Source organism: Nerophis ophidion, linkage group LG04, assembly GCF_033978795.1.
Source record: "Nerophis ophidion isolate RoL-2023_Sa linkage group LG04, RoL_Noph_v1.0, whole genome shotgun sequence".
NCBI lineage: Eukaryota > Metazoa > Chordata > Actinopteri > Syngnathiformes > Syngnathidae > Nerophis > Nerophis ophidion.
In genome coordinates, this window is record NC_084614.1 from 33,924,967 (window position 1) to 34,069,145 (window position 144,179).

Consider the following 144,179-nt stretch of genomic DNA (forward strand, 5'->3'; position numbering starts at 1 on the left):
GCTGCCTCTTTGACAGGTGCACAAGGAACGACGCAAGCTCCGCTCATGTCTACCGTAAGAGCCGACTTATTACTACCATTTTCTCACCGAAACCTCCTGGTTGACATGTGTTAGAGAACCATGTTCGCTTGACCGCTCCGTTCCATAGTAAAGCTTCACCTTCGGGAATGTAAACAAGGAAACACCGGCTGTGTTTGTGTTGCTAAAGGCAGCCGCAACACACCGCTTCCCACCTACATCTTACTTCTTTGACGTCTCCATTATTAATTGAACAAATTGTAAAAGATTCAGCAACACTGATGTCCAGAATACTGTGTAATTATGCGATTAAAGCAGACGACTTATAGCTGGGATCGGGCTGGAACAAAATGTCCGCTACAATCCGTGACGTCTCACGCACGCGTCATTATACGTGTCATCATTTTTCAACAGGATACTTCGTGCGAAATTTAAAATTGCAATTTAGTGAACTAAAAAGGCCGTATTGGCATGTGTTGCAATGTTAATATTTCATCATTGATATATAAACTATCAGACTCCGTGGTCGGTAGTAGTGGGTTTCAGTAGGCCCCTGAGAAACATTAGAAAACTTCTCTTTTTAGTAAAGCTTTTAGTTGATGCACCTTTTAACTACCATTTTTCATCCACTTTGTATCCTTTTTATGATTTTGCCCCTGTTGTTTTAAATTGAATTGTTGTTTCACTTTATCTATGTTTTGTACAGCACTTTGTGATTTTTTTCTGTGAAAAACGCTTTATAAATGTACTTACTTACTTACTTACTAATGATGAATTAACCCGCATTAACACATTCATTTTGACATCAATGTTATGAAAGAATCACACAATTCTCCCTTCCTTTTGCAGTAGAAATGATGACAATAAGACATCTCACATTTTCATAAATCACCAACATTTATTTCCATTTTTATACATAAACATGCATATCAATATGTTGAAATCTAACACTTCTGTTGACAGTATTCTTGTAAATATGGCTTTACAAATTAAATTAAAAAAAAAAAATTTCTACAACACCCAGGTCGGTACAGTTAGTATTCTGTTCTGGCACGTCTCATGTCCCTCAAACAATCCTTTATTGTGCTTATACTCGTTGCAAAAATGGACCTGTGCTTTTTCCAAAAGACATGATCTTTGCTAATGTTCACAGTGCCAATGTGACAGATAATAAATATAAAGTGTCACCAAACATCTGGAATATTTATGGAAAGTTTGATTCAACCCGCACGCACACAAATGTAAACACCCTTAAATTGTAAACACAATTTAAAGCAGGCACTCTGCCCTTTTATAAAACGTATTTGCACTATATGGCTATATCAAACATGGCACTGATGACCGTGTGTTGCCAGATCACTGCTGATATTCACATTACAGGAGCACACCAACACACCATTGTCCAAACATTACATAATGTACTATAAAACAGATTTCCAAGAAACTCTTTATCGGCGTGCAAAAAAGAAAACTATACTTGTTCACAAAACCCGCACACACAATGTTCATCTGTCACATGATATACCATGAATATTTAATGTAAAGCTTGAGTGATAAGTATCAATGCTTGTTTTATAGTCACACCCCTTTCCTCTATCTTTCCTGTTGTATGAGTTACAGTATGCCACTCCGGGCTCTCCATTGTATATAAAGTCATATCATACAAAACTAAACTAATAAAAGGTTTTTACACAGAGGGGAGCAATATGTTTTGGATAGCTGAGCGGAAATGATGAAAAAAAGAAAAATAGAAGTGTAATTTAGGTGTTGGCAGCAAAAGTAATTTGGGAAAGTATAGAAACAAAAACACGTAAAAAGATAAGGTCTGCTTGTGGACTTTCAGAAGCCAGGCATGTGACAGTAGGCCTCCAGGGAGGACAGGAGGATGTAAATAAACCACAGGGAGATGAAGAGGAAGAAGGTGAGGAGTTTGGCTGTCCGTGGGCCACCGAGTTCCGCGCCCGAAATGGCAGGTCGGCGGCGGTAGAGCAGCACTACTACGCACACCAGGGCCATGATGGTGAAGAGGGTGACGGAAAAGGCTAGAGAGCCTGGGTTTACCCGGAAAATCTTGCCTTTGCTTTTCCAGTAAACGGCGGCGATGGTCCACGCCACCCCTATGCCCAAGAACACGTTGACTGCGTTGCTGCCCGTCACGTTGCCGATCGATGCGTCAGCATATTGGTCCTGGATGGCCGCCACTTTGCTCGCAAAAGTGTCTAGAGGGACAAGGAGAAGGTACTGTATTGATCTTCCACCCCACAAACAAGCAATTATATGTTGAACAATTTAAATGTAATATATCCTTAAAGCCACTGACGTTGTCCTTAAGACCAATGGATACTTCTAAACTAGGGCTTTTCTGCTGGCGGCCGGTTATAAGGAGGAATTCAGACCAGTGTAAACACAGTGGCAGACTCACATACTGGCATACTTGTGTATTTTGTGAATACTTACAAGTGCTGTCAATTTCTATTTTTTTTTAACCACAGTTTTAAATTTTTGATTACTTATGATTAATCACGGGTTTTTACCGACTTGCAGGATTTTAAATAACGGTAACAATTTAATATGGGGAAACATACATGTTAATAAGCAACTAATTAATGCCGAATATGTTCCCCATACTAAAGTGTTACCAACGTTTGTAGTTAGGGTTCGGGTTAGGGTTAGACCCTATCCCTAACCACTAAACCAAACCCATAGCCCTTAATAAGTACTTAGTAATGAGTAATTAAGGGCCAATATGTTACTAATTTGCATGTTAACAAGCAACTAATTAATGGTGAATATGTTCCCCATACTAAAGTTTTACCAACATTTGTAGTTAGGGTTCGGGTTACAGTTAGACCCTAACCCTAACCACTAAACCTAACCCCTTAATAAGTACTTAATAATGAGTAATTAAGAGCCGATATTTTACAAATGTTCATGTTAACAAGCAAGTAATTAATGGTGATTATGTTCCCAATACTAAAGTGTTACCAAATAACTTAAATAGAACCCAATTTTTGGACATAAGTGCCATTTTATTCTCAGAATGTCCAGCAGGAACATGTTTTAAGTGTCATTTATTTGCTCAAAACTTTTTTTAATCTTAAATCCTATCAGGTTGTAATTTTTTTTAAATGAAATCTCCCTAATCTTTGCACTGATGTATGCATTGACGTGATCATTGACCATTTAACAACCCATTCAACAAGGGGTAGCCTCAGCCACAGATGTTATCTTTGTTTTATTCAGAGTTCTACAGAACTCTGACTAAAAAGAGGGACGCGGGAGCTGAACCTTAGAGCGTAGGGCGAGACTGTGACTAAGTGTGACTTGTGACTTGACTTGGACTTGAGCCTTTTGACTTGACATGACTTGCTACTTTCCCCAAAACCCAAAGATTAAAAAGTTATTCAGGAGCGCTCCGTATCTTTCATTTTGTACGTGTGTTTGTCAGCGTGTGTGCGATGACACCCTGTGCGTTACCGGTCAGTACAACAGCCAATCAAATTACATCCACGTTGTTTTCGTCACACAGCATTCACCCAATCAAATTGCAGGAAAACCAACGAAAAATACCTTTCAAACAACAGAAGGATAAGTGAAGAAAATTATGCCATAAAGTGTTTCGTTCGGGTATTAAAAGTACGACTTGGTCAACAAAACAGGAATTGCCGTAAGCAAAACATGCGATTGGAAGATTACAGACGGAGACGCATCAATTTACAACTTCGTTCGACATTTGTAATTGCACAAAGAAGGGTAAGTGTTGAATGTAAGCTAGCGTTTATTGCTTGAGTAACGTGACTTTTATTTGCTGTGTAGTTAAATCAGTGAGGCTGTAAACTCACTGCTAGCGTTATAACCATAGACATCTTATAAGGGCATGCAGCATCGAGCACTACTGCCTATTGCCGCAGATGAGACACGGGGCCGCCATCTTGGAGTGGTGATCCGCTCCACTCAGTGCAATTCATTTGGCAGGAGCCATGAACTGTCAGTGCATTTCATACATCTTACCTCACTGAATACCACTTATATTCACACGCTTTTTTGTCATATGTGTAACTGTGATAAAGGACACATGTCTTAGCGTGTTCATAATTTGCTTAACGGAAATAGAATATTCTTATATGCTATAAGTGACCAGACGTCTGAGATCAAAACTGGGAATATAATCCCAGAGAAGGGGAAAAAAACAGTCAGCTATTTTGAAGTTGAAGAAACAATATGATTAGGTTATATATACATGCATATATCCTACATAAACAATGTATGAATACATTAGATATCTATATATCTTACGGACCTTTAGACCAGATGTTCTCAAATGGGGGTACTTGAAGGTATGCCAAGGGGTACGTCATCCTCCCCCAGAAGATTTCTTTGTGATTTTCACATACAAATATTGTAGTTCTTTGCTCCTGCTTAACTCTAAGGTAATATTATTTTCACAAAATACAACCAATAGTATGTTAATGTAAAATCTTACTTGTCAAAAGTAATCCTCCAATTCCTATTTTCAACAGTCCGCTCAATTGAGCAGGAAAACGCTGAATACCAGCCCAGCATCTTTGTTTTCTACCTGTCAAATGTTAGTTTAGGCTGCTTGCCTGCTCCTCATCACCACTTTAAGATGGCGGCCAAATTGCTTGCGTCACAGCAGCCAATTCTGCGTCTACTTATAAGATGTCTATGATTATAACGTCATTGCAGACACGGCAATCTGTTGCGTCCACTGCAGATGCTACCTTATTCATACTTATTGTCATGTGATTTTTTTTTAAGCAGAGTTGCATGAGGTACCTACACATAACGTTACGTTAATGAATGTATCACACACAGTAACGTAACGTTAGACGGCGGTCAGCAGCACCGCGTATTTTAGCCACCTACAAAAAGACAAACATAGTCAAATAAAGGTCAGTTAAAATGTATACTATATTAAGAATATGTGTACATATTCCATAAAGCCCTGACATCTAACAAGTACAGCACTGTTCATTGTTATGTTCATGTATTTGTTGTTTTTCATGTGTACGCACACATAAACACATACAGTATGAGATGAGATCAATGAGATAAGGTGACAACATGACATAAACTGCTGATGAACAAGTTACAATGCAATATTCCATGGAAATACAATGTTAACACTTTGGTGCAAATAAGTACAGTTGCACTTGTTTTTTCAAATGTGTTTATACTGTAAAGGAATGAGTTAAATGTTTAGAATAACTGGTTAATAGTGCTATTATGAAGTGCAATGTCAGCACTGTTTTTTTTAAAATAATAAATACATACAGCGTTTTAAAAGCATACACAATCTGTGTACAAATATTAGTCTGTGGTTAAAAAGACTTGAAATGACTCGAAACCCAAAATGCAGGACTTGGGACTTGACTTGAGACTTTCCAGTATTGACTTTGGACTTGACTCGGACTTGCCTGTCTTGACTCGGGACTTGACTCGAGACTTGAGGGCAAAGACTTGAGACTTACTTGTGACTTGCAAAACAATGACTTGGTCCCACCTCTACCATTAATGCAACTTTTTGAACAGGTGTGAAGGAAACCGGATGGATGGATTAGAATGCATTACAATGTTTTATATTTTGAACGTTATTTTTAAAACTGATTACCAGCGGAATTATTCATGACTTATCGTGTTAAGCAATGTCAGCTAAGATTTATCTGAGAGCCAGATGCAGTCATCAAAAGAGCCACTTCTGGCTCTAGTGCCATAGGTTCCCTACCCCTGCACTAAGAGAAGAAGCAACGTCACAAAAGGATCCACTAGAAGACACAATGACATCGCAGGGGGACGAGCCAGCTGGACGGTGGCTTTGTCAGTTAGAGCTGTGTGTCCCCTGTTGCACAGTCGGTAAAAGAAGTTCCCCCCCCCCAATAGGTGATTCCAGGCATCCTACTTTGCTGGAGGAAGGAGCTGTTGACAGACGGTGTCAGTTGGAGCATAAGCCAGAAATGGGTGTAGGTTGGCTTAGAGGAGGGTTGTTGCTCCGTCCCGTACAATTTCCCTGGAGCGCTGGCGTGGAACAGGAATAAGAGGCATCGTAGCCTTGTGCTGGCGTGGCGCGGCAACGGTTCACATTGAAGCCGTGAGTTGGCATGGAGCAGGAATGAGAGCCATTGGCACCTTAAGCTGGCGTGGCACTGGAACTGGTGGCAACCGAACATTGAGTTGCCGTGGAGCAGGAACGGGTCTTGGAGGAGGCAGGGCCTTGTGCAACTGAGGAATAGGTACAGGCGGGAGCTGGGCTTTGGAAACCTGGGATGCAGGTACTGGCGGAAACCGGGCTTTGGAAAGCTGGGGGGCCTGTACTGGATGACTTGGTAAGCAGGGGTGCCAATACTGGCGGGTGCAACCTGGCTTCTTAGGCAGAAAAGGGCAAGCTGGTTTTGGTTGGTACTGCACAAACCTGCCCTCCAATTCCTCCAGGAAGTGCTTGGTCCAAAACGCGGGCTCAACAATGCTGAAGGTGGTCCCTGCGAGGTCATGTGTTGACTGAATTATTCTGGCAAGGTGGTGCATGTCTGCTGAAGGGGTGACCCAAGGATGCAAAGACAGAAATGCGGCATACAGGTAAAATAGTTTAATTCTATACTAAAAGAGCAAACAACTGCAGAAATAAAATGGCATGTGCAAGGTAAGTAGCGGCAGCAGAGGAACTAACGCACACTGATAAAAAGCAATAACCTAGAGCTGGCAAGGAGCAACAAGTAAACATAAATAAACTAGATCGAAAATGGAAAGAGGTGCACTGGCAAAAAACTAAAAGTGAAGTTGCAGCAAAACAAGGAGTCAAATGGAAGATTAACAAAAATAAGAGCACCAGGACAGGAAATTATACGGAACCAAGGAAAATAACTAACAAAGTCCAAACTGTAATGTGGGATCTTGACATCCTGTTCTATACCATCCCAATGATAGTAGTCATGTTATTTTCATCAACCTACAACTCACGCTCTCACACTTAAATGAACTGGAGGATGCTGGAGGCAGAGTCAGGGTGAAGCTGGGCCGCATTAACTGTCACTTCACAATCACGTTCCTGTGACTAAATTTGTTGCCGTCTTCTAGCAGCAGCTGACTTTGCTATGGCATTCCTTAAATAATTTACAAATAAAATTGCAGGTAAAACAATGTATATTTTACACTGGTGTGAAATTGAGACCCCAGTTGTAAATTGTATTAAAATGTCGAAAACAACACAACACCATTCAGCTTTGAAAACATTGTTGGATGGACCCTAATAAAACGTCAAGGGCACTCTACCCTAAAGGCTGATAGAGTTTTACTTCCCTGCCAAGTTTCACAAGCCTCAACCTCACATAAAAATAGGGCCATAATACAAAAGCTAAACCATCGACTTTAGTCAGCAAACTTTGCATGTAAGTGCTGGGAGCAAAACATTCACTTGGGTGGGCAATGAAAGGATATTGTGAGTTGCTTCAGACTTGAGAAACGAATACACTTTAGTACTGCAAACTCTGAGAGTACTGTGCGTTTTCTATACTTTCTTTTTATATGTCGGTTGCGACACATAAAAACACTAGATTTTAATCAGATCAAAAGAGGACTTAAAAGTCCTGAATATTTGAAAGGTGTTCATTACTGTAACATGTTGAATTCATATTACCGTATCTCCTTGAATTGCCGCAGGGCATATAGTATGCGCCTGCCTTGAATTACTGCCGGGTCAAACTCGCTTCCCAAAATAATTAGCGCATGCTTTAGTATTACCACCTGGTCAAACTCGTGACGTCACAAGTGACACTTCCCCTGTCATCATTTTCAAAATGGAGGAGGCTGATTTCAATACTGGTAATTTGAAATCGCATAAAAAGAAGAAGATTAAGAGCTATTCAGTAGAATTTAAGGTCCAAGCTTACATCACACTCAATTTTTTACTGCATAACTTTGGTAAGTGCCGGAGTGAGAAGAGGTTTTAAAATAATTAGCGCATGCTTACTTTTACCGCATGCCTATGGTAAGCGCAGGAGTGAGAAGAGGTTTTAAATTAATTAGCGCCCCGGCAGCAATTCAAGGAAATACGGTATCTATATTTTTTCTCACATTTCTCAATTAACTTTAGTCCTAAACATAATTATGAAACATCATATACTGTTACATTTTTAATTTAGTTAAATAAATCATATGAAGCATATAGTGTAACATAATTTAATCAAAGCATGTTTGGCATTTTTTTAAAGGCTGAATTTGATAGAGAGATTTCAGAAAAAATTAAAATGTTTTGATGCCCTTTGAAAATTTACTCATGTGTCTTGTTTGGCTTTGTACTATTGAGGAATAACTGCCAGTGTACCGTACACCTTTAAAGGAATTGAATATTGAAATTGTATTATTCATAAAAACCCTCTTCTGAAATTATCATGTACAATGGAGGAACACAACAATAAGTTTGGCCAAAATACAGCAAAAATATCCTGACTCCCAAAGGGGTTGGAATTGGAGAATGAAATCTCGTTTTGGAACTACTGTTTCAATTATTCTTTATTGCTGCCAGGTGGAGCTGTGCCATGAATGTCATCATCACTGGTCAACCTCCAACAGCTGACGAAGTCATGTTGATCTTGAAACTAAGACTGCGTATATATTGGATCTCAGTCACTGTTGGCTCGTTAATCAGTCTTTCCAGGATTTTGAGGGCTTTTATCTGAGATTGATTTTACAGCAGGTTTTTCACAAAGTTGAGGCAGAAGTTGTAATGTATTTTTTTTTTAAATAACAGAAGCTTTGTCGTGAAATGGCAGCTCGCCTGGTTCCTGGGTCACAGAGCGTGGCCACCTGTGTGCACACCTGATGCTCATTTGCCCATTACAACATAAGCTCTCAAGTTTCTTCCCTCCATGCCAGCAGATGGCTGATGATTCACCCTTCCAGTCGCGAACTTGTCCTCTGCTTTGAATCCACTTATGCTTCTCGTCCACTGTGGGTGAGTTTCAGCGTGGCGGTGTAGTTAAATGTTACCCAGTCTCTACACCTTCTGTGTGCTATTTGTTTCTCACACCTTAAGTGTGCATCCTTAATTATTTTTTTCTGCACTCTTTTTTGAGTGCTCTTCTTGTTATTATGTTCATTTATTTTTCCGTCCGCGTTGGGGGTCCTACTGATCGTGACAAGCTTGTGATTTTACAAAGTTGTTATCTGTGTTTTAGGTGTTGTTGTGTGATCACATAATTTATCAAGTATATTGTATGATTTTACTACAGTAATGAACATTTACATTTTACCACCAGGGGGCATTCCAATCTCAGTGACTACAATTCCATGCACTAAAGTAGTCAGAGTTTTCAAATAGTATATATTTTTTGTATTTTCACAACGACACATGAAGTCCAAGTGTCCAGGCATACCCTCTAATTCGACTATTGGTCATACGTTGTGTGCCTCCCGTTTACTGGAAGGCGCTTTTTTCCTTTTTGCGTGAATAAATTCATTGCTTTTGTGTTTGGCCTATGACATCACACCAGGCCTCTGCAGCTCATTTCAAGTCAACAGCCTAGCTTTTTAGTACCATTATCATGTCCGCTGAACTATTGGCACAGATTACAAATATTAAGTTTCTTAAGGCTATGCTGATGTTAACTAGCAGACAGTATCAACAAATTATTTAATATTATGCTATGAACATGACGCTAGCACAAATAATGTTTCGGGGTGGGTGTTAGTCCAAGGTAAAGACAGACAGGCAGTACAGTTTTTTTGAAGGAAATTTTGGCTGGAGAATCATGGAAACAAAACTTTCGAATGTCTCGGAGTTCATTCATAAGGCTCTGTGGATTGATTGAGGAGTTTTAAAATCTGAAGGAAAAGACTGTTCATTCCCCGACTGATACTGTTCTAAATGAAAGACCAGACCTGGCGTGGAACATTATCACCAGACCTATGTAAGCCTCAATCTATACCTTGATGGTGCAGAAAAAAAAGACCATATATATTTTTTAACCGATTTCCGAACTCTAAATGGGGGAATTTTGGCGAATTAAACGCGTTTCTGTTTATCACTCTTTTTGCGATGACGTCAGAACGTGACGTCTCCGAGGTAATACAGCCGCCATTTTAATTTTCAACACATTGCAAACATTGGGTCTCAGCTCTGTTATTTTCCGTTTTTTCAACAATTTTTTGGAACTTTGGAGACATCATGCCTCGTCGGAGGGTGTAACAACACTAACAGGGAAGGATTCAAGTTGCACCACTGGCCCGAAGATGCAAAAGTGTCTGCCGCCAGACCCCCATTGAATGTGCCAGAGTGTCTCCACATTTTACCGGCGATGACAGACATGGCACAGAGATGTATGGATAACCTGCAGATGCATTTGCAACAATAAAGTCAACGAAATCACAAAGGTGAGTTTTGTTGATGTTGACTTATGTGCTAATCAGACATATTTGGTTGCGGCGTGACTGCCAGCTAATCGCTGCTAACATTCTACGCTAATTGACGCTAACATGCTATTTACCGGCGGTGCTAAAGCAGACATGGGACAGAGATGTATGGATAACCTGCAGATGCATTTGCGATGATGAAGTCAACAAATTCTCAAAGGTGAGTTTTGTTGATGTTGACTGCCAGCTAATCGATGCTAACATGCTACACTAATCGGGCCACACGCGGCCCGTTAAGCTTTTCAATCTGGCCTGTCGGACATTCCCAAATTTTTTTAGATCTTTAAAATGGAAAGTGTAGTTATGATGTACAGCAATGTTTTCTAATGACTGAAGATTTCAACTATAAGAAGTATTTCAATGGTTTTAATCTGCGTTTATGGATGATATACCAGTTACTATGGTAATCTATTTAGTTACCATGGTAATCTACGCCACAGCAGCTCAGACAAGGCACCAAGCAGTGTGGGCGGGAAGCGTTTCCACAGACGTGGAAGGAGCTTTTCACAACAAAGTTCTAAAGCTTAGTGATGATATAAAAGGTAAAGTACCAATGATTGTCACACACATACTAGATGTGGTGAAATTATTATTTCCATTTGACCCATCATCCTTGATCACCCCCTGGGAGGTGAGGGGAGCAGTGGGCAGCAGCGGTGCCGCGCTCGGGAATAATTTATGGTGATTTAACCCCCAATTCCAACTCTTAATGCTGAGTGCCAAGCAGTGAGGAAATGGGTCCCATTTTTATAGTCTTTGGTATGACTGGTCCGGGGTTTGAACTCACAACCCACCGATCTCAGGTCGGACATTCTAACCACTAGGCCAGATATATCAGATTGGAGGTGGGTTTATTTAGTATCATATTTCACAGTTAGTTGAATTTTTTTTTTGCGTTCCACTTGATTGTAAAATATTCCGATCGAAAGGGGCTGTGACATTCATATTTTGTCAATATTCAGTGTTGTATCGTTCATTGAAAAATGTAAAATTCCATTAAGTTTTTTAAGGCGGTCTGTCATAACATTTTTAGCATTTAATCAGACATTATTGTGAAGTTTTGTATTAGTGTCCCTAAAAATAGATATACCGGCCCGCAGACACATTTTTTTTCTCTAAATGTGGCCCCCTAGTCAAAATAATTGCCCAGGCCTGTTCTGGACTATCTTGCCAGTTCAGTTGTGTGTAATCCATAGTTAGTGAAGTGAAGTGAATTATATTTATATAGCGCTTTTCTCTAGTGACTCAAAGCGCTTTACATAGTGAAACCTAATATCTATGTTACATTTAAACCAGTGTGGGTGGCACTGGGAGCAGGTGGGTAGAGTGTCTTGCCCAAGGACACAACGGCAGTGACTAGGATGGCGGAATTTATTGTCTATCAGTTTGGAGTGGACAAATGCAGCGTTGAAGTTTGTGTATGCTTTATTATTCGCCTTTAATATACCTGCCTCGTTCTCTTTAATCTCATTTGTATTTCATTTGGGAGCCATTACCTAAGCTACCTTCTTAAATAAAGCTCCCCTGTCTTTTTTTCTCTCATCAAAGTACTTCATACCAATCTGTTATTCTAGTTCATGAAGCAAATAAACAGTCTCCTCCTTATTCCAATTGTTGCTTATGTATTTATTGAATGGTACCTGCTTCGGAGTTGTATCCTGCGCGAAGTGACTGGCGCATGCACAATATAAAGGGTCCACTCCAGCGACACACATCGAGAAATGTGGTTTTCAATCGCATAATCCAGATGTGTTAGTCTGACTTTTCAAAAACAGAACACTATCGAATGAAGGCGTTTCCATGGGTTGTGGATGCTTATTTAGAGCCAAACTATTTGAGAAATAGGACTAATTTTGTTCAGAAAATATGAAGTTATTTTTAGGTATTTTTTTTGCGCTCAAATTAATCTGGCGGTCCTTTCCCATGGTATCCATTTTTTTGGAGTAATGGGTAGATAACTAACTGTACTTGGTACACCCTCTTTCCAATGCCAGACTTGATATGCCGCCCCCTCTTTGTGTGACGTCATCTACAGAACTGGAGCGCATTTGCCCACATAGGCCGTGTGGATAAAGACCTCAAACTGGTACCGTAATTTTCGGATTATAAATCGCTCCGGAGTATACGTCGCACCGGCCGAAAATGCATAATAAAGAAGGAAAAAAACATATATACATCGCACTGGAGTATAAGGCGCATTTTTGGGGAAATTTATTTGATAAAATCCAACACCAAGAATAGACATTTGAAAGTAAATTTAAAATAAATAAAGAATAGTGAACAATAGGCTGAATAAGTGTATGTTATATGACGCATAAATAACCAACGGAGAAAGTGCCTGGTATGGTAACGTAACATATAATGGTAAGAGTCATTCAAATAACTATAACATATAGAACATGCTATACTTTTACCAAACAATCCGTCACTCCTAATCGATAAATCCTATGAAATCTTCTTCCTTGATGTCGCTTCTAAACAACTCTGCCAACTCCAAAGGTATGCGCCACTTCCTCTTGTCATTTTCTGCTGCATATTTCACTAGGTCCATCTTGTAATCTGCAGTACATGATTTCCTTTCCGGTGCCACTTTTGTTCAGCCCTTCTCAGTTTTTATAATTTACCGCCAACGATGAAATGATCCATTTTAATAGCTACAGTGGTATCATATCGCAGTTAGCATCCCATGACCCACAATGCACTTCTGCCATAACCCTCCCCCGCCAAATTCTTATTGGTTTACGTGTGTGTGACGATGGTGACATTTTGTTCGTCTCTGCCTCGAATGAGATAAATATTATTTAATATTTTACGGTAATGTGTTAATAGTTTCACACTTAAGTCGCTCCGGAGTTTATGTCGTACAGTGAAACTATGAAAAAAACTGCGACTTATAATCCAAAAAATACGGTATTTTGATAACTTAACTGCAATTTTTTCCCGGCTTTGTCCATTATTACTTGAAAACTGACACGGTTAACAATATAAGCAAACATAAATATAAGAAAATACAGACACAATATAGTCTAAATATAGCTTATTACATTATAATACTTAAAACAAACTTTGTATGTGTTCGCGTAAATTGCATCACCAGCGCGATTGTGCATCTGGAATGAATCAAACGCAGGAAAATGCACAATGAAAGACGTTTTTTCATGTTGCAGACGTAATATATATCCCAAATAATAAAAATGAACAATATTTAAAAAACAGGTCAGCAGACACCATTGGACCAAGTCGTCCAGCAGCTATACAAATCTAAAAGGAAATTCCTGAAAAGATATGTCTAATATTCTTTATTTCTGTGAGTCAAATGTTGAACCACACGTTGGATGGAGGTTATTCGTCTGTCTGTGCAGCGCGAGCACCGATCCTGCAGCCGTGTGCTGAACTGTTTGCTCGTCCTTCTGACACGTGTTAAATAATACGTAAAAAGTGCTCGCAGAACAAAGATGAGTGTTGATGATTCACATTGCACGTGCTAAATATTTTTATTTGCATTTTCTCTTCACAGTATTGTAGGTATTTTGATGATCAACATACTATATATACTGCATTTGGATAAAGACAGAGATGCAAAAAGAATTGCACGTCTTATTCTGCTCACTAAACACACAATCCATCTTGCACACGTTTAGTGGATCAGTTTTTAGTGTGCTATCAAGTTTACAGGTGTTTTAGTACATGCAAACCTTTAGAAAATCAGGCCCTTACTTCTCAATATGAAATTGCCTCTAGTCTTCTGTAGGAGACATCCGCAGGCTGATGCAAATGTTGAGAATAAAATTGGGCGCTCCAAAACGGGATGAAAGCTCTAAAATCCCTGCTGTGTCTATTTTGGGGAATTTTACCTGTTAACATCATTTTTCGATTCATAACTAATGAAATAGGTGCCAATGTTGTGTCAGTGTTTAGGGGTGGCCTAAAGCAGGGAGAAACAACTAAATGAATGCAAGTGTAATTTATTTTTATGTTCATTTCGAACATGGAAACAAGATAACACAATTGTATTAAATCTGACATAACTATATGCAACATATATAATAATGATAATACAATTCACAAAAAATTATAAATATACAGTACCTGATTTATTATGAAGGTTCAAGATTCTAACTTATATTTTGTGAACACTTTCAGCTTGAACAGTTTCTCAAACGGAATCATATCAGTACAATATTTGATTTATTTACTTAAATAATTCCATAATTTAATTCCTCATACTGATATCCTTACTAAAGGTCTTAAATGTTTACGTGCATACAAATCTTTTAAGTTACATTTTTCCTAAAGGTTATTTTCCTCCTCATTCTTCGTAGCATGTTATAGTTTGCTGGTGCATAATTTTAGCTGTTTGCAAATGCTGTCAGGACTTTGACTTGGATTAGTTTTGCTTTTCGACGCAGAGGAAATTTGGAACGAGCCAGGCGTGAATGTGAGTACATGATTAATTTATTATCACACTATAATACAAAAAGGGAAAACAAAGGGCGCGCTCTGTGGCGGATAATAATCCATGCTAAACTCCAAACAAAACAGCACAATGGCATGACTACATACAAATAAACAAAAGATACTATCAATGGTACAAAACAAACCAAAAACTTGCACAGAGGCATCAATATAAACAAGATCTTACGTGGCGTGGTCAAATCAATGATAATCAACGTGGCAAGGCAAGGTAGGTGCGTGGTCATCAGGGTTTGATACAAAGTCTGGTAGGTAAAGCAAGTACACAAGCAAAGTTCCCAGGACGAGGACAGAAACACAATGGTATAAATAATGACTGTGATGATGATTACTAACAGGTGTGGGACTGAGGACAGGGGCTAACTTGGAGACCAGGTGGAAACTAATGAGTAACTATGGAACAAATAAAACAAGGAAGTGCAAAAACGGGAAACAAGAGTCCAAAAACAAAACATAAACATGATTAAACATAAAACTGATTTACAGGCATGACAAATGCACCAAATAATTGAATTTCAATATTCTTGTTTTAATAAAAAAGTGTTATTGTGTTCTGTAATTAACATGATGTATTTGTCACGGTGGGGGCGTATTCCTCGGCGCGCTCTCCTGCATGCTCCACTCCTCAGTGCGCTCACCAGAGCGCTTCCTTTCGCACTCCTTTCTGCGGCGCGCTCCCCTGTGCGCTCCTCTCCAACTGTGGCCGCGCTCCAGCACAGTGGTTCCAAATCAGCTATCAACGCACCTGACGCTGATGAGAACGCCGCACACTATTTAGACCTGCGCGTGCCACTGCCAGAACCTAGCCATCTGTGTGGTACAGTGTCTCTAGCTCTGTCTCTGCGTTTGTGACCCTTGTTGATGTTTTCATCACTTGAACTTCTGGTTGCCCTGCGATGAGGTGGCGACTTGTCCAGGGTGTACCCCGCTTTCCGCCCAATTGTAGCTGAGATAGGCACCAGTGCCCCCCGAGATCCCAAAGGTAATAAGCGGTAGGAAATGGATGGATGGATGTAACTTCTGGTTCTTTTTCCCTGGCCCCGCAGTATCCCTTTGTTCCCTCGACTCGAGCTGTGTGTCTTGCTTCCCCTGGATCTATTGCTGCTTCCCCGGATCTCGACCTCTCGCCTGCCCATGATCTCTCGCCTGCCCACGAACTTCCAAGCCAGCCTCGCCAACTTTGGACTTCCGCGCTCTTCACAAGACGCACCTTCAACACTTGCCGGTAACACTCTCCAGTTAAATACGTCACACAGTCTTACGCCAGATCTTTAGTCTAGTTATACCCTTCATACTCTCATTTTGATAAACACGCCTAAGCCTAAATGGTTCACCTGCCTCCCTGCCGTCTCCTTCCCCCTGGTACCAATACAGTATTGTTTTATGTATAGCACAGCTAGTGACTGGTGTATACTTTTATAATGTTTTCCCCATCGTTCTGCACAATAACTTAGGTACTGTAAGGTAACACGAGCGAGCAGAAGAGAATATGGAGTGATATGCGGTAAAGAACATATTTAGCATAGTTTTAACTTTTGAAATATGTATTGCTACTTTGTTATACTTTTTTTAATGTTTTAATACCTTGTGTTTATTATAACACCAATAAATTTTATTTCCTTCACTCTATTGATGTCTATATATATATATATATATATATATATATATATATATATACAGTATGTATATATGTTAAACAATTTTGGTCCAGTATTGATCCCTGCAGTACATCGCAGATCGGTAGGTTGTGAGTTCAAACCCTGGCCGAGTCATACCAAAGACTATAAAAATGGGACCCATTACCTCCCTGCTTGGCACTCAGCATCAAGGGTTGGAATTGGGGGTTAAATCACCAAGATTATTCCCGGCCACCGCTGCTGCTCACTGCTCCCCTCACCTCCCAAGGGGTAATTAAGGGTGATGGGTCAAATGCAGAGAATAATTTCACCACACTTAGTGTGCGTCTGATACAATCATTGGTAATTTAACTTTGCCTTAATTATGTATAGGCTTTAGGCTGGCTTTAGTGGTTAGCACGTAAGCCGTGCTACACTCTACTGCCGTTTGGTGGCTAACATGGAAAGTGCACGCCCACAATTCATCACTTTTCATGTGTCAGGTAAACCGCGACGAATGGGTCCACATGAGTCCACTTCCTACTGCACGTATGAACTAAACGAGTGGTGTTAAAAAATAAATGAATAACAGATTGATTTACAAAACATCCTCAAAATGGCTGGAGAGGTGATATGTACAGTAAAGCTAATATAGAATAAAAGTGTTTTTGATAATATTTAAGACATTGCAGCTGGGCCAGCACTGTCAGCGATACAACTTGTTAAGACAGACAGCGAGGCAAAGGTTACAGCGTTCCTCCCGAGCAGCTGCTCCTGTGGCTGCTGACAGAATTAAGACGTGACAACAGTAGACACTCACCTGGGACAGACGTGCCCAGGGCCACGAACACCACGGCGGTCACCGAGTCCTTCAGCCCAACAGTGCACCCAAAATGAGAGGCCAGGTCCCCGGTTACAGCTGTCAGGACGCCAATTAAGGAGATGGAGACGAAGAAGCAGGCCCAGCCGTTCCAGTACTCGGTGGGCGGGACAAAAGCAAATAGGACTTTCCAGAAAACTGTCAGGAAGTGCATTATGTAGTCAAAGCAGGAGGGCAGCCGCTCCTCGCCGCTCTCTTCCTCATCATCATCACCTGTAAAAGGCGGAGGAAGCTGCCATTAAAACACATACAGCACTTTCTAGTTATTCATGTTATGTGAATGACATCTAATATCGGACAAACCTACTAACAGGCCGCCGGGCTTTCTGCTGGACCGCACTTGAACTCAATAATGCTCTCCCCGACCATCTTAGAGCATAACAGTCGGTTGACCGTGTTAAGAAGGGACTAAAAACCCACCTTTTTAGCACAGCTTTTATCTAATTTCTCTGCCGTCTTGTTTTTATAACATTTTTTACTAACTTTTTCATAACATGGTCACTACTGCCTAGTTTCTCTTGTTATATTCTTATTTTACTGTTATATTTTCATTCCCATTGTAGATTTTTATTTTAATTTTTATTGTAATATTTTTATATTTTGTTTCCATTTATACTCCCATTATTTACTTTTTAAATTCTTCTCAACTCTGTACACTGCTGCTGGAATTTTAATTTTCCTGAAGGAATTCTCCTCAAGGAATCAATAAAGTACTATCTATCTGTCTTAAATGCACTGCTTGCCTATCTGTTTTATTCAGTGCTTTAATGTTTCTATTTCTATTTTCTCTGTTTCTATGTTTTAAATAGTGTTTTTCATGTTTTTATTTATATTAAAATGTTCTATTCTATATTGTACTTTTGATTAAAATTTGTTATTTTGTAGCGCTTTGAGATTTTAACAAATGTAAAGTGCATTACAAATGCAATTCATTATTATTTTAATATATATATATATGCCAGCAAATTGAGGGTCCTTGGTTCAATCCCCATTTTCTACATAACTCGTCACGTCCGGTGTGTCCTTGAGCAAGACACTTCACCCTTGCTCCTGATGGGTCGCAGTTAGTGCCTTGCATGGTAACTCCTGCCATCAGTGTGTGAATGTGTGTGTGAATGGGTGAATATGGAAATAGTGCCAAAGCGCTTTGAGTACCTTGAAGGTAGAAAAGCACAATACAAGTTATAACCTATTTACCATTTTATTGCTAATTATTAAAATGTTTTCTAACATTTTGCCTATTTTTTTATTTGAACTGTTAAACTACTGTATTGCATCTTGTGTACAGGAGAATGTATGACTGTAGGATTCACTGAGAGGGCCTTGTATAATGTCAGGAAGTGTGCTTCTATTTATAAACTCTGTACACAAACCTCTGTGAACCGGAGAGAAGAACATAGCTAGAAGAGCATGTTCAAAAAAATGACACATCGGATGAGCAAGTCATCTTTCAACCCTGATGTTACGTGCACTAGTGCACATCGAAAATGTTCTAAAACCAAATTAGTTTCAACTAAAATTGGGAAAACGTGTTAAATATATCCCCAAAAAAAAAAAAAAGCACAAACTTGGTCTTATATACTTAATAGCCATTAATTGTGCAGGCACGGCAGGGCTGGCCACTTCAGTTTTTAAGGATGTGGCACATTCATTTTTCATCAACTTCTCCGGCTTTTGAGAGGGTGTAGTTGCAAGAATTAAGCGCACAGCTGCAGAAATGTTTACTTGGCAAAACAGTGTACAATTGTAAAGTCCAATGGTTCCTTCACACATTTTTATCTATATGAATGTAGCTGGTGAAGGCTGGCCTTCAAATAAAAGCAGGCCGGTAAAATGGTACGATCGCACAACAGTCACATGTGTAAAAATGCCCAGCCAATGAAACCTTGACGTCAAGCTTATGTGGTCTTTTGATGACTTCAGGGCCCTGATTTAGTAATCTTATTCCTGATTTTAAGCATGTTCAACATTTATATCTAACCTACTTAAAGTGTACAACTTTTTCAAATGACTTAGACAAACTTTATTGATCCACAGGCAACATTTTTCCACACAGTGGCTCAGTTACAAAGGATGGAAAGGGTAATGCGGGTATAAAGTAGATGAAAAATGTACCATAGTAGCAATATAAAATATAACATTTACGTAATATTTACCTTTTATACATACAGTATATAATATATACTGAAATGTTATTATATCATTGTGGAAGTTTCCTGCGTCTCGCCCGGCTTCTTCTGACCACAGTATCACACAGCTCAGGATACAGGTTTGACACAGTATTTAATACATCTTTTACTTTACACAATTGTCCGTCTTTCCAGCTTTTCAGCTGTCCCTTGTTCGTCTCTGTGCCTCTCTCCTGCGTCCTCATGCGTCCCTCCCGCTTCATGGTCTCCAGCGCTGCTAATAAAGGGAACAGGTGATTAGATAACTCGTTCCAGCTGAGGTATCCACTCACCTGTTGGCTACTTCATGGCAGGCCTCTGCACACACCCCGCCCGCAGGGGACGCGTGGAACACGCCCCTCTCCACATGCCTCCACCGCCAGACACAGGCCGGGCACCCGTCCGGCCGCGCCCACTCCCCCTCACCCCCCCCCAATAGCGGGGCGAGAGAGGAAGTCGGCCACGGCCATCTGCACTCCCGGCCTGTGGACCACCCGGAAGTTGTAGGGTTGTAATGCGAGATACCACCGGGTGATCCGCGCTTTGGCGTCGTTCATACGGTGGAGCCACTGGAGAGGTTTGTGATCTGAGCAGAGACTGAAGGCCCGTCCCAGCAGGTAGTAGCGGAGGGCCCCGACTGCCCACCGGATGGCGAGGCACTCCCTCTCCACCGTACTGTACCTCGCCTCCCGGTCCGACAATTTCCGGCTGATGTAAAGTATGGGGCGATCGACGCCCTCCACCCGCTGGGTCAAAACGGCCCCCAGTCCCCGGCCCGACGCGTCCGCCTGCAGACAGAAAGGAATGTTAAAATTTGGCATGCGCAGTACCGGCTCCTCACAGAGTGCTTTCTTTACCTCCTCAAACACCTGCTGGCACCGCTCAGTCCACTGGACAAGGTCTGGAGCACCCTTTCGGGTGAGGTCCGTCAGTGGGCTGGTCAGGTCCGCAAACCGGGGAATAAATCGACGGTAGTATCCCGCCAGTCCCAAAAACTGCCTCACCTCTTTTTTAGTCTTGGGGGGTGGACAGGCCGCAATTTCCGCCGTCTTGTCAACCTGTGGCTGCAGCCTCCCCCCCCCCCCAAGTGGTACCCCAGATACTGTACCTCCCTCCGGCCAACCGCGCACTTCGCCGGGTTGGCGGTGAGCCCCGCCCGCCTCAAGGACTCAAGCATTGCCCCCACCCGCCGCAGGTGATCTTCCCAGCTGCTACTCTGGATGATAACATCATCCAGGTAGGCAGCCGCGTATGCCGCGTGGGGTCGCAGCAAACGGTCCATGAGGCGCTGGAACGTGGCAGGCGCACCGAACAACCCGAACGGGAGCGTCACGAACTGGTATAAACCTTCCGGAGTGGAGAAAGCCGATTTTTCCCGGGACTCTGGTGATAAGGGAATCTGCCAGTAGCCCTTAGTTAAATCCAGTGTCGTGAAAAAACGAGCAGTGCCCAGCCGATCCAGAAGCTCGTCGACCCGAGGCATTGGGTACGCGTCAAAACGTGACACCTCATTCACCTTGCGGTAATCCACACAGAACCGCACAGACCCATCCTTCTTTCCTACAAGAACAATAGGGCTGCACCACGCACTGTGGGATTCTTCTATTACTCCTAACTCCAGCATGGTTTTTAATTCGTCCCGCACTATTTTGCGTTTGTGCTCGGGAAGCCTGTATGGCCGAGACCGCACCGTAATCCCCGGGCTGGTCTCAATATGATGTTGGATGAGATCCGTGCGCCCGGGCCGCGAGGAGAACATATCTGCATAGCGCCGCTGTAACTCAGCAACCTCCGCTCTTTGAGCCAATGTGAGCTGGTCATCACAGGGAAGAGGAGAAGAAGAAGCAGAGTGCGGGATCTCTGGCCCCAACTCCTCCTCCTCTCTCACTACCGTCACCATGGAGACAGGCTCGGCCTCCCTCCATGCTTTCAGTAGGTTTACATGTTAAATTTGTAAGCCTCCACCTCGGTCCGAGCGCCGAACCTCGTAGTCCAAATCACCTACTTGCCGTGTGACCTCAAAGGGTCCTTGCCACTTTGCTAGTAATTTTGAGCTGGAAGTTGGGAGTAGTACAAGTATTTTTTCTCCTGGTGAAAATGTTCTCAGCTGGGTTCCCTTGTTGTACGTACACTGTTGCCGTTGCTGGGCGCGGAGCAAATTTTCGCGTGACAAGTGCCCCACCTGGTGGAGTTTTGCTCGCAGGTCCATAACGTATTGTATTTCGTTTTTACCGCGGCTTGAACCTTCCTCCCAGCTTTCTTTAATTAGGTCCAATACACCGCGCGGGTTCCTGCCGTATAACAACTCGAATGGTGCAAAACTGGTAGAGGTCTGGGGTGCCTCCCGCATCGCAGACATTAGGGGATCCAGCCATTTATCCCAATTAGGTTTGTCCTCGTGCGTGTACTTACGGATCATGGTTTTCAGCGTTTTATTAAACCGTTCCACCAGCCCGTCAGTTTGTGGGTGGTATACACTGGTGCGGATCGTTTTAATCCCCAATAACCCGTACAGTTCCTTTATCGTGCGTGACATAAAGGACGTGCCTTGGTCCGGCAAAAACTCTTTCGGGATTCCGACGCGGGAAATGACCGTGAAGAGTGCTTGCGCCACACTCTTGGCAGAGATGGAGCGCAGCGGCACTGCTTCGGGATACCGCGTTGCGTAATCCACCAGAACTAACACAAAGCAATATCCCCGTGTGCTTGGGTTAAATGGTCCGATGAGGTCCATCCCAATTCTTTCGAACGGGACCTCCATGAGTGGTAATGGGCGCTAAGGGGCCTTTGGGACGGCCGCCGGGTTTACCAGCTGGCAATCCGGATAGGCAGCACACCAGCGGCGTATGTCTGCCCGGATGCCTGGCCAATAGAAACGGACCATGACCCGATTGAGTGTTTTCTCGTACCCCAAGTGGCCAGCGAGGGGATTGTAGTGCCCCGCCTGGAAAACCATTTCCCGGCGGGGTTTTTGCACCAACAACTGGGTGGACTCCTCACCTGTTTGAGTGTCACAGCTCACTCTATATAACCTATCCCTAATAATCACAAAGTGGGGGAATACCTGCGTTTTCCCCGGGCGCACCAGCTGACCGTCTATGCAAACCACCTGGTCCCAGGCCGCGCGCAAAGTTTCAAAATCCTCCGTGGACTGCCAGCGGAGGGCCGGTGGGGCCTCCCGCGAAGCCCCTGCCAGTTCCCGCCTGTCAGTGCCGGATGAATCCGCGTCGCCAGCGAGTACTGCACGGATATTCCCCTGTCCTACAGTCCGTGAACGCATCCCCACACATTGTGTCATTAACTGGTTAAACCCCGGCCAATTTGTTCCTAAAATTATGGGATGCGTAAGGTGCGCGCTTGCGGCAACCTTAACATTATGCTTTTGACCTTCATACCAAATTTCCACTGGCACAATCGGGTACTCGTGCACATCCCCATGAATACACCTAATTCTTCCCAGTGTCGCCTGCCTCAACACCCCGGGTTGAACCAGGTGTTGGTGCATCATGGTCTGTTTACAGCCCGAATTCGCCATCGCCCGGTAAGTACTCCCTTGTATTCTTACTGGGACACAGTACGTCTCCCCCGGATCGGGGGCGGGTGCTGGGACCCCGACAACCCGCATCACATGCCCCACCTCCATTAAGGAGCACTTCCGGCGAACGTGACCGGGTTGACCGCAACCCCAGCACACCGGCCCGGGTGTCTGATGTGCACTCTGTGAGGGAAGCTCTCTCTGGACAGCGTTGGTACCCTGAAACTGACAAGGAGAAAGCGGATTATATCCCCGGTTACCCCCCCTTGTTGGATGTGTGTGTGGGTGTATGTGTGACTGGGTGCGTGTGTGCGTGTTGATTGTTCGAGGAGGGGACCTGCTCCATGCTTCCAGGTCCTCCGGCCAGGTGAGGGCGCTGCTCCATGCTTCCCGGTCCTCCGGCCAGGTGAGGGCGCTGCTCCATGCTTCCCGGTCCTCTGGCCAGGTGAGGGCGCTGCTCCAGTGTCATCCCGTCTGGTGGCGTGAGTTGTCGGCGAAGTGCTGGGAGGGCCTTTTCGGCTGCTTTCGTCGTCGCTTCCCTCTGGACCGCTAGTTGGTCCTCGACCAGTGTCACCGCTGTTTTCACGTCGGCAGGGCGATGGCACCTCACCCACGCGGCTGTCTTGAGCGGAAGGGCGTCGACGAACTGCTCCAGCAGTATTCCCTCCACCACTCCGGGATCCCGCCCATTCGGCTGGAGCCACCGGGCCGCCGCGTCTCGCATCTGCTGCGCCAGGACGAAAGGGCGGTCCTCTTGGCCCAACTTCATTGCCCGGAACTTCCTTCTGTGATCCTCCGGGCTGCTGCCGACCCGATCCAGGATGGCGTGGCGCAGGTTTGCGTACTGCATCCGGGCGGCTGACGGGAGACTCAACGCCGCCCGCTGCGCCTCCCCCACCAGCAGCGGCAGCAGCTTCACTCCCCACTCTCCTCGCGGCCATCTGCATGAGGTCGCTGTGGCCTCGAAAACGTCCAGAAACGTGTGGGGATCTTCTGCCTCCCCCATTCGCTGCATATTGGCTGCTGCTCCTACCGTGGATCTGTCCATCAGCTGCTGGATTAGCTGCATCTGTTGCCAGCTTGCTGCCGATACCTCGGCCAGCACTTGCCCGAGCGCCTCCAGGGGTGATGTGGTGGACATCGTCGTGGTTCGCTTAAGTTGGGTGCCAGTTGTGGAAGTTTCCTGCGTCTCGCCCGGCTTCTTCTGACCACAGTATCACACAGCTCAGGATACAGGTTCTACACAGTATTTGATACATCTTTTACTTTACACAATTGTCCTTCTTTCCAGCTTTTCAGCTGTCCCTTGTTCGTCTCTGTGCCTCTCTCCTGCGTCCTCATGCGTCTTCATGCGTCCCTGTTGGCTGCTTCATGGCCGGCCCCTGCACACACCCCGTCCGCAGGGGACGCGTGGAACACGCCCCTCCCCACAATCATATTATGAAAGCATGTTTTAAATTATAATTATCATGATCAAGGCTTAAGTCAGGCTGATTACAAAAATAAATACAAATCAGATACACTTTAAAAGACACCCATAAAAACTGATGAAAAATACATTTACATACAACTACACAGTGCTAATTATTTTTTAACAAAAAATATATTTCTTAAACTCCATCCATCCATTTTCTACCGCTTGTCCCTTTTGGCGTCGAGTGGGGTGCTGGAGCCTATCTCAGCTTCATTCGGGCAAAAGGCGGGGTACACCCTGGTCAAGTCGCCACCTCATCGCAGGGCCAACACAGATAGACAGACATTCACACTCACATTCACACACTAGGGACAATTTAGTGTTGCCAATCAACCTATCCCCAGGTGCATGTCTTTGGAGGTGGGAGGAAGCCGGAGTACCCGGAGGGAACCCACGCAGTCGCGGGGAGGACATGCAAACTCCACACAGAAAAATCCCGAGCCCGGGATTGAACCCAGGACTACTCAGGACCTTTGTAGTGTGAGGCACATTCATTAAACCCTGTACCACCGTCCTGCCTGTAGATTTTAAACTGTCATTTAAACAATAAAAAATAAATAAATAAAAATGAAAATACAACTTCACCACTTAAGCTTAAGAAACTTCTCTATGACTTTAGCTCCAGACTTCTTCTGTTTGTTTGATATTGTCATTACTGCCACAAGTGGTGAAAAAGTGTATTACAACTGAGTACAGTTGCGGCCCATACGGACCACAGCTGAGAAACAGTTCTCTTTTGGCAGCCCTTTATGGTTAAGAACCACTGCTGTAAAAGACACAGAAATGACAACGGGACAACTTGCCTTACAAAACGACTCAATCTGCTGGGAATGACCTCTAGTGATAAAATGGAGAAACAACTCCCAACAAAAATGTTTGTGAAACAAAAAAAATAATGGTTCTTGAAAACAATTACATTACTAATGTGACCACAGGTTACAAAGCGTCACAGTTACAAAGAACACTTAAAATACAGTTATCAAAAATCTTCAAACCATCACCACTTTGTGGAAAAAGCATCTGCAAAAATATGCATAATAGGCTGCAACATTCACAAAAAAGTTAGCAAAATCTTGAAAGGAACTGATTAAAAGCCAACCTAAACAACAAGCCTCACATAGTAGTTGACAAAAAACATTTTCTAATTTCTACGCAGAGGAAACATTTTATTTTTGTCTTAAAAGGCAAGGAGAGCAAAAATAAAACCAAAATGTTAATGGAAAAATTGAAGCGCTGTATTTTCTTTTGTATATTTTTACGGTCTGTTTTCTGACTTTCCCTGAATGACACATGATGATTAGGACAAGATTCCAGTTTTTTAGAGTGCAGTAAAACTTAATGACTCAAATGGTGAAAAGCCGGCATGTAAAGTTAAAGTACCAATGATTGTCACACACACTCTTGGTGTGGCGAAATTATTCTCTGCATTTGACCCATCACCCTTGATCACCCTCTGGGAGGTGAGGGGAGCAGTGAGCAGAAGCGGTGCCGCGCCCGGGATTAATTTTTTGGTGATTTAACCCCCAATTCCAACCCTTGATGCAGGGAGGCAATGGGTCCCATTTTTTTATAGTCTTTGGTATGACTCGGCCGGGATTTGAACTCCCATTGTCGATTAATGCCTTTTAAAATGGCTAATGGGTTATACTTGTATAGCGCTTTTCTACCTTCAAGGTACTCAAATTGCTCTGACACTATTTCCACATTCACCCATTCACACACACATTCACACACTAAAGGCGGGAGCTGCCATGCAAGGCCCTAACCACGACCCATCAGCAGCAAGGGTGAAGTGTCTTGTTCAAGGACACAACAAACATGAAGTTGGTAGAAGGTAGGGATTGAACAAGGAACCCTCACGTTGCTGGCATGGCCACTCTCCCAATTGCGCCATGTCGTTCCCATTTTAATGCCGATCACAGATGTTGATCTGCTTCGGCTGACACTATTTATTTTTAGTCCGCCTGTGGCTAGCAGCTAATTCCAGTTATAATAATCGCTTGGATTATGCCAAATATACTACATTTCTTTGTATCTTAAAGGGGAACTGCACTTTTTGGGGAATTTTGCCTATCGTCCACAGTCATTAAGAGAGAATTTTTTTTTGTTTGCATTCTAAATGTTAAATAAATGCAATCAAAAGTGTACTTACAATGAAACCTATGGAAGCCGCGCATTTCCACCTACCAAGTCCTTAAAAAACAACCAAACACCTCTATTTGAGGTTTTATACATACAATGTATTTAGTATAGATGTAATGTAGAAACGGGCACATTTATAGTAACAATTAATATTCACGTATTTTGATCTTTTTAAGCATCTCGGCATTTGCTTTTTTATTCTTCATCACTGATTACTACTCACTGCAGACTTTATGGGGGCCAACAGGCATAATAACACATCCCTTACCGTGGAAAGTCTGCTGTCATTAGGATGCGGACTGCTGGGGTGTTCATATATTCCCATTTAGATGAAGACGGTCTCATAGTCCTCGCAAAGAAACAGGGTGGGGGCAGTGGCAGAGGGGTCCAAGCGTCTTTTTGTGTCGTTCTGGCCTTTTCCGAGTTCTAAATGGCTGTCAAAGTGTACCGACTTGTCGGAATACCTACTCAGACTTTTTCTGTCCAGGGAAGATGCATGATTTATGATTTAGAACAAACTTACATGGAGCAGGGAAGCAGTAGACCACTCAATGACTTAAAACATGGGCACTCATGGAAGTGTTCATGGCGCCGCTATTAATAGTTTGTGTGCGTTACTGCTTATAATAACAATATCACTAACTTGGTTAACATTCAAGTTACCAAATGTAAATGGAGTATTTTTGGCAGTTTTTGAAAGGTTATTTATTGGATTTAATGGGCGAAATAGAGAAGTTCCCATTGGCTGCGCTGTAAGTGGACTTTTATTTAATATTTAAAATTTAAATGCATTAAAAAAATTTAAATCCACCTGTCATATCTGTCGTAATGATTGTGAATGATAGGCAAAATTCCAAAAAAGGTGCAGTTACCCTTTAAGTATCAATATGAAGTAGCATTTTTGCTGGAGGAAGAGGCTAAACATGTTATACACCGAGAGCAAGCTTGCAAGCTGCTAAACTAGCTTGAAACAACACCAAGAAATAAGTGCTTAATAAAGTTGAAGTGTGGATGGAACCGCGATGTAGCTGAAAGTAAGTAGTTATTAACAAGTAGATTATATGAGTTTAGAGCGAGGCTTAAACAACAGTGTGGAGAGACGCAGCCGACGGGCCGACAGCGGGCTGAGAGAGACAGCCTTGGCCAAGAGGGAGGCCAGGAGGCGGGGCATGCGGTGGCGAGGAGAGGCGTGACGCATGCGGAGCGGCACGAGAGCGGCAATTTCTGTCAGGTGTGGACAACACACACCTGCTCACAATCTCTCCATCTGCTGCGAGATCATAAGAGAGGCGAAGGGGGCAGGATCAGCAGGCAGTACGGAGGAGGAAACCCCGGCAACGACACGAGCGACGAGAGACCTAAGAAGACATGAGCCCCCGCGGAAGACGCAACACTCGGCCACCGAAAGGGGCGCAAAGAATTACCATGAATTGATTAACGTGGACCCCGACTTAAACAAGTTGAAAAACTTCTTCGGGTGTTACCATTTAGTGGTCAATTGTACGGAATATGTACTGTACTGTGCAATCTACTAATAAAAGTATCAATCAAAGACAAGCAGCCAAGGGCGCGCTAGAAAGTGGCGCGCCCGATTGGGACACAAAGATGACATTTATTGAAATAATAAATGTATGTCAACCCTGCTACGAGGTGTCGTGCGTCCATGGTCCTGGCAACCCACACGGTGATGGCGGGAAGTCCGTCACAAACAGCAACAGCAGTTAGTACAGTTAATGATTGTGTTACTATCATTGGCCACCAGGTGACAGGCGAGAAAATGGCAGCTATCCAACCAGTGGTTATATGTATATGATAGGCCATATTGCTTATGGAACTCGTGCCGTCTCATGGGCCAAATGGAAGATGTCAGTGGACCACATTTGGCCCCTGGGCTGTATTATGGACAACCCTGCTTTATTACATTGACATTACCATGAATTGATTAACGTGGACCCCGACTTAAACTAGTTGAGAAAATTATTCGGGTGTTACCATTTAGTGGTCAATTGTACGGAATATGTACTGTACTGTGCAATCTACTAATAAAAGTTTCAATTAATCAAAAAAAGCATTGCCACAGCCAGTACACAACATGCAACATGGTGGATCCATCCATGAATTCCATCCATGAATTGGTCTTATCCATACTAAGGGTAATATCAGTATTTGATTGGTTATTTTCATTTTCTCAAAATCCTGTTGTTTTTTGGTAATGATTACAAATTCAGTGAATACCTACCATATTTTTCGGCCTATAAACTGCGCCTTATGACCCGGTTCCTCTAATGTACGGAATAATTCTGGTTGTACTTACCGACTTCAAAGTAATTTTGTTTGGTATGTCGTGTAATGATAAGTGTGACCAGTAGATAGCAGTCACACATCAGAGTGTAGACTGCAATATGAAGCCAGTAAACAACACCAAAACTTCAAATGTTCCATTGAGAATATAAAACATTACACACAGCGTTCAAAAATCCGTCAAAATGTTTTGGTACGACTTTGGTAAGCTAGGAAGCCGCACCGCTTCATGGATTGTCGACGCATTACAGCTGCCGTAGTCAGACATACAAGTACTGTTATTGTGTGTGTATAAGGACTGCAAAATGGAACCTGTTACCAGACAAATTTGCTGTTTTGTTTTGCAATATTATGCAAAACCAACTTTTCTTACCTTCTGGTACCTGCTGATCTGTATTTGGGATCTGCATAAGTCCTAAAAAAATTGTGCTCTAATAAATGCAACATTTTGACCAAAGAACCACCATTACATGTTATGTAGGCCACAAGTAACTGTTTTAAAAGTAGAAAAAATCATGATGTGACCCCTTTAATGCGCCTTATAAAGTTAAAGTACCACTGATGGCCACACACACTCGATGTGGTAAAATTACCCTCCGCATTTGCCCATCCCCTTATTCCACCCCCTGGGAGGTGAGGGGAACAATGAGCAGCAGCAGTGATTTAACCCCCAATTCCAACCCTTGATGCTGAGTGTCAAGCAGGAAGGTAATGGGTCCCATTTTGATTGTCTTTGGTATGACTCGGCCAGTGTTTGAACTCACGACCTACCGATCTCAGGGCGGACATTCTAACCGCTAGACCACTGAGCAGGTTTTGTATTAAAATAGACCTGAATAGACCCGCTCATCGGCAGTGCGTCTTATTAAGGTGAGCCCTACGGTCCGAAAAATACGATACATAAATAGTGAGTTGATATCGTTAATTTGTCAAGAGCATTTACCATAAATACATTGAAACATTTATAGCCCCACATAAGGACTTTCAGTTTTGGTTGATTTTGTGGACCAAAGCGTTTTGTTTTTCCAGAAGAAAACCACATCTCCCATGAGGACTAGCGCATATAGCGCTGAACTTACATGATGTCTGCTGTAAAATTGTCACAAACATTACGTCTCTAATGGCTGTGCTAATGTTAAATAGCAGACACTATCAAGAAATGATCTTGGATTGAACTACAAACATGACTCTACAACAAAAAATGTATCGGGGCGGATGCAGGTCTGAAGCAAAGAAAGACTTGCGGGAGATTTTTCCTAAGGAAGTATTAGTGAAACTATCACGCTTGTGGCTATTTAGTGCTGCCACGCAAATTTCCGATGGGTAATATTATCATTAGTATTTTGATTTGAGCGAACTAGTCCAGCAGGAACATAGCCAAGACAGCATCTGAAATACTTTGTCTTTGAGCTCACACCAGCAAGTCAATGTTGATCCCGTCCTGACTGTTCATTTATCTGGGTAAGCTCCGACAAAACTTTTCGTTTCTTTGGTAGTTTTACAGCTTCTGCCATGAAAACAGTAATTGCACGCTGCAAACGGGGACCTAGGGTGTGACCTGTGCCGTAAAGCAAGTCAAAACATTTGTAGTTTTTGTACGGCAGGGTTCCTGCCTCCCACCCCAAAGTCACTGTGTCAGTGAAAGCGATACAGACACCCTCAGGACATGACACAGGTGTCATTCAACCAGCTGTAAGTCAATATATCATCCCAAAAGCTATAAAAATATTTAATGAAGGTTGAAAAGTTAGTCCATTAAGTTGAAAGTTTGGATGCTTCAAAGGTGGTACTAATCAGAAGCAGCTGGCAAAGTCGATCAAGCTCTGAGTTTTTTTGTTTTTTTTACCTTCCACAGGTCACAGCGGAGTGAACTGATGAGACTTTTTAAGACGACTTCAACTCACCTGCACTGACAGTGACCGCACTAACAAACTGTTCCCTCCAGCTGCTGCTCCCCACCACCAGAGCCAGATTAGTCTTCTTAATCAGCTTGTCAACCGTGCTCTGTGGAGAAACAAAGACAGCCATTTTTTTTTTTTTTTAAACCGTATCAGTACTGCATTAAGGTGTCACAGCTAAGCGCACAATGAGTCACCAAAACAGACGCAAAGGAGCACAGAACCGAGTGTCCCTCAGGGGGAAAGCCTCTTTGCCAGCATTATGTCGTCTTTTTCCACCAGTGCAGAAAATATAGAGCTCTTATGAGGACACGGCTTGAACTGGAAAAAGATGAGCAAATGGCTTCTGTGGCTCTAAAAGGGAGGAAAGGAGCGCATATTTTGAGATTAAAGCCGTGATGTCATGAATGGCAGCTTGGAAATCATGCAGCTCTAAAAGAAGCACATGAGTAGAACCTTAAATGTTAAAGTTAAAGTACCAATGATTGTCACACACACATACTAGGTGTGGCGTAATTATCCACTGCATTTGACCCATCACCCTTGTTCACTCCCTGGGAGGTGAGGGGAGCAGTGAGCAGCAGCGGTGCCGTGCCCGGGAATCATTTGTGTTGATTTAACCCCCAATTCCAACCCTTGATGCTGGGTGCCAACAGGGAGGTAATGGGTCCCATTTTAAGTATTAGCATGCTAACCATAGGCCTGAGGTGATAACAAATTTTGCTGGACAATATATTTTTTGACAAATTATTGACATAAATAAACAATATTATTGTCAGCGTTATTTTAAAACCATATTAAGCACAAATGTAATCATAATATATGATAATTGTAATGCAAGTGACCCGTTAAAACAAAGTAAACTTTTTTTCATTAGCATTTTTCAGAAAAATCAGAAGCTTTTTGTTATCCTATGTTTGTACTCAATTACCTTATTTTTCAGACTATAATGCGCACTTAAAATCCTTTAATTTTCTCAAAAATTCACAGTGCGCCCTATAACCCAGTGCGCCTAATGTACATTATGAATTGTGGTTGTGCTTACTGACCTTGAACCAATTTTATGTGTTACATGGTGTAATTTATAAGTGAGACCAGTAGATGGCAATCACACATAAAAGATATATGTGGACTGCAGAATGACTTGACACCTGTTCAATAAATGGTGTTATCAAGTACCCATAAGCAAGCAACACCAACTCTTTTATGTTTCATGGAGAATATAGAACATTACACACACCAACGCTCAAAAATCTGTCAAAATGTTTTAGTACGACTTTGGTATGCTCGGAAGCCGCAACGCCTGATGGCCTTTCGGAGCATTACGGCTACGGTAATCAGACATACTGTGCTTCAACATACGGTTATTTTTAGGGTGTATATATAAGGACCCCAAAATGGCACCTATTAGGAGACATCATATCTGGTGTTTTGTTTTGTATTATGCAAAACCAACTATTACTACATGCTGTTGTGTGTTTGGGATCTGTATAAATAAGTCTGCGCCGTAGTGAAAAAGCTCCTTCTTTTTCTCTATTCTGCTGTGGCGCTGTCATCTTCTGCTTTTGACATTTCTATTACAAATTAGCATACAGTTCTAATTTATATCTGTCAGTAGACTCGCTATGGAAGCGCTAAAAACTACCGGTACAAAAAAAATGACAGGGAGAAGAGGTTGTCAAAGTAGAGCCACGTAAATAAGACTGCCTACAAAACGGTGCATCCTGAAAAGACGGTCACAACGCGGCTTGAAGATGGTTTTTAAAACAATCTATGCAACATTTTGACCAAAGAACCACAATTACATGTAATGTGGACCACAAGGAAGTGTTTTAAATGTAGAAAAGCATCATAATATTTGGGGCGGCTCGGTTGGTAGAGTGGCTGTGCCAACAACTCGAGGGTTCCAGGTTCGATACCCGCTTACGCCATCCAAGTCATGGTGTTGTGTCCTTGGGCAAGACACTCTACCTTCTTGCTCCACACTGGTTTAAATGTAGCTTAAAAGATGTAGATGATGGGTTTCACTATGTAAAGCGCTTTGAATCACGAGAGAAAAGGCGCTATAAAAATATAGTTCACTTCACTAATATGACCCTTTTAATGCGCCCTATGATTCGGTGTGCCTTTTGCATGAAAACACACCTGTATAGAACCCTTTATCGATAGTACGCTTTAAAATCTGGTCCAAAAAATACGGTAAACAACCAATGAAAATAAAATGGACTTGCTCCTAAATAATTGATATATTAAATATTGAGCTGTAGTTTGGGTCTTTTTTCTTTCTTGTTTGTCCGTGTTAAGCTGATTCTTGTTCATTCAGTTTGAAACCAAAATATTCCCACCACTGGAAATTTGCTTTGCAATCTCCCTTTCTCTCTTAAGTTTTGTACCCTACGGTGGTTCTCACTAACGACAAGCAAGGCTCTGTTGCTGTCAAAAGCTAGAAGTCCAGCTTTCACTCACAGAGACAAAGATTGTGAATGAGCGACAAGAGGGTTTATTCCATTCATGTAGTTATGCTATTGAATGAACATGCTTAGGTCCTGACAACGATACACAGAGTGAACCCTCTTGCATCAAGTTTGGAAGCAAGAGACGAAGAAAAGAAACACACAAAGACATGAAAATACATCGCTGCCGGGAAAGTTATCAAGTTAACTGTAATTTATCGTTTGATTAATTAACTTAGGTAGGCTGACCATATTTTGAAATCCCAAAAAGAGGACACATATACGTGCCAAGACGTGCAGCACGCCAAGGCCCGGACTAGGTGAAAATTTGCCAATGATACTTGAACTTGGCAGAGAAGAGGACTGTGGACAAACTAGTGAGTATCCTGGATGATGCCAGGCACCCTCTGCATAATGTTATCAGTAGCCAGAGGAGCCTGTTCAGTGCTAGACTGCTTCATCCCAAGTGCAGGACTAATAAACTAAAAAACTCCTTTGTCCCACATGCCATTAGACTGTACAACTTCTCTCTGGGGAGGGGGGCGGGGGGTACAAGGATGACAGGGGATGCAAAACAATCACAGTGCAATACGTTTCATAACATGGTCACTACTGCCTAGTTTCTCTTGTTATATTCTTATTTTACTGTTAAATTTTTATTCCCATTGTTGCTTTTTATTTTTATTCTTATTGTAATAATTCAGTATTTTGTTTCCATTTAAACCCCCATTATTTACTTTTTACTTTTTTAAATTGATCTCAACTCTGTACACTGCTGCTGGAATTTTAATTTTCCTGAAGGAACTCTCCTGAAGGAATCAATAAAGTACTATCTGTCTGTCTGTCTGTCTGTCTGTCTGTCTGTCTGTCTGTCCGTCCGTCCGTCCGTCCGTCCGTCCGTCCGTCTAGCTATCTATCTAACTTGCTTTATAAATAATATATTTATTTAAATAAAGCATTTTTCTCCTCTGTTAACAGCAGTGTTGGCGCTAGGAATTTTCTAAATGCGGTCCCATGGACCCCATCAAGTCATAAAAATAGGGTCCCACAGCAAATGTTTGGGGTCCCACTATAGACATTATAATCCCAACCAGCATCAATTAGTATCACAAACAATTTCTTTGGTCAAGTATGTTTAACACACGATGACTGTGCTCTCTTTGCTCAATGCAAGATACAAGTAAAACAATAACATATACGCAGCTCAGTACTGTTGTGGCCGTCTGCGGCACCATCTTGGTTTGAAACAGGAGAGAAACATAAAAAGAAACATAAAAACATAAAAAACACAAAAGACATTAAAGGAGAAAAAACCTGCGTAGTCGCAATTTTTACATACAGCTCCAAAAGTAAAACTATCCATTTTCTACTACTTGTCCCGTTTGGGGTCGGGGGGTGACGGTGCTGGAGCTTATCTCAGCTACAATCGTTTAGAACAGTGGTTTTCAAATGGGGGTACGCGTACCCCTGGGGGTACTTGAAGGTATGCCAAGGGGTACGTGAGATTTTTTTTAAATATTCTAAAAATAGCAACAATTCAAAAATCCTTTATAAATATATCTATTGAAAAATACTTCAACAAAATATAAATGTAAGTTCAAAAACTGTGAAAAGAAATGCAACAATGCAATATTCAGTGTTGATGTTGTAAGCCTTTCACCAATCTCGCGCACTTTGCAAATTATACGTCATTTCCATTGTGCGCAAGCAATTTGCATATCGATATGCAAGACGAGATTCAAGACGAGATTTTGTTTGAAAATGGCGCGACCGTGCAAATGGATGGTTTGAGGACAGCTGAAGAAGAATTTGCGGAATTCTGCACAGAAAGCTACATCGAACAGAAGAAGAACAGCGGTTAGGGTTAGGATTAGTAGCCAGAACATCCAACACAATCAATATATAGCTGGAAGCAATTTCCAAAATTGCCAAAAAAGATTGTGCATTATACAAACTGCATTATACAAATTTGCAAAATGCGGTTGCGCATTTTGCAAATTGCGCCCATTGATTTGCAAAATGTGCACCACACAGTATTCAAATATATAGCTGGAAGCAATTTGCAAATTGCTCCCATTGGTATTGTGCTTACAACATCGACAGCTAGATTTTTTTTTGTGGACATGTTCCATAAATATTGATGTTAAAGATTTCTTTTTTTGTGAAGAAATGTTTAGAATTAAGTTCATGAATCCAGATGGATCTCTATTACAATCCCCAAAGAGGGCACTTTAAGTTGATGAATACTTCAATGTGTAGAAATCTTCATTTATAATTGAATCACTTGTTTATTTTTCAACAAGTTTTTAGTTATTTTTATATATATTTTTCCAAATAATTCAAGAAAGACCACTACAAATGAGCAATATTTTGCACTGTTATACAATTTAATAAATCAGAAACTGATGACATAGTGCTGTGTTTTACTTCTTTATCTCTTTTTTTCAACCAAAAATGCTTTGCTCTGATTAGGGGGTACTTGAATGAAAAAATGTTCACAGGGGGTACATCAAGGAAAAAAGGTTGAGAACCACTGGTTTAGAACACAGGTGTCCAATTCAAGGCCCGGGGCCATTTCTGGCCCGCCACATCCTTTTATGTAGCCCGCAAAAGCCTGGAAAATAATGTGTCTCAATAAAATACTTTTTCTTAGTTTTTTTTTACTAAATGCATATTTTAAATATTATCTGATCATGCCAATTATTTTATAATATACTGTATTGCAGAACTATTTTCATGACATAAAAACAAATAGTTAAATATCTGCTTGTCACCTTTATTTATGATTTTAAAGCAATTTATACATAAAAAAAAATCCAACATTCAAATGCATATGCATTTTGATTAATCACATATTATTACCCGCATGCATAATGTAAAATATGTATTTTTAAAAAACTGCCCTAAGAAAACAGCCATTACTGCGACGTGGCCCTCAATAAAAATGAGTTTGACACCCCTGTTTAAAAAAAAAAAAAGATAGCCTAAATAATACATGACGTGAATATACGATTGCACCATGCATAGATAAACAACAAAACAAAACAAAAATCACCATTTGAACACCCACATACTGTACTAATGGGCTGGCCTTTGCAGTGCTCCACACCATCGTCTGCTTGGGACGGGGGCAGCATGGCCAGAGACGGGAACAGACCCAACAAAGCAACCAAAGAGAGCCTACTCTATCCTAGAGTGCCCACAAGCTCTCGGCTAATGTCCAGTCTGCTCGAATGACCAAGAATCTGTCCAGGTAGACCGAAGTGTCCGATACATGCTCGTTCAGCCAGGTCTCTGTGAAGTTCGTCCATCCTGACGCTCGACGCTAGCTCCGCAGCCCTGTCTCATCCTCATCATTTTCTCCGGACTCTCAACACAAACCCCTGCGTGGCAAAGAGCCAGCATCTGGTCTCCTGTGCAAACATGGCAATGGCTCCCCAAGACAGATCCGAAAGCACTAAAAATCAGCGTGAAGGCCATGAAAATTCCCCAATTTATTGTGCAGTCCCGAAAGGCCAGAACCAGAGGGCAAAAAACCCCACAAGTAAACTAAAAGTAAACATCAAGACCATAAAGCAGGAGACACAAGAGCGCAGAGATCCTGCAACCAGCAGCCACTACAGTGGCGCCATCTTGAAAAAAAGTGTGATATCTGAAAGTGAATAGACTATACCAGGGGTCTACAACCTTTACTATCAAAAGAGACATTTTACCGCTTCTTCCACTAAAAAAAAAAAAAATAGTACAGATTCGCAAAGCGTAACACAACGTATAAAAGTTTTAAGCTTTTTTATTTTACAAGAAAAGCAATCTGTCCATGTGTAATTCAACTTTTTTTCCATTTTTCTTTTCTTTTTTTTGGAAGTATTCATTGTTAATCCCCAAGGGTTGCCCACTCAAGAAACTGAACGAAACACACAGGCTTTCAATCCCTTTTATTTGCCTTCCTCGCGCCTCAGGACTTATCATATCATTCACGGCCTCACAGTCGGTCGGAAATTATAGAACTCTTTTTAAAAATGCTAACTTTTCTCACTCTGGGGTTCAAAAAGTCCTGAGGAAGCCACAACAAGGAGGCAGAAGAGCCGCATGCAGCTCCATAGCCACCGGTTGCAAAACCCTGGACTATACAATATTGTCAAATCCCTAAACATTTCTGGTTTCAAGGGCTCCTTCACAAATTCCCTTAGCGTTTCATCCTTAATGTTTACTGAATGTTCCCATGTTCAGTCTCCAGAGTCAAGAACTTTTGGAGAGCTTTGAAGGATTCATCTATATTCTAACTGTTTCACTCTGTCTGTGCAGTCCCATGGTCAGCCGAACTCACCTTTTCACTTCTGATTTTCGTCATCTGTGTAGTAACAAATGCAATCAGACTTAACGGAGCACTCTAGGTAATGGAGAGTGATGCCATTTAGTAGCATTTACCCCTCTAATCTTTGTAGGCCTTGTATTTTCCACTGCCGTCGTCCATACAGTGCATACATATTCTGTGATATCTATTCTATACTGCTATTATTTAAGTGCTTCCAATGCCCAAGGACGCTACAAGTTTTTAGTTCTTGCAACCTCACTAATCACAGATTATCATTATTACTTGAATGGACTCCGAGGAAGTCCTGTGAAATGTAATCGGAGACTTGAACCACCAATGAAAACTAAATACATCGAAGCCTTTTTGTTTGAATATAGAAAATCATTCCGTTCAAGTATGAAAACCCTGAAAGCTCCACTCCCTCTGTGGCTCTGCACAGAAAAAGCAGCCAGGAAAAGAAGAATGGATGGATGTGCTGTGTTTATATTTTTATCGAGTAACCACCACCACCCTGTGGTCATTTGGAACCCTGTGAATTATATTTGTAATTCACTTCATTTTTGTTAGTCACTTATCAATCAACGATATTGATTTAGATTTATCAACCAAGGCAGGGCGTTGCCTTAGAGCGTGAAGTTTCATTCAGTAAAAGTAGTTTTTGAGTAATTACCTTAAACTCGTAAGACTCCTCAATGACAACCTCTAGGCTGGTATGCTCCCCCAGGCATGGGCAGCCCATCTTTGCCACGTCCTCTGGACCAATCGGTGTCTTGTTATCATTGGTGTCTCCTGCACGAGAGGCCAAATGTCAGCTGGGTGTCCAGAACAAGATTGGAAAAATTGTAATCAAAATGAGCAAAGATGATAAGACAGTAATCAATCAGTGGTCGTATTTGCACTGCTGGCTCAACAGAAGCCGTGTTAGATAGAGGATGAAATCATCACCTTGTCTAACTTGTGGCCACAAAAGTCATAAAGTGGACATAATAGAATAAACATTAGAATAGAAATGTGAAGTTGAAAGGTTGCAAAAAAAAAAAAAAATTTGTCAGGAAATGGAAACTCAGTAGCATCATGACACCGGTGCTGATGTAAACGGGAGTAACCAGACCAAAAAACTTAGTAGGTAAAGAACGGAAATGGAAGTATTTTGTTTTATTTTGTACTTTACTTTTCCATATTCAGCGGCATTCTTATCAGTGCTATATTTCGGCGTGGCAAAGTTGGGAGAGTGGCCGTGCCAGCAAGCTGAGGATTACTGGTTCAATGCCCACCTTCTACCATCCTAGTCACGTTCGTTGTGTCCTTGAGCAAGCTACTTCACCCTTGCTCCTGATGGATCCTGGTTAGCGCCTTGCATAGCAGCTCCCGCCATCAGTGTGTGAATGTGTGTGTGAATGGGTGAATGTGGAAATAGTGTCAAAGCGCTTTGAGTTCCTTAAAAAGGTAGAAAAGCGTTATAGAAGTACAACCCATTTACCAATTTTATCTTTATTTTTATAACCATTTTTGTAAGCGTTAGAGGCTGTACACTACCAAAATAATGTAACATCTCACAGCAGGAAAGTATTTTATCAGCACCTGCTTTTTAGGTCTTAAACAAGTCAACAATGATTGCAGTGCAAGGTGCGATACTGTTGTTGTGTCATCATGTTGTAAAGACCACACAGATCCATCACTGTGTTTCCATTCATTGCAGTTACACTTAGCTGGAAATAATATTTATGTATGGCATTCATGTGCAGAGCACAGACCTTTCACATGGTATATCACGGGGGTCGGGAACCTTTTTGGCTGAGAGAGCCATGAAAGCCAAATATATTAAAAAGTATTTCCGTGAGAGCCATGTAATATTTTTTAACACTGAATACAACTAAATGCGTGCATTTTTAAGTCAGACCAACATTTTCAGAGTATAATAAGTCCCTTATTATTTTTAATAACATTGTTATTCTGACGCTAACCAATAATAAATAAAATACTTCTTACCATTAGTGCGACTTCATGAACAGGTGCAGTAGAAACGGATGGATGGATTAAAATGCATGAGAACGATTTATATTTTGAATGTTATTTTTAACGCTGTGATTACCAGCGGAATTATTAATTACTTATCGTGTTAAGCAATGTCAACTAAGATTTATCTGAGAGCCAAATGCAGTCATCAAAAGAGCCACATCTGGCTCGAGAGCCATATGTTCCCTACCCCTGATATATCATATCAAATATAGACTCTAAACCTTTGCAAATAAATTAGCACGTTAGGTGAATGTGCATTTAATAAGGTGTGTTTTTATTCAACGCAAACGTGGCGCGATCAAATGATATCAGTCGGCGACTAGAGACCTGTCAGCTGATTGTTTGCTTCTGAGCAACGTTATGGATTATTATGTTACCTCCATTTTTCACTTTTTTGAGTGTATTTAGGCAAACAATCCCATTTCAAAAGTACTAATTTAATACCGGTTTTGGAGAATATGTAAACAATACCCAACCCTCCTAACCATGTCTTTGTCCCATTTCCAGCAAAATGGGCTCCTCCAAAATAATGTTGAAAGTCTTGTTCTTCTCATACTCCTCATCATCGATGATCTTCACATTAAGCAGCTTCCTGAAAGTAGAAGGTCAAAAGGAGCAAAGGGGAGGATGGAAACAGAGACATACATCGATTAATGAGTATCATTATTCGGTAAATGGCAACCGTTTGACAAACAGAAGACAAATGCGTCTGTTGGCTTAGTGCCGACAACAAGCGACTTCTAATGCCAGGTTCGACCTTAAATCCCAAACACTAGCGTTTGTAGTCAGTAGCTGAGGAGCCAAGAGGTAGAGAGCCCACACAATGAATCATGGTGAGTTGCTTCACAGAATGTGAAGATAGAAGAGCCACTGTTGAGCAATATGTGACTTCAAATATTTGCCAAGGCTGAAAAACTATTTATGAGGCTGGGTCACAACATTAAGGCCAGTAATCTTATTTGCTCAAAATCAATACGTCTCTTGCATAAAACAATGTCATTTTTGGAAATGGCTCAACATGTGAGCTAAGTGGAATGTTTAGTGGCTAAAAATAGTTTATTTTTTTGTATGATTTTGTCCCAAATTCTCGACAGCAGGTTAAGACTCTAATTTAAAACATTGTGTGTTAGTACAGGTATTAGGTGTTTAATGATGGATCGATAGATCGATTTATATTCCTAAATTTCAAGTATATCGATCTGTGCTTGGCAAGTTTGCTCTTTCAAAATACGGGTATCAATATCCATCCAAGATTGTTTTAAAGGGAATTGATCGACTACAAAAAGGAAAATATTGTAAACAAGTTTAGCACTTTTAACATTAAGTACATTTTACTGTCTTTGTGGCCTCATCAAAACAAAAATGGCGGATACCTATGGTGGTCGAAAAAAGGTCATAACAAAATTTAACTCCACAAGACAATGGTGTGATATCTGTGAGGTGTGTGTGTGCATGTGTGTGCGTGTGTGTTTGCGTGTGTGTGAGTGTGTGTGGCCTGTAATAGGTGGTGCTCTTACGTTTGACTTGTGCAAGAGTGGCAGAGTTAAAAAGTACCCATGATTGTCACACACACACTAGTGTGGCGAAATTCTTCTCTGCATTTGACCATCACCTTTGATCACCCCCTGTGAGCAGCAGCGGTGGCCGGGCTTGGGTATCATTTTTGGTGATTTAACCCCCAATTCTAACCCTTGATGCTGAGTGCCAAGCAGAGAGGGAATGGGTCCCATTTTTATAGAGTTGTGGTGAACAGCAGCTCTTGTATAATTTGTGTGTAGACTCCCTGAGTTTGTTAAAGGGGAACTGCACTTTTTTGGGGGGGAATTTTGCCTATTGTTCATAGTCTTTATGAAAGACATTATGACGGATGTATATTTTTTTTTACTTAATGCATTCTAAATATTAAAAAAAAAATTGATCAAAATTCAGCTTACAATGGAGTGTATGAAAGCCGTTCAATTCTGCCCAAAGAGCTCCTAAAAATAATCCAAACACCTCCATAAGGGTTTTACATACATGATGTAAGTATATATGTACTGTAGTGACGTGCACATTTATAATAACATTTAATATTTACACATTTTGATAATTTTAAGCATACACAGCGAATCGATTGAAAAAATAATGGTTGTTTTTTTTTTCTTCATCACTGACTTTATGAGAGGCAACAAACATAATAAAACATCACTAACTGTACAATTTCTGCTATAATTAGAATACCGACCGATGGGATGTTCATATATTCCCATTTAGATGAAAAATGTCTCATCATTCTTGCAAAGAAACAGAGTGGGGTGCATGGGGAAGCGCTTTTCGTGTCGTTCTCGCCAGTTCCAGGACCTATATGGCGGTCAAGTGTCCCAATTTGTCAGACTATATTCTCAGCAATTTATCTGTGTTGGCCCTACAATGATGTGGCGACTTGTCCAGGGTGTACGCTGTCTTACGCCCGATTGTAGCTGAGATAGGCACCAGCGCCCCCCGTGACCCCAAAGGGAATAAGCGGTAGAAAATGGATGGATGGATTTTACTTTCCAGGGGAGAGTGACTAATACGTTGTTAATATTCAAGTCACGAAATTTAAATTTATTATTATTGGTGGTTTTAGAAAGGTTAATTCTCCCGTCCAAGGGCAAAACCCAGTAACTTAATTTTGGTCAAAACTGAGCTGATAATAATTTTGGAGTTCCTAGGTGATATGCTTTACATTAGTGTATGCGATATTGTAATTTGTTCCGTAAGTAAGCTGTTACGCGCATGGCAGGACCTGGCAACTACCACATAACCGCGTAGATACAACAGAAAAACATAGTATCTCAAGGGACCAATCGGAGCTTCTTTGTCAGTCGCCTTATTGTCTTTAATGAGACATTTGCATGAATGGGGGCCGACGGTCAACCTGATTATGTGATATTATGGCACGAGGGGATATTTGGAAGATTGGCCCAGGACGTTGCAAGCACCTTCATTAAATGTATTGTTTTTGATTCTTCCCCTTGCATACTCTTTTGGGCAGATAACTGTGGAGGTCAAAATAAAAACTGGACGCTGTACACGGCTCTTGCCCAATGTGCAAACGCAGAATGGGGCCCACCAGAGATTGTGATAAAATATCTGGAGAAAGGGCACACGTTCATGAGAGCAGATTCAATCCATGGCTCAATCGGCAAGAAAATGAAAGCTCAAGAAAACATATATACGTTTGATGACTTTGTAGATCTTTGTAAGACAGCATCAAGATAGATCTTGAACTATTTTGAAAAAAAGATATTAAAAAAAACTAAAAACTTGCTGAAAAATAAACAAGTGATTCAATTATGAATAAATATTTCTACACATAGAAGTAATCATCAACTTAAAGTGCCCTCTTTGGGGATTGTAATAGAGATCCATCTGGATTCATGAACTTAATGCTAAACATTTCTTCACAAAAAAAGAAATCTTTAACATCAATATTTATGGAACATGTCCACAAAAAATCTAGCTGTCAACACTGAATATTGCATTGTTGCATTTCTTTTCACAGTTCATGAACTTACATTCATATTTTGTTGAAGTATTATTCAATAAATATACTTATAAAGGATTTTTGAACTGTTGCTATTTTTAGAATATTTAAAAAAAATCTCATGTACCCCTTGGCATACCTTCAAGTACCCACAGGGGGATGCGTACCCCCATTTGAGAAACACTGCCTTAATGGATTTAGGGCAAAACTTGTACACCCCTCGAGCTTTTCCACTGAACAGTTTTTTAAAGGGTACTGCACTTTTTGGGGGGATTTTTGCATATCCTTCACAATCATTATGGGAGACAAGAAGACAAAAGTTGTTGGTTTTTTTTGCATTCTAACATGTAAAAATTGACTTTTTCTTGGTGTTGGTGGCTAGCAATGCAGCTAACGGGAGCAATCAATTCCACCACTACTTCATTTACGAAGTGTAATCTGTATAGTAACCAAAACTGTAGCGACATTGTTATTGTAAGAGCGAACACTGAGGAACTTTCTTTCTTTTGATTGATTGATTGATACTTTTATTAGTAGATTGCACAGTTCAGTACATATTCCGTACAATTGACCAATAAATGGTAACACCCGAATAAGTTTTTCAACTTGTTTAAGTCGGGGTCCACGTTAATCAATTCATGGTATCTATCGTAGTAACACATTAGTCTGCTTCGGTATTAGCCGTAAAAGCTAATTGATAAGCTTGCTTCTACGACAACGCGAAACACGTTTGAGTTTGGAATGCACAACACAATACAATAAGACATCAATCTGTAATATTTGATCTGAGTCTGTAAATTAGTTTGCTTGTTGATGATTTTTGTTTGGTTTTGTATTGTGTAATTATATGTATATGGTAGTTAATATTCTGTGACTGTAAATCGTTTGCTTGTTGATGTTCTTATTTGTTTCTGTATTGTGTAGCAAATGGTAAATGGGTTATACTTGTATAGCGCTTTTCTACCTATTTTAAGGAACTCAAAGCGCTTTGACACTATTTCCACATTCACCCATTCCCACACACTGATGGCGGAAGCTGCCATGCAAGGCGCTAACCAGGTCCCATCAGGAGCAAGGGTGAAGTGTCTTGCTCAAGGACACAACGGACGTGACTAGGATGGTAGAAGGTGGGGATTGAACCAGTAACCCTCAGATCGCTGGCATGGCCACTCTCCCAATTTCGCCACGACGTCCCAGTAGTTCTAATTATATGCTTTTACTTGGAATTGTATTGAGTTTGTGGACCCCAGGAAGAATAGTGAGTTGTTGTGGCAACCACCTAATGGGGATCTTTAATAAAAATCTAATCAAAATCTGTACTGACTGAAAAACATAAACAATCGTATTACAGTATCTGTAAAATATATGCCCACATTTCATGTTTTGTTTGTACACAGCTAGCCAGACAGCATATGTGTCTGTCATGATACGCACATGACGTGCTATGTGTATCATGATCAATATAAAATGTGACTCACTCAATGGACAATTGTCTGTTTGGTGTAGCTGGACAGGGGCGTTTTTTCCGGTTAATTATGGATAAGCACTCCATTTATGTTGAAATAGCTTGGCTTTAAATTCTACATTTTGCAGCTTCGATTCACAATCACCTCACTCTGTAAGCTTCTGTCTGCTCCAACGTCTCACTCTTTTACAAGCAGTAGTTTATCCTCCATTAATTCAGATTCTAAAAGACAAAGTTGTGAATCCACATTTGTCCAAAAGTAGTCGTCTTCAAGTCTACCATGATTTGAACACACTTGTGTTTGTTTCCAGAAGTAGTAACACACCATTGTTGCCGAAAGTCAGAAGTGCGCTGCCATGGAAACGGAAATGTGCGGAAGAGGTCTGATGTAGGGTTTTGAAGTTGTCTTAGAGGTCTTTGAAGGCTACGACGATGACTCCCATCAGCCGAATTTTGCAAACGTTTTTTTTTTACTCATCTTTAAAATCTTATCTCTCATAATGATTGTGAACGATAGGCAACATTTAAAAAAAAAGTACTGTTACCCTTTAACTAATTTAGCAAACTCAGCCATGGCGAGGGTCAAGCCAGTGTTTGTATCCTCAGCCTCTGTTTCCTCTACGGAATGTGTGTTGGTAAAGTTGAGAAGGGCCACAAAGTATTCCTTCTACTGCCGGATTATATCTTCAGTTGAAGTCAGTGTGGAGGGGCACTTTTTTCCCTTTTTGAGTTGTTGGATGGTTTGACAAAAACTCTTAGAAGCCAACCAAAAATTGTGCTTCATGGCAACTTTGAATTCCTACCACACCTAACTTCTCATCCTCTCTCACAAGTTCAGGGTCTTTCCCCACCAGGAAAGTGACATCCAACAGGTAGCCCAGGCGCCAGTCTTCAATCGCCACCCAACTCACAATGCAACGGGCCCTATGTTTACTCTGCAGTTATGGGTCTACGGCAGGACTATCAATTGGCGGCCCAATGGCCAAAGCCGGCCCGGCAACTTAGAAAAAAAAAACATTTTTGCAAAAAATTCCTCAAAACACGAGAGTGCTGTTATATAGAAAATCTGTAACTAGCGTTGAGGCAGAAGCAGCCTAAAGACAGCAAAGCGCTCCTTTGAATGGACAAGCCTATTTACCCCCGAATTTAGTAATGCTGACAAAATAAATACAAAAAAAATCAAAATGTCCACTGTGGTGCATGATGGTTCTCAAGAATATACAAAACAGGAATAATAGTAAAGATGAAGTCTGCTTCCCGGTTCTTGGTTTTCTGGAAATGTGGCCCCCAAAATAATAGTAATAATAATCAATTAATTGTAATAATGCATTTTTATGTGTTGTGGTCCAAATGTATGTATAGAAAACGCTGGCATGTTTATTATTGTGGTTTTAGTTTGTTTGTTTTTGAAAGGTACTGCACCATTATGTGAGGAAAAATACTAAAAACTATTTTCATGCAACAAGTAGACTCACGGCTTCACGGTGGCGGAGGGGTTAGTGCGTCTGCCTCAAAATACAAAGGTCCTGAGTAGTCTTGGGTTCAATCCCGGGCTCGGGATCTTTCTGTGTGGAGTTTGCATGTCCTCCCTGTGAATGCCTGGGTTCCCTCCGGGTACTCCGGCTTCCTCCCACTTCCAAAAACATGCACCTGGGGATAGGTTGATTGAAATGGTCCCTAGTGTGTGAATGTGAGTGTAAATGTTGTCTGTCTATCTGTGTTGGCCCTGCGATGAGGTGGCGACTTGTCCAGGCTGTACCCCGCCTTCTGCCCGATTGTAGCTGAGATAGGCACAAGCGCCCCCCGCGACCCCAAAGGGAATAAGCGGTGGAAATGGATGGATGGAAGTAGACTTACCAGAGAAACAATAATCTCACAACAGTGTGTAGCTAATAACAGCATTGATATATTGTCATATTTTGCTTTTTTTTTTACTGTATCTTCTGCAGTGAATATTATTAGTACGACTTAATGAACCATCAGGCAGTTTTTTTCCCCCCTTAGGATCCAGGAAGAACCAAAAAAAAAAATAGCCCACACACAATTAGTAACTATTGTATTTCTCTCTGTGGAAATTAAGAACTGATTTTCAAGGTCTCAAAAAAGAAAAAAAACCATTTCCGCAGCTTTTTAAATCCCCATGCCTCAAAACCCTGCAAAGCTACACTGTGAAAGTGTGACCGACATATTTTGCTCAAGCCAGCTTCTTCTCCAGCTCTGTCACACTGAGTCGTTCTCCCGCTTCTTCTCCGTCTCCCTAATGATATGTGGGTGGCTGTCTATTTCTGTCTGCACATATACACCCAGGATTTTGCAACATGCAGGAAGTGTCTGTTGCTCGCAGAAGAAAAGCAGCTTTATTTCAAACAAGGCCGACGAGTCACCGGGGGAAAGTCATGCCAATGCGAGCAAATAGCCCAGGGCCGAAAAACAAGGTCTCAAATGCATTATGTTTAGGAAGAAGGTGAATTCATACGCTCTAGGCTTAATGTGAAGACGTTAGACGGTGTTATTGTGCCTTGTTTATACAGACAACATCTTTGAAACGTTTATTCATCTGCACACAGCAAGATGAACACGATGTTACTGTTGACTATAATTTCCATTTCAAAGATTCTCACATCGATCAAAGCCCTTCAAATATTAAGGACATGTTGTTACTTTAAATGGCTGGAAACATTTTAATAGTAATTAGATGATAATTGATGAAGCACAAAAATAATTAGACATATTTAAAAAAGGGCAGCACGGTGGGAAAGGGGGTAGTGCGTCTGCCTCACAATACGAAGATCCTGGCTTCAATCCTGGGCTCGGGATCTTTCTATGCGGGGTTTGCATGTTCTCCCTGTGACTGCGTGGGTTCCCTCCGGGTACTCCGGCTTCCTCCCGCCTCCAAAAATATGCACCTGGGGATAGGTAGATTGGCAACACTAAAATTGGCCCTAGTGTGTGAATGTTGTCTGTCCATCTGCGTTGGCCCTGCGAGGAGGTGGCGACTTGTCCAGGGTGTAGATGCCTTCCACCAAAAATGCATCTATGTGATATGTCTGTGTCATCATGTTTTGTTTTAGTCATGTTCGGTTTTGTTTTTGGACTCTTTGTGCACTTTTGTTTGTTTTGTCACCATGGCAACCCATTAGTTTTCACCTGTCGAGTCACGCACCTGTTTTCATTGATCATGTCACTGCTATTTGGGGCGGTATAGCTCGGTTGGTAGAGTGGCCTTGCCAGCAACTTGAGGGTTGCAGGTTCGATTCCCGCTTCCGCCATCCCAGTCACTGCCGTTGTGTCCTTAAGCAAGACACTTTACCCACCTGCTCCCAGTGCCCCTACACTGGTTTAATTGTAACATCGATATTGGGTTTCACTATGTAAAGCGCTTTGAGTCACTAGAGAAAAGCGCTATATAAATATAATTCACTTCACTTCACTTCACTGCTATTTAAGTAGGTCTGTTTCTGTTGCTCGTCCTGGTGAGATTATCCTATATATCTATCCATCCATACTACCTCTGCTACCCATTAGATTCCTGTTTATTATAGTTCATGCTTCATGCCATGCAACAGTAAGTGTTTTTGTTTCGTGTTCATAGTTAATTGCCTTTGTGCTAGTCTTATGTTTTCGTTAGTCAAGTTTGTTCTCCGCTATTGTGTACGCTTTTTGTTTGCTTCCTTTTTTTGTAGTTTGTTAGTGTTATTAATAAATATGTACTTACATTCACGTCTTGCCCGCGCCAACTTTCCTTTGCCTTCCAGGAAAACAAACCCAAAGATCCTCGAATTGACAATAAAATAGGCTCCAGCGACACCGAAAGGGACAAGCAGTAGAAAATGAATGGATGGATGGTATTTAAAAACTTTGATGACTGGTAAATGTAGTGGTAAACGTGCCGTAAGTAATACACATTAAGAAAAAATATTTTAAATGTGGGGGATTTCAAGTACCTTGGGGTTTCTTTTACGAGTGAGGGGAGAGTGGATCGTGAAATCGACAGGCGGATTGGTGAGGCATCTGCAGCGTGCCTACGAGCATTAATCACGTATTAACCCTCCCAAAACTGTTGGTAAAATATTCTTGTGTACTTATAAGCTTTATCTCTTACTTTTTAAAAACTATTTGTCTACAGACAAGAATATTTTTGTAATATTGAAAGACAACGTGATAAATGCAATCTATTTATCTTCCCAACACACTTGTTGTACGGTGGCAGGTATTAACTCGCCTCCCAGGGGGAGGCAGGTTTTAATGTCCGATGATTCGACTGCGAGGTTGATAGTCCAACTAGACTTCTCCTAATCGAATTTTCGACTATTAGAAGACATTCCTACGCCGTAGTGTAACTGCGCTACACAAAAAGGTAAACATTTGGCAAAACATGCAACCACTGTGTTGTCACAATTTGTTAATTTTTTTTGAACAACGATGCCAAATATTCGACTGATCATCGACGATGAACATCGATTCAGATTCAACCATGAAAATCCTTTGTCGAAGACAGCCCTAGTTGTATATGCTATTATGTTTTCTCACAAATACGCACCTTCACCAGAACATGTCTTTCAAATATGAGCAAGATTAGGGATGGGTACTGAATTCGGTACTTTTATGGGTATCAACCAAATTTCTTCTGTACTACCGGGTATGGATTTACGTAAAATCAAACAGTGTGATTTTTCTATAATTTATATTTGACTGCCTCGATATAATGTTGCAATTTTTCATGCCAACAAAGCAAGCATGCCTGATAGAAAACACTCATACATTCAGTCAGGCTCCATTTTTCAAAATGTGTTAGCTCGATGCTAATTGTAGACATTATAGACCAGGGGTCACCAACCTTTTTGAAACCAAGAGCTACTTCTTGGGTATTGATTAATGCGAAGGGCTACCAGTTTGATACACACGCAAATAAATTGCCAGAAATAGCCAATTTGCTCAATTTACCTTTAACTCTATGTTATTATTAATAATTAATGATATTTATCTTTGTGGAAACACTGATCATCTTAACGATTTATCACAAAAAATAGATGCATAGAAACAGATAAATATCAATATGCAACACTTTCTTTTTATATTTTCTCTAAGTGCACATTTTCAAATGATCACTTCTAAGACAGTCTTGTGAAATCACAATATCCCATTTTAACCAGCTAGCCACTAACATTTTATAACAAATAATGAATTACTTTCCACCATGTTTGTACGAATAATAACTCATGTAAAATACAAAAGTCAACTCTCAAATGTTTAAATAAATTATGTCACACTTTGAACTGCACACCAAATATGTTATCTGTTTCTTTGTCAGTTAATGGGAAGCCTGGAATTGCATGCTTTTAACTAGTGTGTTGTACTTTGGTGTGTAACTTAGCACTGCAACTTTGAGTGAGTCTTGCAGATGTGCATTAGTGAGGCGTGTTCTGTGTTTGTTCTTGATGAAGTTCATGTCAGAAAAGGCTGATTCACAAAGCTAAGTTGAACCAAACAGGCTTGCAACCTTCATGGCTGCTGCGCATACACCACTGTACTTTTCTGTGTCAACAAGGCACCAAAAGTTTGGTGCAGCCTAGTGGGCTTTAAATTTTAAATTGTCAGGAAAGAAGAGGAAGTAATTTAAAAGGTAAAAGGGTATATGTGTTTAAAAATCCTAAAATCTATTTTAATGTTGTATTTTTTGTCTAAAATTGTCTTTCTGAAAGTTATAAGAAGCAAAGTAAAAAAATAAATGAATTTATTTAAACAAGTGAAGACCGAGTCTTTAAAATATGTTCTTGGATTTTCAAATTCTATTTGAGTTCTGTCTCTCTTAGAATTAAAAAACGTCGAGCAAAGCGAGACCAGCTTGCTAGTAAATACTGTAAATACAATTTAAAAAATAGAGGCAGCTCACTGGTAATTGCTGCTATTTGAGCTATTTTTAGAACAGGCTAGCGGGCTACTCATCTGTTCCTTATGGGCTACCTGGTGCCCGCGGGCACCGCGTTGGTGACCCCTGGTACAGACAATGCAGATAAGCATTATTGATTTTACATGGAGATTTCTACACTTCCAACTGTTGTAATGAAAACTGTTACAATCATCAGCAATGGTGTAATCAGTACAATACTTAAAAGATGTTTCACCACTCATCGGTGCAGGCTTTATCAGTTCATGCTCATAGACTTAAATGTAGTCTAGATGTTGGTGTCAAAGCCCCAACTATTCATCTATGCTAATTTCCATTTTAATGAGAACTAGTTGAAGAGTTGTTCTTTTGCATATAAACAGTTGTTTTTTTCCCACCACGATAGCGCCATAGCATTCTTACTTGTACATACCCTCAATTTGTTGGAGCATAAATAGCACCAGCATCTGGAGTAGTTCTGACCAATCTAAGAGGTGATGAGAGGCGAAATGTTTTTGAAGACAAACTGAACAAGTTGTGATCGATTGAAGGGACGGTGTGGCGCAGTGCACAACCCGAGGGTCCCTGGTTCAATCCCCACCTAGTACCAACCTCGTCACGTCCGTTTGTCGTGAGCAAGACACTTCACCCTTGCTCCTGATGGGTGATGGTTAGCGCCTTGCATGGCAACTCCCTCCATCAGTGTGTGAATGTGTGTGTGAATGGGTAAATGTGGAAGTAGTGTCAAAGCGCTTTGAGTACCTTGAAGGTAGAAAAGCGCTACACAAGTACAACTCATTTATGATTTAAATTACAGTACAAATACTTTGTAGGGTACAACAAAAGACTATAGTGATCATTGCAATCATTACACCCTAACTAGGCAAAACATTGTAATCTAAAGACAACTGCCATCTAAAGTCTTGGAATTGCAAATGCTACTGTGTAACACTTGCTAATGATACAAAGAAGTGTAGTAAAACAAGACATAACAACTGGACAGCATAGTTATTATTAGCAAACTCACTGTTACAGTAAATGTTGAATAAAAAATGAGAAGTTATTTTTACAAAGAAAAAAATATATAGATTTAAATGTGAACGTTACCGATCCCTTAACAAGATTGGTTCAAAAACATGACTGCAATAGCGAGCAAAACATCTTTGCAGGGTCACATGAGGGTCTCAGCAATTTACTGTCCATAAATGTGCATGTGAATAAGTTACATTCTTTAATTTAGGATCCTAATAGCATTTACAGTACCCAACACTTCATTAGGTGTACTTATTTCATAAGGTCTGACAGGAGAGCTGTAAAACAAATTCGGTCTGGCTTTTAGTTGTATAATATTTCAGAAACGACAGCACAATGAGGACTGTAGTGTCTCTGATAGTGGATTTGTGTAGGTGTTCCTAGTGTTGTGGCCAGTGAGTACATGCACAGCTAGGCCATGCATACAGAATAGCTGTGGGTGGCAGATAAGGGAAGTAAAATGCTGGAGCAATTCCTTGAATACTAAAATTGGTAATGCATTCGAAAGGCGTTCAGGGTGTCACTGAGAGTTGACATGAGCTTAATGGATGACACTACTCAATTCTACTTCCTGTGTCTCTGCAGGTCAGAGTGAACTCTGTATGGTCAGATCCTGTCAAACCTGTAAAGCTCCTATTTATTCAGTATTACGCTAATCTGGCTGCTGGCACTTCTGGCACTCAGAGATAGGATAAGATTAGATTGCAGTTTCATTGCACTTAAAAAGTACAAAAAGATTACATTTTATGCACCGACCTGTACAAGAGCAGACATATATTGTCAGGGCGGGGAGGTATGCAGAGTCTAGGGTTAGGGGGTTGGATTAGTAAAAAAAAACTAGATCCCAAAGTAGGTTTATAATTGGGGGCGGGGGGTGTCTACTCGCGTGTGGCCAGGAAAAAAATCTCGATAGCCACGACAAGCACATACGACACAGAAACCATGAGAATTGCAACGGGGTGGGGATTATCTGCCGTCGAAGCTGCAACCCTTTGGCGGGTCCAGCCGTTCGTCACACCTCAAGGGGCATACGTGGCGACAAAGGCGTGGCGTGGTGGTGCAATGTGTGCATACGTATCTGGCACTCCATGGTCCGTGGTGTTTGTATGTAGGCCTGGAGTCACTCTGAAGGCACAGTGAACAGAGTTCAACTCAACAAAGAGTTGTTGACAGTGAAGGAGTTTGTTGCGTCATTGCTGCATTTTACTCTAGGCGAATCTCCTTGCCAGGTCGCTTTTAGCCAGGGAAAACAATCCAGATTAGAATGTTTGTATTTGAGCAAGCGGAAACAAATTTCATTTTCACTCTAACTGTCCATTTCTGGTCCTCAAACTCATCATACTTCGCCATGCAGAGCAGACAGCGTCTACAAGATGTTGTCCAGTTTGCGATTTAATCCAACATCACAAAAGTCTCAGTGCCCACGCTCTGAATCCTTCAAACATTTGTTGCAGCTTTTGGGGTACTTTGAATGGCTTCCAATTTGTCAAAACACCGGTGCAATGCCTTCTCCAATCAGCAGATGTCCTGTTATCATGATTCTGATGGGAAAATGTTGTCAACATCCTCGACTGTAGGATTGCCAGACATTGTGCAGTCCGCTTTCCCCAAGAGTCAGCCGTGTGTCTAGCTACAATTGTTTCGTCAAGCCTTGAGTTCTTGTCAATTTTGTTGAGAGGCCAGTCGATCAATTCCATTGTTTAGATTTTGGAGAGCAGTGTACTCTACTTGAATAGTATCTAAATCTGAAGATTATGCAATACACAAATGCCTAACACACACTCGATGTGGCCATGACTGAAGAGGACACTTCCAGTCACTGAAGACGAGCATCACACTGAAAATCTCCAAGGGCTCAAGAGAGTGCGTCAGTGCTGAAAATTAACACTAAAGCAAAACACAGGCACCATGAAAAAATTGGCTTCTCATATCCAACGGCAATATTGGAATCTCAACACATTTGGGATTTAACCTAGAAATCAATCATGTGTCGTGCAACTAATTCAATACGGGAGGCTCTAAGCGCCATCCCTTAGAGTGTGCAAAAAATTAATCGAAACAAATAAAAATATTCGTACAGATATTGTTTTCTTTACTGGAGTAAAAAAGCTTTAAAGTTTTACAATTGTATCATTGTATATAATTCTTTGTTTGATGAGTGCTTAGGGAGCTCATCAACTTTATTTTATAAATAGACCACAAAAGTCCTTGAACATACCATAACTGTGTACTGTGTACCTTGTCCGTCACATTTTCAGCCACACACAATTTACTCAAAACCCCAAAGTGGGCATATTGAGAGCTTAATGTTTCAAGATATAACTTAACCGCGTTTGCATCCAATTTGATTGGGCATGACAAGGCCAGCTGGCAAAGTGCCAAACAAAAGTCATATTGTAAAAGATCAAATCTACACACTGTATGCATACACTGTAATCTACTTGTGTTGGTGGTTAGGGGAGGCTCAAGATGATGTAATCGTCTATTCAGCATTATTGGCCATGACAGATGTATGTTTAAAGAGAAATATTTGTTAATTTCTTTCACCTTTTTCTCGTTACAGTATGCATTTTTGCTTGAATTCTTTAATTTTTCTTGGGTTTGTATTGTAGCGTCCCGGAAGAGTTGGTGTCGCAAGGGGTTCTGGGTATTTGTGTTGTTGTGTTTCTGTTGCTTTGCGGTGCTGATGTTCTCCCGAAATGCATTTGTTGTTCTTGTTTGGTGTGATTCACAGTGGGATGCATGTTTGTGACAGTTTTGGTGTTGTTTATGCGGCCACCATAAGTGTGACCTGTGGGGCTGTTGACTAAGTACGCATTGCTTTCACTTGTGTGTGTGTGTTCAAAATTAACATGATCATTAAAGCTGGTAATGATTGTACAACGTGTCAGCATTTCTTGATGTCTTTGAGTAGAGACTTTTAAAGAATCCCGTCCAATGCTACATTGGTGTCAGAAGTGGGATGGCTTTCTCAGAGAAACTTGAGGATCTCATCAAATGCCTGGAGAATGCACTTCCGAATGAAGATCAACTACCTCATCACAAGGAAGAGGGAAGGAACAAGCGCCGCCCTGGTGGATTGGAGGCTCCACCACCTCAGCGCCAAGTAAGGGAGAGGAACTTGCGCCGCCCTGGTGGACTGGAGGCCCATCTACTTGGAGGAAGAATGAAAGCTCAATCTGATGGGACGAGAGTGGAAGTGCAACCGGATGGAGGAAGTGCGCCTCGTGTGGGAAGGAGTGCCAGGCGAAGAAGTGCCTCTCCTGTGCTGATGGTGGACACAAATTCCCTGCGAGATGACTACAGGCCAAGCATCGCCACACCAAAGCTTCCTCACTATAGTGGAGAAGGCTCTATTGAATCCTTCCTCCTTCAGGTCCAGCTAGCAGCACGTTTAAATGGCTGGTCTGATGTGGCAACCGCAGGGCATGTGGCGCTGTCCCTGGAAGGCCCAGCCCTACAGTGTTTGGTCGATTTACAAGAGGAGGAATTGGCTGATTGGCATGCCATGCACGAAGCTCTTCAACGACGTTACGGGCGACCAATCCATGCAGACGAAGCACGAGAGCAGCTGTACAAGCGGCGACGCCTTTTGGGAGAAAATCTCGGAGCTTATACTGCGGACCTTCGCCGTCTGGTGCGAAGGGGCCACCCAGCGTTTCCAGAAGTATTACAAGAAGAGCTCACCGTGCAAGCTTTTGTCCGTGGTCTACAGCCTGAACGACTTCGAGAACACCTCAGACTGTTTGCTAAACACTCTCTCTCTGCCGCATTGACTGAAGCCGAACGTGTGGAGCACGTCCTGTGTCCAGATGGCCGCCGTGATGTTCCGCGAGTCCGCCAGGCTGGATATCACGAGACAGAACGAGAGGGAGCCGACCAAGTGACTGCAACGCCACGGCTACGCTCCTCCCGGAGGAGGCAGACCGAAGTGAACTGTTACCGCTGCGGTGTCCCTGGCCACATTGCCAGACACTGTCCAGCCCCTTCCCCCATTGATGTTGCTGCGGAGGTGTCGTCAAACTAGAGAGGGGTGTCAGTGTCGGGGAACTGACACCCGGGATGGTTTCTACTGTACCCGAGGGTGACGCACAACGCCTGGGCCGCCTGGGCAGGGCCCGGGGGCTATACCTGGAATGTGAGCTTGATGGAACGGTCTGCAGAGCCCTGGTTGACACGGGGTCCACTATCTCCATCATCCGGCCGGGTGTCCTTCCCCACTTGCAGCACAGCTTGCCACCAGGCTGGACAATCACCAACACCCAAATTACAACAGTCACAGGAAGCAAGGCCGCCATGCTGGGCCGAGGGACAGTGTGCATTAAGGTGGCGGACCAAGAGAGACGACACCCATTCTGGCTGGCTGACATTCAGGACCCCTGCATTGTTGGACTTGACCTGTTGGAGATGTGGGGAGCCGTGGTCGATGTATCTAGGGCCATGCTTCATCTTGGTGAGAAAACAATTGCCCTTCAGGGGACTGATGAGCCCGGCGCCTGCAGAGTGACAGCCCCCACAGAGCCATCCCCTGCTACGGCCTTCATGGTGGACCAGGAGAAGTCTCAGCCTAACCCTTCTACTAAAAGGCCGCCTACTAAAGAGACTCAGCAAGCTATTGCAGAACTGTTAGAGCGAAGCAGTCAAGGCCTGGATACCAATCAACAGGACCGACTGAAAAGCTTACTAAATGCCTTCCAGGACATTTTTGCAGCGAAAGATGAAGACTGCACGCACACCAGTCTCGTACTCCACGACATCGACACAGGAGACACACGACCAATCCGGCTTCACCCACGCCGTCTGCCCCTTGCCAAACGAGTGGCTGCCCAGGAAAAAATTGAGGAGATGCGCCAGGCGGGGGTCATCGAGCCCTCCAGTAGTCCATGGGCAGCACCCGCAGTTTTGGTCAAGAAGAAGGACGGCTCGTGGCGGTTCTGTGTCGACTACAGACGGCTCAACGATGTAACCCGCAAGGATTCCTACCCGTTGCCGCGCATAGATGATGCGTTGGACTACATAACTGGCTCCTCCTGGTTCAGCTCCCTGGATCTCCGCAGCGGCTATTAGCAGGTGGAGTTGGCTGCCGAAGCTCGACCAAAGACAGCATTCACGATAGGTCAAGGACTCTGGCAGTTCAAGGTGATGCCATTTGGGCTTTGCAACGCACCCGCCACTTTTGAGCGGTTGATGGAGAGAGTGCTGGCATCCATCCCCCGTGATCGCTGTGTGGTATACCTGGATGACCTCCTGGTGCATGCTGCAGGATTTAAGGGGGCTCTACAGAACCTCCAGCATGTGTTCCAAGCCATTCGTCAGGCTGGGCTGCAATTGAACCCCAAAAAGTGCCATTTGCTTCGGCGTGAAGTTTCCTTCCTGGGGCATGTCGTTAGTGGGCAAGGTGTTGCCACTGATCCAGCCAAGGTTGCTACTGTCCGTGACTGGCCAACGCCAAGAGATGTTAAAGAGCTGCGGAGTTTCCTAGGACTGGCCTCCTATTACCGGAGATTCATCAAGGACTTTGCAACCATCGCTGGCCCCTTGCACCAGCTCACACACAAGGGACAGTTATTTGAATGGACTGACAGCTGCAATGAGGCCTTTACACAGCTGCGAGAGGCCTTGGTCCGAGCCCCGGTGTTGGCCTACCCAGACCCCAGCCGACCTTTCGTGGTTGATACAGATGCCAGTGATGTCGGTGTGGGGGTTGTGCTGTCACAGGAAGGGAATCAAGGTGACCAGGTGGTGGCCTTTTACAGTCGGGGGTTGAGCAAGCCAGAGCGGAACTACTGCGTCACTCGTCGGGAATTGTTGGCCATTGTCCTCGGCCTTCGCCATTTCCGTCCCTACCTTTATGGTCAAAGGTTTGTGTTGCGGACTGATCACGCCTCCCTCACCTGGTTGCTGAACTTCAAGGAACCCGAGGGGCAGCTTGCCAGGTGGGTCGAGATCTTGCAGGAATATGACTTCACGATTTCTCATCGACCAGGCCGCCTGCATGGCAACGCTGACGCGTTGTCCAGACGTCCCTGTGAGGAGGCGTGTCGTTTCTGCCGGCGGGCGGAGGAGCGGTGCATGCCAGACCCGTCAGTAGCTGCAGTCAGGCAACATGACATCACGGTCGGCCTGGACTGTTTCACCCCCCAACAATTGATCGACCATCAAAGGCAAGACCCAGTGCTTGAGAGAGCTCGCAGCTGGGTGGGGGCACAGCGGCGGCCGGAATGGGCCACAGTGGTGCACTTGGACACTGAGACCAAAGCACTGTACTCCCAGTGGGACAGCCTCCTGTTGTCTCGCGACCTGCTGTATCGTCGCTGGGAAGCCCCGACAGGACAACATGCTGCCCTCCAACTCGTGGTACCCCGTGTGCTGCGGCCTCAGGTCCTCGAAGTGATGCATGGCTTCCCAGGGACTGGCCATTTTGGAGTGACCAAGACCTTGCTCCGACTGAGGCAGCGTTTTTACTGGCCAGGCTGTCGCCGTGACGTAGAGATGCATGTCCATCGCTGTGATGCATGCTCCGCAAAGAAAGGTCCCACGCGCCGCTCCCATGCTCCCTTACAGCAGTTCCAGGTGGGGGCCCCTATGGAACGAGTGGGTGTGGACATTCTCGGCCCGTTCCCGGTCACTGATAGCGGAAACCGCTACATCTTAGTGGCCATGGACTATTTCACAAAGTGGCCCGAAGCGTATGCGGTACCCGACCAGAGCGCTGCGACAACTGCAGAGAGATTGGTTTCGGAGATGTTCTGCCGATTCGGAGCTCCAGAGGAGCTGCACAGCGACCAGGGACGGAACTTCGAGTCCCAGGTATTCCAGGAGGTGTGCCATCGCCTGGGTGTGAAAAAGACTCGCACCACACCGCTGCATCCCCAGGGCGACGGGTTGGTGGAGCGTTTTAATAGGACTTTGGCCACACAACTTGCCATTCTCACTGACAAGCGGCAGAGAGACTGGGACTTACACCTCCCACTCATTCTTTGGGCCTACAGGACAGCGGTGCAGGAGTCAACACGCTGCACCCCTGCATCATTAATGTTTGGTCACGAATTGCGTACGCCTGTTGATTTGGTTTTTGGCCCAGCCCCAGAACCAGAAGTGACCGGAGCACCGGGCCTGGACTACTACTACCACCTTGTGGAGCGGCTGCGGGAGGCCCACGAGTTTGCCCGGACCAGTCTAATGGAGGCTGGGGTCCAACAGAAGCGAGCATATGACCTCCGCAGTCGAGGCCAGGCCTTTGAACCCGGCGCACATGTCTGGGTCTACAACCCGGTGAGAAAGAAAGGACTCTCCCCAAAGCTCACTAGCCACTGGGTGGGACCCTGCAAGGTCCTCCAGAGGTTGTCCGACGTGGTCTATCGGATACGACTGGCACCTCGGAACCGGCTGGTGGTGCTGCACCGGGACCGCTTGGCCCCATACCAGCCATTGGACCAGAGCCGGGGGCACTTGGACTCAAGTACCCTGCCGGAGAGGGAGATACCCCCAGGGAGGAATGAGGATGCTGAAATAACCCCCCCTTCTGACTTACCTGCAGACAGTGGTGGCAGCCAGCCGCCAACAGGGGGGCGTCGACGACGCCAGTTACCTCAGCACCTACGGGACTTTGTGATGAACGCATGGGCTGTTGGGGACAACGAACCCAGCTAGGTGGGGGCTGTGTAGCGTCCCGGAAGAGTTGGTGTCGCAAGGGGTTCTGGGTATTTGTGTTGTTGTGTTTCTGTTGCTTTGCGGTGCTGATGTTCTCCCGAAACGCATTTGTTGTTCTTGTTTGGTGTGATTCACAGTGGGGTGCATGTTTGTGACAGTTTTGGTGTTGTTTATGCGGCCACCATAAGTGTGACCTGTGGGGCTGTTGACTAAGTACGCATTGCTTTCACTTGTGTGTGTGTGTTCAAAATTAACATGATCGTTAAAGCTGGTATGGATCGTACAACGTGTCAGCATTTCTTGATGTCTTTGAGTAGAGACTTTTAAAGAATCCCGTCCAACGCTACAGTATTTTGGACACTCTTGATTTACGGTTAAGTTAAGTTAAAACACCAATGATTGTCACACACACACTACGTGTGGTGAAATTTGTCCTCTGCATTTGACCCATCCCCTTGATCACCCCCTGGGAGGTGAGGGGAGCAGTGGGCAGCAGCGGTGCCGTGCTCGGGAATCATTTATGGTGATTTAACCCCCAATTCCAACCCTCGTTGCTGAGTGCCAAGCAGGGAGGTAATGGGTCCCATTTTTATAGTCTTTGGTATGACTAGGCCGGGGTTTGAACTCACATCCTACCAATCTCAGGGCGAACACTCTAACCACTAGGCCACTGAGTAGGTTGGAAGCAAATTGTTACCAAGCGATGCTATAGTGTCTCCAGGTTAAGGCTCTGTCTTCCTCCCATCATCGTGAGTTATGGCCAGTGCAAAGTTGAACTGCACGCTTCTGGAGAAGCTGTTACCAATCCTGGGGTCCGAAAGAAAACACAGAAGTACATTCATATAATCATACAGAACTGTTAGCAAACAATTTACAATTCATTGTACTGACAACAGTTCTCAAAAAGGGTATGCAGCAGGGTTCGGCAACCCAAAATGTTCAAAGAGCCATTTTGGACCAAAAATACTGTACATAAACAGGAGCCGCCAAAAGTTAAAAGCCTTGTACAAGTGTTATAATAAAGGCAACACATGATGTACAGGTAAGTGTCTATATTAACTATATTCGACTGCAAGCTCTTTTCTGTGAGGTGAGTGCAGTATTTGTATTTGATGTTTATCTTTGAGAATATCTGCTTGCACATGCATTTATTTTGTTTGCAACAGCCACTTGCCTTGTTCCACACCGTGCCGAAAAAGACCAGTCGAAGGCTGACGTAAATCTTCATTGACAGAAATCTTGAAATGTTGTAATTATTTTACACATTTTAGCGGGAGAAAATGGATGGATGGATGGATGGAAAACATGAGTCAAAAGGAAGCTTCCCATATTGTGAGATAACTCCTGGAAATTACTGGGTTAGAATAACCAATAGATGTGAGTGTCCATGTTAAAGTACCAGTAGAGTGGAAAAACAAATTGCCTCTATATTGTAGCTATTATCATACATTTCTGATTAATTACACCTAAAGACTTACAACATTTGTGAACATATAGATTTGATCAAAATACAATCAATCTCGCAGAGATTCCCGAGCCAAAGTAAAAAAACATGGCGTGATGTAGTGGTAGGGATCGCAGATCTTGTCTTACTTCGAGGACAACGGATAGTATCTCCATATCTTCCCGTATACATGAACAATTAACACTTTGGTATCCAAATTAGACTTGGAAATGGTGAGAACAACATGAAAAGATGCTTGGCTCCATTCCCCTTTTTTCTTCGCAAGGGTTATGAGTCATTCTTCATTTAAATAGGAATGTCTGAACACATGTCTGCCAGTGGGTGCTCTGACGGGCGATAAATCTGACGCTACTTTTCTGAGCATGCTTGGTGGTGACTTTGAGAACGAATTTGCCATCAATCCCAAGTGGGTGCTCGGCATTGTGGGATCGGCGCCTATGTATGAACATCCTAGCAGTCGGCATCCTAATGACAGCAGACGTTGCACAGTAAGTGATGTTTTATTATGTGTGTTGGATCTCAAAGTCAGCAGTAAGTAGTGATCAAAACCGAACGTTGTGATGCGTTTTTTAAACTAATGTGCTATTTAAAATGATCAAAATACGTAAATGTGCCTGTTACTTCATTACGTATATACTTACATGATGTATATAAAACCCTAATGGAGGTGTTTGGATGATTTTTTTAGGGATTTATAGGCGGAATAGAGTGGCTCCTATAGGCTCCATTGTAAGCAGACATTTGATCGAATGTATTTTATATTAATTTAGAATGCATTTGAAAAGAAATCAATCCGTCGTCCTGGCTTTCATAATGATTGTGAAGGATAGGCAAAATAAAAAATGTGCAGTTCCCTTTTAATACGTGAGCAAAGTTCGCCTGTGCAATTGTGCACTATGCAGTACACAAAATCCAAATCCATAATCCAACCTAAACTCTAGCAAAATAAACACATCACAATGTGTTCCACACCATTTTCCAATGCAACTCTGTGAGTGACAGGTGTCAAGTAGTCACAACAGATAAAACAATGACAACGTCTGCTAAGACGTTTTAAGGAGGAGTAGGAGGTGGTCTGCATTAACAATCCTTTTGTTGAACAAAACTAATTACTAATCACACTAAAACAACATCAACAACAAATCTATCAAATTTTATTTATAAAGTCCTTTATCACAAATGTATCAAAGGGCTGCCAAAACAAAACCACTATCCATCAAAACTGGTCAATTTCTACTATAATCACACCTAAATAAACAAATGATCTGCCATATTTATTGACAGCAATCGCTCTCTCGCTCTTTCATTGTGTCAAAAGACGCACACGCTCCTCTCAGCCAGTGATGCGTTCACAGCCACAACAACCATTGGACAACTCCAGCGCCCACATAAACTGTAAAATGCAGGTTGTTACGCTCTGATGCAGTTCACATTCACATGCAGAAAATAAGTGCATGTTGCTGTTTTGCAGGTTAGCTTATAACAGCAGCGATAAAAGAGTTCAATTGTGCATGCTAACTCTCATTTTGGCACAACAAACAATCACTGTACACCCACACTCCCCAATCACATTTGAATTTATTCAAGTGGCATGTAGGGGGGAAGCTAGTTTGCAAAACCAATTAAACTGATTTCAATCAATTTTAATGGGAAACGGGGATTTGAGATACAAGTGTTTTGAGCTAAAAGCTCCGTCACAGAAAAAATTACATTCATAAGGAAAAAACATCTCAGTTCATTACATTAATTTTCTCTGGGTAGACTAGTTTCCTCCCGCAGTCTAAAAACATGCATTATTGGTCAGTTTATAATCTATAGCACAACATGATATAGGAATATAATATGGTTGATGCCTCACTTACGCCCCAAAAAAACTTAATGAGGAGTCAGGTAAGCTAGAAGCTAGAATCCCTGCACACACAGCATATCTCGTAGAATAAAACATAACTCACACAATGTTTTTTTCCGTAGTGACCGTGCCAGAGGTGAACATGCATTCTACTGAGGTGGCAAAGTATGACATGTTAAATCTATCGCAACACCAAGCAAATAACCTCAATATCTCCATCGTATAAATTCCTAGATGTGATCAAAATTATTTAAGGCCCAGTACACAAAATAAACGTAACAATATTAATTATTAATTATTAAAAATGTATGCTTAATAAGGCATCTCCTCCTAACTATACAAATGCAAATATTGCCCGTCCCCTTAAAAGGGGTGAAGGTGTTGCACTAATATCTAATGAAAACTTTAACCTTAGCCCTAACCTAAGTAATAAATATAAATCATTTGAGGTGCTTACTACAAGGTCTATCACAGTGGTTCTCAAATGGGGGTACGCGTTCCCCTGGGGGTACTTGAAGGTATGCCAAGGGGTACGTGAGATTTTTTTTAAAATAGCAAAAATTTAAAAATCCTTTATAAATATATTTATTGAATAATACTTCAACACAATATGAATGTAAGTTCATAAACTATGAAAAAAATTAAACAATGCAATATTCAGTGTTTACAGCTAGATTTTTTGTGGACATGTTTCATAAATATTGATGTTAAAGATTTATTTTCTTTCTTTAAGAAATGTTTAGAATTAAGTTCATGAATCCAGATGGATCTCTATTAAAATCCCCAAAGAGGGCACTTTAAGTTGATGATTAATTCTGTGTAGAAATCTTTATTTATAATTGAATCACTTGTTTATTTTTCAACAAGTTTTTAGTTATTTTTATATATTTTTTTCCAAATAGTTCTTGAAAGACCACTACAAATGAGCAATATTTTACACTGTTATACAATTTAATAAATCAGAAACTGATGACATAGTGCTGTGTTTTACTTCTTTATCTCTTTTTTTCAACCAAAAATGCTTTGCTCTGATTAGGGGGTACTTGAATTACAAAAATGTTCACAGGGGGTACATCACTGAAAAAAGGTTGAGAACCTATGGTCTATCACACCGCTACCTCTCTTTCTGGCGGTTTTCTACCTCCCGTAGGCCCTACTCGGACTTTATCAGCAAATTTTCAGAGCTTGTTGCTAATGCAGTGACGCACGCAGATAACATATTCATAATGTAGTATATAAATACCCATATGAATACCCCATCAGGCCATCCGTGCGTGGTGATCCAGACTAAAATTGAAAGCTGTGGTCTTACACAAATGATAAATGAACCCACGCATCACAACGGTAATACTATAGATCTAGTCCTTGTCCGGGGGGTCACCACCTCCAAATTTATGGTACTCCTGTAAGTAATGTCCGATCATTACTTTATACAATTGGAAGTTCTAACTCATTGTCAACAAGCTATGAATAACCAATGCTTTAGCAGCCGCAACTTTAATACTGCCAGAACTATAACTTTTGCTGGCCTACTGCCTTTGGTAATGACACATTTCCCAAATTATGTGGACTCTATCGATAACTTCACTAACAACTTAAACGACGCTCTGTGCAACGCCGTTGATAGTATAGCAACCGTGAAAACTAAAAACCAGAGCTCTTAAACTATCATGTAGAAAGCTGCAATGCAATGGCATGCGACTAAACTTGAGGTTTTCCATCAAGCATAGAGTGATAGTTTAATAACTTATAAACACTCTCTTACCACAGTTAAAACTAATTGCTACTCAAATCTCACCCGCCCCAATTAAAACGATCCCAAATATTTGATCAGTACAGTAGCATCGCTAACCCAGCAAGGGACTCCCCCAATAGCTCCACCCACTCAGCTGATGACTTTATGGAATTATTTACTAAGAAAATGTATTCATTAGAAAAAATATTAAAGTTAATGCATCCCAGCTCCAATTGGTTTCTATTAACGCAAATACGAATGTATTGTTGCCCTCCAAAATAATCTCTCTTTTTTTAGAGGAACTCCTGCGATTTGTAAATGGGACAAAACAAACAACATGTTTACTTGACCCACTACCTGGAAAACGTATCAAGTTTGTATATTAGGACCATCAGTGCTTAATATAAACACCTTATCACTATCCTCTGGTACTGTTTCCCTAGCATTCAAAAAAGTGATTAGTCATCCTCTGCTCAAAAGACCTAACATCAATCCTGACCTCATGGTAAACTACCGGTAAACTACTTACCTTTCATCTCGAAAATCTTAGAAAAATGTATTGCACAACATCTAAATGAACATTTAGCGTTTAACAATCTCTGTGAACCCTTTCAGTCCAGTTTCAGGGCAAATCACTCTATGAAGACAGCCCTCGCAAAAATGACTAATGCTGTATTGCTAACTATCAATTGCTAACTTCCTGTCAATGGGAGAGGACGAAAAGAAAAAAGGTTTCGCTTTTGCTACTGGAGTTTTTGATAAGTTTGAAGATTTTTGACCACTGATTTGTAATCACAGCCGCAGGAGAGTGACCTGGCATCTTCAAACTGATTTTGGTCTGTTAAGAGGCACTGATAAGACGAGTTGGAAAAGCTGTTGGCCCCAAGCCAACAGTCCCTTACCGCAATTCGAAGCGGTTGCCTAGCAACCACAAGCTACAGCGAGTTTGTAACTGTTTTAAAGTGCTTCTGATGACACAGAGTGATATAAGTTGACAGGCTGACACCTCAAATTGATCTCTGAACGGCGCAAGGTACAAAGTTGTTGAAATAAACAGGTTAAAAGTGCTGCAAGTCGTTAAAGAAGCCACTGCTGTTAGAGAGCTGATACAAGAGACACTGACATCAGCGACATGCCGAGATGTCAAAATATAAAGGAAAACTGAAATCCTAAAACCTTAGAATCAAATGATTTTCTGGACACAAGGGGGAGCAAGACTTAATGTTGGACACAAGACCTGATGGGAATCAAGACGTGATGCTAAAAAAATAGTCCATGACATAAAAAGAGCAAGAATAGAACACAAAGTAGCTTTGGTAAGAGCAATAAGAGAACTTAACGAAGATCTGAGAAGTCTGCAGGAAAATATAGAGTCTGCAAAGTCGGAATAACATAAGAAAGGACTTCCAGGAAATGCGCCAAGGAATGAGGACTCTTCAAGAAGAAATTATTGCAGTGCAAGTAGACAACAACATGCTGAGGCATATCATAGATGAAATGGATCAGGATAAACAAATGATTGAATTGTGACACGGCACCGAATTAAACCAAGATCCTATGCAAAAGCTGTGAATAATGGAGATGAAATGGAGATGACCAGATGAAATGGATATTGTCTCTTCAGAACAGAAGTAGTCAACTTTCTGCAATCAAAGGAAATTGAAATCGACAATAATACCATCAAAACATTCATCCCACTGAATGGAAGAAAGAACAACACCAATCCAGTCATCCTCATGAAACTCTTAAACAGAAAATTTAAAATGGCACTGCTGAAATAGGGAAAGAAGCTGAAGGGAACAAATGTGTACATGAATGAGCATATCACAAATCGTAATGCTGAAATTGCCAAGAAAGCACGTGACTTGAGATAGCATGGAAAAATCCAGGGAACTTGGGAGCGCCAACTGTAAAATCTACATAAAGCTGAATGGAGGTCCGAAGCAAAAGTACTTGTTGTCCATGACATCAAGGACATGGACACATTTTGAAATCTACACTGCTTCCACAACAATGATGATAATGGAGTCTGACGGAACACAAACACCTGAATTCCACACCAACACGACTATGTTCCAAAGAACCACTAAATAAGAAGACTTAGATTCAGGAGTGCATCCACCTACACTTAAAGAGATTATTGAAATAACATCAGAGATTGTTGAACAAAAAAATATGGAACTGAAAAACTTCTGCAACAAAGATCACAAAAACCAGGATTTAGAAATTGATATAGATCCAGATACAATTTTTTTCTCCCTTCATCCATCCATTTTCTACCGCTTATTCCCTTTGGGATGGCGGGGGGCACTGGTGCCTATCTCAGCTAAAATCGGGCGGAAGGCGGAGTATCAATCAATCAATCAATCAATCAATCAATGTTTACTTATATATCCCTAAATCACTAGTCTCAAAGGGCTGCACAAACCACAACACAAACCACTACGACATCCTCGGTAGGCCCACATAAGGGCAAGGACAACTCACACCCAGTAGGACGTCGGTGACAATGATGACTATGAGAACCTTGGAGAGGAGGAAAGCATTAAATGACTCCCACCTCCTGGTGGTAGAGGGCGCTAGTGATCCTTCTTGCGACTACTCGGCTGCAGAAGAAGTGACAACAAGCAGCAAGAGTGAGCAGCGATCGTTTATTTTTTCCTCTCGCTTGCACTTTTAACATGGAGGATTACATATCCAAAATAAAAAAGTTTTCTAAACTGGACTTTCAATCGAAGCAGGAGGTAATAAATCGAGACAGAAAGACTTTTAAAACTGAAGAAAGATAAGGAAGACTTCTATAATCAAGTTATCGATGCTTTTGATCAGAAGGAGCTGCCCATGGACTTCATTTATAAGTAAAGGTAAGACCATAATAAAGTTTTTTTCATTGAGTGTGCTTTTCATGATGGTATCCTTACATCACACTAACATTTATAAGCGCAGGCCTAAACTTACTGCTTGCCTTTGGTAAGCGCCGGAGTGAGAAGAGGTTTTAAACTAATTAACGCATGCCTTTGGTAAACGTCAGAGCGAGAAGAGGTTTTAAATTAATCAGCGCCCCTGCGGCAATTCAAGGAAATACGGTATGCAAATGTCCTCATCTCATCCTATTCTTTCGCGCGGCTGATCCCAACTGCCTTGAAGAGCTCTTTTCCGCGTGTGCGTTCTCACGTGTATCACCATCGCCGACTTCTGAGAGAACCTTTTACCGCAAACTGCACAAGTAAAGGGTTTTTCCCCTGTGTGCGTTCTCATGTGCTTTATCAAGTGCGGCTTCTGAGAAAATGTCTTGGCGCAAACCGAACAAGCAAAGGGTTTTTCGCCCGTGTGCGTCCTCATGTGTGTCGTCAAGGTGAGAGTATTAAGGGGATACCTTTAGTCAAAAATGATTTATGGGGGGTCATAAATCAATGATTTATGGGGGGTCATAAATCAATGATTTATAAGGGGTCAAGGTCAAAGGTCAATGATTTATGAGGGGTCAAGGTCAAGGGTCAAAGTCAAAGGTCAAGTTCAAAGGTCAGGGTCAAATGTCAAGGTCAAGCGGGTGTGGCTTACCCCGGAAGAGGGTGGAGTTAAGACCTGCGGTGGGAGTGGTTAAACCAGGAAGAGGGTGGAGTTTTAACCAGAAAGAGGGCAGTGTTAAGACCTGCGGTGGGAGTGGTTAAACCAGGAAGAGGGTGGAGTTAAGACCTGACGAGGGAACAAAGGCGGGTTCAGTTTTTTAAGAAAGCTTGAAAATGTCATCTGAGCAGCATGTGGCCATCCATTTGACAGTTTAAATGTTTACGATCGTTTGAAACAACTTCCAGATTTCGATGTATTGATGGCTTGGAATGTTACGTGTGGAGATGTGGACACGCACGCACTTCACACACGCACAACACACACACACACACACACACACACACACACACACACACACACACACACACACACACACACACACACACACACACACACACACACACACACGCAGAGGAGGGGTACAAAAGGGCGGTGTAAGGCTTAGTCATTATTTGGAGCTTTATACGTTAGCGTAAAGACTTTGTTCGATTCGGTCATGATTAGTGAAACGCCTGTGTCGATTTATAAAAATAATAAAACTTACATTGACGCTCCGCAAAAAAGTCGAGTGTTTCTAAATCGTATTCAGATGCCACCGACCGAGTCTTTGCATGAGAAATGGGACTTGGAAGCGTACGGGATGGAGGGATCTTTTGGATTTGTATTCAGATACGAAATGGGTGATATCTGCTTATTTCAGCTAAAAGAAAGAAGAGACGGAAGCCCTTTCTCGATATTTTCATCGTTATCTACCGTGGATTGGGAAGTTTTTGTTACGTGGGGAGATGTGGACACGCACACACACGCACACACGCACACACACACACACACACACACACACACACACACACACACACACACACACACACACACACACACACACACACACACACACACACACACACACACACACACACACACACACACACACACACACATTCGTACGCACACATCGTTAAGACCAGAAGAGGGGACAAAGGAGGGTTCAGTTTTTACTGACCAGCCATTTGACAGTTTAAATGTTTACGATCGTTTGAAACAACTTCCATACCTCACGAAAACATATTTAAACAGATGGAGAAACTATCGCAGAACACAGTGTAACCTAGCAACTGACCAGCCATTTGACAGTTTAAATGTTTACGATCGTTTGAAACAACTTCCATACCTCACGAAAACATATTTAAACAGATGGAGGAACTATCGCAGAACACAGTGTAACCTAGCAACTGACCATCCATTTGACAGTTTAAATGTTTACGATCGTTTGAAACAACAGGTCAGTTTGGGGACAAAGGTTAAGGTTAACTATATGTTTGACCCTGCTTCGATGTATTGATGGCTGGGAATGTTACGTGGGGAGATGTGGACACGCACACACGCACACACGCACACACGCACACACGCGCACTCACACGCACACACACACACACGCACACACACACACACACACACACACACACACACACACACACACACACACACACACACACACACACACACACCATTACCTCTGCTTTACCATGTTATTAGACAATGGTTTAACTCCGTTTAAGCATTTAAACGTTAAAAGCATTGCACGTGTACGACGTTGTAATACTTTTTTTTTTTACCAGCCGATGACGACGAAGTGAAAGACGAAGAACTTTGCTTAAACGATCTTACAAAGTTGGAAGATGATTATCAAGGTGTGTTTAAACCTTCGAATTATTTAATATTATGTGTATTCATTATATTGTTTCATAGAGGAATTGCCGTAAGATCCTAACGCGATCGTTTTAACACAATCGCAGTCTGGTGAGTCAAATGATTCTCATTTTACAAGAAAAAAACATGCGGTATACAATACATATATACATATATTTACTTACAGATTTTCCGTTTACATCTCCGGCTCACTGGTCTCTCTTAACGCTGGCGGGTCCGTCGACGGCCGTCGAAGGGAGTCGGCCATTCCAGGCAGAGGAGAAGGCTTGATTGCGCCAAAGAACCCAGACATCGAATCCTTGGTCCGGGACAATATCATCGAAAACAACGGCGAATGTTCGACATGCCTCCGCTGTAAGTTTTTCTCGTTTTCTGTAAGCTTTTTAAGATTCTCAGGAGCTTTAAAGAGCTCCTCTCATTCTAATGTCTTTCGCTCAAATGAATTTCCCGCCGGGAGTAGTAGGCGGGGACTGATTCCGGAGGTGGGCGTTTGTTTCCGGCAAGCAACCTTCTGGTGTGCATTAGCGCCACCTACTGAAATGGAGTGTGGACCAAGATGGATCCCTACTCTATATTCTTTTATTCAACCCAATGTTTTTTTAAATACGTGTATAATGCTTTATATCCTATGTGTTGTGAATTCCATCCTACTATATCTTCCAAGGAACCCAAAGAAATGTTACCACACCTCCCGCTTTATTTATTTTGTAGATTGCCTGAACTATTTCATAAACTAAATCTTGTCTTGTTTCTGATGCTATGTTTTTATGCTCATCAATGCACTGTTGGAGTGCGAGCACACAACTACTTTCCTTGCTTTGTTTTCCTCTATCCAGTTAACTGCCATACAAATTGCTACCAATTCCCCCGTAAAAACAGATAGTTTATCACTGATTATTTTATTTAATACTATGTTTCCTTGTGGGATAACTGCTACAGCTCTTACCTTTAATTTTTTATAGTTTTTGATGCATCCGTATATATATCATATCTCAATCCATTTTTCTATCTGGTAACTATTTAAATTTCTATTCTTTAGTAATTGCATGTTTTCTTTTGGGTTATCAAACATCCACGGTGGTATTGCAGGCATTGGTACTGTAGGACTAACTTTAATATTGTCAATTTTAACTTTATTACATATGTCTCCTATAATCCACCCAAAACTATTCTTTTTTTTATTTTTTTTTTCTCTTTTTCTTGGCAGTTTGGTAGCACTGGACAAGTCGGATATCCTTGCTTGGATCCTTTTAAAGTTGCCCGATAAACTGCTGAGAGTTGATCTCTCCTCTTGTCCAAAGGTTTTTCATTCATTTTTACTTGTAATACTGCCACTAAGGTCGATGTAGTAGCTCCACAACATAACCTTAAAGCCTGTGACTGGATCCGGTCTATTTTCCCAAGTCATGTTTTTGAAGCAGATTGGTAAATAATGCATCCGTAATCAATAACAGATGGAATTAAAGTTATAAATATATACATATATTGTTTTCAACGTTAACCTATCAGCCCCCCAATCATTACCCCTCAAAGCCCTCATTATATTTAACACCTTTTTACTTTTTCCCCTATTTTTTTATTTTCCGTAAGGAACACTCCTGAAGGAATAAATAAAGTACTATCTAATCTAATCTAATCAAATCTATTTTGCTGATGTGGGTTGACTAGTTCATATTTTTATCAAACCATATTCCTAAATATTTAAATACTTGTACCTCTTCTATATTTTCACCTTAGAGTTTTTATTTGGAGCTTGTTTTGTACTTTTGTCTTTGTAAAATGTATGACTTTTGTCTTTCCAACAGAGAATCTTAAACCTCAAGCCGTTCCCCAGTCTTGAACATTATTTACCACTTTGTTAGTTTTTTGATTATTTCTTTTGACTCTAAATAATATACTAGTCTTTCATTAATCGTTTTTTTTTTCCATTACTTTCCCCAAATTTATAATTTCCTGCCTCTTCCGGGTCTTACCCTGACTTGCATATTGGAATTATTACCGCTAATTTTCCCCTCTGCCGGTCATTCTCCTTCTTCATATATCCTGTCATATCATTTCAAGACCACTTCTTTGACGATGCTACCTAAGTTTTTGATCATTTGATAACCCACTAGGTCTTTCCCCGGTGACGTATTTTTAACCTTTTTCAAAATTCGAACCATTTCATTCAAAGAAAATGTCATATCCATAGTGTTGGTAAAGCTATTATCGTTGTCTTCCATCATTTCCCCAATATTTAAACTCATTGTTTTTTCTCTCTTTTGTTTTTCCACATTTCTCAAATTATCATTACTGTGCACTTTAACACATGTTTTTGCTAAAGGTTCTGCTGTTTCTTTACCCGTGACTACATCTTTTTTAATAAATGTGGCACATCATCCTCTTTACCCTTCATTCCTATCTTTACGAATCGTTATACATCCTTTTATTATAAAGTTTAATTTTGGCTTCAGCCCTGTTTCTTGAATACAAATTATATGTGGTTTAGTTTTCATATTTTTAATATATCCCTTTAATTCATGTTCGGTTGCTATCAAACTTCTGGCATTCCACCGGACAATTAACAGGGTGTTGGAATGTGGTAACATGACTCCGTCATGTCTACTCTCCGTAGTACAGCTTGCACCCGGTCCCAAGATAGTTCTTTCAACAACTTTGCTGCTGCTTTGACAATCATTTTGATCTTCTCAGTCTTATTTCTAGCCTGTTCTGTACAGTTTATTACGTGAGCCAGGAATACAACTAATTTGTCCGTGGAAATTCCTGTATTTGTTGCCTCTTGTTTTTTTTTTATTTCTTGAACTATTCACACTTCTGTTCTTTTCTACACTTTCTTGATTTCTCACTTTAAATGCCTCTGCGTATGTAATATTTCTTTCAACTTTGATTTGTTGTACTTCTGTTGCCTGTTTCATGATGTATGGCTTTTGATTATTTCTTTTTTCAATCTACAAGTCCAATAAATAACACGTATTTCAAGATTACTGATAACTTTTTTCAAAATAAAATGTAATTCCTGAATAAGATAATTGTATCGAATCCAATGGATTGTCTGGTCCTAAAACCTCTTTGTAGTGTTTGTTTGATTCCCCCAAAATACGACACAGTCTAATTTGAAAAACATATGTGCCTCGTCGGCTGTAGTAAAAAAAAATAAATAAAAAGCAAACCCATGCCTCCTCGGTCTAACCTCTCACAGTCCTTTTTTTTTTCGTGTCAAAGATGGATCAGAGACCACCTTGGCCCCTTAACCCCCACTTCTTCTCCACTACCAAGAGAACAGTAATTAATCCGAGCTGAGTTTTTAAAAATATTCCAACATGACTTTTTACTTTCATTTTGTATCAAAGCTGAGTTGTGCTCTCTGGTTTATTTTGCAAATGAACCGACAGAACATGATCATGTACAAGACTCGCCTACCCCCAATGCACTGCAGCCCAACGCTCCTGGTCGGATGTTTTTTTCGGGGTTCATGGAGAGATGCGGTAAAGAGTGGTAGCCAAGACACACGGTCACACACGGTCACACACGGTCACACTCGGCAATTATTTTGACCTGGGGAGCAGATTTAGAGGAAAAAAATGTGTCTGGGGGGGCGGGATATCTGATTTTCAGGTACAAAAAAATTCACAATGACACAAAATAAACACAACAATTAAACCTCACACTAAAAACAAGACATTGACTTGTACGTTCAAAAGACAGAATAGAACAAGTCAAGACATGCAATGCCATCTACAAAATGTTATGTAAATGTTAGTCATTACACACGTGGCTATGGTTTTGATGTATTTGTTACAGACATGTTTACGTCAAGTAACATCACATGGTTCCATTTGCACCTTTCAACAAATCTGAAAAGGAATATTAAGAAGTAAAACTTATATTTAATCCTACCTCTTCTCCTAGTTTCATATTCAAAGTGAAAACATTTAAATGATCGGTTTGCCATTTAAAATGAGATCCGTACAATTAGGTCAGGGCTTCTCAAACTTTTTTTTTTTTCTGTCATCCCCACTTTAGACTAAGGGGTTAGTTTTCAAGGCCCACCTACCCCCATCGCCCCAACAAAACAATTTATTGGACATCATGTGATGCTCGAGGTGTCTCTTTAATTTGTTGGGTCTCATGCTGTCTGCTGATAGCCGTTTTAGACACAGAACACACAGGGGTCCCTCCTCTGCCCCCACCTCCGCTGCCGTGAATCCAAGAGCAAGATACACTTCGCCATATTTTCTTTTAGGTTGACTTTTTGGTTGATTAGACCCGTCATATTTTTTGTTTCTCCGCAGACCTTTGAGGTGCGAGTTGCAAATGTATCCATTTTGTGTAATTGTGGTCCGCACATTAGCCTGCTACCCATCCGCCCGAAAGTTTGTTCCTCTTAGCCCCGCCTGCAAAAGTTACTGTTGCTATGTCTGTCAAACTTTCGCTCCTGCCGAGAAATTTAAAGCCTACAGGAAAAATAAGTAATTTACATTTATTTATACGGCGGATTTCAAAGACAGAATCACAAAGTGATTTACAGTGTGTATAGAAAATGAAAGCATAGTAAAAAAAATAAAAAATTAAAGTGAAATTTCCTCCCTTTCCTCGCGCCCCACCTGTCATGTCTCTATTCCCCACACTTTGAGAAATGCTGAATTAGGTCAACATTTTTCGACCCGTATGTACAGTCACCGTGTGCTCGGAGAAGAGGTAGGATTAAATATAAGTTTTACTTCTTAATATTCCTTTTCAGATTTGTTGAAAGGTGCAAATGGAACCATGTGATGTTACTTGACGTAAACATGTCTGTAACAAATATATCAAAACCATAGCCACGTGTGTAATGACTAACATTTACATAACATTTTGTAGATGGCATTGCATGTCTTGACTTGTTCTATTCTGTCTTTTGAACGTACAAGTCAATGTCTTGTTTTTAGTGTGAGGTTTAACTGTTGTGTTTATTTTGTGTCATTGTGAAGTTTTTTGTACCTGAAAATCAGATATCCCGGCCCCCCAGACACATTTTTTTTCCTCTAAATCTGCTCCCCAGGTCAAAATAATTGCCGAGTGTGACCGTGTGTGACCGTGTGTGACCGTGTGTCTTGGCTACCACTCTTTACCGCATCTCTCCATGAACCCCGAAAAAAACATCCGACCAGGAGCGTTGGGCTGCAGTGCATTGGGGGTAGGCGAGTCTTGTACATGATCATGTTCTGTCGGTTCATTTGCAAAATAAACCAGAGAGCACAACTCAGCTTTGATACAAAATGAAAGTAAAAAGTCATGTTGGAATATTTTTAAAAACTCAGCTCGGATTAATTACTGTTCTCTTGGTAGTGGAGAAGAAGTGGGGGTTAGGGGCCAAGGTGGTCTCTGATCCATCTTTGACACGAAAAAAAAAAGGACTGTGAGAGGTTAGACCGAGGAGGCATGGGTTTGCTTTTTATTTTAATTTTTTTTACTACAGCCGACGAGGCACATATGTTTTTCAAATTAGACTGTGTCGTATTTTGGGGGAATCAAACAAACATTACAAAGAGGTTTTAGGACCAGACAATCCATTGGATCCGATACAATTATCTTATTCAGGAATTACATTTTATTTTGAAAAAAGTTATCAGTAATCTTGAAATACGTGTTATTTATTGGACTTGTAGATTGAAAAAAGAAATAATCAAAAGCCATACATCATGAAACAGGCAACAGAAGTACAACAAATCAAAGTTGAAAGAAATATTACATACGCAGAGGCATTTAAAGTGAGAAATCAAGAAAGTGTAGAAAAGAAGAGAAGTGTGAATAGTTCAAGAAATAAAAAAAAAACAAGAGGCAACAAATACAGGAATTTCCACGGACAAATTAGTTGTATTCCTGGCTCACGTAATAAACTGTACAGAACAGGCTAGAAATAAGACTGAGAAGATCAAAATGATTGTCAAAGCAGCAGCAAAGTTGTTGAAAGAACTATCTTGGGACCGGGTGCAAGCTGTACTACGGAGAGTAGACATGACGGAGTCATGTTACCACATTGCAACACCCTGTTAATTGTCCGGTGGAATGCCAGAAGTTTGATAGCAACCGAACATGAATTAAAGGGATATATTAAAAATATGAAAACTAAACCACATATAATTTGTATTCAAGAAACAGGGCTGAAGCCAAAATTAAACTTTATAATAAAAGGATATATAACGATTCGTAAAGATAGGAATGAAGGGTAAAGAGGATGATGTGCCACATTTATTAAAGAAGATGTAGTCACGGGTAAAGAAACAGCAGAACCTTTAGCAAAAACATGTGTTAAAGTGCACAGTAATGATAATTTGAGAAATGTGGAAAAACAAAAGAGAGAAAAAACAATGAGTTTAAATATTGGGGAAATGATGGAAGACAACGATAATAGCTTTACCAACACTATGGATATGACATTTTCTTTGAATGAAATGGTTCGAATTTTGAAAAAGGTTAAAAATATGTCACCGGGGAAAGACCTAGTGGGTTATCAAATGATCAAAAACTTAGGTAGCATCGTCAAAGAAGTGGTCTTGAAATGATATGACAGGATATATGAAGAAAGAGAATGACCGGCAGAGGGGAAAATTAGCGGTAATAATTCCAATATGCAAGTCAGGGTAAGACCCGGAAGAGGCAGGAAATTATAAATTTGGGGAAAGTAATGGAAAAAAAAAATGATTAATGAAATACTAGTATATTATTTAGAGTCAAAAGAAATAATCAAAAAACTAACAAAGTGGTAAATAATGTTCAAGACTGGGGAACGGCTTGAGGTTTAAGATTCTCTGTTGGAAAGACAAAAGTCATACATTTTACAAAGACAAAAGTACAAAACAAGCTCCAAATAAAAACTCTAAGGTGAAAATATAAAAGAGGTACAAGTATTTAAATATTTAGGAATATGGTTTGATAAAAATATGAACTAGTCAACCCACATCAGCAAAATAGATTTGATTAGATTAGATTAGATAGTACTTTATTTATTCCTTCAGGAGTGTTCCTTCCGGAAAATAAAAAAATAGGGGAAAAAGTAAAAAGGTGTTAAATATAATGAGGGCTTTGAGGGGTAATGATTGGGGGGCTGATAGGTTAACGTTGAAAACAATATATGTATATATTTATAACTTTAATTCCATCTGTTATTGATTACGGATGCATTATTTACCAATCTGCTTCAAAAACATGACTTGGGAAAATAGACCGGATCCAGTCACAGGCTTTAAGGTTATGTTGTGGAGCTACTACATCGACCCTAGTGGCAGTATTACAAGTAAAAATGAATGAAACACCTTTGGACAAGAGGAGAGATCAACTCTCAGCAGTTTATCGGGCAACTTTAAAAGGATCCAAGCAAGGATATCCGACTTGTCCAGTGCTACCAAACTGCCAAGAAAAAGAGAAAAAAATTAAAAAAAAAGAATAGTTTTGGGTGGATTATAGGAGACATATGTAATAAAGTTAAAATTGACAATATTAAAGTTAGTCCTACAGTACCAATGCCTGCAATACCACCGTGGATGTTTGATAACCCAAAAGAAAACATGCAATTACTAAAGAATAGAAATTTAAATAGTTACCAGATAGAAAAATGGATTGAGATATGATATATATACGGATGCATCAAAAACTATAAAAAATTAGAGGTAAGAGCTGTAGCAGTTATCCCACAAGGAAACATAGTATTAAATAAAATAATCAGTGATAAACTATCTGTTTTTACGGGGGAATTGGTAGCAATTTATATGGCAGTTAACTGGACAGAGGAAAACAAAGCAAGGAAAGTAGTTGTGTGCTCGCACTCCAACAGTGCATTGATGAGCATAAAAACATAGCATCAGAAACAAAACAAGATTTAGTTTATGAAATAGTTCAGGCAATCTACAAAATAAATAAAGCGGGAGGTGTGGTAACATTTCTTTGGGTTCCTTGGAAGATATAGTAGGATGGAATTCACAACACATAGGATATAAAGCATTATACACGTATTTAAAAAAACATTGGGTTAAATAAAAGAATATAGAGTAGGGATCCATCTTGGTCCACACTCCATTTCAGTAGGTGGCGCTAATGCACACCAGAAGGTTGCTTGCCAGAAACAACCGCCCACCTCCGGAATCAGTCCCCGCCTACTACTCCCGGCGGGAAATTCATTTGAGCGAAAGACATTAGAATGAGAGGAGCTCTTTAAAGCTCCTGAGAATCTTAAAAAGCTTACAGAAAACGAGAAAAACTTACAGCGGAGGCATGTCGAACATTCGCCGTTGTTTTCGATGATATTGTCCCGGACCAAGGATTCGATGTCTGGGTTCTTTGGCGCAATCAAGCCTTCTCCTCTGCCTGGAATGGCCGACTCTCTTCGACGGCCGTCGACGGACCCGCCAGCGTTAAGAGAGACCAGTGAACCGGAGATGTAAACGGAAAATCTGTAAGTAAATATATGTATATATGTATTGTATACCGCATGTTTTTTTCTTGTAAAATGAGAATCATTTCACTCACCAGACTGCGATTGTGTTAAAACGATCGCGTTAGGATCTTACGGCAATTCCTCTATGAAACAAAATAATGAATACACATAATATTAAATAATTCGAAGGTTTAAACACACCTTGATAATCATCTTCCAACTTTGTAAGATCGTTTAAGCAAAGTTCTTCGTCTTTCACTTCGTCGTCATCGGCTGGTAAAAAAAAAAGTATTACAACGTCGTACACGTGCAATGCTTTTAACGTTTAAATGCTTAAACGGAGTTAAACCATTGTCTAATAACATGGTAAAGCAGAGGTAATGGTGTGTGTGTGTGTGTGTGTGTGTGTGTGTGTGTGTGTGTGTGTGTGTGTGTGTGTGTGTGTGTGTGTGCGTGTGTGTGTGTGTGCGTGTGAGTGCGCGTGTGTGCGTGTGTGCGTGTGTGCGTGTCCACATCTCCCCACGTAACATTCCCAGCCATCAATACATCGAAGCAGGGTCAAACATATGGTTAACCTTAACCTTTGTCCCCAAACTGACCTGTTGTTTCAAACGATCGTAAACATTTAAACTGTCAAATGGATGGTCAGTTGCTAGGTTACACTGTGTTCTGCGATAGTTTCTCCATCTGTTTAAATATGTTTTCGTGAGGTATGGAAGTTGTTTCAAACGATCGTAAACATTTAAACTGTCAAATGGCTGGTCAGTAAAAACTGAACCCTCCTTTGTCCCCTCTTCTGGTCTTAACGATGTGTGCGTACGAATGTGTGTGTGTGTGTGTGTGTGTGTGTGTGTGTGTGTGTGTGTGTACGTGTGTGCGTGTGTGTGCGTGTCCACATCTCCCCACGTAACAAAAACTTCCCAATCCACGGTAGATAATGATGAAAATATCGAGAAAGGGCTTCCGTCTCTTCTTTCTTTTAGCTGAAATAAGCAGATATCACCCATTTCGTATCTGAATACAAATCCAAAAGATCCCTCCATCCCGTACGCTTCCAAGTCCCATTTCTCACGCAAAGACTCGGTCGGTGGCATCTGAATACGATTTAGAAACACTCGACTTTTTTGCGGAGCGTCAATGTAAGTTTTATTATTTTTATAAATCGACACAGGCGTTTCACTAATCATGACCGAATCGAACAAAGTCTTTACGCTAACGTATAAAGCTCCAAATAATGACTAAGCCTTACACCGCCCTTTTGTACCCCTCCTCTGCGTGTGTGTGTGTGTGTGTGTGTGTGTGTGTGTGTGTGTGTGCGTGTGTGTGTGTGTGTGTGTGTGTGTGCGTGTGTGAAGTGCGTGCGTGTCCACATCTCCACACGTAACATTCCCAGCCATCAATACATCGAAATCTGGAAGTTGTTTCAAACGATCGTAAACATTTAAACTGTCAAATGGATGGTCACATGCTGCTCAGATGACATTCTCAAGCTTTCTTAAAAAACTGAACCCTCCTTTGTTCCCTCGTCAGGTCTTAACTCCACCCTCTTCCTGGTTTAACCACTCCCACCGCAGGTCTTAACTCTGCCCTCTTCCGGGGTAAGCCACACCCACTTGACCTTGACATTTGACCCTGACCTTTGAACTTGACCTTTGACTTTGACCCTTGACCTTGCCCCCTCATAAATCATTGACCTTTGACCTTGACCCCTCATAAATCATTGACCTTTGAACTTGACCCCTCATAAATCATTGATTTATGACCCCCCATAAATCATTGATTTATGACCCCCCATAAATCATTTTTGACTAAAGGTATCCCCTTAATACTCTCTAAGGTGCCATTCCGAGCGAACCTTTGGCCACAAACTGAACAAGTCGTCACCTCATCGCAGGGCCTTTTTTCTCCCTCATCAGTAATAATTGTTTTTATTATACAGATGCACATTACAATAGAAACATTAAGTGTGATAACAATTTTCAATTATTAATTTTAATAGCAGAAACTTGAACGCAAATTACAATAACATGAAGCACATTTTAGAACAATTCAACAAACCCTTTAAAGTAATCGCTGTCACAGAAACATGGATTGATGATAAAAAAGGAATAGATGTTGATCTGAAAGGATATGAACTAAACTACATCGACAAAACCAACCAAAATGGAGGAGTAGCTGTGTACGTGATGAACCTGAACTACAAAGTGGTAAAAACATGTCATTTGCTATTGATAATATATTAGAATGTATAACCACTGAAATATGTCAGGAAAAAAGCAAAAACATAGTAATCAGTTGTATATATAGATCACCTAAGTCACGTATAGAACAATTTGAAGAATGGATCAAGGCAACTTACATGGAGACTGGTCAATAAATAATTTTCTTATGAGATGACTTTAATATTGACCTATTGAACCCTAACAAGCAAAAGTATATTGATGACCTCATTGATACAATGTACAGCATCAGTTTATATCCTAAAATCACAAAGCCAAGCAGAATCACAGGACACTGTGTCACGCTTATTGATAATATTTTTACCAATGATTTTGATAATAACACTACAAGTGGTCTAATTATAACCAACGTTTGTGATCATCTGCCAGTTTTCGCAATATAAGATGGAAACTGCAAGGCAAAAAGACAATTCGAAGACTATGCACAGTGAAGAGGATGATTGCTTTCAAAAATGAGCTACAAAAGCAAAATTGGGACAATGTGTACAATGGAAATGAGGTTGATGAAGCATATGAACATTTCTTAAACACGTTCATAATACTTTATGACAAACATTGTCCTTGGAAACAACTCAGTAGAAAGCTAAAAACAATCAGCCATGGATGACAAAATGATTAAAAAATGCTTGTAATAAGAAGAATACATTATATTGAAAATATATAACACAAAGAACTACAGAGGCAGAAATTAAGTACAAAAAGTTTAAAAAACAAGGTAACTAACATACTACAATCATGTAGAAAGTAATATTACAGTCAATAATTAAACAGACACAAAAACAATAAGAGAGCAACATGGAGCATCATCCATAGCATTATCAAAAATGGCACTAAGAGGGATTACCCCTAATACTTTTTAGATGGAAATAAACATAATGACAACATAAAGGAAGTAGTTGAAAGCTTTAATAACTACTTTGTAAATATTGGACCAAAATTGGAGGAAATGATTCCAGACCCAGTTTCATTTGAGGACTATAATGACACCATAGATAGAAATCCCAACTCAATGTTTCTCAGTAATGTGACACAAGAGGAAATAGTTAAAATCGTGAAAACATGCAAATCTAAGACTTCAAACGATTGTAATGGAATTGATATGGAAACAATAAAAAGGGTTATTGAAGAGATCCCAGGACCATTAATGTGTATTAATAACCTATGATTTCAAACAGGCAAACTCTCAAAGAAAATTGATAAAGCTAAAGTTGTACCAATTTATAAGACTGGAGACAAACACAAATTTACAAATTATAGACCTGTTTCTTTACTTCCACAATTTTCGAAAATTATTGAAAAACTGTTCAATAACAGATTAGAGAGTTTCACAAACAAAAATAGAATACTCGCAGAGAACCAATATGGATACGGAGATAATATTTCAACTTTTATGGCTTTGATTGAAATTACAGAAGAAATTACCGATGCAATAGATAGTAAAACATGTTCTGCAGCAGTGTTTATGGATCTAACTAAAGCATTTGACACAATTTATCACAATCTTTTAGTCAAAAAACTAAAACGATACATGGCATCAGAGGGTTAGTCTTAACTGGATAAGAAGTTATTTAACGAACAGGAAACAATACATAAAGCTCGGCGAACACACTTCTACAACGCTAAATATATCCTGTGGTGTACCCAAGAGATCAATACTAGCACCTAAATGTTTCAATCTCTATATAAATGACATTTGTAAAGTTACAAAATATTTAAAGTTGGTAATATTCGCGGAGGGTACAACAGTGTTTTGTTCAGGAGACCACACAGAATGATAATAATACAAATAATAACAGAAGAAATTAACAAATTATAAAGATGGTTTTACAAAAACAGACTATCCTTAAACTTCAGTAAAACTAAAATAATGCTATTAAGTAACATTAGAGAATATAAAACACAAATACAAATAGACGGAATAGAAATTGAAAGAGTAAATTAAACCAAATTTCTAGGTATAATGATTGATGATAAAATTAACTGGAAATTTCATGTAAAAAATATACAACATAAAGTAACAAGAACCATGTCAATAATGAATGAAGTAAAACGTGTTCATGACCAAAAATCATTTCATATTCTCTACTGCTCACTAGTGTTACCATATCTGAGTTATTGTGCATAAATATAGGGAAATAACTACAAAAGTACACTTCATTCATTAACGGTGTTACAAAAAAGATTGGTTCGAATAATACATAATGTTGGATATGGAGAACACAAAACATTTTATTCATTGAATCAAAAATAAGGAAATTCCACGACTTAGTGAGTTGGCAAACGGATAACATTTTGCACAAAGAAAACTACAATCTGCTACCCAAGAATGTACAACAATTATTCTCAACAAAAGAGGAGAAATATAATCTTGAAAAAAATAAATAATTTAAAACATTTGTATGCATGTACAACACATAAGACCTTCAGTATATCAGTATGAGGAATTAAATTATGCAATGTATTAAGCAAAGAAATCAAACAATGTATTAACATGATCCACTTCAAGAACCTATTCAAACTTAAAGTGTTTACAAAGTACAAAGAAGAAGAACCATGATAAACAATCTGAATTAATTTCATCCATTCATTCATTTTCTAGATAATCTTATTTATCTCACCATATGAACTATAATTTACTTCACAAATTATTATATATTTATTTATATATAATAATGTTATTACCCTTGGAGTATGTTGTGAATAAATTGAGGAAAAGGAAGTGAACAAAAGTTTTAGCAACTGCTATGTAAAGGAAAAGGGGTAGGATTAAATAAGCTCTGCTTCTTCCTACTTCTTCCCACTGTCGATCATAACATTTTATTAGAATGTATCTAAACATGTATTGGTATGTCAGACTTAGCATTTTCTTGGTTTAACTCCTATCTTACTGACAGGATGCAGTTTGTCTCCCAGAACCACGCGACCTCGGAGTTTGTTAAGGTAACATGCGGACTTCCACATGTTCGGGTCTTGGCCCTGCACTCTTCAGCATTTATATGCTGCCGCTAGGTGACATCATACGCAAAATTTTCTCTCCGTCAGCCGTTTGTAGTTTTTAATGCTTGACTATCAAGTCTACTGACCAATATATGTTCAAATCTGACCTACTTTGTATTAGAAATGGCAACAGCGGAGGATGCATGTGCATGTAAGAGCTGGTCTGTCCCACAACAAAAGGATAGCAAAAAAGAAGTTGCTTATTTACTACAGCGCGGACTACAAAGGTGGACTCGTGTAAAGCACTTTGGTAAAAATTTCTACCATGTACTGACGTCACAATTGGGAAAACGTCACAAATGGAACAAATTCAAAACGGAAACTTTTGCTTTGTGTTGTGCTTCCTACGCCCGTTTTCCTTTTATGCACTTCTCTGCTGCATATATTTCCCTAATAAAACATCCTTTTCACTGCATTTGTCTGCTGTCATTGCATCCTGGGGTCCACCCACACACCAGACGGTTACAAAACAGAATAGTAGTTTTAATAAATCTAAAAAAAAAAAAGCTAATTATTGCATTCAAAATAAGTAATCCATCCATCCATCCATTTCCTACCGCTTATTCCCTTTCGGGGTCGCGGGGGGCGCTGGCGCTTATCTCAGCTACAATCGGGCGGAAAGCGGGGTACACCCTGGACAAGTCGCCACTTCATCGCAGGGCCAACACACACAGACAACATTCACACTCACATTCACACACTAGGGCCAATTTAGTGTTGCCAATCAACCTATCCCCAGGTGCATGTCTTTGGAAGTGGGAGGAAGCCGGAGTACCCGGAGGGAACCCACGCATTCACGGGGAGAACATGCAAACTCCACACAGAAAGATCCCGAGCCTGGATTTGAACCCAGGACTGCAGGACCTTCTTATTGTGAGGCAGACGCACTAACCCCTCTGCCACCGTGAAGCCCAAAATAAGTAATACAATTTGCTATTAATTGTCATATAGTGTCATTATTGTAGAAATACAGAACAATGAGAACCGGCAAAAAAACGACTTGCTTGTCGATGCTCATAATTGTGGGGGTTTGTAAATGCAACCTCACTTGCCGTAATCGTCATCGGTTCATTATGAGGAAGTTCTGTCACTGTGTTGTTGATGTGGCGGCTTCTGGTTAATATTGGTGTTGAGGACTGCTGCCTATTATAAAAAAAACAATACAGTTCTTGTTATGTGTATTGTTTTCTCATCTCCATCCGTAGTTAGCAGAACCTCGATTTACGAACCACAGGCCGAGTACACATATGGTTTGTTGTGCAAAGCTTGTCTCAGTGAGTGACCATTTCATCCATCCATTGTGTGTCTCGCAGCGCCGACATTTTGTGCCCATCAGCACATCTATTGTGGGCGGGCTGATCGACCTCCGATGCTTATTTACTCAGGAGAGCAGTGCTGTCGATAGCTCCTGCACTACTTTTTTTCGCCTTTGACTTTGTTCTAGTTTTGCTAGCTCAATACGAGTCCAAATAAAGCAACGGACAAGCAATGAGTGGGTTTAAAAATTCCGTAAGTATCCAGAGAGTAGTCAACACTGCCTTTCACCTTCTCCCTCTGCGAAACACAGAAACGATTAGTCAGTAAGGTAAAGTGGATTTTCTTTTTTAATCCTAATTATTGTTGCGACCTGGCTGTTAAAGTTAAGATGTTTTGTGATGTTTAATTGTGAGTGCACCACAGGACTAGTGAAGATGTGTGTGGGTGTTTTCAACAGAGCGGCTGCAAATGAGGGCAGTTTAGCTATTTGTTGTTTTGACTTTGACTTAATACTGTATTTTCCGGACTATAAGCCACTCCTTTTTTTCTATGCTTTGCACTCTGCAGCTTATAAAATGGTGCAACTAATTTATGGATTTTTCTTCACTAACAGCCAAATTGTTTTGTATTGAATAAATAATTTTCATAAAACAGACAGAAACACAGAAAATATGTGTTATTGTTTGTGCTATGGCGCCATCTTTTGGACGAGCTTGCTCACCGCAGGTGCTGTGAGTTGAACGTCTACAGTATTTCCTCTTGTACAGTGCTGTGAACTGAAAGTACAAGTGCCGTCTTGTCTTGGAGTTGTCCTTAGCGTTTCTACTCGTATGGTTTCCTCATAACTCCAAGCAACATTTGTTAAGTTTTACAACAGACGTAAAACTATTCATACTTTCTAAACCGTCACATGTTTGACATTAGTGTTTTAATGCATATTTGTATATGCTATCATAATGTATTTAAGATAACGTCGTCAGCATTACCTAATATGCTAACACGCCTACTGAAACCCACTACTACCGACCAAGCAGTCTGATAGTTTATATATCAATGATGAAATATTAAAATTGCAACACATGCCAATACGGCCTTTTTCGTTTACTAAATTGCAATTTTAAATTTCCCACTACTTTCTGGTTGAAAACATCGCGGAATGTTGACACGTACGCGTGACATCACGGACTGTAAGGAAATATTAGCAGCTGCACCACTCGCGGCTAAAAGTCGTCTCCTTTAACCGCATAATTACACAGTATTTTGGACATCTGTGTTGCTGAATCTTTTGCTATTTGTTCATTTAATAATGGAGACTATAAAGAAGAATGCTGTTTGTGGAAAGCGGTGGAGTGCAGCTGTCTTTAGCAGCGAGACATAGCCGGTGTTTCTTTGTTTGTTGTGAAGCTTTAACACAGAGTGGTCAACCGAACATGTTTTCTCTACGCCAACCAGCATGTTTTTGGATCGGGAAATTGTGATATATATCTTACCGGATAGGTTGATTGGCAACACTAAAAAATTGGCCCTAGTGTGTGAATGTTGTCTGTCTATCTGTGTTGGCCCTGCGATGAGGTGGCGACTTGTCCAAGGTATACCCCGCCTTCCGCCCGATTGTAGCTGAGATAGGCGCCAGCGCCCCCCGCGACCCCAAAAGGGAATAAGCGGTAGAAAATAGATGGATTGGATGGATATCTTACCGGAGAAATCATTGGATTATTCGTCGTTCTGCAGCAGCTGTTTGAAAGGCAGCTGTGAGCTTGGCTCCTCGGCTTCTCTCTGAGACACTTCGTGTTCACCGCAGCCATCCGACTTCGAGGTATGTCTTTACAATCTTTAAAATCTCACTAAAACACTATTAAAACAATAAGCAGATAAGGGATTTTCCAGAATTATCCTAGTAAATGTGTCTAATTACATTTGAAACGGTCACACTGCCGCCGCCCGGAGCCGTCGCCTTTTTTTTTTCTTTTTCTAGTCCTTCACTATCAATATCCTAATTCACAAATCTTTCATCCTCGCTCAAATTAATGGGGAAATTGTCGCTTTATTGGTCCGAATTGCTCTTACTGCTGGTGGCTCCCGTTAAAAACAATGTGAATATGTGTGGAGCCCTGCATCTCGAGACGTCACGCGTACATACTTCCGGTAAAGGCAGGCCTTTTCTATTAGCGACCAAAAGTTGCGAACTTTATCGTCGATGTTCTCTACTAAATCCTTTCAGCAAAAACATGGCAATATTGCGAAATGATCAAGTATGACAAATAGAATGGACCTGCTATTCCCGTTTAAATAAAAAAATCTCATTTCAGTAGGCCTTTAACTTACAATGACATTATTTTTGTATTGTTTCAGTTTCACAAATTCCTTAGTAAATTCATCAAAATGTCACCGTGGAGTGATTGAGTTTGTTTAGCTGATTGGAGAGGTAGCTTCCGCAGCTCGTGGGTTTGTGACGATGACTTCTGTTTTGTTTGATCTTCCATTTTACTGTTGTGTTACAGGCACCGATAAGGTACAGTGTGTAAATAAAAATTTACAAAATCTTTCTGTGTAAATAACTTATTTTACATTGTATATCCCATGCGGCTAATACATGGAGAAATATGTTTTTCCTTCAAAAATATATTGACTATGGATTATATACTGGTGCAATCTTATAGTCCAAAAAATATGGTATTTTGAAAGTTGAACCATCACCCCCTTGTTGTATTTGCTTGATGTACAGTACTTTATATCGTTTAATATTGTGTTGAAAGTGAAGTGAAGTGAATTATATTTATATAGCGCTTTTCTCTAGTGACTCAACGCGCTTTACATAGTGAAACCCAATATATAAATTATATTTAAACCAGTGTGGGTGATACTGGGAGCAGATGGGTAAAGTGTCTTGCCCAAAGACACAACGGCAGTGACTAGGATGGCAGAAGTGGGTATCGAACCTGGAACCCTCAAGTTGCTGGCACAGCCCCTCTACCGACCGAGCTATGCCGCCCAAAAGTGTACAGACTTTTACTAAAATAGGGACGTTTGTCAAGGCTGGAGTCCATTATTCATGTTTATGTATGGGGAATTGTGCCTCGATTTACAAACTTTTCTACTGATAAACCCCTTTGAAGAATCATGTTTCACTGTAGAATGTCAATAACCTTTGTCTTGTTCCTAATCTAGTCTATCGGCTCTCTTGACCCTCCTCTGTCTCACAATTTCAACCAAATCGGCAGACTTTAGGGAAAGTTTAAACTAAGATGTTAATCTCTTAGCCAACCATTAGTGTGGAGCTCTCCTTTCGTCCACGTGTGCTATAAAGTTCAAAACATTATTGATTGAAAACAATGTTAAGTATGAGAAGTTAAGAACGTTGGCTATTTACCTTTCCAGAAAGTGTTCCCCTTCCACTTGCAGCGCTTTCCATGCTCGCTTATGTAACTACCCCTGTTTTCCACTTCAGCCTCAACTGGTGTTACAGCACACATACTGAGGTGCAAACAAAAACAGATACAAAGGAAGGCATGCACACAAGCATCACAGGATCTGTGTAGGGCTTCAACTAATCCATATGCACACAAAATGCTTGTTTATTTTAGCTCAAAGGCTTATGTCTGTGCATCAACATCTATTTGCTGCACTGCAGAGTTTAGATGTTCGTTTCTTTTTAACAGTGGAAGCTTCTTCCTGGCTCTGGGACAAAAGGGTTTAAAAAATATGCCCTCCTCTTTTAGTTCCAACATCAATTGGAAAAGCGTGGCACACAGAATCAGTGACTGCACACACAGTAGCCTGGGGTCCGGGGCCTAGGTCCCCCTGAACAAACCATCCAGCTTTGCTTGGAAGGCTGAACATGATAAGCACCCTAATACCAGAAGCTCATGCATGTCACATATACACGATTGCTGAGTAAACCATCCCAATCTTAATTGCTTTAAGGAGGATAGCTTTTGTCCAGATTGTATTATATCTGGTGCACGCTCGGTAAATCTAAAACTAGCCGACATAATTACAATCTGATTTTATGAGATTTGACAGAGATATATGCAGCTGAACTTGGTGGATCGGATTTCTTAAGTTACATTTCATTGCAGCCAATTGATGAAATTTCTGTGCACACCCTCATTATATAGGGACATGTTTTTAATACATTACTACAAGTAAAATTGTGTCTGCAGCCTAAATAATCTTGTTGTTATAATTGATGTAGCCAGTTCGTTACTACTTGGGTATTTTAGTAACAATATTTTCTTAATAGTAGCCTCCACTTAAATAAACGCCACACCTCAAGTAATTAGTGAGTGTGTCATCCCCTTGATCACAAATAAAGGTACAAGACAAGAACATTTATGCCTCTCAAAAGAACAATATTGGTCGTTAAAAGGCCAGAATGTACTACCAAAAAGGGTAAAAAAATAATTGAATTATATAATATGATTATATATACACCTTTTCACGTTTGAAAATACCTAATATAATTAGTATTTTAAATTGGGCCTACTAATAGTAGTATAAATATCATATGCTCCAAAAAATCGATTCACATCAAAATCATGCCTTGTAATGAGGTGGCGACTTGTCCAGGGTGTACGCTACCTTCCGCTTGACGGCAGCTGAGATAGACTCCAGCACCCCCCTTAACCCCAATAGGGACAAGCAGTAGAAAACGGATGGATTGACATCCAAATCATGATTTTTATTTATTACGAACATATTGATTAAAAAACTGTAATACTTCATATATTTATACATATATATATATATATATATATATATATATATATATATATATATATATATCCACCCGTCCATTTTCTACCGCTTATTCCCTTTTGTTATATATATATATATATATATATATATATATATATATATATATATATATGTATATATATATATATATATATATATATATATATATATATATACATATATATATATATACATATATATATATATATATGTGTATATATATATATATATATATATATATATATATATATACATATATATATATATATATATACATATATTTATATATATATATATATATATATATATATATACATATATATATATATATATATATATATATATATATATATACAGCGACGCCGGCTGCCTGGACATCAACTTGCCGTCCATAGTTCCATGCCCAGGCCATGTTTACATTATCCTAGCACTATCAGCTTTCTAAGAGGTACTTGCTAGTTGAAGAACCTCAAGCTGTATAAGGTCAGGGGTTTGTAACAATTGCACTTCACGTGGAACAAATTGATCAAGTATACAAATACACCTGAACTAAAAGGTACAGAAATAACTCTTGAAAAGGTACACCGTGGTACCTCTATTTTTGAGCGTGTAGGAAACACAACTCAATTAGACGCTCAAGTGCCAGTAATTATTTATACTCTGAATAATTGACACGGTAGACATCATTAACTCCCAACTGATGTCAACGTAGCACCTGTAAAGCTGAGGTGTACAGAAAGTGACAATAGATATGAGTGACTCCAGAACGAGTGGTTAAAAATTCATAATTTTTTGCTTACTCTTGTTTTCCTGAATGCTAATATGTAAACTTTAATTTGAATAAGATTTTAGTTTTTTGTTTTTTATAAAATGATCATTATAAAATATGTGTTTAGTATTTTGCACTGATAATCTCAATTAATCATAATTTTGCAACATAATTTTGGCTATTTGTAGTGCATTTGCAAGATTCTGTAGGTGGGTCAAGTTCCCAATTCAAATAACACTACGGGCCTGATATATAAAGGATTATATAGAAGTACCAGAACATGTGTAAACTTGGTAGCACAAGTTCTTAGCGCAATCTATTTAGAGCAGGGGTGCCCATTACGTCGATCGCGAGCTACCAGTCGACCGCGGGGGGTGTGTCAGTCGATCTCCAGCCAGGCTTTTAAAAAAAATAGACCTAAAAATTAGTGATCATCAATCTTCACCAAGACGTCACTTAAATGACATTCACGGTACCGGAGGGTCTTGTGAGATGACGCTGGCTGCTGCAAGATCATTATTATTAAAATATGACCGAGAGGAAGGCAAGAAACACTTTTTATTTCAACAGACTTTCGCGCCGTCCCTTCCGTCAAAACTCTAAAGGCCGACTGCACATTTCCTATCTTCACAATAAAAGCCCTGCTTCATGCTGCCTGCGCTAACTAAATACAGAGTCTCAGAAAACTGGCGTGCACAAGCGATCCCTCAGAAAGCTGGCGTGCACATCACTTGTGCACACCAGCTTTCCAAGACTCTTATTTTGTTAGCGCAGGCAGCATGAAGCAGGGCTTTTATTGTGAAGATAGGAAATGTGCAGTCGGCCTTTAGAGTTTTGACGGAAGGGACGGCGCGAAAGTCTGTTGAAATAAAAAGTGTTTCTCGCCTTCCTCTCTGTCATTTTTTCATAATAATGAACTGGCAGCAGCCAGCGTCATCTCACAAGACCCTCGGGTGCCGTGAATGTCAATCAAGCAAGCTACGGAATTTGCCGCCAATGTTTTTCTTCTAAAGTGTATGAAAGCTGGATGAATTAGATGCCAAAAACCAACCACTTTCATGTCGTATTGTACAGAAAGGACAACTTTTTTTTCCTCCATTTGAAAATGTGGGCGTTATCATCATTACTGTCTGATTCCAATCAATGCAAGTCATCAGAATCAGGTAATACATCAACTTATATTCTTGTCTTCGTGAAAGAAAGACATCTATATGTGTTACACATGCTTGTATTATCATTAAACACATTTAACTTGTTTACAGAAATGTCTCTTTCATAAATAAATAAATATAAATGATATATATAAATGAGGTAGATCCCCTCGAGTTGGTCAATTGAAAAGTAGCTCGCCTGCAGAAAAAGTGTGGGCACCCCTGATTTAGAGTATTTGTTTTCATGTGTATGCAGAATATATGATGATCAGAACGCCAAAATACTGGGCGGAGGAGACACGAATATAATTATTAAGCACTCATATTGTGATTAATCAAGACTGAAACCGGACGCTGTTTCTGCGTCTATCGTTAGCACATTTGGAGGGTATGTGCAAACATAAAAGCCAGCGGACCCAGGAGACCTTTGCCAGAAAGTAGCCAATCTTTCACAGTAAGCATCACGTCTGGCACCCCTTGCTCGCCTTATTTGTGCTCTTCCTTGTTCCCGTGTTTGATGTCCCTTGTGTCTTCCACAGTGCCTTCCCTGTTGCCTGTGATCGTGCCTTGCCTCACGACCTCCACCCGGATCTCTGCTTGCATCCCTCGACCCTCGACCCCAGCTTGGACTCGGACATTGTTGCCTCTCTCCAACCCCAGACTGCTCGCCTCCCTGCTGACTATATCTTCGTCTTGCCCCTTGGATTCGACGAAAGATTCACACAACACGCACCGACAACAACCCCTGGTAAAACTTACATTGTTAATTCTACACATCGTCCGCATACATTCACTTGTGGTAGAATACACACCCCCCACACTCTTCAAGGTTTTCAATAAACCTGGTAAACCGCAGTTCTGCTTTTGTGTCGCCTCTTTCTTCAACAGCATATTCTACAACATAAACAAAATTGCAAAGATTGGCCCACGATGCCATGGATGTCAAATAGTGTCTCCGTGGTAACAGCCGCTACTAAAAGTAAAAAAAATATTTAAGTCATGTCGTCAACGCCACTTTATAAATGTTATCAATTACACACAGTTTTAGTAAATCACAGTCCACCCAGTTTTATTGTGCGCGCACACCATTTCGAACTTATTATATGGATCTTAATAGATCTCAGTAAATGGTAAATGGATTATACTTTTATAGCGCTTTTCTACCATAGTATTTCTTACTGGAGGTAATAATAATGTTTATTAGTTTAGGAAGTTTTTTTTTCTTAAATGTGTTATTTCACAATATGCTTTGTGTGGCACAGAACTGAACTGTAACATACTAAGATTGTAACAACATTTTGATGAACCTTACATTTGTGTACCTACTGTTAGTGCCTTGAGCTGCATATGGGAAATGTATTTGCAAGCTAATCTGCTCAGTGACAAAAAAACGGTCAGTCTCACGGGCAAAACTTTAGGTGAAGACACATTATATTCATGTTTCAAAAGGACCGACTGGATTCTTTGAATTAAAAAGAAATATAATGAAAAATTCAGTCCAACTCGGTTCCACATAGTTTGCGTCAGAAACAGAATTTAATCTTTTAAAATATTTAGGCCTGATTGCATAACTTTGGCATGCTCATCGGTAAATTCCTTTATTTTCCCCACATGCACTTACAAAGCAAGATGTCGAACAGCTTTTCACTTTGGTCTCAGAAGCCGAGATAACCTCTGAATGATTCTCATCCGTTTGCCTCGAAGGTCTTGCTTGTGTGTGAACACAGTTGTATGTTTTACCCTACGCCTTGAGAGCAGAACTGCAAAGACCATGTATCGTTAATGAGCCACAATCAGACTAACAGTAAGCACCGACTCTCCTTTCCAATGCAGATACAAGCTGCCTGTGACCCCCCTCCCCAATTTCACTAAGTTGCACACCATTGGCTCATTAAGTTTAGTTTGTGCAGCTGTCTGCATTATGCGGAGACCATTAGGGATCCCATGAAGCTCAACTTCCTGTAATTGTGTCGGATGCTCAGGAAAGTCTTTTGTTACATTTTGTAAGGGGTTCAAGGCACATTCACACTACGGCTGGGACAATTAGTCAACAAAAATCTGTCATAAAATTAATTTGTTGATAATAGTCGTCATCACTGATGTCAAACGGAGTCCGCGGTTAAAGCCTGAACTCTAAACATATCAAATATCATGGCAGTACATAAGGAAGCATTTGAAACATGGGAAGCATCTCGGACATCTCGATGATGCAGTCTTTGACTCTCGTCACTAAGATAGTTACAAAGAGTTAGACATTTTAGTCAGCTGAAATTACAGTAAATTGAGTCGACTAAAATAAAAAGTATAAACAATAATGTCGCTTTAAGGTTGTTCTGCGAGCACCTTTATTTAGACTACCTGCATAGTGTTTGTTTACCACAAAAGTAGCATGGTCAGAAGGTCAAGAATGATGTAGTTCATGGGTGTCAAACTCTGGCCCGTGGGCCAAATCTGGCCCGCCGTGTAATTGAGTTTGGCCCTTGAGGCAATATCAATTTAGCATTAGAGCTGGCACGCCGGTGTTATACAGCATCGGTGCCGCTGTAACACCGCATTCACCGCTAATACTCATACTTGCCAACCCTCCTAATTTTCCCGGTAGACTCCCGAAGTTCAGTGCCCCTCCCGAAAATCTCCCGGGGCAACCATTCTCCGGAATTTCTACCGATTTCCACCTGGACAACTATATTGGGGGCGTGCATTTAAGGCACTGCCTTTAGCATTCTCTACAACCTGTCGTCACGTCCGCTTTTCCTCCATACTAACAGCGTGTCACATAATATTTGTGGCTTTTACACACACACACACACACACACACACACACACACACACACACACACACACACACACACACACACGCAAAAGTGAATGCAACGCATACTTGGTCAACAGCCATACAGGTCACACTGAGGGTGGCTGTATAAACAACTTTAGCAATGTTACAAATATGCGCCACACTGTGAACCCACACTAAACAAGAAAGACAAACACATTTCGGGTGAACATCCGCACCGTAACAACAGAACAAATACCCAGAACCCCTTTCAGCACTAACTCTTCCGGGAAACTTCCAGCAAACTGACCAATAAATAACGTTTTATTCATGCATTTTCTCTTGCTACTTCAAGGCTTGAATGTTTGGTTCATTCATTATAGTTATTTTATTTTAAAAATGTATTATTAGCCTGTGGAAAAAAAAAAAAAATAATTTGCTCCTCTCTGAGCTGCCACCTTATCGTGGTAGAGGAGTTTGCGTGTCCCAATGATCCTAGGAGCTATGTTGTCCGGGGGCTTTATGCCCCCTGGTATGGTCTCCCAAGGCAAACAGGTTCTAGGTGAGGGATCAGACAAAGAGCAGTTCGAAGACCTCTAAGAAGAAGACAAAACATGGACCCAGATTTCCCTCGCCCGGACGCGGGTCACCGGGGCCCCCCTCTGGAGCCAGGCCCGGAGGTGGGGGACGGAATGCCCTCCCGGTAACAGTTTGAGATGCTACCTCAGTAGAAGCATTTAAGTCTCATCTTAAAACTCATTTGTATACTCTAGCCTTTAAATACACCCAACCAGTTGATCTGCCATTTATTTTCTTTTTCCCTTCTGTCCACCTCTACCTTGTGGAGGGAGGGGACACAGGTCCGGTGGCCATGGATGAAGTACTGGCTGTCCAGAGTCGGGACCCAGGATGGACTGCTCGCCTGTGTATCGGTTGGGGACATCTCTGCGCTGCTGATCCGCCTCTGCTTGGGATGGTTTCCTGCTGGCTCCACTATGGACGGGACTCTCGCTACTATATTGGATCCACTTTGGACTGGACTCTCACCGTTATGTTAGATTCACTATGGATTGAACATTCACAGTATCATGTTAGACCCCCTCGACATCCATTGCTTTCGGTCCCCTATGGGGGTTACCCACATATGCCGTCCTCTCCAAGGTTTCTCATAGTCATCATTGTCACTGTCACCGACGTCCCATTGGGTGTGAGTTTTTCCTTGCCCTTACGTGGGCTCTACCGAGGATGTCGTTGTGGTTTGTGCAGCCCTTTGAGACACTTGTGATTTAGGGCTATATAAATAAACATTGATTGATTGATTGATTGATTAAAATGTAAGAAATCAAAGTATAACAACTGGACAGCCAAGTTATTTCAATCAGCTCACTGTTTAATTAAAAATAATATTTTTATCATCAAAGAAATTAACATTTACTAACACATGCACCAAAAACTGTTACTGTTGAGTACCTGTTTCGATTCCCAGGGTACCAGGAATTGGTACCGTGTCGGTTCAAACGTGAAAGGTATACATACTGTATCTCTAAATAGGAGCCACACCTAGGGATAGGCTGATTGGCAACACTAAATGTACCCTAATGTATGAATGTGGGTGTTAATGTTTGACTGTCTATCTGTGTTGGTCCTGAGACGAGGTGGCGATCTGCCCGGGGTGTACACTACCTTCCCCCCTGGTGCAGCTGGGAAAGGCTCCAGCCACGCCGCGACCCCGGAAGGAACAAGCGGTAGAAAATGAATGGATGCAAGGATGTTTAGATGTATGCTCCATAATCTGATTAGTCAACAACAGTAATCGGTAGTTGACTATCAAAATAGTTGTTAGTTGCAGCCCTAATTCACACCTTAATAAAATGAATGCAAAGTGCTCAAAAATGGAAGTGAACAATCTCATTCCACCTGCACTGTGAGGCAGGAGTCAAACAGAGATATGAATTCTCTGTCCCTTTACCTGCCTTTTCTTCCTCCCACAGTGCGCTCAGCCGTCCCACGCAATACACCCACACACTCGCCCTGCAATCCTCATGTAGAATAATTTATTTCACACGTTTTATTCTGCTCACTCTAAACGTTCCTCACGCTTTCGCCTGCCATGCCGTAATTCATTCGGCCGTCATATCTGTTTTGGGTTTTTTCACAAGCTGACATCTTAATGAATTCACATTATTAGTCGCTTCTTTAGATCCATCCTTTCTGTTAGTCCCCCATCACCTTTACCATCACTCCATTATACAGTGAACTCTTATAACCTCTACAAACACTCCAAAAGGGTAAAAGCAGCACTCGTTCATAGAAATGTTCCTCTTTACATCAGCTATTATCTGCCTCACAATGATCTACTCTCATCCTCCCACATCATCACTGTGAAAGAGCTGAGCTTGGAGAGCAAGCGTCAACATATGGGCTCTAATATTTAATGAAGAAGACAATTTTGTCACTCACATGGTCTCGTCGTTCTGAAACTCCAGCTTTCCGCAAACTTCGTCGTAGTCCTCACCGGCCCTGGCGGTGCCCTCGACCGTGTGGTAAGGCACTGCTACTTTCCCCCTTGCTCCGGACGTCCGGTGAACCTTGACCTGCATGTTTCCGACGCTCTCACTGACCCTGGTGGAGCTGCTCTCAAACGTGAAGATGCCGGCGTGGTCGTCGTCATAGATGGTGACAGTGGCGGTGTCAGCGCTGCCCAGGGCGGCTTTGGGCGGGGTATGGGAGGCGATGCCCACCATGCTGTTGCTGGATGAGATGGAGCGCGGCTCCAGGACGGACACCTCAGCTCGGTGCACTATTCGAGGGTTGCTGAGGCGCACGTAGAAGTGCTCGTCCTCCTCGAAAATGTCGTCGTCAATAACGCCGACGGTGAACTCTTTTGTGGTCTCGCCGGGCTTGAAGACCAAAGTCCCCTCGGCGAACTCGTAATCTGAGCCGGCGTTGGCGGTTCCATCCTCTGTGCGGTAGTCAACCTGTGTGGGAGCAAATATGAGAAATTATTTACCGGCTGGTGTCGTAACAAAGCACTAAATTATTCAAGTTTTCCTCGCACCTTCACTGTACAGCCGCTCTCTCCTCCATGGCGGCTCACTGAGAGCTTCAAGGAGCCACAGTTCTCAAAGCACTGGTAGAGGGAGGGGTCAAATTGCAGGTAGATGGTGTTGGGGTCCTCTTCTTGTCCGGTGGCCTCATGGCAGCTCACCACCTTCCTGGCTTGGTCGGCAGCATGTTTTTTCAGGATGTTTCCAGCTCCAATCATCATGCGTGTGGCTTGGATACGGTAGAAGGCCCGACTCTTCTGTTGTTGCACCAGGACTTGGTAGTTGGCCATCTCAATCAGCTGCTCCATGTCCTTCTCTGGGTGCCTCTGCTTCAGATCTTTCAGAGTGCGAGCCATCTCCCTCCTAGCTTCCTCTTCCTGGTCTTGTTCCGCACTCGTCCCTCCGCCTTCCTCCACCCCCTCCAACATGCCATCCAGAGCCTCCTTTGGATGAGTATGGGAGTTGACTCCCTGGCCGTCCATCTCCAAGTCCATTTTGGTGAACATGGCGTCCCCCTCTGATTCGATGATGATGCCCCGATTCTTGTCGGCGCGATAACGTCTGTTGACGTACTTGTAGAAGAGCAGGCGGCGATCGGCGATCCAAGCTTGTAGCACACAGAGCGGGAAGAAGAGAAAAGTGAGGACCGCCTCCCAGACTTCCACCACTCCAGGGGAGAACACGGACAGAATGAGGTACAGCCAGATGTAGGCAAAGATGCTCCAGGCGGCGGTGACAAAAAATACTCTCAAGTGCTTTATCTTGCGAATCTCATTTTCTGGCACCACATAGACACAGAGAGCTATGATGATAAACATGTTGAACGCCGCACTGCCCACGATGGTACTCGGTCCAAGAGCTCCCGATTCAAAGTTATGACCTACCACCTCAATGACGGACAGCAGGATTTCTGGGGCTGAGGAGCCTAACGCCATTAAAGTCAGGTTGGATACAGTCTCGTTCCAAATTCGTACCGTCGTGGTTGTTGTTTCTCCATTAGGCTTCTTGATGGTAATCTCCTTTTCTTGGGATGTGATGACCTCAATGGACGACATGAAGCGGTCCGCGATGATAGACATGCCAAGGAACATGTATATGAGCGCTGCAAAGTAAACAATGGCACGAGCAACCTTATCCCCCACCACAGGGTTCTGGGGATTCCACATGGGAAGCACGACGCCATCAGAGCAGTTATCTTCGGAAGAGCAGTTCCTGGGTGAGCTGCCAGGGACTTCATGGCCAGAACTGCCTTGGGACACGTGGGTAAAGCCCGGGAGCAGGAGCAACAGGATTGAGATGAGCACACAAGGAGTGAAAGATGGCGTGGTCTTAGAGAGTAACATGGTGGAACGAAAATCTTTGCTTTTCCTCTCAGTTCAATCCATGTGGAGGTTTAGTTAATGGGACTTCTGCAAGAAAACAATTGACAAAGATCATCAGTTTGTGCAATATGAGCACACTCACAATTAGGGAGGGGTATCTTTAACATTTGAATCAACGGTACTTCTTTGTGTAATAAAATCTCACTATTTTATCTAAAGTTAAGTTAAAATTAAAGTACCAATGATTGTCACACACACACTAGGTGTGGTGAAATTTGTCGTCTGCATTTGACCCACCGCCTTGTTCACCCCCTCGGAGGTGAGGGGAGCAGTGGGCCCGGGAATCATTTTTGGTGATTTAACCCCCAATTCCAACCCTTGATGCTGAGTGCCAAGGAGGGAGGGAATTGGTCCCATTTTTATAGTCTTTAGTATGCATACTTGCCAACCTTGAGACCCCCGATTTTGGGAGGTGGAGGGTGGGGTGTGGGGCGGGGGGCGTGGTTGGGGGGGCGGGGCGTAGTTGGGACGTGGTTAAGAGGGGAGGAGTATATTTACAGCTAGATTCACCAAGTCAAGTATTTCATATATATATATATATATATATATATATATATATATATATATATATATATACATATATATATATATATATATATATATATATATATATATATATATATATATGTATATATATATATATATAAATAAATATATATATATATGTATATATATATATATATATATATATATATATATCTATATATATATATATATATATATTTATACATATATATATTATGGGTGTAGGAAAAAATCGATATGAATCGAATCTCTTTTTTTAAAAATCGATTCATTTTTTTAATTTTTTACATTTTTTTTAATTTTTTAAATCAATCCAACAAACCAATACACAGCAAAACCATAACAATGCAATTCAATTCCTAAACCAAACTTGACCCAGCAACATTCAGAACTGCAATAAACAGAGCAATTTAGAGAAAACACAAACACGACACGGAACAAATCAAAAGTAGTGAAACAAAGATGAATATTATTAACAACAATATCAATATTAGTTATAATTTCAAAAATAGTGAAACAAAAATGAATATTATTAACAACAGTATCAATATTAGTTATAATTTCAGCATAGCAGTGATTATAAATCCCTCATTGACATTATCATTAGACATTTATAAAAAATAGAAAAAAAAGAACAATAGTGTCACAGTGGCTTACACTTGCATCGCATCTCATAAGCTTGACAACACACTGTGTCCAATGTTTTCACAAAGATAAACTAAGTCATATTTTTGGTTTGTTTAATAGTTAAAAATAAATTTAAATTATTGCAATCAGTTGATAAAACATTGTCCTTTATAAATATAAAAGCTTTATAAAAAAAAATCTATTACTCTGCTAGCATATCAGTAGACTGGGGTTGATCCTGCTGTAATCCTATGTATTGAATGAATACAGAATCGTTGTGAATCAGAAAAATATCGTTTTTGAATCGAGAATCGCATTGAATCGAAAAAAATCGATACAGTATCGAATCGCGACCCCAAGAATCAATATTGAATCGAATCGTGGGACAACCAAAGATTCGCAGCCCTAATATATATATATATATATATATATATATATATATATATATATATATATATATATATATATATGTGTGTGTGTGTGTGTGTGTGTATACACATGTATATGTATATGAGTTGGGAAATTGTGCTAGATGTAACTATAAACGGAATACAATGATTTGCAAAACCTTTTCAACCCATATTCAGTTGAATGCACTACAAAGACAAGATATTTGATGTTCAAACTCATAAACTTTATTTTTTTTTGCAAATAATAATTAACTTAGAATGTCGTAGCTGCAACAAGTGCCAAAGTAGTTGGGAAAGGGCATGTTCACCACTGTGTTAGATAACTCTTTCTTTTAACAACACTCATTAAACGTTTGGGAACTGAGGAAACTAAATGTTGAAGCTTTGGAAGTGGAATTCTTTCCCATTCTTGTTTTATGTAGAGTTTCAGTCGTTCAACAGTCCAGGGTCCCCGCTGTCGTATTTTACGCTTCATAATGCGCCACACATTTTCGATGGGAGACAGGTCTGGACTGCAGTCTGGCCAGGAAAGTACCCGCACTCTTTTACTGCGAAGCCATGCTGTTATATCACGTGGCTTGGCCTTGTCTTGCCTAAATAAGCAGGGGCGTCCATGATAACGTTGCTTGGATGACAACATATGTTGCTCCAAAATCTGTATGGACCATTCAGCATTAATGGTGCCTTCACAGATGTGTAAGTTATCCATGCCTTGGGCACTAATACACCCCCATACCATCACAGATGCTGGCTTTTTAACTTTGCGCCTATAACAATCCGGATGGTTATTTTCCTCTTTGTTCCGGAGGACACCACGTCCACAGTTTCCAAATATAATTTTTAAATGTGGACTCGTCAGACCACAGAACTCTTTTCCAATTTGCATCAGTCCATCTTAGATGAGCTCGGGCCCAGCGAAGCCGGCGGCATTTCTGGGTGTTGTTGATAAATGGGTTTGGCTTTGCATAGTAGAGTTTTAACTTGCACTTACAGATGTAGCGACCAACTGTAGTTACTGACAGTGGTTTTATGAAGTGTTCCTGAGCTCATGTTGTGATATCCTTTACACACTGATGTCGGTCTTTGATGCAGGGATCAAAGGTCCGTAATATCATGGCTTACGTGCAGTGATTTTTCCAGATTATCTGAACCTTTTGATGATTTTACGGACCGTAGATGGTAAAATCCCTAAATTCCTTGCAACAGCTCGTTGAGAAATCTTGTTCTAAAACTGTTCGACAATTTGCTTACAAAGTGGTGACCCTCGCCCCATCCTTGTTTGTGAATCACTTAGCATTTCATGGAAGTTGCTTTTGTACCCAATCATGGCACCCACCTGTTCCCAATTAGCCTGCACACCTGTGGGATGTTCCAAATAAGTGTTTGATGAGCATTCCTCAACTTTATCAGTATTTATTGCCACCTTTCCCAACTTCTTTGTCACGCTTTGCTGGCATCAAATTCTAAAGTTAATGATTATTTGAAAAAAAAAAAGATGTTTATCAGTTTGAACCTTAAATCTGTTGTCTTTGTAGCATATTCAACTGAATATGGGTTGAAAAGGCTTTGCAAATCATTGTATTCCGTTTATATTTACATCCAACACAATTTCCCAACTCATATGGAAACAGGGTTTTTATATACCGGTATATATATATATATATATATATATATATATATATACATATATATATATATATATATATATATATATATATATATATATATATATATATATATATATATATATATATGTATATATATATATATATATATATATATAAAAGAAATACTTGAATTTCACTGTTAATTTATTTACACATTTACACACACATAACACTCATCTACTCATTGTTGAGTTAAGGGTTGAATTGTCCATCCTTGTTTTTCTAACCATATGCATGTACAGTAGATGGCAGTATTGTCCTGTTTAAGAGTTTCACAACATTGCTGTTTACGGCAGACGAACTGTTGTACGGTAGACGAAAACAGACTGCTGTTGTTGCCGCGCTGGGAGGACGTTAATGAAACTGCCTAACAATAAACCCACATAAGAAACCAAGAACTCACCCTCAATCATTATACAGTTATAACATCATTGGGCAGACATTTTCTGGGAAAGTGGACGTGAAAACAGGCTGTCGACACGTCACTCAGGGCCGCATGGAGCTGGAGCGGGCGTGGCCTCCAGTTTCGCCTGAATTTCGGGAGAAAATTTGTCCCGGGAGGTGTGCTGAATTTCGGGACCTCCCGGAAAATACGGCAGGGTTGCAAAGTATGTTGGTATGACTCAGCCGGGGTTTGAACTCACCACCCACCGATCTCAGGGCGGATACTCTAACCACTAGGCCACTGAGTAGTTAACAACTAACAGTAATGCTGATAATGTAAAGTGTGCTGTCAAGTTGTTATATCTTTTTTTCTTACAATTCTGAGCATTATTTGCAAGTATTATAAAATGGAATTTGCATGCAGTTGAAATTCCACAACATGAGATGGTACTAGTATTTGGACTATGGTGTATTGCCTAAACTAGTCAACCATTTAAATAAATATAGTCTTTTGTTAAACCCTTCAACATGTTTATACTGTAAGTATTGAATTTATTACACGCCAACTGTTGAAATGTCCATTTTAGCTGGAGACACAAAATTTGGACTTGTTGAAATCACTATGTAAAATTTTTCATGACAAATTAGTATCGAGCGAGTGCATTTTGAAAAGTGGACCCTTTCTTCAGGTTTGAGTTGTTTTTAATCTGGCATACTTGCTTTTTTGGGATTGAAAACTGCAACATTACCTAAAGGCAGTTTGGCTGAATCCACTGTGAGTGCTGCTTGAGTGATTGTTTGCCTGCCAAGTGTTTGAGCCGGCTGAGTCTGGAGTGACGTTAAAACATGGCGTTGTTTGATTTTCAGTAAATTCATACCCAGAACTGCAAAATTTCGCCTTTAAAAGTACCAACGTCGGTACCCATTGCTACTCGCAATAGCACAGGTGTGTCCAAACGTCTTCCAGCGGGGGCCGCGTACAAAAAAATGTAAGCATGTGGGGGCCACTTGGATACATTGTGTATGGTAAAAATACTAACACCAATACAATATACTGTAGGTCAATCAATAATGCTAAACTATCTGAAAAAATTATCCACATCTCAACTTTGCGTATTGTTATGTTCTGTTGTTTGTCTGGACCCCGGGAGGCAGATAAGTCAGGAAAGTGCAGCAACAAGCCCTTTTTATTAGGTAAAGGTAACATGCAGGTAACACCAAAAACAAAGTATTGTATTTGGGAAGTGCACAAAGAGTAATCAGGTGTATGAAGCACAATGCAAAATGATCCAGGACAGGGCCTGTATAAAGAAGCATCTTGATTGGCAACTATAGGGACAGGTGAGTCCTGATTTCCAATCAAGGACAGTTGAGGGACGCAGAGCTCAGACCAATCATTTTAATTACAATATTTTTATTGTATTAATGCTAAAAAAATCAGTCATTTCATATTGGTAGAGATTTGCAACTGTAGTTTCGAGTGCTCTAAACTCTAGAGCACTCGTTCTCTTTTGTATGCAAATTACGTGGGATCTGATTGCTCCGCAGGTTTGGGCTCTGGAAAGTAGAAATACTGGCACCTTCCAATCGTTGAGTCATTGGCATTTAACTTCTCTGCCGTTGTCCCACTCCCACACATGCTGTATAATGTGGTCATTTCGTGTGAAGCCGAGCTGGAAATGTAACCCTCTGCACTTGCAGCAGGAAGAGAAAAAGTGACTCAGTGCGTAATGTAACGTCAACTCTGACAAAAAGCCAAAAATAAAAACCGAGTGAGGCAAGAAAGAAAATACGGTGGATGGCGAACATTCACTGGCCATTTTCCATAAAGATGGAATCAGCATGAAGATATGCTTTCCTCATGCATATATATATCCATCCATCCATTTTCTACCGCTTATTCCCTTTGGGGTCGCAGGGGGTGCTGGTGCCTATCTCAGCTACAATCGGGCGTAAAGGGGGTACACCCTGGACAAGTCACCACCTCATCGAAGGGCAAATACAGATAGACAGACAACATTCACACTCATATTCACACACTAGGGCCAATTTAGTGTTGCCAATCAACCTATCCCCAGGTGCATGTCTTTGGAAGTGGGAGGAAGCCGGAGTACCCGGAGGGAACCCACGCATTCACAGGGAGGACATGCAAAGTCCACACAGAAAGATCCTGAGCCCGGGAATCAACCCCAGACTACTCAGGACCTTCGTATTGTGAGGCAGACACCAGAGGTGTGGACTCGAGTCACATGACTTGGACTCGAGTCAGACTCGAGTCATGAATTTGATGACTTTAAACTCGACTTGACAAAATGTAAAAAGACTTGCAACTCGACTTAGACTTTAACATCCATGACTTGTGACTTGACTTGGACTTGAGCCTTTTGACTTGACATGACTTGCTACTTTCCCCAAAACCCAACGATTAAAAAGTTATTCAGGAGTGCTCCGTATCTTTCATTTTGTACGTGTGTTTGTCAGCGTGTGTGCGATGACAGCCTGTGCGCTACCTGTCAGTACAACAGCCAATCAAATTACATCCACGTTGTTTTCGTCACACAGCATTCATCCAATCAAATTGCAGGAAAACCAAGCAGAGCTGCTCTCAAACAACAGAAGAATAAGTGAAGAAAATTATGCCATAAAGTGTTTCGTCCGGGTATGAAAAGTACGACTTGGTCAACAAAACAGGAATTGCCGTAAGCAAAACATGCGGTTGGAAGATTACAGACGGAGACGCATCAATTTACAACTTCGTTCGACATTTGTAATTGCACAAAGAAGGGTAAGTGTTGAATGTAAGCTAGCGTTTATTGGCTGAGTAACGTGACTTTTATTTGCTGTGTAGTTAAATCAGTGAGGCTGTAAACTCACTGCTAGCGTTATAACCATAGACATCTTATAAGGGCATGCAGCATCGAGCGCTACTGCCTATTGCCGCAGACGAGACGCGGGGCCGCCATCTTGGAGTGGTGATCCGCTCCACTCGGTGCAATTCATTTGGCAGGAGCAATGAACTGTCAGTGCATTTCATACATCTTACCTCACTGAATACCACTTATATTCACACGCTTTTTTGTCATACGTGTAACTGTGATAAAGGACACATGTCTTGGCGTGTTCATAATTTGCTTAACGGAAATAGAATATTCTTATATGCTATAAGTGACCAGACGTCTGAGATCAAAACTGGGAATATAATCCCAGAGAAGGGGAAAAAAACAGTCAGCTATTTTGAAGTTGAAGAAACAATATGATTAGGTTATATATACATGCATATATCCTACATAAACAATGTATGAGTACATTAGATATCTATATATCTTACGGACCTATAGACCAGATGTTCTCAAATGGGGGTACTTGAAGGTATGCCAAGGGGTACGTGATATTTTTTTTAATATTCTAAAAATAGCAACAATTCAAAAAAATTTTTTTAAATTCTACTACTCTGCTTGCATGTCAGCAGACTGGGGTAGATCCTGCTGAAATCCTATGTATTGAATAAATACAGAATCGTTCTGAATCGGAAAAATATCGTTTTTGAATCGAGAATCGAATCGAAAAAAATCGATATATTATCGAATCGTGACCCAAGAATCAATATTGAGTCGAATCGTGGGACACCCAAAGATTTGCAGCCCTACTGTATATATATATATATATATATATATATATATATATATATATATATATATATATATATATATATATATATATACTATGCAGTGATCAATTTGTTTATTGGTTGTTTGATATAATTTTAAAGTCTATTATTCCTCCCCATTTAAGTATCATTGTGACAATCTGTCACATTCATGTCGGGTTGTGTTTCCTTGGTTGGTGTTTGTTTCCTGTCAGCGCTCTTTTTTTTAGTTCCATTTCCTGCTTGACTCGGTGAGTCAATCAGCTGGCTGCTATTTATGCCTGCCTCGCCCTCCAGCCAGGGCTCGATGATTGGTCTTTTGGTATCCTTTTTGCTGTCTCCTGTTATCCTGGGTCCTGTTTTTATTTAATTATCTTGATATTATTTGTATTTCTTAAACATGTTTGCTACGAGTGTTTCAAAAAGAACCAAAATGCGTCATGCTTGTAGCAACAGAAGGATCAAATGCAAAGTATAAAAAAACGTACACATTTGTTGACATCTTGGTTTTACCGTTGTCAAGTTTTGTCATTGACTTCTTTTAAAGTCTATTGATATAGATAACATGTAAGCTTTCTTAGTCGCAAGTGAAAAGGAGTGATTAATGAGCAAAGAAGAGTGTTATTGCAGCTGGAAATAATTTAACCATTACATGTCTTTTTTTGTGTGCAATTTTTAGCTTCCTTAGTCATAAGGGAACGGGTGGGATTAAGGAGGGTAGGGGAGTGTTATTGCAGATGGAAATAATTTTTCCGTTACTAGACAAATCTATTGCAAATGTTGATCCAAAATCAGAGAACTGGATGAAATCTTACCTTGAGGATAGAGAACAGGTGGTCGAGGTGAACAGATCACTGACCTCTTCCCTCAAGGTCAGCTGAGGTGTCCCACAGGGGGAGCATTCTGGGACCATTGTTATTCTTGATTTACTTTAACGACATGGAATCAGAATGTAACAGCAATTTGTTTCTGTTTGCGGACGATTCAGCGATCCTGGCCTCGGACAGGTACAAATCGAAGGTTGAAATTGCACTAGGCTCCGAACTAAGTAATCTCTGTGTCTGGCTTCCGGATAACTGACTGTCACTACACCTGGGTAAAACAGAGTCCATCCTATTTGGGTCCAAGCAGAACCTAGGTAAATCCCCGGGCTTTACGATTAAAGCAGGTGATACCATAATCACCAGCAAAGACAAGGTAATTTACCTAGGTTGTATATTGGACAACACCCTCTTGGGTGAAAAAACAGCATTAAAAGCAATTACCAAAATCAATAATAAAACTAGATTTTTGGGCAGGATTTTTGCGTTTATCAACAGGGATACACTTAAGACCCTTGCCATTGCCCTCATAGTGTCATTTTGACAATGCCTGCATGTTATGGTTCACCAGTATTCCCAAGCCACTAAAAACAAAACTGCAAACTTCCAAAAACAAGTTTGTGAGACTCCGGCTCAACCTCCCATACACGGACTCACCTAACTCAAGCCCACTTTACCAAATTGGGATGGCTTAGAGTTGAGGAAAGAGTACACCAAATCGCAAAGTGCCTGATATTCAAACTACTCAGAAAAACTGTCCCCAAGTTCCGGTCCAACTAGAGCATGGGTGTCAAACTCTGGCCCGCGGGCCAAATTTGACCCGCCGTGTAATTTCATTTGGCCCTTGAGGCTATATCAAATTAACATTAGAACTGGCCCGCCGGTGTTATACAGCGGTGCCGCTGTAACACCGCATTCACCGATTTCCCGGGAGACTCTTGAATTTCAGTGCCCCTCCCGAAAATCTCCCGGTGCAACCATTCTCCCAAATTCCACCCGGACAACAATATTGGGGGTGTGCCTTAAAAGCACTGCCTTTAGCGTCCTCTACAACCTGTCGTCAAGTCCGTTTTCCCTCCTCACAAACAGCGTGCCAACCCAGTCACGTAATATATATGTGGCTTCTACACACATGTATGTAAATGCAATGCATACTTGATCAACAGCATACAGGTCACACTGAGGGTGGCCATATAAACAACTTTAACACTGTTAAAAATATGCGCCACACTGTGAAACCACACCAAACAAAAATAACAAACACATTTTGGGAGAACATCTGCACCGTAACACAACATAAACACAACAGAACAAATACCAGAACCCCTTGCAGCACTAACTCTTCCGGACCGCTACAATATACACCCCCCCTCCCATCCGCTACCAACAAACCCCGCCCGCCCACCTGAGCCCCGACATTAACTGAGCAGTAAAAAGGCCTGAATGGTTGATTTATTCATTGTTATTTTATTTTCAAATGTATTAGCCTGTGGAAAAAGTTCATGTTGATATTTACCTCAGAAGGCTGCAAATACAAAAGAAACATTCATTTTTTATTTAAATTTGATTTGATATGCCATTGATATTTTTTAATTATTATTGTTATTATTATTTTAAACTCAATTTTGCATGTCACTATAAAGTTATATAAGCCTTGCTTGTTCAATATTCAATGAAAAACTTGTTTGGGTCCCTATTAAAAGGTTAATTTGTTCAACCTCGGCCCGCGGCTTTGTTCAGTTTTAAATTTTGGCCCACTCTGTATTTGAGTTTGACACCCCTGAACTAGAGTAAGTGATGCTCACAGGTACTACACGAGCGGGAGTTCCTCAGACCTTGTCCCCCCCCAAACTCAAGACTCTAATGGGAAAAAACTACTATTTTGCCACCACACAGTGGAATACACTACTAACAGAGCTTAAAATTCGAACTTCCCTACTGAGTTTTAAAACTGCCGCAAAATCATGGCTCAGCTCAACCTCTACCTGATTTGAAACAAAATTGATCCCCAACAACTCTTCGAAACCTGAAACAGGTTTATATGTGGTTATAGTGTATATAAACTGTATTTTCTCATTCTGTTTTGCACACGCCTGGAGTCAACATGTGCATAGTCATGTACATAGTGTCATGTACATAGTGTACACACACCCCCATGCCCCCATTTTTTGTATATATTGCTTTTCAAATCACCTGAAATGTATACTGTGTATATGTACATAATTTATCCATTTTTTTTCAGATATTTTTTTATATATATGTTACAGATTATATATCTTTTATTATTGAATGTTTCAAATGTGATAAATATTTATTGGACCACAATGGAAACAAGATTTTTGGATTTGTGTACCATCCATTTGCCTTTTTAAAGCATTACATGGATTCAATTATTTAAGATGTCAATAAACTCCTCAATCAATAAATCAAAGAACAAAGTGTTTGCGAAAATCTTCGTACACGCAAATAACTAACAGAAAAAAATGTAAAGTGCATCAATTTCCCTGGAAAAAAAAAAATCTTTATTTAAACTGTTAACATTTTTTGACCGACTTAAACCGTTTGACACCGCAAATTAAATAAAATAAATTCAGTTAGAAATAAGAAATTAAAATTAATCAGCAACATTACTCAGAACCGCAACATACAAAATATTTTAACCTATAAATAAATAAATGGGTTGTACTTGTATGGCGTATTTCTACCTTCAAGGCACTCAAAGCGCTTTGACTCTACTTCCACATTTACCCATTCACACACTGATGGAGGGAGCTGCCATGCAAGGCGCCAACCAGCACCCATCAGGAGCAAGGGTGAAGTGTCTTGCTCAGGACACAACGGACGTGACGAGGTTGGTACTAGGTGGGATTTGAACCAGGGACCCTCGGGTTGCGCACGGCCACTATCCGACTGCGCCACGCCGTCCAAAAAAAACCCAAAAAGGAATGAAAACAATTTGTCCTAATTGTTTATTTTTAATTGAAATGAGCACGTTTAGTAGGTACAGGTTTTCAGAGCAGGGTTTGAAGCATGATACTGATAAAGCATGTTCCCCAGCGTCACACCCTGGTAGCCCCCCACCCCCTCCCCCCTGTATTTAAAAGGAACTGTACTAGGAGGAAGCCAATCTGTGTCGACACAATGCTTAAAATCTAGTAAGTGCTGTGTATGAAAAACTTGACCATTTTTAACTTCTTGGTTTTTCCATCGCCCAATTTTGTCATTTACTTATTTTATGAACTCTACTGAACTACCTTGTTAGCTTCCTTAATCGCGAGTGAAAAATGGTCATAAAAGATGAAAAGGGAGTGATATTGCAGCTGGAAGTAATATATATATCAGTTACAAGTCATTTTTATTGCAAATGTTAATCGAAATCAGAAAATAATTTGTTCTCAATCATAGCTTTTTACGCTCCGTGAGGTTAGATCTTTTCTATGGTGGTGCACGTCATGCTAGGAGGAGCAAGTGTGTCGACATGAGTGTTGAAACAAGTGCAGAGTATGAAAAACGCGTACGTGTTCGTGGACATCTTGGTTTTGCTGTTGCCCAGTTTTGTCATTGACTTATTTTAAACTCTATTTAACTTGCTTGTTAGCTTCCTTTGTCGCGTGTGAACAATTTTAATTAAAGAGAGACGGGGAGTGTTACTGCAGCTTGAACCAATCTAGTTGAAAATGTTGATTCAATATTAGACAGGGCGTTAGTAATCATAGCTTTTTACACTTTGTGAGGTTAGATGTTTTTCTCCTTTTAAAGTCTATTGATTAAGATGATTAAAATCGATTTCCCATTGTCATGTTTATATTAGGGTTGTACACTATACAGTACAGAAGTGCGATACTAATAAATAATTTTTGTTACGATGCCATCTCTGAAAAGTACGGTACACCCCCAAAGCCATTTTTTGGCATCACAACATCTTCTTTCGTTTTTTTTTTAAATGTATATTCAATCAATCAATCAATCAATGTTTACTTATATAGCCCTAAATCACTAGTGTCTCAAAGGGCTGCACAAACCACAACACAAACCACTACGACATCCTCGGTAGGCCCACATAAGGGCTAAAAAAACTCACTGTTTATAAAGTCAGGAAATATGTTCCTGGACACATGAAGACTTTGAATATGACCAATGTATGATCATGTAACTACTTGGTATCAGATTGATACCCAAATTTGTGGTATCATCCAAAACTAATGTAAAGTATCAAACAACAGATGAATAAGTGATTATTTCATTTTAACAGAAGTGTAGCTAGAACACGTTAAAAGAGAAAGTAAGCAGATATTAACAGTAAGTAAACAAGTAGATTAATAATTCATTTACTACCACTTGTCCTTAAAAATGTTGACAAAATAATAGAATAATCAATGATACAATATGTTACTGCATATGTCAGCAGACTAGTTAGGAGTCTTTGTCTGTTTACTTACTACTAAAAGACAAGTTGTTTAGTATATTCACTATTTTATTTAAGGACAAACTTGAAATAAGAAACATATTTCATATGTTTATTGTACCCTAAGATTTTTTTGTTAAAATCAAGCCAATAATGCAATTTTTTTGTGCTCCTCTTTATTTAGAAAAATACAGATGGTACTGAAAAGTATCAAAATAATTTCAGTACGGGTACCAAAACACTGGTATTGTTACAACACTAGTTTATTTATATCAATAAAGAAAATACATGCTAACCAAAAGAAGCAGACACAAAAAGTACCTTCCTAAGTTTCCTATTATAGATTACACTATAATTAAGGGACACATTTGTCAGATGTAAACACTACACTATATTTTAAGATCAACAAAAAAAATGTGCCAGATAATATTACGTAATTAACTATGTCATAGAAAACATATTCACGCTGGATTCTTTCTGCAGCTAAATGGCCATTTGAACAGCTTGGCTGAATAACTCAGAGTGGAGAGGCGATGCCACACAGAGGCTTCACATAAGCGTCATCAATATGAACCGGGAGAGAAAACAGCACGCCAGCGAAGGTGTAACCTGATGCGCCTGATCAAAATTTTAAGACTGCCTCAAAAATAGGTTGCCTGCTTGCCGCTGAGGGGATGTGACGATGCCTAAGCTGCACTAGGTGCGCTCATTGACATGCAGCGGGGAAGAGACGTAAACACCATTGCTGGCCCGTCAGGGCACGTTTTGGCAGTACAGTCACATGCGTTTCAAGGTGAGGCGGTGCAGTCGCACAAATGAAAGACACATGCCCTTTTGGTGGGACATGACAAATACACATTTATTCTCAGCTGCTGTGGTAGATCAGCAAATTGACCTCTGGCTTAGACGATATGATGCTTCGAAGACATTATCAGGTGTGAAGAAAATGCAGCAATTCAATCCTGGATTTCCGATATCCACCACACAATCATTTCACCGAAATGAATGCCATTTTTTGGCATGAAGTAACGCACACATGTTGAGTGGGCGACGTTTCTAGGGTAAACGAAGCACACCAACTGGTGAGAATATACTTGAGCAGAGACATGGCACGTATCATGAATAGCCAACAAGGTAGTGTACGTTGTCATTACAATATTATCGCATTGTTTTGTCCTGTGAATGATTCAAAATGTATTTCACTATGGCCAAATGTCAAACTTAAGGCTTGAGGGGCCCACCTCATTTTACATGGCCCGTAAAAACCTGAACGTGTGTGGCGATATTATTTGATGAAAAAACGAATTTTGTTACTGAAACCTTTTTTGAAATTAATTTGACAATCCTAGCAGGCACGAGACATTGACAGAATGTTAATTATAGATACATGTACTTTAAAACAGACTTAGAAATAACGTTGCAAAAAAGTTGTACTTGTAAATGGCAACAACGTTAATGTCTAACATTGGATCCACGTTGTTGGGCAATGACCAAATTTCTATGGTCAAATCAACGTCACAACCTGACATTGAATAATCGTTGTCAAAAAGCATATTGTTTCAACGTTGTATTTGTGTTGTAAAATATCGGTTGGAAAATGACTAAAAATCAATGGTCAAATCAACGTCCATCCATCCATCCATCCATCCATCCATCATCTTCCGCTTATCCGAGGTCGGGTCGCGGGGGCAGCAGCCTAAGCAGGGAAGCCCAGACTTCCCTATCTCCAGCCACTTCGTCTAGCTCTTCCCGGGGGATCCCGAGGCGTTCCCAGGCCAGCCGGGAGACATAGTCTTTCCAACGTGTCCTGGGTCTTCCCCGTGGCCTCCTACCAGCTGGACGTGCCCTAAACACATCCCTAGGGAGGCGTTCGGGTGGCATCCTGACCAGATGCCCGAACCACCTCATCTGGCTCCTCTCGATGTGGAGGAGCAGCGGCTTTACTTTGAGTTCCTCCCGGATGGCAGAGCTTCTCACCCTATCTCTAAGGGAGAGCCCCGCCACCCGGCGGAGGAAACTCATTTCGGCCGCTTGTACCCGTGATCTTATCCTTTCGGTCATGACCCAAAGCTCATGACCATAGGTGAGGATGGGAACGTAGATCGACCGGTAAATTGAGAGCTTTGCCTTCCGGCTCAGCTCCTTCTTCACCACAACGGATCGATACAACGTCCGCATTACTGAAGACGCCGCACCGATCCGCCTGTCGATCTCACGATCCACTCTTCCCCCACTCGTGAACAAGACTCCTAGGTACTTGAACCCCTCCACTTGGGGCAGGGTCTCCTCCCCAACCCGGAGATGGCACTCCACCCTTTTCCGGGCGAGAACCATGGACTCGGACTTGGAGGTGCTGATTCTCATTCCGGTCGCTTCACACTCGGCTGCGAACCGATCCAGTGAGAGCTGAAGATCCCGGCCAGATGAAGCCATCAGGACTACATCATCTGCAAAAAGCAGAGACCTAATCCCGTGGCCACCAAACCGGAACCCCTCAACGCCTTGACTGCGCCTAGAAATTCTGTCCATAAAAGTTATGAACAGAATCGGTGACAAAGGACAGCCTTGGCGGAGTCCAACCTTCACTGGAAACGTGTCCGACTTACTGCCAGCAATGCGGACCAAGCTCTGACACTGATCATACAGGGAGCGGACTGCCACAATAAGACATTCCGATACCCCATACTCTCTGAGCACTCCCCACAGGACTTCCCGAGGGACACGGTCGAATGCCTTCTCCAAGTCCACAAAGCACATGTAGACTGGTTGGGCAAACTCCCATGCACCCTCAAGAACCCTGCCGAGAGTATAGAGTTGGTCCACAGTTCCACGACCAGGACGAAAACCACACTGTTCCTCCTGAATCCGAGGTTCGACTATCCGGCGAAGCCTCCTCTCCAGTACACCTGAATAAACCTTACCGGGAAGGCTGAGGAGTGTGATCCCACGATAGTTGGAACACACCCTCCGGTCCCCCTTCTTAAAGAGAGGGACCACCACCCCGGTCTGCCAATCCAGAGGCACCGCCCCCGATGTCCACGCGATGCTGCAGTCTTGTCAACCAAGACAGCCCCACAGCATCCAGAGCCTTAAGGAACTCCGGGCGGACCTCATCCACCCCTGGGGCCTTGCCACCGAGGAGCTTTTTAACTACCTCAGCGACCTCAGCCCCAGAAATAGGAGAGTCCACTACAGATTCCCCAGGCACCGCTTCCTCAAAGAAAGACGTGTTGGTGGGATTGAGGAGGTCTTCGAAGTATTCCCTCCACCGATCCACAACATCCGCAGTCGAAGTCAGCAGAACACCATCCGCACCATACACGGTGTTGATAGTGCACTGCTTCCCCTTCCTGAGGCGCCGTATGGTGGTCCAGAATCGCTTCGAAGCCGTCCGGAAGTCGTTTTCCATGGCTTCCCCGAACTCTTCCCATGTCCGAGTTTTTGCCTCCGCGACCGCTAAAGCTGCACACCGCTTGGCCCGTCGGTACCCGTCCACTGCCTCCGGAGTCCTATGAGCCAAAAGAACCCGATAGGACTCCTTCTTCAGCTTGACGGCATCCCTCACTGCTGGTGTCCACCAACGGGTTCTGGGATTACCGCCACGACAGGCACCAACAACCTTGCGGCCACAGCTCCAATCAGCCGCCTCGACAATAGAGGTTCGGAACATGGTCCACTCGGACTCAATGTCCCGCACCTCCCTCGTGACATGTTCAAAGTTCTCCCGGAGGTGTGAATTGAAACTCTCTCTGACAGGAGACTCTGCTAGACGTTCCCAGCAGACCCTCACAATGCGCTTGGGCCTGCCAGGTCTGTCCGGCATCCTCCCCCACCATCGCAGCCAACTCACCACCAGGTGGTGATCGGTAGAAAGCTCCGCCCCTCTCTTCACCCGAGTGTCCAAAACATAAGGCCGCAAATCCGATGACACAACTACAAAGTCGATCATGGAACTGCGGCCTAGGGTGTCCTGGTGCCAAGTGCACATATGGACACCCTTATGTTTGAACATGGTGTTTGTTATCGACAAACTGTGACGAGCACAAAAGTCCAATAACAAAACACCACTCGGGTTTAGATCCGGGCGACCATTCTTCCCAATCACGCCTCTCCAGGTTTCACTGTCGTTGCCAACATGAGCGTTGAAGTCTCCCAGTAGGACAAGGGAATCACCCGGAGGAGCACTTTCCAGTACTCCCTCGAGTGTACCCAAAAAGGGTGGGTATTCTGAACTGCTGTTTGGTGCGTAAGCACAAACAACAGTCAGGACCCGTCCCCCCACCCGAAGGCGAAGGGAAGCTACCCTCTCGTCCACTGGGTTGAACTCAAACGTACAGGCTTTGAGCCGGGGGGCAACCAGAATTGCCACCCCAGCCCGTCGCCTCTCACTGCCGGCAACGCCAGAGTGGAAGAGGGTCCAGTCCCTCTCGAGAGAACTGGTTCCAGAGCCCTCGCTGTGCGTCGAGGTGAGTCCGACTATATCCAGCCGGAACTTCTCTACCTCGCGCACTAGCTCAGGCTCCTTCCCCCCCAGTGAGGTGACGTTCCACGTCCCAAGAGCTAGCTTCTGTAGCCGAGGATCGGACCGCCAAGTGCCCTGCCTTCGGCTGCCGCCCAGCTCACAATGCACCCAACCTCTATGGCCCCTCCTATGAGTGGTGAGCCCATTGGAGGGATGACCCACGTTGCCTCTTCGGGCTGTGCCCGGCCGGGCCCCATGGGAACAGGCCCGACCACCAGGCGCTCGCCATCGTGCCCCAACTCCGGGCCTGGCTCCAGAGCGGGGCCCCGGTGACCCACGTCCGGGCGAGGGAAATCTGGGTTCATTTCGTTGTAATTCCATAGAAGTCTTTGAGCTGCTCTTTGTCTGATCACTCACCTAGGACCTGTTTGTCTTGGGAGACCCTACCAGGGGGCATGAAAACCCCCAGACAACATAGCTCCTAGGATCATTGGGACACGCAAACTCCTCTACCACGGTAAGGTAGCAGCTCAGAGAGGAGCAAATCAACGTCAGAACCCAAAATTGATTGAACGTTGTCACAAAGCATTTTGTTCCAACGTTTTGAGGTTTGAGCTGCACAACCTCAGAACCGATTTCAAAAAGTTTTCAACATTGTTTTAACGTCCTTTGCCTGCTCGGATAGCCGAACCCTTAATATCCGCAAAACGATTCGTCCATCAGATTGTTGGCATATAATATGATAATATATGAAAGGTAGTTCATAATGTTACATGACGATGACAGTCATCCCTCGCCACACTACACTTTAAACATCGCAGATTTTTATTTAATGCATATGTGACAATTTTTTGGCCCTAAATTGAGCGTTACAAGCAGAAAAATGCCCAAATGAAGTAAAACTATCAATACTACAGCAGTTTTAGTCACTTGACGAGACCAAACCAATCAGAGCGAGCTGTTCAGTATCGTGGCCACTGATGGGCCCAGCCTCAGGCAGCACAACTATTGGAGTAAAATAGTGTTAAGGGTGCTATCCATCCATCCATTTTCTACCGCTTATTCCCTTTTGGGGTCGCGGGGGGCGCTGGCGCCTATCTCAGCTATGCTATTTTATTAGATGGCTCTCACAAAGTTAAAACACATATTTGGTATGTCATTAAACATAATTTGTTATCTTGTAGCAATGATGAATGATTTGTAATGAATGATTCCAACTTTTCAGAATTTAAATCATTGCGGTCATGTCCGGAAAACATTTACAGTGATAAAAAAAAGACCACACTATATGGTTTTGCAACTCTGCCTGCAAAGTAACTATAAATATATATATATATATATATATATATATATATATACATATATAGACATACATACATATATATATATATGTATATATACATACATATATATATATATGTGTATGTGTATATATAGATATGTGTGTATAAGGTACATATATGTGTATGTATAATGTTTGTATAAATCAATCAATCAATGATTTTTTATATAGCCCTAAATTACTAGTGTCTCAAAGGGCTGCACAAACCACAACACAAATCACAACGACATCCTCGGTAGAGCCCACAAAAGGGCAAGGAAAACGCACACCCAGTGGGATGTCGGTGACAATGATGACTATGAGAAACCTTGGAGAGGGCCGCATATTTGGGCACCCCCTCTATATATATATATATATATATATATATATATATATATATATATATATATATATATATATATATATATATATATATATATAGATTCTCGATTGAAAAACGATATTTTTCCGATTCAAAACGATTCTGTATTCAATACATAGGATTTCAGCAGGATCTACCCCAGTCTGCTGACATGCAAGCAGAGTAGTAGATTTTTTTAAAAAGCTTTTATAATTGTAAAGGAAAATGTTTTGTCAACTTATTGTTATAATGTACATTTGTTTTAACTATTAAACAAATAAAAAAAATGACTTATTTTATCTTTGTGAAAACATTGGACACAGTGTGTTGTCAAGCTTATGAGATGCGATGCAAGTGTAAGCCACTGTGACACTATCGTTCTTTTTTATTTAATTTTTATAAATGTCTAATGATAATGTCAATGAGGGATTTATAATCACTGTTATGCTGAAATTATAACTAATATTGATACTGTTGTTGATAATATTCATTTTTGTTTCACTACTTTTGATTTGTTCTGTGTCGTGTTTGTGTCTCCTCTCAATTGCTCTGTTTATTGCAATTCTGATTGTTGCTGGGTCAGGTTTGGTTTTGGAATTGGATTGAATTTATACGGTATTGCTGTGTATTGGTTTGTTGGATTGATTAAAAAATAAAACAAAAATAAAAAATCTATTTTTTTAAAAATGAGAATCGATTCTGAATTGCACAACGTGAGAATCGCGATTCGTATTCGAATCGATTTTTTCCCACACCCTTAATATATATATATATATATATATATATATATATATAAAGCCTGTACATATATACATCCATTTATCTTATACCGCTTATATACGAGTACATATTATTAGAATAAAATAAGGGATATATAATAAAACATATATTATAATTGGTTATTAAGAGTATGTGAATGTTCAACTCCTACCTTGTTTATGTCTGTGACAACTTTTTAAAGTTTTGTATTTAATCAGAAACATTAAGCAGCTAAAATGTGTCAAACATGGATAAGTGTGAAGAAAAGGACCTTTAAAAAAAAATTTTTTTTACAAAGTTCAATAAGCAGGTTTTGGTATGTGTGACCATGTTTTTTGAATTTTTGTGCTGACTGGTTTACTTTTTTTTTGCACTGTGACTCGGGAAGGTTGTTCTGAAATGGGTCAAATAAGTACATGTAGCACTTTATCAGGTTAAAGGTACAATTAAAAGCAGAGTTACTACCACTTACCACCATAAATCGAAAAGGATTGCTCCTGGTCGGATTGTTTATTGAATTGGTACCGGTCAAATTGAAGACGCTGGACACCAAATTTTGGTCACCCCTGATTGACAGTAATTTACTGTGAAATATCTCTAGAGCAATTTGCTGTTACTTGTACTTTTACCGTTAATTACAATAAAGTTACAACTAAATGCAGTAACTTCACAGTTGTAGTTTGTTTTTGATTAATCTCTTGTTTGAACAGCATACCGCTCCTTTCTGTACCAGAGTGGGCAACTTTGTCTACTGAACCCCTGAAGAGACAAAGCAGTTTGAATTTACAGTCATTTGTTGTGATTTGGCCCTGCGATAAGGTGGCCACTTGTCCAGGGTGTACCCCGCCTGCCGCCCGATTGTAGCTGAGATAGGCACCAGCGCCCCCCGCGACCCCGAAGGGAATAAGCGGTAGAATATGGATGGATGGATGGATGGATTGTTGTGATTTTGCTGTGAAATAACAGTTAATTACTGTGAAATATAAGGACATCGTATTTGTTTATATGTATGTGTTGTAACAATACAGTACATTTGGATCACAATATTTTACTGTGAAAAAACTGTTCAATGCTATAAAATCCTGGTATTTGTTTACAGTGTATAATCATAATTTACCATTTGAGTGTGGTAACATCCTGCTAGACGGACTATGTACAGTAGGGGTCGGGAACCTTTTTGGCTGAAAGAGCAAAGAAGCCAAATATTCCATCCATCCATTTTCTACCGCTTATTCCCTTTTGGGGTCGCGGGGGGCGCTGGCGCCTATCTCAGCTACAATCGGGCGGAAGGCGTCGTACACCCTGGACAAGTCACTACCTCATCGCAGGGCCAACACAGATAGACAGACAACATTCACACTCAAATTCACACACTAGGGCCAATTTTTTTGTGTTGCCAATCAACCTATCCCCAGGTGCATGTCTTTGGAAGTGGGAGGAAGCCGGAGTACCCGGAGGGAACCCACGCATTCACGGGGAGAACATGCAAACTCCACACAGAAAGATCCCGAGCCTGGATTTGAACCCAGGACTGCAGGACCTTCGTATTGTGAGGCAGATGCACTAACCCCTCTGCCACCGTGAAGCCCTGAAGCCAAATATTTTAAAATGTATTTCCGTAAGAGCCATATAATATATATTTTTTTAACACTGAACACAACTAAACGTGTGCATTTTTAAGTAAGACCAACATTTCTAGAGTACAATAGGTCTCTTATTCTTTGTAATAACATCGTTATTCTGAAGCCAACTGTGGAGGGGCGTGGCCTGCGGGCCTGCAGCGAAGCGGGGTGTTGCCAGGACCAACCTCGAAATCAGCGACAGGCGCGTAGATGGCCCACCTGAGCCTTGATATCTAATCACCTGTCGCTCTGTTATAAGCAGCAGCCAGGAGGAGAGACAGGGTTGGAGCTGGAGCCAGAGCGCGCGCGAGAACGAAAGAGAAAAATACAATTGCTTGAAAGCAACTGAGAGACTTATTGAAAATTAAAACAATATTGTAACCCTGAAACAGGCTCTCATGTCAGTGCTTGGTGGTCTGAAGAACCCCCAGGAGAGCAAGCCCCACACTAACCAATAATAAATAAATACCTTTTTACCATTAACGCAACTTCTTGAAGATAAAAAAGCATGAAAATGTTTTATATATTGAACGTTATTTTTAACACTGTGATTACAAGTGGAATCATTCGTGTTAAGCAATGTCAGCTCAGATTTATCCGAGAGCCAGCTGCAGTCATCAAAAGAGCCACATCTGGCTCTAGAGCCATAGGTTCCCTACCCCTGATGTATAGGATAACAACAGGTATGGATATGTATATGGCTCAATGCAGAAAAGGGAAAAATCCAACAAATGCCTCTCTACATTGGACATTTTTACTCACCTTGTTGAGTCTTCAGCGGTGCAATGACGTACTTTTCATTTCTGCCTGTAGGAATGAGCATTTTAGATAAAGTTGTTTAGATTAGAGGCAGACACTTAAACAGAGCACAGATGCATGATGGAAAAAGTGAATGAGTGAATTATGAGCATGCAAGAGAGACTAACTGATGCAGCAACACAATGTACTCACAATAAGACCAACATCTGCTTGTGTTGGGTCTAGCGTGCAGAAGAGAAGATCCACTGATGCTGCCTTGCTTGCGCTTGTGTGTGAGAATCACCCCCACACTCTTTTTTTTTTTTTTTTTTTTTTTTACATCAAACTTAACACATCCAGTCGGGTTAATCTTGATGGGAAAAAAGCCTCCATGCTCCACAGCGGGAGGAAAAATAAATGTATAGATATATTACACATGCAGGCATGTGATCTGCATTTGTGGTGCGTAAAATCTCCTCCTTCCAATTCCACCAAAGTGTCCTCCTAGGAAGCCACTGTGTTTGCATCCAACCCGTCTACTGAGACCCCCCTCTTGTGAGCGCAGGATAAGCCAAAATGAACGAGAGGATGCTGATGGAGCGAGAACATTGCGTCACAAGGACCAGGACAAGATGGATATGGAGCATGCGGGGATGGTGCATGTAAGAAAGGGAGAGGAGTGTGTGTGTGTGCGACTGTGTGTGTGCCTGTGTGTGTGCCTGTGTGTGTGTGTGTGTGTGTGTGTGTGTGTGTGTGTGTGTGTGTGTGTGTGTGTGTGTGTGTGTGTGTGTGTGTGTGTGTGTGTGTGTGCAAAAAAAAAAAGCAATTCTTACAGTAGCGGTGGACAGATTTGGCAGAAGAGACGCGCAGCGAGAAGGAGGAGAAGCAGCAACACTGCAGTGGAGACAAGGGAGGACCTCCTGACTGCGCATTAGGAGTCCACGATGAACGACTCTTTTACTCCCTTTTGTTTGACATCATCACTCAGCATCACCTGTTGTCATCCTCCACCAGACACAGCGTTAGGTACACCTGCACAGTCCAGCCATTATTCAAATTGTTTCATTCGTAACCATTTTTTTAATGGTAGAACATTATATAGAATGCCGGTTTTATGGCTAATTTGACTTTCTGTAAGGGAAAACCAAAACATCAGAATCATCTCGCAAAATTGTCTTCACATGCTGTGTAAAAAAAATTCTAAGAAAACAGTAAATGTAAAAAACTCAATTGCCAGAATTTTTCTGTTTTTTTTTAGGGGACGCAACTACCTATTATTTTAGTAATGGAATAATCGATAAATTAGTTTGTTCGATTAATCGAGTAATCAGATCAAAAACACTTGATAGTCTTAATGGAAAATAGTTTAAACCATTGGTCCCCAAACTATTTGATTGGGCGGGGTACACCCTGGACAAGTCGCCCCTCATCGCAGGGCCAACACAGATAGACAGACAACATTCACACTCACATTCACACACTAGGGCCAATTTAGTGTTGCCAATCAACCTATCCCCAGGTGCATGTCTTTGGAGGTGGGAGGAAGCCGGAGTACCCGGAGGGAACCCACGGAGTCACGGGGAGAACATGCAAAATCCACACAGAAAGATACCGAGCGCAGGATCAAACCCAGGACTTTTGTATTGTGAGGCAGACGCACTAACCCCTGTTCCACCGTGTTACCCGGGAGATGATCTAGATTCACCTATTTGGGTTAAAAATATTTTTTGCAGACCAGTAATTATTGTCTGCAAATGATGTGTTGTTGTTGAGTGTCAGTACTGTCTCGAGCTCGGCAGAGTAACCGTGTATCACTCTTCCATATCAGTCGGTGTCAGCTGGTGGCTAATTGCTTTGTAGATGTCGGAAACAGCATGAGGCAGCGTGCAGGTAAAAAAGTGCCTAATGCTTAAACCAAAAATAGACAAAAAGTGAGTGCCCCTAAGAAAAGGCATTGAAGCTTAGAGAAGGCTATGCAAAAACACCTAAAACTGAACTGACTACAGAGTAAAGAAAAACAGATTGTTGGACGACAGCAAAGACTTACTGTGGAGCAAAATCTACATCTGAACATGACAGGACAATCAACAATGTCCAAACAAGGAAGGATAAAAGCAACTGAAATATTTTTGATTACTAAAACAAAGTAAATGCAGGAAATATCGCTCAAAGGAAGACATGAAACTGCTAGGGAAATACCAAAAAAGAGAAAAAGCCACCAAAATAGGAGCGCAAAACACACAGGAAAACAGCAAAAAAGTCGAAATAAGTCACAGCGTGATGTGACAGGTGGTGACATTACACCTGCTTTGAGACAAGGGCTATATTGATGCATGGTTATTTATGGTTCAAAGACGACTTGTTTAATTTTTTAAAGATTTCTGCTGGTGATGTGCCTCTGGATTTTTTTCAACGCAAAAAGGTTGAAAAACACTGAATATATATATATATATATATATATATATATATATATATATATATATATATATATATATATATATATATATATATATATATATGAGGTGGTGACTTGTCCATATTCAATTGAATAAATAAATAGATGGGTTGTACTTGTATAGCGCTTTTCTACCTTTAAGGTACTCAAAGCGCTTTGACACTACTTCCACATTTACCCATTCACACACACATTCACACACTGATGGAGGGAGCTGCCATGCGAGGCGCTAACCAGCACCCATCAGGAGCAAGGGTGAAGTGTCTTGCTCAGGACACAACGGACGTGACGAGGTTGGTACTAGGTGGGGATTGAACCAGGAATGCCCGGGTTGCGCACGGCAACTCTTCCACTGCGCCACGCCGTCCGGAATACACTACAAAGACAAGATATTTGGTGTTCAAACTCATAAACTTTTTTTTTTTTGCAAATAATAATTAACTTAGAATTTCATGGTTGCAACACCAGCCAAAGTAGTTGGGAAAGGGCATGTTCACCACTGTGTTACATCACCTTTTCTTTTAACAACACTCAATAAACGTTTGGGAACTGAGGAAAATAATTGTTGAAGCTTTGAAAGTGGAATTCTTTCCAATTCTTGTTTTATGTAGAGCTTCAGTCGTTCAACAGTCCGGGGTCTCCGCTGTCGTATTTTACGCTTCATAATGCGCCACACATTTTGGATGGGAGACAGGTCTGGACTGCAGGCGGGCCAGGAAAGTACCCACACTCTTTTTTTATGAAGCCACGCTGTTGTAACACTTGTCTTGCTGAAATAAGCAGGGGCGTCCATGATAACGTTGCTTGGATGACAACATATGTTGCTCCAAAACCTGTATGGACCTTTCAGCATTAATGGTACCTTCACAGATGTATATGTTACCCATGCCTTGGGCACTAATGCACCCCCATACCATCACAGATGCTGGCTTTTGAACTTTGCGCCTATAACAATCCGAATGGTTATTTTCCTCTTTGTTCTGGAGGACACCGCGTCCTCTGTTTCCGAATATAATTTGAAATGTGGACTCGTCAGACCACAGAACACCTTTCCACTTTGCATCAGTCCATCTTAGGTGAGCTCGGGCCCAGCCAAGCCGGCGGCATTTCAGGATATTGTTGGTAAAAGTGTTTGGCTTTGCATAGTAGAGTTTTAACTTGCACTTACAGATGAAGCGACCAACTGTAGTTACTGACAGTGGTTTTATGAATTGTTTCTGAGCCCATGTGGTGATATCCTTTACACACTGATGTCACTTTTTGATGCAGTACCACCTGAGGGATCAAAAGTCCATAATATCATCGCTTACGTGCAGTGATTTTTCCAGATTCTCTGAACTTTTTGATGATTTTACGGACCGTAGGTGGTAAAATCCATAAATTCCTTGCAATAGCTCGTTGAGAAATGTTGTTCTAAAACTGTTCGACAATTTGCTTACAAAGTGGTGACCTTCACCCCATCTTTGTTTGTGAATTACTTAGCATTTCATGGAAGCTGCTTTTATACCCAATCTTGGCACCCCCCTGTTCCCAATTAGCTTGCACACCTGTGGGATGTTCCATATAAGTGTTTGATGAGCATTCTTCAACTTTATCAGTATTTATAGCCACCTTTCCCAACTTCTTTGTCACGTGTTGCTAAAGTTAATGATTATTTGCCAAAAAAATATGTTTATCGGTTTGAACATCAAATATGTTGTCCTTGTAGCATATTCAACTGAATATGGGTTGAAAATGATTTGCAAATCATTGTATTCCGTTTATATTTACATCTAACACAATTTCCCAACTCATATGGAAACGGGGTTTGTATATGTATATGTGTATATATATATATATATATATATATATATATATATATATATATATGTATATATATATATATATATATATATATATATATATATATATATATATATATATATATATATATATATATATATATATATATAGTACAGGCCTGTTGTGTTATGTAGCTAACAAAAAATTACAGTGTTAATTGCTTGCTATCTTAAATGCTAACATGAATATAATAATATCACATTATTTATTTAGGGTTTTTGTTTTTATTTAAACCATGCCATTTCTAAGCCACACTATGCGGTTTTGGATCACTGTTAACAGGTGAAGATATTTACATTTGTGGAAAACTTGCAAGGAAAAATATAAACGTTTTTTTTAAATAAACCAAAGTTTTTCTGCAGTACCTCTAAGGACCACCTGTGTGAACACAAATAATAAAAAAAACATGTTCCCAACCCACTGTTTGAAGCACATTTTTTTACAGAATGTTTTTATATGTTTACCTATTCTGCCATCCTAGTCCCTGCCACTGTGTCCTTGGGCAGGACACTACGCCCACATTGCCTTCTGGGTTGCCCACTTATGGAAGCTTTACCGACCCAGAATCTGAACCAGGACGGGGCAGTTACAATCCCTGAGCGCTACATCATGCCTACCCACTGCTCCTCAAGAGAGGATGGGTCAAATGCAGAGACTAGATTACGCCGTACATAAATTGTACATGTAACAACAAAGACATTCTTCAAAGTGCGGTCCAGGGACCACTTGAGGTCGGCAACAAAAAAAAAAAAAGGAAAAATTGAGCAAAAAGAGAAATGCGAATTATTGATTACTTCTATTTGAATAAGCGTAGTATTTATTATAGACATTTTACAGAATCAAAATGCTCTCCGCATCCTTACATTTTTCAGTATGTGTAAATAAAATGTTTGCGCCCAGCTGTGTTAAATCCTGAAGTCAATAACGACGCTGACCAATAGCTTTTACTGCTAGCAACAAGGGGAATCACTTGATGAAGTAAATACAAGATCGCAAGAAGGTGGTCACTTGAGGTTCTTATCGAATGAATTATTTAATAAATTGCAACTAATATATAATGTATACATCATTCAGAAGGTGCTTGCATTGGGCTTATACTTATTAAAAAAAATTTGAATGAAATCATAGGAAAATCCATCCAAAGTTTGGCCCTCGGGGCCGTTCATGTTTTCTTGGTCCTGAGCAGAAACAAAATAATTTTTTATTAATGAGTGATATTATTAGATATTACACTAAATTGCTTTGTCACCTATCAGACAAAGCCAAGATGAGGATGTTTGGTTCAGACACTTACTCAGTTTTATTGATGTATTTCATTTCAAATGTTTTATTATTTCTCTTATACCGCTATAATATGAAGCCAACTTTTTAATCTTATTGTATCCCTGACAAAACCCAGCATTTTTTAAATCATATTGGTTATTTTTGTATTGTGCAGGTGTGATATTGGTATCCTTAATTATTTACATTGTGTGGCTTTGATTGAAGTTTATTCTTTATATTTCTGCAACTATATAGATAAGTACTGTATAGTAGTATATCTTCTCAAGGAACAACACTAGAGAAATATACCTCACATACACAGCATAGGACTATTGATCGGTATCCAAAATTTTCATGAAAAAGTATGTGATCGCCATTCCCGATTGATGCCTTTTAATGCCGATCATCTCTGAATTATATATATATTTTAAATTATTATTTTATTCTACTTTATTTATGTTTAGTGCCTCGGCTGACAAGTAGCTAGCAGCTATTTGTGTGTCTCCATCATGCTTGCCAACCTTGAGACCTACAAATTTCGGGAGGTGAGGGGGTGGGGGGGCGTGATCGGGAGTGGGGCGGAGGCATGGTTGGGGGCGTGGTTTGGGCGGGGGACGTGGTTAAGAGGGGTGGAGTATAATTCACCAACTCGAGTATTTTATATATATGTTTTATATATATATATATATATATACATATATATATATATATATATATATATATATATATATATATATATATGTATATATATATATATATATATATATATATATATATATATATATATATATATATATATATATATATATATATATACATACATACATATATATATATATATTGATAGGTGCCATCTGAAATTCAACTATTTATTTTATTTATATATATAATAAAATAAATATATATAGCTATAATTCACTGAAAGTCAAATATTTCATACAAATATATATATATATATATATATATATATACATATATATATATATATATATATATACATATATATATATATATATATATATATATGGCAGAACAAAGGTTACTCAAATAGTGAAAGGTAAGTGTATTTGATAGGTGCACCTATCAAATACACTTACCTTTCACTATTTGAGTAACCTTTGTTCTGCCATTTGCGTACCGGCGAGAGTCACTTGCCGTCAGGTGCACAACACCACGTAAATCGTTGGCCAATCAAAAAGCAACCCCATAACGCTATAGCCAACATTCACCAGGAGATGGCAACAGACAACATAGATCACTCTATTACAGACGGCATCGCCATGGCTGTAACTTCCTTGTTCTTCTGCTTTGTCTCCTTGTGTGTGCAGTTTTTCATTTAAATCCGTTCATGCTGTAACGTGATTGGGCAGGCAAGCTGTTTATACAACAGGAAAGCGGACGTGAAAACAGGCTGTCCCCACTCATGTCCGCATGGAGCTGGAGGGGGCGTGGCCTCCAGCTCCGGCTGAATTTCGGGAGATTTTAAGGAGAAAATTTCTTCCGGGAGGTTTTCAGGAGAGGCGCTGAATTTCGGGAGTCTCCCGGAATATCTGGGTGGGTTGGCAAGTATGGTCTCCATACACAATGTGGAGCTGCTCTTCAAAGTTAGTATTAGTAACCTCCAATATGGAAAATAAACTGCAATACTTTACATCCTAAATATCCTTATCATGTACCATCATCCTAAATATCATTATCATATACCATCATCCTAAGTATCATTATCATGTACCATCATCCTAAGTATCATTAGCCTGTACCATCATCCTAAGTATCATTAGCATGTACCATTATCACTGCAGGACTAGGTTAAATATGTTACACACTAAGAGGGAGCCAGGAGCAGGCATGCTAATCGCTAAACTAGTTTTAAACAACACCAAGTGGTTAGTAAAGGAACCAAGTTACGGCAGAAATTAAGCAGTTATTAACAGGAAATGAAAATAAAAAAAAACAGATGTACAAGAGTTAGAGAGAGCATAATAATACAACTTGTTGTTATCCGCGGCACAGATCGTTTGTTGTTCGGATTTTTGAGTTTGTGTGTGCACTTCCCGATTTACTCTGTCTCCATGGTTACCTCATTTGTTCTACCTGCACTGGCCTTTTGACGCACACATGTTTATGATTATTGTTTCTGTATTTAAACCTGCCTCCTCCCTTTGTTCGGTCTTGGTTCGTCGTTTGCTACATGCAACTTTCACATTGGTTATTCTGCTTATATCTGTGCTAAGTTACGTCTTAGCTTCCGTGCGCTCGGCACGCGCATCTTGGACTCTTTAAACTCGATACTTGTTAGCCTTAGCTTCCCATGCGAAGGCACGCACTTTCTTTTGCTGTTTTGCACCAGTGTTTTTTTGTTTTTGCATATTAAACCAAGCGGCTACCTGCAATTCCTGCTTGTCCTGGTCCTCGTGCATCCGGGGCTGACTCAACACGCGCACACGACGCGTTCCGAACGTGACACAACTGTTGCTGTGTTAGCATTGTCACAGTCAGTACACGGCACAAAAGAGGAGGGTGGCTCGATCTATAAATTGGTATCGATAACAAAGGTAGTATTAGTATATGATTGATACTAGAGTGATTAGTCAATACTTATTTTTCGGCAAATTCATTTTTAATTTTTTTTTTCAGAATTCCCAGGACACAGGAGGATTTTGAATGCAAAAAACAAAGGATTTATATGACAAGGAGTGCAAGACAAGGTTGTACTTGTATAGCGCTTTTCTACCTTTAAGGTACTGAAAGCGCTTTGACACTACTTCCACATTTACCCATTCACACACACATTCACACACTGATGGAGGGAGCGCCATGCAAGGCACTAACCAGCACCCATCAGGAGCAAGGGAGAAGTGTCTTGCTCAGGACACAACGGACGTGACGAGGTTGGTACTAAGTGGGGATTGAACCAGGGACCCTCGGGTTGCGTACAGCGACTATCCCACTGCGCCACGCCGTCCCCATATGAGTACTAGATCGTAGTTTTTTCTTTTCTTCAGTTATTGTGTACTATTAATTTTGTTCTGATCAAACAATTGTATGTAGTAAAAGAAAATAAGGAACTAGTTTATTGATATTAACTGTCAAAAGCACTCTCCATAAACTCAGAGTTAATGCATGTAATCCGTATTGGTGTTTACTGATCTCATTCATGGAGCATCATATCAACATTTCCAATCTACACTAATAAATGTACAGCGAGTGAACATTTTCTACTCGTTTTAAATGATTCAACACTCAGCATATACAGTGTTGACTGAATAGCTGGCAATACGAGTGGTGACACATGAGTGCTGGGGAGCTGCGGTTCAACAACAGAAGCATGAATTCCAACATTGTGAGGCAAAGCAGGGTTCATCTGTCTTACTCATGTCTACCAGCATGATGATGAGCCCAAACACAGGAAGCTGAGGGTGATCTTGTTAAAACAACAACAACAACAAGCACTGAAACACTGCTGGAGAAAGAAAAACCACATGTTGCCCCACCTACTGCAGCTCTGCAAGGCTTGCATTCAGACACCGTTTAATTTAACAATAAGGGGACTCTTGAGGGAGAAATAAAAGTGATGCAGGACAGGGAAGCCTCTAGTAACTCGAGGTTTTCTGCATTGCTTCACTAAAATGGCTAAGCCAACAAAAAAAACCATACATGTAAATACTATGTACCCGCTTTATATTTTACTCCTCTGCAATGTAATGCATTCACTGCAATATTGTGCTATATTTTCATGGCAAGATGACACTTTGTCTCTGTTGCTATGGTAATTTTTGCTCTACGGTACATTTTCAAAGCTGTGGTACAGTTTAGTTATTTGCTGCAAATGTTGTGCACCTGATTGTCTTTTGTTACTTGGTGCTTCAAGTGATTGCTGCTTGTGCGGACATTAATGGTCTTGTTGCTGCCATGATGGCCCAATCTTGTGATTCGGTCATCAGTTTGAACACATGCCAGGCATTTCATGTACTCAAACTGTTCCTGAACTAACAATATGCGTAACATAGGGATGTAACCATAGAGTAGGAGGGGGTTTTCATACGGCCATATTCGTCCCAGGTTACCTGACACGTGAAACGTGAAAAATTAGGGGGTGCACTAGCATACACAGCATAGAGTGGCGCTTTACATCATTTTGAGCAGAATGCATTTAAAAATAATTAACACCCCCACCTTACTCTCACATGACATCTACCCAGGAATAACCTGCTCAGTGGCCTAGTGGTTAGAGTGTCCGCCCGTCATACCAAAGACTATACAAATGGGACCCATTACCTCCCTGCTTGGCACTCAGCATCAAGGTTTGAAAAAGTACTTAAACACACATTGAAATTGTCATGATCCGCTACTTGGATCATGTCATATTCTGGTTGTGTTCTGTTTTGTATCACATCCTATTTGTTATTTGTCTTCCTTTGTTCCTGGTGGCACTTCCTGTTTGTTTCCGTTTCCATAGCTATGCATTTAGTGTCACCTGCCTCTTGTTTTTCACGCGCACCTGCTTTGTGATTATCACCTTTATCTAAGCCTGGCCTTTTTGTTCATTCGATCTCGCATTCTAGTTTCTGTTCGATGCAACAGGTGACGTCGCTGATTCCCGATTGTGGTAAAATACTTTTTGTACTTGTTAGCTTCCATGCTATTCCGTTGTTTATTCCCTAGCTCATATGCTTGATCCTTGAGTTTCTTCTAGCTCCCATGCTAGTTCTGTTTGTTTTCTCTTTAGTGCCTTGTGCAAGTGTTTCTGTTCTTAGTTAGTTTTGTAGTGTAAATAAATCTTCATTCCTTACCTTCACGCTGTGTCCAAGTCCGACTGCATCATTTGAGAGAACGAACCAACACCCCGACGCCAGCGAAACGTCACAGAAATCTTTTAACCATGCTTTGTTTTCAGAAAATTAATAGATAAACAAATGGACAACAGACACACTCTGTAGAGTGTATACATAAAGTCTCTTTACAATTAAAAAAATATATATAAATAGGTCAGACAATTAAATGCCTTAACCAGATTTGTGTTATTCAAATCATTGTTTAATAAAGTTTGTGATGACATTAAAAATGTTTTGTTTCAGGTGTTCAGTTCCATTCCGTTGCCAGCATTGACAAGGCTTTGCTACAGCAAACATGGCAAAAAAATTGAGTACCGTCTTGATGTGCTGCGTGCAACCAGTGGTGCCCGTGTAAAAGGTAAAAGGGAAAAAAAAGACTTAGTTAGAACAAGTTTAGTTAACACATTTTGTCAACTTCCTTTGTATACACCAAGTGTATTTACATATTTCATCAAGTTTCGATTGGGGTTTGATGTTTGTAACGTGGGAAGACATATTTGTGTTAGCATTTAAGCTGGTGAATGATTACTAGCGGCTATTAGTGATTAGTGGTGGTCGCTGCCAGGCAGCGATCAGCACGCTAGCTTTCTTCTCCACAAAATGAGAAGCACCAGTCAATCATTTAATCCCTTACATTTACTTAAGTCATTTTTTTAAATAAATTGTACTTGTTAGAGTAGTTTTTGTACGTGATTTTTACTTTTACTTGAGTATTTTTGTGCTAATAAGAACTGCTACTATTACCTTGTTTCATTTAGTTTCATCCCAAATGCTACCTTTATTTATTTCATCCTTATATTTGTTTATAATCTTTTTGTCACAATCAGCTTTGCCAGGGTAGGACCACAACAAAGAAAGTAAATCTACTTCTGTAACGCGAGAACAATAGCCAGCAGCTCTCTATTTCCCACATTATAGTTCCTTTCAGCTGCTGTGAGGCTACGCGAGAAGAAGGCACAGGGATGAAGCCTTTAGTCGGCCTGGGAATGCTGGGACAGCACTGTTCCAACTCTTGTATCGGATGCGTCAACCTCGAAAAAAATTTCAAAGCAGGATTGGTGTACTTAAGGATCGGAACTAAAGTAAACATTTGTTTTAGTGAAGAAAAGGTGGCCTCGGCTTATGAGGTCCACCGGAAAGGTACTTTAGTGGATGTGAACCTCGTCAAAGGTTCAGCTTTGCTGCTAAAGTTACGGACAAATCACATATAGAAGTTAGCAAATTCCAAAAATCTTTGCAAGTGCTATCTGGATGTAGAAGATGGCCATTCCACCACGGCCTGGATTTTGACAAGATTAAACTTGAGATGACCCTTCTCTACGATGAGCCCCAGAAACGACACTGATGGTGAGTGAAATTCGCACTTCTAAGCTTTGACATGATTCTTCAATAACGGCTGTAAGACGAGAGGGGCGTAGCAGACATGTTCTTGGAGATTCCTGATGAAGATAAGAATGTCATCAAGGCACAAAAAACGAATTAATTGATAATTTACCTGAGGACTTTGTTGATTACATTTTGGGAAACCACTTGCGCAATAGTGAGGTCGAAAGACATACTAAATATTCAAAATGCCTCATAGGGGTGTTAAAAGCTGTCCTCCCATCATCCCACTCCCCAATTCTCACCAGGTGATAAGTATTGCATTAGACTAATTTAGTAAAAACATCAGCAGAAGATAAAGAAGTAAAGACTAAATCCATAAGTGGCAAAGCACATCTATTGTTCACAATGATGTCGTTTAGACCACGATAATCAATACAGAGCCGCAAAGATTTATGTTTTTCCTCAACAGAAAAAAAACGGGCCACAATAGAGAGGGAGTTAGGGGAAAGACACTCACTGCGAGACACAAGGAAATATGGTTACTTACTGTGTGCTGTTCCAGAACTGACACATTATAAAGTCTTGCCAAAGGTAATGCCACCAGGAGGAGATTAAAGGCCTACTGAAACCCACTACTACCGACCACGCAGTCTGATAGTTTATATATCAATGATGAAATATTAACATTGCAACACATGCCAATACGGCCCTTTTTAGTTTACCCAATTGCAATTTTAAATTTCCCGGGACTTTTTTCTTGAAAACGTCATGTAATGATGACGTGTACACGTGACGTCACGGGCTGTTATGAAATATGAGCGCTGCACACACACACAGCTAAAAGCCGTCTGCTTTAACGGCATAATTACACAGTATTCTGTAGATCTGTGTTGCTGAATCTTTTGCAATTTGTTCAATTAATATTGGGGAAGTCAAAGTAGAAAGACGGAGTTGGGAAGCTTTAGCCTTTAGTCACACAAACACACGGTTCTTCCTTGTTTAAAATTCAAGGAATGTGAAACTTTACTATAGATCACAGCGAACATGAATCCCAACCGAATGTCAACCAGCAGGTTTCGGTGAGAAAATTGTGGTTAAAACGTCACCACTTACCTGATATCAGCTGAGCTTGTGCCGCCCATACAGCTGCCGCCGACTTCCCAGAGACACTGCGCGTCAACTCCCGGCCGTGGACTTACACTTCCGACTATCAGGTACTGATAAACTCACTAAAACACCAACAACACAATAGAAAGATAAGGGATTTCCCAGAATTATCCTAGTAAATGTCTCTGAAAACATATGAATCCGTCTCAATGCACCGCGATTGCAAACGCGTTTTTTTTTTTTAACTAGTTTTTTTTTGTTTTGCTTTTCTAGTCCGTCGCTTTCAATATCCTCAAACACAAATCTTTCATCCTCGCTCAAATTAATGAGGAAATTGTCATTTTCTCTGTCTGAATAACTGTTTTCGTTGGAGGCTCCCATTCAAATCAATGTGAATATATGAGGAGCCATCAACATGTGACGTCACCGTCTGCGACTTTTCTCCAGTTGCGAACTTTATCGTAGATGTTCTCTACTAAATCCGTTCAGCAAAATAATGTCAATATCGCAAAATGATCAAGTATGACACATAGAATGACACATAGAACTGCTATTCAGTAGGCCTTTAAAGCAACAGTTGTAAGGACAATGTGGGGGAAAGGACTGAGCCTGGTCTTTACTAAATACCTGTTTGAGGTTGTGATATTCGGCAGGTGCCCCCAACAAGATAATACAGCGCAAGCACGGGTTGGTTTTCTTTCAAAAAGGCAACATTTTGCCCAGAACTTTTTGACAACAGATGCTCGCTGGCCCAACCTTTCAAGCCTTGCATAAATAACGAGCCAGACTTGACGTCAAGTGATTACAACCTATTGGTTACTGCTTGCAAAGATGTAATTCCTTGACTTTTTAGAGTGGCTTGTTTGAGCGGGCACAGTCACAGGACTCTGTTTCACCAATTTAACGTATAAGCACTAGCTACATTTGACTCTATTTTACCAATCAAACAGGTAAAAAACAATGAACAATTGAAAAAAAAACGAGATGCCTTTCCAAAATAGCCCCCGGGTCATACAGTATATAGTACACTGCTATACAGCTGTATCATATCGATGCATGTTTGTAAAATTGTGGTTATGCAAATGTACTACACGAGAAGCATACCATGATGGAGTGTAACCCAATGTTACCTTATATTGTAAACCTAATGGCTAGTCTGCATTGGGATTCTGTATGGATGAAGTATTTTTGTCACCTGTGGGCCTTCCTTATAAAAGCAAACAGCTAGGAACATTTTTATTTTGGGCCCAGAGGGCAGCAAGTCACGAGTCATTGAACTGATTTGTATTTGTGTATCAAAGTAAAGATGATGACTTTACAACATCATTTACTTCCCTCGGGATGATGCTTTTCCTCGCTGCAATATCCTACTAAATGCTGCACATGGTAGCTCAATTCACAGGGCGCCGCTTTAATTCCGCTGAGGCCAAGCGATTCAGGTTAATTGGTTTTCTGTCTGGCTTTAAGCAAGATCCTTCCATCAAAACTTGCTGCAGATGATCGTGATTTTTTAAAATTATTATTTTAATAATGCCTGCAACCTGCAGCTACTGCAGATATAAAAGAAACATCATTTTAAATTGGCGGTTTGTTAATCCTGTTAGGCTCCTATTGTGCAGTCCAGAGTCGTGTATAAAGAGAGTACGGACAATCTGATTTCAGGCGAGATTTCTCAATAATTGGTCAAAAGGCCAAGGGTCTGATAATAACTTTGAGCTGATGCTATGTGTTTGCGGCGCTTCCTCGTTGGTTTTTCGACGTGTAAAAATGACCTGTTGTGCAGCCTGCGGCCGCTACACCCACACGAACTGTGGAAATATTTTACATTGCTTTCCCTACAAGCTCAGTTAGAATAATACATACTCACACAGTGATTACAAATACATTGGAAGCAGCCACCAAACTTGATACTTCACACAAAAGTCATAATTACTCTGCGACTGTTGGTCCAAAGCTATGGACGATTTTGGCAAAATGAGGATAAAAAGTAATTTTTGGGGGCGTTCTTTTTTTCTTTTTGCGCCACCGACTGCTTGTTAGAGTTCCTGTTGGTCATGAAACACTGCAAGAATGTAACAGCAAAGTGCAAAAAATACGTAAAAACTATACTTTGACAAAATCAAATTATTGTAAGTTATTGAGCTGAAGTATGTTTAAAACTATATTTAGACCTATTATTGTGGATTGTTTCGTCAGAAAAACTAAAGTCAGAAAACTGCAATGCATGTGTCTGGGCACTGCCGCACACGTCATTGGTAGCAGTCATGGCGCCTCCTGTTTATTTGGCCATTCCCTCTTTATACACGACTCTGGTTCTGTCTGCGTATGACGCCCTTTTGTGGATTATTTAAACAAGTCTATCTTCATTGCAAGTCATATTAGAACAGTGGCTCTTAAACTTTTTTCACTAATTACCACCCAAGAAATTACTTACCATTATATTTACCAACATTACAATAGAGTAGGCCTATGTATTCACAAAAAAAAAGGCATAGGTTTTATTTAACAATTATATTTATTATTTGTGGCCACTGTAACATTACACAGTTTGAATATTCCAGTGAGGCCCTTCGGCTTTGGGGAGAAAAAAAGAGCTAAATGACTTTTAGCGACATTCTTCATTTATTATGTTATTTTCCCCACCACCACCACCACCCCAAAAAAAGAAAGAAAATATTGTGTGCAAGATTAAAGTAGTGAAAGAAAAACTATTTACAATGGTATGTAATCAAGAAATAATTTAAAATTCAAAATAATAATATTTTAAGTATTACATAAAGTAAGAAGTATTACTATTTGGGGTTACTACATTCCATGCACCCTTAATGCAACAAAGTGGAGATCTTGTACTGCCTGTTATGTTTAATCATTTCCACAAGAGGGCAGACTCGAGCCATCAAAAGATAATCTGCAGGTTGAACATGATTAAAACCGGTTTGTCAATTGATTTTTTTCTCTGACCTTATAAAATATTTTGTGGTTTGCCAGAACGTCATAAATATCATATATTTGAGGGGAGTGGCCTGCCAATAAACTATTGGCTTTGTGTCACAATCTAAAAATATAAGGCATATTTTTAATAGTTTATTGTAACATATATAGGATAGGTTAGAATAGACTTTTATTCATCCCGCAATGGGGAAATATCGTTGTTGCAGTGCAGGTTTATTACATACAGTAACAGAAGTAAAGCATATTGGAAAAACAAAATAATAGTAATAAATGCTATGTTTTGCTCACTGATATGTACAGATAGACCATAAAATACAACAAAAAAGACACTAACATCCCTGTTGCACACCACGAAAAAAAACATCACAGTAATCACATAAGCACGTTGTAAAGTCTTATAGCTGTGGGTAAAAATGACCTGAGGCTCAGGTTAAAAACGTAATGGACCACACCAGTTAACCGGTCCCCACATTCCCTGAGTAGAATGGAAATGATGCTATCTGAGCTTCTAGCCATCCTGACCTTGTTCCTTCCCAACTCCCTCCTCATTTGATGCAGGCTGACGGAGTGTCAGGTGGCTGATGTCTGGGTGCGGTGAACTGGGCTGGTGGGCTGACTAAAAGGGGTTTGTTAGGGAGCTGTGGGCCATGCTGAGGTGTATAAGGCTGGAGCAGGTGTGTCGTGGATGTGAAGGGGTTGTAGTGGGGTCAGAGTCAAACCTGTTTAAAAAAACATTCCGTTTGTTGGCCCATTGTTGGTCGGCAGAAGCCTGATGACCACTTGCACCACTTTCACTTCACTTCAGGGATGTTATTTTGCTCCAGTCGTTCCAGTTTTTGTTTGTGGTCCTTTTTACACCTTCTGATCTTATACAAACATATTTAAGATCCTTTTGGACTCTTCTCAGCTCCCCCTTGTTTCCTGAGGGGAAAACCCTCTTCTTCTCGTTTGGTAGGGCCTTCAGTTCAGAGGTGACCCAGGTTTTATTGTTGGGGAAAACACCGAACCATCTTGGAAGGCACATTGTTTTCCACTCAGAAGTTTATATATCCTGTGATGCACTCAGTCCAACAGTTGATGACCTTTCCATGTTGGCTGCAGAGTACATTACCCAAAAATATAACATGATGAGTTTTGACAATTTTATGAATTTATCATTTTAAAAGTTATTTTTAAGTGTCTTAATGGATTCCTGATGTGATGTGTAAAGAACTACAAAGACACAGTATTGAAGGTGTGCAGACTTGAGCTGCAGTTGGTGGGAGCTGTAGAGTGAAAAGGTGCCGGACCACTCTGGGTCAGTTTGCGTTCTCAGTGAAGGCCTCACATCGGTGGAACTCTTTACCACTGGAGTTAATATCACAGTCGGACATTTAACTTTTCTCCACAAAACTGAAAAAGTGGCTTAAGGAAAATTAGAAGTGTGAGCACTAAAAAAGTGTGAGCACTAAAACTGGATATTGTACGGACAAATGGGGCAAATTATTTTCAATGTGTTGTCTTAATCCTTTTGTTTGTGTTTTTCACTTTTCTCATCTTTTTGGAAAAGCCTAACCAGGGACAAGGGTTGCTAATTAGCCTGTAGCTAGAAGTCTTATATACTTTGACATCGGTTACATATGGGTAGCAATGTTTCATTGTACCGTCCCAGTCAAATAAATACATGAATGAATGAACTCTAGTCTGTGGTGTCAAAACAGTCCCTGTGTTTTCACCACAGAGATGTACTGTGGCAGAAGATGAACATGGTTGTGATCAGAGCGTTCAAGAGTGGGTAGTGGGGTGGCTGTGTATGCGTCCTTGACATTAGCATACATCACGTCCAAAGTTGTAGTGTCCCTTGCGAGGTACTTCACATGTACTGAGTGAAGGTGGGTAGGATGACAGAAAGAATGGCATGATTGAAGTCACCGGAGATAAGGAGAAGGGCTTGTGGGTGCTTTGACTGCTCACCGTCTTGTGTACGCACTCACATGCTGCAGCAGTTATCACAATTACATGTGAAAACTCCCTGGGGATGAAATAAGGTCAAACGCTGACCGCCAGGAGCTCAGTGTCCCTGTTACATAGTTGTTCTTTAACAGTGATGTGATTATGACCACACCACTTGTTATTGACAAACACATCACACATTACAATATGCTTTAATTTTAAAGTATTTTTTAAAGGTTGGGTATCAGTTTTCTTCGGATTAACAGCGCAAAAAAATCATGTTTTATTTAAAAGCCTACTGAAATTAGATTTTCTTATTTAAACGGGGATAGCTGGTCCATTCTATGTGTCATTCTTGATCATTTCACGATATTATCATATTTTTGCTGAAAAGATTTAGTAGAGAACATCGACAATAAAGTTCGCAACTTTTGGTGCTGATAACAAAGCCTTGTCTTTACCGGAAGTTGCAGACGATGATGTCACAAGGGTGAGGGCTCCTCACGTCCTCACATTGTTTTTAATGGGAGCCTCCAGCAGCAAGAGCTATTCGGACCGAGAAAACGACAATTTCCCCATTAATTTGAGCGAGGATGAAAGATTTGTGGATGATGATATCAATAGCGAAGGACTACAAAAAAATAAATAAAGTTAAAAAAAGGCGATTGCATTGGGACGGATTCAAATGTTTTTAGACACATTTACTAGGATAATTCTGGGAAATCCCTTATCTTTCTATTGTGTTGCTAGTGTTTTAGTGAGATTAAATAGTACCTGATAGTCGGAAGGGTGTGTCCAAGGGTGTCTTGAGGCCAGTGTCTGAGGGAAGTCGACGGCAGATACAAGGATGGCGCAAACTCCACAGATGTCCGGTAAGAGGGGACTTTTTAGCACAATTTTCTCACCGAAACCTGCCGGTTGACAAGTGGTCGGGAACCATGTTCGCTTGACCGCTCTGATCCATAGTAAAGCTTCACCTCCGAGAATTTTAAACAAGGAACCACCGTGTGTTTGTGTGGCTAAAGGCTAAAGCTTCCCAACTCCCTCTTTCTACTTTGACTTCTCCATTATTGATTGAACAAATTGCAAAAGTTTCAGCAACACAGATGTCCAGAATACAGTTTAATTGGGCGATGAAAAGAGACGACTTTTAGCCGCAAAAAGTGCTGCGCTAATATTTCCTGACAGTCCGTGACGTCACGTGCACGCGTCATCATTCCGCGACGTTTTCAACAACAAACTCCGCGGGAAATTTAAAATTGCAATTTAGTAAACTAAACCGGCCGTATTGGCATGTGTTGCAATGTTAATATTTCATCATTGATATATATAAATAAACATTGATTGATTGATGATTGATAAACTATCAGACTGCGTGGTCGGTAGTAGTGGGTTTCAGTAGGCCTTTAAGTATCTCTTATAGAGGGCAGCACGGTGTAAAAGAGGGGTTAGTGCGTCTGCCTCACAATACGAAGGTCCTGATTAGTCCTGGGTTTAATTCCAGGCTCTGGATCTTTCTGTGTGGAGTTTGCATGTTCTCCCCGTACTCCGGCTTCCTCCCACCTCCAAAGACATGCACCTGGGGATAGGTTGATTGGCAACACTAAATTGGCCCTAGTGTGTGAATGTGAGTGTGAATGTTGTCTGTCTATTTGTGTTGGCCCTGTGATGAGGTGACGACTTGTCCAGGGTGTACCCCGCCTTCCGCCCGATTGTAGCTGAGATACCAGCACCCCCCGCGACCGCAAAGAGAATGAGTGGCAGAAAATGGATGGATGGATGGATGAATGGATGGATCTCTTATAGAGGACGGTGCAGGTTGATTAATATGCTTTGTAATCATAGTCATTACTGCTGAGGTTATGGGAATACATGGAAATATAGCGCTGTAGGGCGCTTTGTCAGCGTGTCCAGTGCTCAATTAGAGAAGAGTGATGGGCTGCTCTGGCATCACAGAAGAGCCTTGTGATATATTTCAATGTTAGGCAAGATTAAATGGGCAGATCGCCATATTTACTGTGAAGATATTGGCTGCACAGACTTGTTTTATGGAGCTTCTCTTCTCTGGTTTTTTCATATTTCAGCCACAGCACACAATTGTCTTGATGTTGCTTGCATCTCAAGAATTTGCATCGATCACCTTTCGCCTTCGAATAATGTTAACATTGGTAATAGGGTTGTCAAAAGTGTCGATATTTCGATATCAAGTTGATACCAACCTGCAAGAAAAACCTCAATACCTGCTTCTTTCCGTATGGTCAGTACCAAATTAGTCTCGCTCAAAAACAAACAGTATTGGAAGTGTATTAGTGTAGCATCAATGCAGGTGTGGCGTACAAGAGGTAAGAATGCATTCTATGTTTGGCAACTGGATTCTTTAGGGCGCAGCATGGTGGGACAGTGGTTAGTGCATGTGCCACACAATACAAAGGTCCAGATTTCAATCCCGGGCTCGGGATCTTTCTGTGTGGAGTTTGCATGTTCTCCCCGTGACTGCCCAGGTTCCCAACGGGTACTCCAGTACTCTGGTTTGTCATATTTCAGCCACAGCACACAATTGTCTCGATGCTTGCATCTCCAGAATTTGCATCGATCACCTTTCGCCTTCGAATAATGTTAACATTGGTAGTAGGGTTTTCAAAAGTGTCGATATTTCGATACCAAGTCATTACAAACTTGCAAAAAAATCCTCAATACCTGTTTCTTTCTGTATGGTCAGTACCAAATGTATTATTAATTATTGTTTTATTCTCACTCATAAACAAACAATATTGGAAGTGTATTAGTGTAGCATCAATGTAGGTATGGCATACAAGAGGTAAGTTTGTTTTTTTGCCTTATCCTTCACTTAAACGCGTGAGTGGAGAATGCACTATTGACCTGATGAGTCCAAAAAAGAAACAGATGATACAAGTAGTATGATACTTCACCTGCTAAGGGGGACAAGGGTGGCCGTGGGGGATTGATTCACAACCCAAAAAGGGGCGGGCGTTTATATTGCAAAACCTGTTAAGGGGAGGGAAGGGGAATGACGTCATGTCAAGTGGGCACGGCGTAAATGCACCACTCATTAAGTGTGAGGAATGGGTGAAATAAAACCAGAAGTAGAGAGCAACATTTTGACAGATGTTACTTGTAGGTTTTTGTTCTTTTATGCTAAGCCCACATATTATCTTATTTTACTTGTCTCTTACTACCAAGGCTGTTTTTGTAACAGATTTGAGTTATAATAGGTATGTGTAACTTAATATAACTTAAAAAAAAGTTGATTTACTATTTTTCTTATTTTAAAAGTAAAATGTTGTACACTTTTCTCTTAAATTAAAGTTAATTATGTTTCTCATATTAAAAGTATTGTCTACTTTTTGTGTTAAATACGTTTTAAAACAATTTTCTCATAATAAAAGTATTATATGTCTACTTCTTGTCTTAAATAAAAGTTTACGCCACCCAATTACAAAAGTTTATTCCTATGCCAAGCAAACCCATATATTATCTTATTTTAGTTGTCACGTAGTACACCATGGCTGTTTTTGTAACACATTTAAGTTATAATAGATATGCATAAGTTAATATAACTGACATGAAAGGTTATTTACTATTTTTTTCTTATTTCAAAAGTATAATGTTGTCTTAAATAAAAGTGTTCTCTTTACTTATTTTAAAAGTATAATTTTGTATGTAGGCTGTTTTATCTCAAATAATATTTTTCCTCATTTTCCATCCATTTCCTACTGCTTATTCCTTTTGGGGTCGCGGGGGGCGCTGGTGCCTCTCTCAGCTACAATCGGGCAGAAGGCGGAGTACACCCTGGACAAGTCGCCACCTCATCGCAGATTTTCCTCATTTTAAAAGTTTTATATTGTCTATTTTTTTTACTTAAATACAAGTTTATTTACTGTGGCTTAAATAACAATTAATAACTAAAAACTAATTGTCTCGCAATACAAGTATTATATTATCTAATTTTTATCTTAAATAAAAATGACTATTTCTTAAATAAAAGTTAATGAAACATTTGTTCTTATTTTAAAAGTATAATGTACACGATTGTCTTCAGTAAAAGTTTTTAAAGTTTTAGCTATAAGACTAATGAAAGCTTTGTAAAGTGATTGGACACCTTGAATCAGTCAAGAATATACAGTACATGCAGCAAAAATTCAGACAAAAGTCAACAACTTGACACAAGACAAGAACAGTAGTGCGATTAAGTCACAACAATCTTTTCACATAGAAAAAGAAGACAATGTGGGTTGCATACCATCTTCGAAAATGCACTTATCCCTCCATGACACAATTCGTGTGCCGAAAACCTACATGTCTGTCCCAAAGCTTAACAAAGTTTAGATCACACCATCACAGTCCTCCTATTCATCGCCTGTGTTCGCAAGAAAAACGGTACACACCGCCTCTGTTGTGACTTTGGAAAGTTAAACTGCAAGTCAGTTGCAGACCGACACCCAATACCAACAATTCAAGACATGTTAGATGCGCTGGGTGGGAACTCTTGGTTTTCGGTACTAGACCAGGGAAAAGCGTACCACCAGTGATTTTTGGATGAAGAAAGCCACCCCTTGACTGCCTTCATCACTCCCTGAGGGCTCTATCAATGGGTCCTCATTCTCTTTGCCCTGAGCTCCGCACCTGCTGAGTTCCAGAGGAGCAAGGAACACTGTCTGGCAAGCCTCAGAGACACTATCTGCCTCCCGCACCTGGACGACAACCTTGTGCATAGTGGCCACTTTAAAGACCACTTAGAGCACATTCGTCTTGTCCTCCAACGCTACAAACAGCATGGTGTTAAGCTGACCCCAAAGATATATGAATTGTTCAGGCGCAACGAGACAGTCCAAAAGTGAAGGGAGGGCGGAGGGAGGACATGATGGAGGGTCGCCATGTCCTGTTTCTCCAAATCCACCGAGGACACGCCAGGTGACGGCGGCGGGTGGAACGCAGCTGCCGCAGAAGTCTTGGCGGCTGACCTCGTAAAGGCCACATCCGTGGCCGAGGTGAAGGTGGATGCGTCCCGCGAGGAGGACGCCCAGGGTACGGCCACACCCGTGGCCGACGTGGAGTTGGATGCGTCGGAGCTGGCCTGGCAGCAGCAGACGAAGGTGCGGGAGCTGCAGCCAAAGCAGGCACTGATACAGGTGCTGATGCCGGCCGAGGAGCAGGTGCGGATGCCGGCAGAGGAGCAGGTGCGGATGCCGGCAGAGGAGCAGGTGCCGACGCCGGCAGTGGCCATGGACCACTTCACAAGCCTTGCACAGGCCTAGGCGACAAAAAACAAAGCAGCTAAAACTTTTGCTGACAAGCTCTTGAATGATTTCGCACTGAAGTTCGGTTTCCCGTCCAGACTACACCACGACATGGGAAAATCATTTGAAAACCAGCCAATGGAAAGATTGGAAGAACTTTCAGGCATCGGGGGCTCCCACACGACACCTTACCACTCACAGGGTAATGGACAGGTGGAGAGATTCAACCGTTGGCTGGTGCCTATCTCAGCTACAATCGGGCGGAAGGCACTATACACCCGGGACAAGTCGCCACCTCATCGCAGGGCCAACACAGATAGACAGACAACATTCACACTCACATTCACACACTAGGGCCAATTTAGTGTTGCCAATCAACCTATCCCCAGGTGCATGTCTTTGGAAGTGGGAGGAAGCCGGAGTACTCGGAGGGAACCCACTCATTCACGGGGAGGACATGCAAACTCCACACAGAAAGATCCCGAGCCCGGGATTGAACCCTGACTACTCATAACGCTTCCCACCGAGAAGCGTTATGCCCCCTTTTTACCTCATTTTTGGACGTTCCCCATGCCTTCCTATCGATCTCCTCTTTGAACGTACAACTAAAATGGTGGATGTCTTAAGAGAACTACAAAATTAAAATGGCGGTCGAAAATGACGTGGGCTTACTTCCGATTTTATTTTACTCTTTCGTTCCCCTTAATAAGTGGCACATTTAGGTCACACCCTTCACTCCCCTTAACTATTGCATGCATGTCCGAAATAAATTGAACAGGTTTTCCAGTATAAGCCCCACCTTCTTTTTTGGATCATAAACCAATCCCCCATTGCCCTCCTCCATCCCTCCTTTGCAGATGAAGTATCATACTAATGATACAGTATTATCTCCTCACAGATGGTACCTGTTGGTTGTTTGTGCACACTGCAGCTTGTTCTATATAGTTCCAATCCTTAATGCTTTATTCAAGCAGAGGTGGGTAGTAACGCGCTACATTTACTCTGTTACATTTACTTGAGTAACGTTTGGGATAAATTGTACTTCTACGAGTAGTTTTTATGCAACATACTTTTACTTTTACTTGAGTATATTTATAGAGAAGAAAC

General features: G+C 41.0%; 1 protein-coding gene across 2 annotated transcripts; it reads right to left on the minus strand.

The window, feature by feature from the left end:
- Positions 1 to 891: 891 nt before the first annotated feature.
- On the minus strand, positions 892 to 121,053 carry slc8a4a (solute carrier family 8 member 4a). Of its 2 annotated transcripts, none has more exons than XM_061897891.1 (9): positions 120,936 to 121,053; positions 120,127 to 120,171; positions 96,984 to 98,381; positions 96,386 to 96,903; positions 40,203 to 40,309; positions 38,369 to 38,487; positions 30,937 to 31,036; positions 17,353 to 17,625; positions 892 to 2,237 (listed from the first exon to the last, which is right to left on the minus strand). In XM_061897891.1, exons 3-9 carry the CDS (start codon positions 98,313 to 98,315, stop codon positions 1,858 to 1,860), a joined length of 2,829 nt encoding a protein of 942 aa, XP_061753875.1. In that variant the 5' UTR covers positions 98,316 to 98,381; positions 120,127 to 120,171; positions 120,936 to 121,053; the 3' UTR covers positions 892 to 1,857. The 2 variants fall into 2 exon arrangements, with proteins under 2 accessions (XP_061753875.1, XP_061753874.1); XM_061897890.1 differs by lacking the exon at positions 120,936 to 121,053 and adding an exon at positions 120,316 to 120,818.
- Positions 121,054 to 144,179: the final 23,126 nt, after the last annotated feature.

Coding starts and splice junctions, on each gene's coding strand:
- slc8a4a (XM_061897891.1), bottom strand. CDS start 98,315: ATGTTACTCTCTAAGACCACGCCATCTTTCACTCCTTGTGTGCTCATC. Junction 38,488..40,202: donor GGAAATGGGACAAAGACATG/GTTAGGAGGGTT, acceptor CCTCTCGTGCAG/GAGACACCAATGATAACAAG. Junction 31,037..38,368: donor AGGAGTCTTACGAGTTTAAG/GTAATTACTCAA, acceptor GTTTCTCCACAG/AGCACGGTTGACAAGCTGAT.